This window comes from Phyllostomus discolor, chromosome 2, assembly GCF_004126475.2.
Source record: "Phyllostomus discolor isolate MPI-MPIP mPhyDis1 chromosome 2, mPhyDis1.pri.v3, whole genome shotgun sequence".
NCBI classification, from domain to species: domain Eukaryota; kingdom Metazoa; phylum Chordata; class Mammalia; order Chiroptera; family Phyllostomidae; genus Phyllostomus; species Phyllostomus discolor.
The window spans coordinates 12,856,324-13,000,502 of NC_040904.2; the positions used below are offsets into that span (position 1 = coordinate 12,856,324).

Genomic DNA, 144,179 nt, shown 5'->3' on the forward strand with positions numbered 1-144,179 from the left:
AGCTTTATTTTGGTGACTATTTGTGCTATTCACCTTTTCTTTCCATTGTCTTTCAACTATTCTATGTCCTTATGTGAAAGGTGCCTCTCCAGTAAGCAACGTTATTGCAGGAAGTCACTGAGGACACATGACTCCTGGTTGCCCTGGAGCTAGACCTGGTCGAGCAGAAGCCCCTCACTCTCCCCCCATCCTTGGAGTGCACATTCCACCCACCATTCCCATGCTAAGAGCAGCTTCCAGAGAGCCTTGGATATAGTTGATCCATCTGGACTGTGTTTGTGACTGACCCTCTTTAAGGCCTCTAGATAAACTTTTTAAAAATTCTGGCAGGCAGGTGCGGAGGTCTAATGCATCTTACAATCACTCAAGACAAGCCTTGTATGTAAAGTCCCTTGCTTGTTAGAACACCCACCTACCAGTCTGGAGTGGTCTGCCTCTCTCCCCATTTCCTCCTCACCCTCCCCATACAGCTGTCAGGTTCAGATTTCACCTGGGAAATTCCCAGGGTTGCTAGTCAACAAATATATATTTGTTGTTTCCTCTTTTTTTCATTTGTTTTAGTTTAATGCAATCTTTATAATTAACATTGTCTATTAAATTTAGATGTATTTACTACCTTCTTATTTTTAATTAGTTTCTTCTTTCATTTTTTCTGTTTTTTTTCAAGATAAATCCAGTATTTTTATTTTTGCACTCCTCACCCTCTATCAACTTGTTAGTAATACAATCTACTTCTATTCTTTATTATTGTTATTAAGATTCTTTTACTGTAATAAAGTATACATAAAACAAAATTTACCAGTTTTCAGCGTACAGTTCAGGGGCCTTGCATTCAAATTCTTGAACAGCCCTCACCACCATTCATTTTCAGAACTTTTTTTCTTCTTCTAAACTGAAATTTTGTGCTCACCAAACAGTAATTCTTCATTCTTCCCTCCACCCAGTCCTGACAACCACCATTCAACTTTTTGACTGGCTTCTCTTACTTAGCATAATGTCCTCAAGGTTCTTGCATGTTGAGCTCATGTGAGAATTCCCTTTCTTTCTAAGGCTGAATAATATTTACTTGTATGCACATACTACATTTTATCTATTCATCCTCCAACAGACACACAAGTTGCTTCCACATTTGACTGTTGTGAATAGCGCTATAATGAACATGAGTGTACACACACCCAAGTCCCTGTTTTCAGTTCTTTGGGGCATATACTCTGCGTTGGAATCCAGGATCACACGATAATTTCACATGAAACTTTTTGAAGGACCACTATACTACCTTCCATGGCAGCCACGCCACTTTACATTTCCATCAGCAATACACAAGGATCCCAATTTCTCCACTTCCATGTAAATGCTTTTTTATTTGACTGCTTTTTTTGGTAATAGCAATTCTAATGGGTGTGAAGAGGTATATTGTTGTGGTTTTGATTTACATTTTCTCAATGATTAATGATGTTGAGCATCTTCTCATGTGTTCACTGTCTATTTGTATATCTTTAGAGAAATGTCTACCCAAGTACTTTGCCCACTTTTTCATCAGGTTGCCGTATTTTATTGTTGACTTGTTATTCTATTCATTGTTATATTAGAAGTTACAATATGCTTCTTTGCCTTACTGGATTTCATAATAAATTTATGGGTTCCCACTTTATAGTCATTGTAATGATCTTATGACATTTGAATTCCATTTACTCCCTTCAAGTTTTATACTATCTTATGGTGGCTTTTAATCCTGCATTTGTGTGGTTTCAAAAGAAATATCATTGTAAGTATTAATTTAGCATTACATTAAGCAGTCAATTTATATTTACCCACCTATTTTTCATTTTCCATGCTCTCCATTTCTAACTAATTTGCTATGCTTCCATCAACATAAGTTTAATTCTGCATAAAAGTTCCATGTAGCATTTCCTCAGTGTGGGTGTAAAGTTGAATATTTTTTACTGTTTGTCTGAAAACCTATCTATGTCACTGTTTTTCAAAGAATATTTCTTTTGGAGACTAGTGTTCTAGTATGGCTGTTACATTCTTTCAGCCATTTTAAAAAATGGAATTTCAATGTGTTCTGGTTTTTATTGTTTCATTTTACAAATTAGACATAAATTTTAGTTTTGGTTCTTTGAAAGCAATGGATTTCTTCACTTTGGTTGCATTTAAGATTTCGTCTTTGTCATGGTTTTCAGTAATTTTACTATAATGGCAATAAATACACACATTTAAAATATTACTTTGGTATTCACAAAAGTTTTAAACCCATGGCTCTAGGTCTATAATCAGTGTTAAAAAAGGTCTACACCATTATTTCTTAAAACAAAATTTTTTCTCCATTCTCAGCTTCTTCTCTTTGGTGACCCCAATTATATGTATGTTATAACTTTCCATTTTAACCCACATTTTATTATGCTCTTTTCTTCATATTAGTTATTTTACTTTTCAACTATAGAATTTCCATTTGATAGCTTTTAAAATAAATTCAATTCTCTGGTGATATTCTCTATATTTTCATCTATTTTGGGGTATATTGATATTTTTTAAATTTTATGTCTGATAACTTCTACAGCTGGGATTATACCATTTGTTCCATCTGCTTTGATTCCCACATTTCCTTGACTTCCTCCCCCTTTAAAGCCAGCAGAAAAGCTGGGAAAGAATTACTTGGATATAAAAGATTTTAGAAAAGAAAAGATACGTAGCTTTAAAGGATTTTTGCAAGAGGTTCTGGATTTCTGAAAGATTGACTCACCATTAAAAACAAATAAATCACAACTAATGGTGAGAAGTAAGCGGTGTCATCACTATTGTCATGTACACAGGAACTGTATCTTTGGACGTCACCATTGCAGAAGACACACAAAGTTGTTTCTGTTAGGGAGCCAGAAATTACATGTAGAGGCTCAAGTAATATTACTCTGGATTGTCAAGCAAAACAGAACCAGTGGGAGTTTCTATGTATCTATCTACACACATTATATATAAAGAGAGACATTGCATATATAAAAAATGGATATAGACAGCATATTGATCTATTGATTGATCTATCTAAAGAAATTTACTGTAAGGAATTGGCTCACATGTTTCTGAAGACTGAGAAGTCCAAGATCTGCTTTTAGCAAGCTGGAGACCCAGGAGAGCCAATGCTGTCATTCTAGTCCAAGTATGAAGCCTTGAGAATCAGAACAGCCGATGCTGTCAATTCTAGTCTTAGTACAAGTCCAGAGGAAGAGCACCGTGTCCGCTCAGAGACGGCCAGGCGGAGAGCGAGAACTCTTTCTTACTGACTCTTTTGTTCCATTCAAGTCTTCAACAGATCAATACCCTTACAGACACACCCAGATATAATAGTCCATCAAATCTCCGGGCGGCCCAATAAACTTGACGCACAAAATTAACTATCAAACCAAAGTTTTTCTTTTTCAGTTTACCAAGGTTTTATTTGTTTGTTTGTCCCTTTTATCCTCCTCAGCTTCGTGGTGTTGCTTCTGTTGCGGGTTGTCAGATGGTTTGTTTTTGTTTTCCCTGAATGGAGTGTGCTGAGCGCACTGATCCACAGCTCGCTGTGAAAGAAGAGCCAGACTTCAGTTTTGCTCCCACCTGGAATGTACGGCGCTGGCCGCAGAGAAGGGTGATTCTGCGCCCTGCGGAGTGATCGCTGCTGCGTCTGCTCGCCTGTTCAGGTTTCGTGTCACTCTGGGGAAATACTTGCATTTCTCTGCAAAACAAACTCTAAGGATCTCCTTTCAAAGGTCAAATTATTCAAAATATTTACCAAAACAAAACAAAAGCAATGTGATGGTGACAGTATATCATGCTAAGATGATCTTGCCTTAGTGAAATAGTTAAATAAATTAGGCGAATTTAATTTAAACTCGATGAAATAAATAAATTAGCTTTATATAAATTACCAATGTATTGAAATATTTGAAATTAAAAATATTTCATATATACATGAACTAATTTAGATATATGTATTTGTATTTAAAACATGTTTATATAAATAAACATATATAAATAGAAAGTTTAGAATATTTTACATCTGCTTAAATTAAGGACACTTCTACATTTGATAAAAAGTGTCCTTTATCTTATGGAAGAAGTTATCTCTCAAGGTTGTTTTTTAAAAATATGTTTGAAAGGATAATATATTCCATGATGAAATAGCATCAACATTTGCACATTAGAAATGACAGGTCCTATGTAAAACATTTCTGTAAAAATTCCAAAGTCTCTACTAAAATGTCTGGCATTTCTGTTAAACTCCGGTAGATATTTTTGGTATAACATAACATTATCTCAAGGAATTCCACAGGCTGCCCCTCCCCGCATCTGCTGGCAATGTTCTTGTGAAACCCAGACCATGAAACCCGGCTCTGAGCGTTCAGCTCTTCCAGCCAGACTGGTGAGGTAAAGCTGTTCTCTAATATCACAACTGTGTCCCCACCAGGGAAACTGGGAAATATTATTTCAATCCTTTTGAATTCCAGATGAAGGAAGAGATTCTGAGAAGTGAGGAGGTGTGTTAGGTTTATCCAACTTGTTAGTGGCAGGGCTTACTCATCGGCTCTGTTAAAACAGGAAGACACTTGCACCCTGAAGATGCAGACGTATTCATGGGAGTGATTCACAAGAAGCAGAAAATTTCCTGGAAGGGTCTACAGCTGTGTTAATTTTCAGTCCATGTAAAACATACCCATAACTCTTTCAGTGTAAAAATAATGTCTTGTATTACTTACCTATAAACATAGAAAGGAAATTCGGGTAGAACTAAAGACCTAATATAGGATGGGAATCACAGAGTCCAGATATTTGTTTTTATGCTTAGTAGACTAGAACACGCCCTCCCGAGTATACATGTATCTGAGTTTTAGACCCAATGAATGACAATGTTTCCTATATTGTGCATCAGATCAAGTGAGAGTGTGCCTGTGGGTGGAAGATGACTTATATGTGGACTCAGATCAACAATATAAACCAACAAACAAATCAGAAACAAAGATACAGAGAACAGACTGACAGCTGTTATCGGGGAGCGGAGTGAGAGAGGCTGGGTAAAAAAGGTGAAGAGATTAAGCAAACAAAAAAAAATCCTCAGCCCTGGCTGGCGTAGCTCAGTGGATTGAGCGCGGGCTGGGAACCAAAGTGACCCAGGTTCGATTCCCAGCCAGGGTACATTCCTGGGTTGCAGGCCAGAACCCCCAGCAACCACACATTGATATGTCTCTCTCTCTTTCTCTCTTTCTCTCTCTCTCTCTCCCTCCCTTCCCTCTCTAAAAATAAATAAATAAAATCTTAAAAAAAATCCTCATAGACACAGACACAGTATGGTGATTACCAGAGGACAATGGGGTGGGGGAGGTGGAAGAGCATAAAGGGGGATGTATGGTAATGGAAGGAGACTAGGAGACTTGATTTTAGGTAGTGAACACACAATACAATACGCAAATGATGCATTACATTGTATGACGTTTCCTCTAAGGAGAGGTAATTAATGAAAATTGCTGATTTGAGACTATGTGTATCCCTCGAGGAGTTAAGTAAGTTCACCTGCTAACTGGCCAATATGGATGTCGATGGTTAAAGGCATGCAGTTCACAAAATATTAACAGCCAGCAAACTTAAAGCCCATGAGAAGGGTGTTGACCTATCTTCACAGCAGTTCCACCCTTTGGTTACCCCAGAGAAATTCAGATGCATTAGCTGTATCTTGCTATAAAGAAAGACTTTTGTAGGTTCTTCTGCCAAGAATCTATTGTAAGCAATTCACAAAGATGGCCAGATCGGTATGCATTCTTTATACTTAAGTATTTTGGGGTTCAGATTATTCTTTGCAACAGTCAGTTCTGGCAGAAGGGTGGATTTACAATGTCTTGGTTTTTAGACGGTGGGAGGAGGAGGCTGTACCCAATCCCCAGCCATGGTGGGGAGAGGTCCGGTGCAGGGGATGAGATCTCTCTGGAGACAAGGCCAATGACTCCCTCTTTAAAACGCTTTTCATCAGCAAGAATGTTTTCTTTTCAGCGTGGTCCATCACCAATCTCTTCTCAGTGTTATGATAAAGTTTATGAATGTTAGTAGACTGAGAATTGATGTCTTTTCAGGTGACATTTTTATGTAAAACTACATTTTATTCCATTTAAACTTTCTATGATGTCTAAAGCCAGGCATGTTCTGGAAAAACATATTTTCTGAATTGTTTATAGTGGTCCATAGTAAAAATGAAACAGAAAATAATTGTATATTTTTATATCTGTAGAAGCATATGCTTTGCAGCAATTGAATCTATTGTGTTCTATTTTGAATTGTATTTTAATTATTTTTTTAATCTAACAAAATGATTTTGAACATTTTAACTTTGGGCCACATTGTTACCTATTTAAATGTTTTAGTAAATGTAATACTATTGAGAAAATATTTCTATTGTCACATACTTGAATAGAATATACCATTACATAATGAATTATTTTTTAATAAAACTTTACCAGTATTTAATAGTTTAAGTTACTTCTTTTAGCATATTGAAAGCTACTACTAAAACCCTAACTCAACGAGAACGCAAATATTTGGATGGCTAATAACAGCAGAGGAAAAATTCGGTTTGGATGCCTCCGTTTTTTCATTTGTTTAGACAAACAGAATGACAAAAATAAAGCTCTGTCTGTGTCAATGTATGGTTATTCACTCAGTTTTAGATGCTCTTTGGTATAGCTGATTTTTTTTATCTCTATGTTTTTCATCTCTTGAGGAGAAAAAAAAACAAGAATTCCAAGTTATGCAAATGAACTCAGCAAAGTTCACATGCGTTCTGTAAAAGGAGAATAAATGGACTTGTCCTCTCAGATGGGTAGTCTTGTCTCCAGGCCACGGCTGGAACCGGCGATTCTGACCCTTTCTGTGTTTCACTTTGACACTGGGGTCTTCTCCGATTCCACATGAACCATATTTTTCTACCTTTGCTACTTCCAGAGATCTTGCTAATAACAGAAGAATAGTTTTGTCAGCACATACTTTCAACTTAGGGCGGTGATTGAATATCTGTTTCAATAAAAATAAATATGAAAATAGAGCGATCGCAAATGCCTGTATGTTCTTCCTGCATTCCAACGTGCAAACTCCCGGCCTTAACTAGTTAAGTGGAGGTTATGTTGAAGTATTCAGGAATGAGTAAGCTCTTTTTAAAATTGGTGTTTTCTTACACTGTGAAGGGTGGAAGGATCTTCTTGGATGCTGTCTTAGTGCGCATGCCAACAGGAATTGCTTGTGGCTGAGGCCCTCCTTCCCACACAAGCCCCAAATGCTGGGGCAGCTGTCTCCATGGCAGGTTAGCGTGTCCCTACAAATGTTCCCGTGCTCTGAATGGCCAGCGTGAAGTTTAAATAGAGTCAGAATAGGATGTGGGGAAAGCAACTGTACCAAAAAATTTTAAAAAGTCCTGTAAACAGCTTCCAGCCTCCATCTAATTTTAAATGTCCGGTTCGGGTTCACTGCTTCGCTCCCAATCTCTCATGAAGAGAAGAAAAACAGACTCTCGATGGGGTTCTTTCAAGGAAATACGGAAAAATGCCCTCAGTCATGGGCATGGGCTTTATTGTCTTATGTGTATTTTATAGAAACAGCATCACAGACCTAACTATATCAGGGCAAATAATTTTTGTTCTAGAAATTTCCTACAGGAGGCATTGCAAAAATATCGTGCCCTCTGTCCTTCACTTGTGTGTTAGGATGGCGTTCTGCTTGACCAAGTGTCCTGAAGGGTGCTCTGGAACAAGTTTCCAATCCTATCTTATGACTGTCTCCTTGTAGAAAAGCATGAAGATAAGAGAATAAATGTTCCCAAAATTCAGCATAGCCTTTGTCTTTTAGGCCAGATTCAGCAGCTAAACTATTCCCCATTTGTTAAGGTTCTCAGGCCCCTAGTCTTAATTTAGGTCTGAATATCCCCAGGTACCCGCTGAATTTACTAAGATTCTTAATTTAAAATTAGGAGAGTAGATGAGGTACTGGAAAAGCCTGTCTTCTTACCCATAACTCACCCACGTGAAACTTTTGACTAGGACCTGTTAGGCTCTGCCAGGGCCAACATGTAACTTCAAAATAGAAACACTTCAAGATTCCACCAGCTTTTTCTTTTCTTTTTCTACACACACACATACCATATTTCAGTTATAACTATTTCAGCCACAAGTCAGATTTTTTTCAAATCGCCATATGTCAGAAAAAAGTTTCTTCCCTGAATTAGTTGAATCTGAGTAAGAGGGGAAACCGTAGTCTGGGCTACTGACTTTGGCCTAACCTCTATCAGCTTATTTTAAAGATAGTTTTTGAGTACCAAATATATATATTTTTAATTTTACTTATTTTTTTAGAGAGAGGGGAAGGGGAGGGAGAAAGAGAGGGAGGGAAACATCTATGTGTGAGAGAAACATCTCTGGCTGCCACTAGCAAACCTCCAACTGGGGCCCTGGCCCACGACCCAGGCATGTGCCCTGATAGGGAATTGAACCGGTGTGCAGACTGGCACTCAGCTTTTAAAAATAAGATCACTGTTACTGATTGTACTCGTTTTCTAAGGATGCCATAACAAGTACCACAAACTAGGAGGCCTAAACAACAGATTTTTCCCCCTCACAGTTCTAGAGGCTAAAAGTCCATAATCAAGATGCCAAGGAGGTTGGTTCCATTGAGAGCTGGGAGGAAAAGTACATTCCTTGCCTTTCCTTAGTTTCTCATGGTTTGTCAGAAATCTTCGGCCTCCCCTGACTTACGGCAGCTTGTCTCCAGTCTTCACAGAATGCACTCCCCGTATGCCTGTCTGTGTCCACATTTTTTTCTTTTCACCAGGTTATCAGTGACATTAGATTAGGGGCCCACCATACTGCAACATAACCTCATCTAAAGTTATTATATCTGCAATGACTTTATTTCCAAACGAGGTCATATTCTGACATAGTGGGGGGATAGGACTTCAACATACGATTTTGCAGGGAGATAAAGTTCAACCCGTAAAGCAGACCATCAAGTCCTTAGAAGTAACAACTTCTTGTTCCATCATTTGATATTTCCAGTATCCCGAGCTCAAGTTTAACCATTTCTGTTACTTTATATTTTGGATAGTCAGAGCTCCAAAGTGTTTCTATCTTTTTTTGGAAATCAGAGCAGTTGTTTATTTATTTATTTATTTATTCAACAAGCATATATTCATTAAATATACATTATCTTTTAGGTACAAGGAACGCAGTGTAAAACAAGTACTAACCATCTCCAGCTCTGATGGACTTACAGTCAAATCAGAAACAGTCAGAAGAGAATAGAGAAGGTTATAACCTAGAAATTTTAGATAGTAAAGGAAATAAACTATTCTTCTAAGTACAGAACACTAAAGAAATCAAAACCTTCCTTAGCTTTATTTGTATGACTTTTCTGAAGCTTAATTTTTCATGTTTAAGTATCAGTTTAGGGGACGATCTGACATTCCTAAGGAATTAGTTCCTAGCGAGAGGAAACAGGCTTCACAAAAGTGCATTTCAAGGGCTCACTGAGCCATGGTGGGCCAGCAACCACAGACAGATTTTTTTGTTTGGATTATATCCTTAAGACTTTGAGTAAATATTGCTCAGAAATATGAATGGAAAGGATTCACTCTAGAAACGATTTTTGCTGTATGCTTTGCTCTTTGCCACAAGCAACTTAAGCAAACAATTCTTCAAAAAGCGTATTGAAGGGAGATTTGCATGGACCACAGAGTGAATGAGAATCATGCAAATAAAAAGAAAGGGAAGGAACTCATTAAGTACCAAAAATAACAACACAGATATAGAGAAGCTAGGAAGATTCCCTGGCTTCATGGTGACTGTGGTCCCGGGTGAGCAGGCAGATCCAATTCTTACACCGAAAGGGGATAGCTTAACACTCCTACGTGGCATGTGTCATTCAGAAACACCTATATAAGAGCCATGATTCAGTTTGAGTTTTTCTGCTGTTACTTCTGTGAAAAACATAACATCTTTTAAAAGTTTACTGCAAAAGAAGCAATTTTCATTCTTTAATGGAGATCTAGGAGATCTGGCTTCAGGGTTATTTGTAGTTCCAAGCAAAGCTATATTTCCAATTTTTAAAAGGGTCTAATACAGTTAAGAGTATTCTAGGAAGCAAAACGGAAAGCCTACAGCAACTTAGGCTAAGAACAATTGAGACATATTTGTCCTCAGTCTGAAAAGAAAAATTGTTAAAAACTCACCAACACCAGGGAGAGATAAAGCCATAGCTTAAGTTGACTAGGTATGAACGTGATGTTCTGCAGAATAAGTAGCAGAAATGCATGAGGTTCCTTTAATTCCCTGTGGCTCGGAGCATATGGATACTTCTGGGCAATAAGTAATGGGTAGAAGTGCCATACGTCATTGGTTTGCCAATACAAAGACCCAGCTCTTATCCCAACTTTATCTCCTCCCTTACTCTCCGCCCAAGCTCTGCTTTCTGCCCCCCACCCCCACCCCCACCCCAGGCATGGTGATCAACACTGTTCCCAATGGAACAGTGTTGGCTGTTAGGCTGTATAAGCCTGGGTTTCTGAGTCACTCTGCAGAGGACTACTGTTGACGGTGTAACAGACACTTAGCATGAGTGATACACAAATTTTTGGCATGTTTAGCCACAAAGATTTTGGTGTTATTCATCTTCATTGCTTATACTAGCCCATCCATACAGATAGACTCCATAACCCCACCAACCTCAGTGAGATTCGTAATTTTGCCAGTTTTAGATTTACAAATTTATATGTTATTATTGTTTCAATGTACATTTCTCTAATACCAAATATTCTGTGTATCTTAAGATATGTCAAAATTTTGTGTTTCCTCTTCAACTTCCCTGTTCATAGATACTGCTTATTCTATACAGGGGTGGGCAAAAAGTAGGTTCACAGTTGTAATACAAATAAATAATACAAATAAATAATACAATAGTTAATAAATAATAATACAAGAATAAACTCTGTGTTTCATATGCTCACAAGTATAAACCTGTTTTTGCTCACCCCTGTATGGCTGTCTCTTTACTATTAATTATCACGTGTTTCATGTATATGTTTTGTTAATCCCTTTTCAGTTTTAGATATAAAAAACATTTTTTCTCTTCTAAATTGTTTTTACATCTGTGGCATCCTTATTGGAAAGGAAATCCTTCATTTTTATACTATTGAAGTGTCAGTAATTTTGCTTTGATGCTTTGTTTAAGGAACCCTTTCCACTCTAGGTCAAAAAGATAAATTCTTACTTTTCCTTTGAATAACTCTGTAGGATTTTTTTTTTCATATTTAGTTCTTTAATCAATCTAAAGCTTTATCTACTTCCACAGAGGGAGTCGTTTTCTCAGCACTATGTATTAAAAACCTGCTCCGTCACCATTGATTTGTAGAGCCAGATTGTATACTGAGATCTCAATGTGATCATTCCCTCAATCTGTTACATATTTCTTTTTGGGAATCTCATTTGGCAACAGCGTTTTCTTCCTATGGTTTTTACTTCTTGTGACTGACTGTGCCCACCCATAAGAATTGCAAAGTATAAAAATGAATGCAAACACTTCTAACACTGGATAACCAAGAGCATTTGTTGATACATTTTCATATCAGGTTAAATAGATCAGCTGAGCATGGTGCAGAAATAACGAAGATAAACTACACTATGAATAGGATGTTTGGTTTCAGTTTTTTAGAAGCAGACCCTGAAATAAGAATTTGCATACAAGGCCTTTACTTATGAATATAAAGTAGCCCTGATAGGAAAGTTGGGAAGTGAGACAAATGGCGAAATCTGCTAATAAAAGGGAGCTATCACTATCACTAGAGATGAACTCCATTGGGAAAACTCTGGGATTTCATGTGGGACGCAAATTGTACAGTTATCATCCTTGAAGTGTGCAAGAGCTGAGGCATTTACAAGCCAAATTCATTATTTGAGAGATGCATCCCTGGTATGCGATGGGCAGTGATGGGACTCCAGCACCAGGACGCAGCTCTCAGGCACGGACGCTGGCAGCTGATGAGATGCAGCTAAACAGTGAGCACTGAGAAGGCAAGGCTGATGAGAAGTGGTGGACCACCAGCACCGGTAGCTCCCGTGGTGAATGTAGATTCTTACTGGATGGGCCCATACAATAGAAAGGAAAAGGTTAAGATCTTAGAGCAGAACAACTCAAGATTTATTTAATAAACAAACCCCTTTGGAATCTTAACAAAACCTGCAAAGTAGATGCTATTCATATTCCCATTTTACATATAAAAATACTAAGGGATAGAGATTAAGAGAAAATTTCCCAAGATTTCAAACACTATTCAGGCTATAAGTGGACCTCATATTGAATGTTCTTTCTTCTTATTTCCTCACGTTATACACCATGAAAATGGTATTGCAATGCTCTGACCCAAGAGGATATTTGCTACATTCCCTCCATAAAATCTCCCATTGGCTTTTGATCACAATGTAGACACAATAGCAGATGCCTCAACGTTTCTGGAATTTTATTTTCCTGCCACCAATGTGTAGTCACAACCATTCACTGCTGTGCTGACAAAGAATAAGATCGTAGCCCTGCCTGGCGTAGGTGGATTGAGTGCGGGCTGCGAACCAAAGTGTCTCAGGTTTGATTCCCAGTCAGGGCACATGCCTGGGTTGCAGGCCATGACCCCCAGCAACCTCACATTGATGTTTCTCTCTCTATCTCCCTCCCTTCCCTCTCTGAAAATAAATAAATTTTAAAAATCTTTTAAAAAAGTGTTAGTTTAAAAAAAAAGAATAAGATTGTGTGGCAGGCGATCCCACTGTTTATGTGGCCTGATATTCCCTATTGCATCCCCTGCCAGTCTGTTTGCAAAATCTCTCTTCTCAGACCTTTCTGGCTGTTCTCTATTTCCTTTGGGTTGATGGTAGCTTCTGAAACTCTTCTCTATGGCCTATTATTAAAAAGGTAGTAAACGAAACCATACTCTATTCTTAGTCATTAAAAACTTTTAAAATGGAACGCTCCAAAATTCATACAGTTTTGAAAAAAAATTTTCCCCTCAGAAAGGGATGCAAAGTTTTCAACACACCACATACTGTCTGTACGAATAGGACATGGTCTCCAAGCTGGAGGGCCACATAATGATGTCCCTGATGATGCAGTGTGGTTTTACCTCTGTGTCTTTCTTCGTGTGCAGGTATGTAACAAATATATTTTAATAACTTAATGTATTTTTATATTTCACATTTTAGTTTTTATGTGGATAATATGTTTGTTATTTTATTTTTACACAGAGCGTCTTCGTGGATCACCCAAAATGTATCCCATGTTGTAGACTTACAAAAAAGAAAATCGAGGTGACTATCCCAGAATTAAAGAAAACCAGTAATTGCCTGGTGTAGAAGTTCATGGCCGTTGACATAGATATTAACATAACAGTAGTATTGCTTCCAATAAACTGTGTGTCAGGACTATGTTTCCAGAGGAAGCATGGGACACTACTAATTTAAAATCTAACCTATATATGCAGTCTCACAGAAGTTCTTTATGATGCCCGTAGGTGATCCTTAATTTCTGTGTATTTGCTCCTGAAATATTTCTGCCAAGTGAGCCACGAGATAATATTCACCAAAATAGGAGGTTTGTGTGATAATCACCACAGAGAATCTCTCCTAGTGATTCTTACTAATAAGGAGGAACAACAAAGACGTGTCATAATGTTTGCCAGCTAGAAGAATATATTGTAAAATCATCTGCTTTCAAAAAGAAAGTGATATTGAGGGTGAATTACAGGAGTACTATTTCTTGCATGTTGTTTTTACTTATGTATTTCTTTTTTAAAAAATTTATTTTTCAGTTACAGTGCCTATAAGTAAATAAGTAAACCAAAAACTGTGGTACATTTACACAATGGAATACCACACAGCCAAAAGAAAGGAGGAGCTTACATATTTCTTTAGGCCCTATTGTGTTATAGCATGGCAAATATATGAATGGCTAAAGTACATTGTCTTTGGTATGAAGAAACACACACGTGTGTATGCCCATACACATATAATCAGTAATTATCAGTACATAATTGGTGCATCTGTGTTTTAGAAATTCAGAAGAGATATTTCTGTGTATTGGTTTATAGTGGTAGTGATACTACAGATTCTAAGAATGTGATTCCTGGAAACACACCAGAAATGTAACATAGGTTCTCGATATTTCTATCCAAAAGATTTATTTGTAAATAATTTAGAAAACTACAGAATTCTTAACTAAGGAAGGGTAAGATAAAAAACACCTGCCGGAAACATTGTGTCATAGCCAGTCTTTATTTCATGCTGACTACTCCTGAGATCCGAGGGCAGGATGCTGACAGGTCCATCGTAGAAACCAGTTACCGGCATCTGAGTAGATAGCACAAACCTGTAGTTATTCCAAAGGCTTGTGTTAAAGAGACAAGGTCATCATTTTATGGGATAGGAACAAAATCACTCTAACCCACTGAAAGCATTGAAAGCATATCTGGAATTTTCAGATGTCATTCCTTTATTAGTAATTACAACTTCTGCGGTTTTCATTTGGCTTTTTCTGTTTCAAGGTAAAGAAATTGTTTTAGTGAAAATAAAATGCATTACTCAAACCAAACAATATCATTTATATCTTTTATTCTAGATATCCAAATTTGAAAGGAGTGAAATTTATTAAAGCCCAAATGGATACTATTCAGGAACCATATAGTACATATTCTTATATTTTATGTTCCTGGAGTAATTTCAGCTATATTAAAATGATTTTCTAACTTTCTTATTCTTATGTCAGAACTTCTGAGGTTGGTTGCTTGATATCTCTGAATCAAAGACAGTTTTAAAAATAAATTGAAATGTTCTATTATTTAAACAAATTAATCCAGATTTTTTCTCAGAAAAGCTAATCATTCATCATCGTTTGAAGAAATTAACTCTTCTTTCTTTGGAAAAAAGATCTTTTTCACTGTATATGGAACATGTATCATGAACAAGTAATATTATTTCTTGTGGGCAAATTTAATTGAAAGATTACTCATGCATTTCATAAATAATCATTGTTTACTAAGTATGTGTTCCACATTCTAACAGGGATGGTGAACAAAAGGTGAAGTCCTTGTCATTGAGGAATCTACAGCATAAACCAGGAAACTAGTCAAACATATAACTCATGTACTGAGATCAATGAAGAGTTTGAGTTTATGTAGTATAAGCAGTTACCCTGATTTAATGCATTGTGACACAAATCATTATGACAAGATAACACAAATCACTATGTCAAAATAAGGCACAAGGATCTCAGCGTGATTAAAGCTTTGTGGATGGCACAACCACTTTGCACCTCGTGAACCACGGGCTCACGGCTCATGGCTGCACCGGCATCCCAGTCGAGTCCGCAGGTGCAGAAGTCCCCACTGAGAGGCACCACTGTGGCATTGTAGCGGCATCCGCCATGTTCCTAGAGTTGAAATGAACTTCACAATGGCCATGCTGAAAATCTCCTTAAGTTGAGAAATATTAATATGACTACTAGGGATCATTCAAGTTTTTAGTGTTTGCTGCTGATATAATTGTTGGTCTTCTTTAAAAACAAAGAATACACACTTGTGAAAACAAACTAGGAAAAGGGATGTGGAAGATGTTAATGCAAGGGAAGCTCTGAAGGTGCAGCATTGTTAGCTCCACGACAAATGTTTTCACTGACACGTGGGAACACGGTGTACAGTCCCTCACCTGGACACACTCACAGTCAAGCTCAGGACGCTCTCACCTATAAAAAAATTACAAACCTTATGACAATATTAGCAGATGTAATCCAGCTGTACATTAAAAATCATTTACTAGTTTAAATATCCATTCCTGATTTAAAAATATAAAATAGTCTTATTAACAATCTGGGTCTAGTTGACAGACATCTGCTGGAACCTCATGTCATAAATAATTAAACACTGAAACTTAGAAGCACATGCATTAAACTCAGATATTCAACATTTTACTAAAATTTTATAGCAGAACAATGAAGGAAATGAAACGGCTTATCCATTTGTCTATAATATCACGTAGACAAAATGTGTTTTTATGTGTATAGGAATGTCCAGACATGAGATCCAGAAGTCGGGGCAAATCACTGACAGCAGTTGCCTCCAGGCTGGCAAGTGGGATTGAAGGTTTGGGGAGGTGAGACCCCACCTCTTCTTTCTCACAACCCCACCCCTTAGAGATAAGCTGGTCTCTTGACTTGCTGTTAACAAATGAAATAGGCAAAGGTGACAGGATGTCGCTGTTGTGACTAGGGTACAGTATGTAAGAGTCTCTGTGAGCTGACTCATTCTAGAGACTCTCCCTGCCTCCATTCCTCTCTTCTCTCCTCTTTCTTTGCCCCTCGCCCAGACTCAGTTTATGCTGGTTTAGAAGAAGGAGGATGCCACTAATCTTACAGCTTCAGGGACCTGCATTCTGCCAGCAAACCGAGGGAGCTTGGATGTATATCCTTCCCTAGCAGCCCAACTCTGATGAGACCACAGCCCCAACCAGTAGCTGGAGTGTAGGCTGGTGAGTCTCTGAATCAGAGAACCCAGGAACGCTGCGTGGGAGACTCCCGATCCACAAACACTATGAGATAATCAGCATGTCTACTTTAAGTGTGTTCATTTGTTACACAATATAGAAAATTAATGCACTTAACTCTTATGTATTGTTTATGTCTTTATACAGAAAATGTAAGTAAATATAGCAATGAAACTAAGTCAGACCCACAGTGTCCTTATAGAACCAGACCTACCCCCATACTCTGAGGAGCCTTCTGATTCCCCAGTGTGGAGCACGGCAGATGCGTCAGAGCCTCAGGCAGTCCTGCTACAACTGAGAACAGGATCTTATCTCCATAGTAGCAACCCACCTCATGGTTTAGGCAAAGAATCTGCCATCTTCAACTCAAAAGGAAAACCAAGAATCTGGAACAAAAGAACACTTTCTCTAACAATAGAATGACAACTAGTAATTTAGAAGATGTGGTGGAATTTGAAAGCTACCATTTGGCAATCATGGGAATAACAAATAATTTATTCAAGAAACATCCATAGATGCTGAAAATGTGGGTAAAAACTTAGGAATGGAATATTTACAAAATGTCAAAGTACCTCCCACAGCAAATAAAAAAACATCTTTAATTACAAAGAGAAAAAGAAAAACTTTCTAATGAAGAAACTTGACAGTCATCACCTTAAGTGATTCAAGTTAACATCACTGGCAATGAAATAAATTCTGATCATGTACTTTCTGATAAAGACAAAAGAAAGGGATAAATGATACTTTGTGTGACATTTCTGCCACAGATGCAAAATCTGAGTCTAATCAGGAAAAAATATCAGACAAACCAAAATGAGGAAAGTAGGGGTAGTCATCCACAATACAAAAAAAAAAAGTTCTGTAATCTTTAAATGTGCCAACATCATAAAAATCGAGAAAAGACTGAGATTTTCTTCCAGAAATTCAAGAGACACCACAGCTAAATGCAATGCATGATCCTGGAGCGCTTCCTTTTGCCATAAAGGACATACTGGGACAACGGGGGAAACCTAACTAGATCCGAGAATGAGACTGTAGTCCCATACCAGCATTAACTTCCTGATTTGATGATTATATTGTACTGATGTAGTTCAATTTCTTTGTTGAAATTATACATGAGCCCTGGCTGGCGTAGCTCAGTGGATTGAGCGCGGGCTGCGAACCAAAGTGTCACAGGTTCAATTCCCAGCCAGGGTACATGCCTGGATTGCGGGCCATAACCCCCAGCAACCACACATTGATGTTTCTCTCTCTCTCTCTCTATCTCCCTCCCTTCCCTCTCTAAAAATAAATAAATAAAATAAAATATTTTAAAAAAAGAAATTATACATGAAAATATTTAGAGGTGATGAGGCATCAAATAGCTGTTTACTGGAAAATGGTTAAGGGTTAAACAATTCTTTGTTCTATTGTTGCAACTTCTCTGTACATTTAATAATATTTATTTTTAACCCAATCAACATGTTTCCAAAATGGTCATATCTGTGAATGGTTGCATTAAAGTCTGTTAATTTGGATTTTTTCCATTTAAAACAAAAGATCACTATTGTTAAAGAAATTTACTAAAGTCTGATTGTTTTTCAACATCTTTTGCTACTGATGAACGTTTATGTGACCATCTATCCTGGGGCTGCTAATTCACTTGAAAAACAATGACTGGTAATTGCGTCCATATATGGCAAATGTCTGCAGATGAAAGAATTTGGGATTAAGTCAATTGCCTCTTTACTTTGAAATAATTGCATGTTTGAAGCAAAAGCATCACTTTAACTTGAATCATCCAAATAATTAGTTTGTGTTTCCACTCTTCTGTTTTGCCAGCGTACCCAATAAATTTGTAAATAAAACCATTTTTTCAGATTCCAAACTCACTCTGACGTATGCACATGAATACATACGTCCGTCTGTATCCATAACCCCTACCATTGTAACAGTACTCTTCCGTTTAAATTAATTGCAGCCTTTGCTTTAACCCAGCAGACCGGTGACGTGTTTGTGCCTGAGAGAGAGGCCGAGCAGACGTCCAGGTCCGTGTGGTTTTCACGAGCCAGCGCCATCTGTTTACCGTTGACGGCTCCTGAGGCCGACTCCCCACCACTTTCAAGACGCTCCATCAGAGGGAATGTCCGCCTGCTCTTCCAAAACGCGAATGCTACAAATCACTCCCTTAGCAAAATATTTTGTTCTTCAAATTCCAGGTTTTAAAAGCTGCCTAGCAAGGGCAGAAACAACAACCAAAAAGGCATCCTTTCTAAGTAGCAAAGGCAACAAGGTTTCATTTTTGCTCTCATTTGCCTATTCAGCATAATTTTTCCTCCCCTTTGCAAAAGCTCTGGCATTTTAACCCTGAGTGCAGTTGGATTTCAGCAGGAGAGTCCGAATGGATTAAAATCCCTTAAGACTCACAGAAATAAACATCCTCTGGAGAAATGTCAAGCATCGTAATCATTGGTGAAAGAGTATTTGGAGTAGAACCCTGCTGTAAAACCACATTCCGAAAATATCCCCCTGCTGGGCTCCATCTCACCTAGCTGGCCTTGTTTCAGCAGCAGAAGGAACAGGGTTCCAGTGGCAATTTTGATATTTACTGCAAGCATGACCCTAGACCAGGGGTGGCAAACTCATTGTCACCGGGGGCCACATCAGCCCCATAGCTGCTTTCAAAGGGCTGAATGTAGAGCTCCTTGCCCCTAGCTAAGGAGTAGTTACATTTATAACAGTCCTAGAATTACATTCTGCCCTTTGAAAGCAACCATAAGTCTGATGTGGCCCCCGGTGACAATGAGTTTGACACCCCTGCCCTAGACAAATCAGTTTAGTCATATGCATAATGAGAATAAGAGGACTTATTTCTTAGCCATATTGCTGAAGTTCAATAGTATAACGCATATAAAGTGTCAAGCAGATAGTCGGTACTTAGTGGCAATAATTAGCCATAGAATTTGCCCATTTGATTTTTATAGTACGGTGTCAAAATACGATCTCTATTGTCATCATTTTGGTTAATTCAGTCATTTTACAACTTGCAGTTTACTATTGTACTCTTTAAAAATGAGGTATTCATAAATTTGAAGTGAACTTAACGAGAAACTTGTTGCATTGTTAATATGGAATTTTTCCCAGTAACAAAAACAGGTTCATTACTAAGTACTTTCAGCTTCTAGTCTGTGGTGACATTTTTGATGGACATGGAACCATTTCATTTGCTACTTGTATTTGAGTGAGTATAAGTACCTGGTAATTCTAGATGGTTCTGAATTAATATGGTCTAGATGGTTCTGGTTTAATATGATCTGAAGAAAGTGGGAGTGGGAAGGCACACGCAGAAGATTTTATGTTGTCAAAAATTCAACATCATAAAATCATGCCCCTCTCCCATAAAAGGCACATGCTCGGTGCTTGAACCATGCTTCATTTGCATAACTAGAAAGTCCAGAATAGGGAGAGTACATAATTTTTGTTTGCATTTTAAAACTCTCCTTGGGCCCCTGGCTGACATAGCTCAGTGGATTGAGTGCGGCCTGCGAACCAAAGTGTCGCAGGTTCGATTCCCAGTCAGGGTACATGCCTGGGTTGCAGGCCATGACCCCCAGCAACCGCACATTGATGTTTCTCTCTCTCTCTCTCTATCTCCCTCCCTTCCCTCTCTAAAAAAAAATAATAAATAATAAATAAATAAATAAAATATTTTAAAAAATAAAAAATAAAATTCTTCTTGGAAGTAGCATTGTCCCCACAAAAAATAAATGGTTTACTATCATGCTCACAGGAATTGTTTTATAAACCATTCATACATGAACTATGGATATTTAACTATATTAGAATATGAGCCAAATTTAGATAACTACTAAGTTATATATCAAAGCTGTGGCAAAACTACTATTTGTCGACATTAAAACTTTGTTTTGTTTTCCTAACAAGTCATATTTTAAAGGTCCTGAATTGGTGGGAGTCAAGTTGATTTCATTTCTGTGAATTTATTTTTTATGCATTTTCAGCAAGAATAAAAATAGCTTTCCACTTTTTTTCTGTGTGCCAGATACTGTTCTGAGCACCTCATTTAATTCTTAGAACAACTGTAGAATAAATATTCTGATCCTTATTTTTAAAAAGAGAAAATTAATTCTTTTTAGAAGTAAAAAACTCCATTTTTCCAACGTCTTAGAAGAAGAGCCAGGCCTGAAACCCTGTGCTTCCAAAACCTTCAGTCTCGGGTTCTCCGGGAGCCGGGAGCTCTCAGCTCTGAGGACAAGCCGTGAGCCCGTGCCCCGGGGATCCCACTCACCTCTCACATATGCCAGCTCTGAGCAGCGCTCTGGCCTCTGCTGGGACGCTGGTGGCAGACCTGCAGGTCACAGCCCTGGTAAGAGCGCCAGAATGTGCTTCATCTCCAAAACAGCCCCATAAAAGGGTGCCATGGCTCGGGATGTGAAAACTACCAGAAAGTTAAGAAACAAAGACATGATCTAAAAAGAACAAGAAAAGTAAAGAGAAGAAGAAAAGGGATAGAAGACAAAAAGGTAAGAAAAAAGTCTAATACGTCTAGTGCATATTCTTTATCAGGTTAAATAGTTGGCATCATGGAGAGGAGACTTCCTGTTGGAAAAACATTGCCAGCCCAGAAAAAGAGTCACAGTAATAAAATTGTTCATCCTGAAAAACACCATAATGGCCTAAACTCCAGGAGGGACAAACCTAAGAGAGTGAAGTTGAGGGTCATGTGTTATAGTAACCAAAAGAAAAGGTGATACAAATAAAATTTGTCCCCTTTATTAGGATTATTTGTGCTCATAAGCAGCATCCTTGTGAACTGACAGATTGTGTGAATGATTGCACGTTTAGTTTTTAAGAGAAACCTTGGTGGAGGTGTCAGTGCTTGGGAAATTAGGTAAACATAATGGAGAGAAACTGGTTTCCTCGGTAATGATCATTCACACTGGCAGAGCGTTGCACCCCCACAGCTCTAATGTAGCACGGACAGAGCCAGAATGGCCCCCACAGGGCAGCGTGCACATCAGGCGTGACTCGATCAATCCACTCACCCAAGCGTACATCATTGATTGCCATTCAATAATGTTCGTAAGAGAAAATAGAGGTTCTCAAACTGTTAGCGTGAATCAAATTTAACAAGGGATTTGTTAAAATTCAGGTTTCCGTGCACAAGCTCAGAGTTTCAGACCTCTAAGGTGAGGTTCCAGGATCTATGATATATTTTTAACAGTGCTCAACTCTTTTTGTGGCGAATGACCCGGAGTTTCTGAGAAACAATAGCCGATGAGCTTCTCGGTTCACCAACGTTAAGCTGATTAAGGATGGGCTTGAGGGACAATTACGGCCTGGAGCAGCCTGGCTTGTTGGTCTCCCCTATGAAAATATTACTGCCAGGATTCAACAAGCTTACAATGGCTTAAATCAAGCCATCTGCCAAGGAGATAGCCATCCAGCACAGGACAGGGAGAGAAGGGAGGGGTCTCAGATACTAGCTCCCAGGAGCATCAGAGCAAAGCTTGTCCACACAGAGAAAAGGACTAATTGGTCATATAACCAGCCTCTCCAGTCAGAGACACCCACCTGCTTGGGTATTAATAGGTCGTGACTATACCAGGGGCCAAGTCCTGAGTTTGGGGTCTTCTTCATTTCTCTGTCTTAGGGATCGCTGCCTCTTTGATGAAAATTATGCTAGGGGAACGATTGTGATGTTCGTAAGAAACTCTTAGAGAAGAATTAGACCAAAAATCTTTCTAAAAACTATTTGATATCTTCTCTTAGAAAGGCTTTCTGGGTCCTGCCAGCTAAAACAGGATCGTTTCTTCCTCTTGTTTCCCATTGCATTGGATGCTCGCCCCCAGCAGATACTGGGATAGATCTGTGGAGCATGTTTCAGGTGCCTTTCCTACCTGTGCACCTGACTGTGGGCTGATTATGGACAAGGTCCATTCTGGATTCACTGTTTCATCTCCGCACTGTGTGGGGGGCATCAGTGGCACCTCTATGCTGTTGTTTCCTGGGGAATTGGTTAGTGGAGTTTTCATTTGCTAGAGAGTGACTTCTTTTAGAATTGCTATGAATAGCCCTCAAGAGATAATTTGGGAAGTCTGCCAGACAGGTACTATTCCAGGTCCCATTCCTGCCACAGAAAAAAGACGGTGAAAATCACATGTCTCAGATATGTTTTCCTCTGATCTGAGACTCATGATACAACAATTTATGGAAACAGTGAATCCAACATTGAATCCAAATTTAATTACTTAGAAAGGAAACCATTGTCATTAGGGAGACTAGGATTCAAGAATCTGAATTCTCTTAAAAGAGTAAGCAGAGTTTCCTTGGACATGGACTTGGCAAGAACTTGGTCAAAGGTCTTGGGCTCCTGCCAACCCTTACCCTGAGCCTGGTTCAAGGGGAAGGTGGTGCACAGACCATTGCCAGACTAAGTGCATCCACATCCATTTCGTCTAAAGCTCTGGTGCCAGGAGAGGCTGAAAGGCATCTCTTTTTGGTATTGCCAAGAATAAAGGCTTATGGGTTGGGCTTAGTGGCTTGAATTCACTTATTCCTTTGTGCATTCATTGAAGATTTATGGAGCCTAGTGCTGTTGTTGAGCCACGAGTCAGGCGTCTGACTTCTGTTTGTGGTCTTTCTGGCATTGAAGTGACATGGTGGATGTAGGTTGGTCTCAGTGGCACCTTGGTCCGACAGTGTATCTTGGCCCAGTAGGATGTATTTTGGACAATTTGGTTATTCCCTTTAATATGTTGTTCCAGAGGCAAGAGTTCATGGTGTCTTAGCAGTGATTGGAATTTAGCAACATTTTTTTCTTCATAATTTAGTCTTGAGGAAGTTGTCACTGGTCAGTCAGAGCATGGTGGAAGCTTATAAAGATCCAACTGAACCTTGTTCTAATACTTCATATATAGTAGACTATTGATTTGGGCCAATAGGTGGAATTTAGAAATAACTCCATAAAATTGTTTGCTGGGGGGGGGGGGGGCAACCTTAGCAATCCGGTCAGTGTTTACAGCTTGTAGCCTCAGTTTCATGGCTCATACTTTCTGAGGACTCAGCTTGGTAATCAGAGAGTAGCAGAATGGTGAATTTCTAAGGTATTCAAGGATATGGATAAAGCCTGTGGAGTCATAAGAAAGCTATTAATTCCCAGAGAATTCTCATGATTCCCCAGGAATGTGAAAAGACATACTAAACACCCTCACCCTTTTTAGGCCTTCCGTACTTTCACGGACCGTAACAATGTGCAGTTTGTCGTGGTGACTGCATTATTCTCTTCTAATTACCGGTGGCTGATGCTAGAGTAATGCGGGTGCTGCACGCAGGGCCTGGTACTGGCTCCCCAGTGATTAGATGCCCATTTACTGTGTGGGATAGAGTCATGGAAAAGCTCATAGCTCTGGACACATGAGTCATCTTGGTGCTATAATTACACAATTTGGCTCTACTTCACAGAGATGAGAAAGGTTTTAGGAGCAAACTGACCACGGGAAGCTGATGTTCTCCGATGAGGTTTATCTCGGAGCCCAAATTCCAAGTGCTTTGTTACATGACAGGTGTTGGGAACCACCCTGCCTGGTTGCAGAAGCTGTAACCCCCGCCAAGGCTAAGGCTGAGGGAGCAACCTTGGACCATAAGCCACCAAGGAGACAAAAGCTTATCTCCCTGGCAGGAGCACCACTTCTGCTCCTTTTACTTCACCGTGCCTGGCCCCCAATGCTTGGTTGGTTAGCCAATGACGGGTAAGATTCCCCAAGGGGAGAATGATCTAAGACAGGCATGACCACGTGGGAGGCCCCCAAGGAAGGACTTTGGGGGTTACAGCAAAAGTGGGTGATGGACCCTTGCCACTCAGCTTTGACAAAGCCTGAGTCCTCATTGTCTGCGAGAAAATCTCCTAATCTCTTGGCTGCCTTACTTCCCTTGCTCCACCTAAGCCTGAAACAATGACAGAGGGTGGTGCAGCTCTGTGCTAGAAAGGGCGGGTTCCCTGTGTGATCAGGCCTAAGAAAGAATATGTAAAATCCTGTGAAATATGCTTTGTTTAGAATGCTCTCAATTAAATGATAAAAGTCCAAGCAAGAAGTAAGTTTGTTCCTCAAAGTTTTACAGCTCTTTAGCTATCTGAACCCTACTCAAAATAGGCCCTCAGAGTTCTTGTTATTGGATCCTTACTTCCCAGCAATGAGTAATGAGCTTTACCTGAATTCCTGTGTAAACGAACCCAATAAAAGCCGATGAGGAAAAGGCTCTTGGTCCTTCTCCTTCGAGAGATCAGCCACCTTTCCTCTCCAGGCAGATCATGTCTTATTAGACTTATTCTCATCCGTGGCGGACGAGGGGCTCTGCGGGTGAGGGGCTCTGTGGACAAAGCTCCCACACAGACAGGTATCATTTGGCTTCTACCAATTACCTATCCATCTTAAAAGTCCAATTCCTACTACAGAATGAAATTTATCCATTTCCCCAAATATTTACGACATAAGTCAGTTTCCTTGGACTGAGCCTCTGTGTTCAGAGGCCGTGGGAGTTTGCTGCTGACAGTTCACACCGGCACCCTTCCCCGAAGATGACCACAGGAGAATGGGGACTGACTCCCCAAACATGAATGGAAGGTAAACCTCTCTACCCATGGGGTTGCCTCACAGGCAATGACTAACATCAAAGGGTCTCACAGGTCACCCAGCTTGCTTCCAGTGTGATGTGATTCATGTTTCTGAGTTTCCTGAGCATCAGTCCAGACTTTTCCTGATCGACAACATACTTCTCTAGCTTCTCCCCTGGCCCAGTCTATTTTCTTTATCCCCTTAACAGTTTTTCCTGAGACTGCTCTGTCAGTAAGTCTCTTTTCACAGGGATCTCTGTCTTAGTTCTCCTTCTAAAGAAATACTATTAGGTGGCTTGAGAAAGTAATACAGATTGGATATCTCGAAGGTAAATTGAGAGAAAAAAAAGAATAATAAAGTAGAAATGACAATAACGAAAACCTAAAAGGCTATTAGAAGAGAAGGGTGTTAACCACTGAATTATAATGATTGAATACAAGAATCTTTAAAATCCTTTTTGTTATTTTATATCAAATGTGCAGAAAAGGACTTGGTTCATAGTAAGTGATGAATGACTGAATTAATAAATCAGCGAACCAGCCAGCCACCCTTTCTATCAGGAAACTGAATTGCCTGAAGAAATAAATGGAGAACCTGCATCACAGGTGGGGAAACAAGTGAATTAAAATGCATTAGAAGCTAAACAGCCCTGAGACAGAAACGGTAAAGTAGAGGACTTATTTTGGAAAAGAAAAATGCAGTCACAGTCACCAAGGCTCAACCAGCCAACTTGTGACATATATTTTTCCTTTTTGGCCTTTTAAAGAACATGATCTCTGTGGACACTGATCTACGAAAATTAGTGATCATATCAAAGTAATATTTATTGGTATGAATTTGTTTGACAAGTTGAAATTTATGACAGAGTAAATCAATAAGAAAATGAAACTATGAGTAACAAAAAAGTTTAAGTGTGGATTATGCCTGTTTCCCCTTTATATGAACATCAATAAGTTTTATTTCTCTGAAGTGTTCTGAGAAAATATAGACACGCACAGTTTTTGAGAAAATATGGGACACACATCAGCTGTTGAAACATCACTGGTTTTTTAGTGCCTTACATTGTAATCTCAGGACACCTTAAACCAATTCGAATTATTGAAAAATCTCACAGTGATAAATTTCTGTTTCAAAGTTAAATCACTTAAAGTTTCATGTTGACATGCTGTACCTATAACAAATGCTTGCAATTACAACCAATTTGCCACAATGAGAGATTATGAGGTTACTTTTTTTCATAACAAGTGAAATTAAGCTTTGATACAATCATCCACTGAGTAGATGCCCCTGGTTTTTCTCTCTGATTACAAGTATCAAAAAAAAATATTTCTTCCACTACTTTACTTTACCACAAATGCATCAGACTGATTTATTAAAAATAGTGCAAAACTAAAACATGTTATACAATAATACATTGATTAGGCATGTATGTATACATGTGAATTATGATGCAATATTCATAGATACCTGAATTTAAGGGTAATGGTACTTCTTGTTGGGGGCCTTGAACCATTTAAAATATAATACATATACATGGAACAGACTGAAAGCTGTCTGAGAGGAGGGAGGAGGGGGGCACTGGATGACAGAAGATGAAGGGATTAGCCCAAGAACCCATATGCATCACCCACACACACAGACAACAGTGTGGCAATAGCCAGAGCTAATGGGGAGTGGAGGCTGGGAAGAGTGGGACAAAGGGGGAGAAAACAGGGTCATCTGCAATAGTGTCAACAATAAAAATAAAGAAAAAGAATAAGATATATAAATAAAATTTAAATTAAACATTGATTGAAAACTAGAAGCAGCTTTCTTGAAACCTAGAGTTTTACAGAACACAATTTGAAAATCATTATGTACAGGAGAAAAAAAAGGATAATTTGACCTTTAAATCAGGCCAGTGCTCTTTGTCTCCCTCGTTTCTTCAGCAGTGCAGGGCTCTAAAAAGTCATCGACGTGACTGAGGCAGATCATATTTAGAAACAAAAAAGCAGGACTGAGAGGCAGGGAGCATGTGCATTGTGTCGCCCTTGAAGCAATCATTTCAGCTTGATAGACCTGATTCTCGGCTGCCCCCACCACACATGGAAATCATATGGAGCTTTATGAAGCACCAGAAACCACCCTACACCTACTATGCCAGAAATTTCATCATTGGAACCCAGACATCTATAATGTGTCTCAAACTGCATGGATGGGTTCAATGGGCCAGAATTGGGAAGTAGTGGCAATCGGTTTTGTAGTTTTCAAAGCATTTTTACCTCTATCAGGTTTTAGTTTCAAAAATTAAAAGTAAAAGGGTATGTAGACTTTGAGTAATTAAAAAATAAAAATTAAAATAAACGGGTAGATGACATTAATAAAGCTTAAGAAAGGTTAAATGGGTTTTCTGAGAACCAAACCAAAATTTGCACTTGAGTGTTGAACTCATTATCCTCTGCTCTTTCATCAGACTACGTTCTCCTAATGGTTATGTATGAATGGGGCACGAGTGACGCCTACAATAACTGGATCTGATGGTTGTGGCCCAAAGAAGTTTGGATGAAAACTGCATATATTCTTTGAAGGCTGTGTCCTCCAGCAGGACAGTCCGTATGGTCCCCATTCTCAATTAGGGACATGAGATTCCTGTGATCTTATAATATGTTCATTGTCCACATGCAATAGGAAATACCGACCAGCAAGACCTGAGAGAGGTATTAGAAGTCAATGAGTTACTGGGAACCAGCCCAGTGAGTTCAGTCAACACTGCAGCCATTTGTGCTTCCACTAAACAGGAGTCTTGGATGGCCCTTTCAATATGTCCCAGATAATTTTCTAGTTTTCACCCAAATGCATTTCTCATCCTTTCCCACTGTACCGTCTCTCCTGAAAGACTGAGCTGTATGAACTATGTTCTTGGTCATCATTGCCCTCTGGCTTCTGTTGGCTCTGGTCAAAACAGGAAGGGAGGTAAATCGAAGATATTTACCCATGAAGCTGTCTTCCTGAAGGGTTTCCTCAGCCTGGCTATATTCCTCAAGTTAAGCCCACTGCTCCTCTTCCCCAGGTGACCCGGTCTGTAGACTCTCTCCTTCCCAGATTACGGAAATTAATCCCACATTTTTCCTGACATGCATGCTCAACTGCTGTCACTCTAATTGTCCCAAGTTCCCACACTCTGGCCCTTGATTCCCCACACTTTGCCCATGCAGTTGCCAATAGTCCCTCTATGAAAGCCTCCTGGAATCGTCATCATCAAATGTGTTGTTTCCTGTAAAAAGAGACGTCATGCCATCTTGAGGGGTGCGGCCTCAGTGTGGCGAGAGTGGTAGAGGTGCACTCGGGGAGACACGCTTGGGACAGAAGTTAAAGTGAATGGTGATGGGATGAATTAAGGTGAAAGAGAAAGAAATGTCAACACTTAGTACAAGCGCTAGTAACTTCAGACACGAAGACTCAACTCCAAGCCAGAATGTTTGGTGTATGTGAATAAGTGAAAAGAATCCCCGGGACTTCTACTGGAGGACTAGCATATTGTGTCTGTTTCTGGAAAACGTCTCTCTCGAGGAGTGGAAATGGAGACAAGGTCCAAAGTAAATGAGTCCAGCAACTGGGAACACAATACAAAGGGCTCGTTCCAGGCTGATTTCTAACACACGATTTACATCTGTTCCTCGTTCGTTGTTTGACGGGACCCAACTTTTTGTTGAATTAGGCAAACGGGCAACATTCATTCCTGCTAAGGGTAATAAGAGGAATGAAAGATACATTTTGCCAATCTCTCAATTTTCTAATCCATCTGTGTTTTGAGTTTGCTGGAACATTTTTTTCTTCTGTTAAAATACAAAAGGGGAAACAATTTCTGGACTGACCAAGGCACCGTTGACCAATAGGATGCAGATATTGTGAATATAGAATAAATTATCAGAAACTATTTTTATGAGCAATATACATATAAATAAATAAGAAACATATGGACTGCATTTCCCTGGAAATACACTCTGGTTTTAAAATTAAAAAAGGAAAAATAACCATCTTGGCAAAATGCTGACCAGACTTTGCCAAACCCCAACAGTTGGAAAAATAGCTTAAAACATTTGAGGAACCCAAACAAGGATGGGTTTGCCCCAGTTAGAAGGCCTTGTACGGTCCGATGAATGTGGGTGACCGTGGAGGAGGTGGGGTGGAAAAACAAATCCTGAACAACACACGGTTTTGCATTTTTCCAGCCAATTTAACGGAAATTCGGATTAAAATATTGCACAGGACGTACCTGACTCAAATGTTGACACCGAACAAGGTCAAGAACTCACTGAGTAGTTGACCCAATGTGAAATTGTAAGTTTTAACAGCTTACTCTACCCATACTGCCTGGCAGCCTACCCTCTCCAGCATAAATTCTAGGTTTCGTGGCCAGGATTTCAAAAAGTTCAGAAAAGCATAAAGAACAACCCCCAGGAAGAGGAACTCTGGGAAGGAGGAAGTGTTATGAGAGTGGGTGACATATCAGAAGGGAAGTTCAAAGTAGTTAAAAGTTATGCCTGTGGAGAAGAAAATGGGATGTGCCTGAAGCAATTCATAAATCCGAGCTAAGCCCTATTCGGTACATGACCATTTGCCAAAAGAAGCATACAAGTGGTAAGCAGTGGTTCCTAGTGACAAACTATCATTGAAACGTCACTAAAGAAAGTGAGCAGAAAACTGAGGCTTTCGGGAAATGCTAAGAACAACAAAAACTTACTCAGTTAACAACTACTTATACTTTGAGTAAGATCTGAATAGATGACATAAATAATTGATTTGTGTGAGTTTAGAAGCTGGGGTTCAACCTGGAGTAGGATAAACTATTCATCTCATATATAACTTTCATTTTCTTTATCAAAGATGATCATTTCCACACTTAAGAAACTTATTTAGTTAAAATTGAAGGCTTGAGTTAGTGAAAAAAAATAGCAATGGGTGTTAACTTTTCAATGTGTTACAGTGTCTCGTCCTGTTGAAATGTATTGTAAGGATCCGAACAAAATTTCAGGGGACAAGCCAAATCCCCATAAGTCATCTTTGGTAACTCCTGGCAAATAGGGGAACTAAAAAGGGTAACATGTATTTTTTTTTAATTTTCAAAGTGGTGATGCATGCAGATCTCAACTCTGATTGGATGGCAAAGGTATGTGGAATACTTGCGGTACATTAAGGTAGTAACTTAAGACTATTTCCTATCCTGAGGAATTTGGGGATTTAACTTCAGTTGGACTTACTGCAAGTGTTTCAGGAGAACCTGGAAAACAGAGGCATCGTTATCGCTACATCCCATCTCAGACTTATGATTCTGGGAGGGAGCTAAAAAATGTGAAAAAGATGTAAAATTATAATTAATAGAGAGAGTAAACTAAGATGGGATAATTCAAATACATAAATTTTTAATGAGCAAAAAAATCTTTCAAAATTTATATCTTTATACCTATTAAGTATTTGAGGCTCAATATTAGCCCCTTTCCTCTTCTAACCATTATTTTTTAAATTTTTATCAACATGCGGTTGCTGGGGGTCATGGCCTGCAACCCATGCATGTACCCTGACTGGGAATCAAACCTGCGACACTTTGGTTCGCAGCCCAAGCTCCATCCACTGAGCTATGCCAGCCAGGGCTTCCTAACCATTATTTTTTTTTATATGACTATCCAAGGCATCGTGAATGTAAGTCAAGATTAGGAAGGGGAAATCGTGCAAGGGTGTTGTTTAGAGACTGGGGAAAGGCATGCTCATTGAGGCCGAAATACGTTAGTGATGACATTATTCAAGAAACTAACCACAGAATTCAAGCTCCACAGAAAGTCAAGTTTAGCAGAAGTATGGCTCAGAGACTGACTGACACATCATCATTTGTTTATTCAGCCTAACTGAAATGAGAGCCTATTGTATGCTAGAACCTGTCCTAACTACTAGAATACTATAATGGTCAGTTTTGTATGTCAACTGGACTAGGCTATAACATTCAGTCATTCAATCAAACAGTGATCTGGGCGTTTCTGTGAACATATTTTGTAGATGTGATTAAAGTCAGTAGAACTAAGTAAAGGAGATTATTCTTAATAATAATGTGGGTGGGCCTGATCTAATCAGTCAAAAGGTCTTAAGGGTAGAACTGAGACATTCTTGAAAAAATAAATCCTGCTTGTGCACCACAGCTTCAAATTGTGCTTGGAAATTCAACCTGCCCTTCCTGAAAGGCTGCCTTATGGATTTTTAATTAATAAAGCAAATCCCCACAATTGCATGAGCTACTTCCTTGTAACACACACACACACACACACACACACACACACACATATATATATATATATATTCTATTTACTCTGTTTCTGTGGTGAAAACTTAACTGTTACAGATTTCATTGCCAGGAAAGTGGAGCACTACTGTAACAAATAAGTAAAGATGTGGAAGTAAGTATGAAATTGGGTAATGGGTAGAAGCTGGAAGAATATTGAGACACACGATAGGATAAGTCTAAACTGCCTTTAACCAACTGCTGGTAGAAAAATATAGATGTTAAAGGCATTTCTGGTAAAGTTCAGAAGGAAATTAGAAACATGTCATTGGAAACTTATGGAAAGGCTATTCTTGCTATATAATGGCAGTGAATTGAGCTGAATCATACCCTATAGCTGTGTGGAAAGCAGAATTTGTAAGCTATTAACTTGCATTTTTAGCTGAGCAGATTTAGAGCAAAGCGTTGAGATGAACTTTTTTTTTCCTTTTGCTTATAATAAAATATGAGTTAATTGAGGAAAGAACTATTTTTAAAAAGGAACCAATAGCGGAAACATTCTCAACCTATCCAGATTGCAAAAAAAAAAAAAAAAAAGGCTAAATTTTAGAAATTCATTACTAGGAAAGTACGTTCTGGACAGAAGGCCAAATGGACAACAGTTTGCTTGTGCGGAAGAGAACAGGTGTGTGACTCATGGACCCCCTCAGCCACCGCAGCCACTGCAGGCGCAGACAGGAATAGAGGTGGAATCACACGGAAAAGATCTTTGGAGGACACCTTTGTCTAAGGAAGTGAATCCCCATGACATACACTGGGAAGCCACAACATTTTTTAAAGAATTTACATCAGCGAAAAACTGTTCACATGCGTTGAAAGTGAAAAACACAGGAGCAAACAAAAGAAGGTTGTCAGAGCCCCAGACTTCTAGGAGCAGGAAACAGGTCAATAGAACTAGTCAGCTGCCAGGGATGTGATGCAGAGAGATGGTAAACAAGATCTCCCTACCCTTGGGCAGAGACACAACAGGGGGAGGGGCAGCTCTGCCAGTCTGCGATGGGATTGGCTGAGAAGCTGGACACCTCCACAGCACGTGGAATTATGGGCCAGAAGATTTAAACAGAAGAAGGGCAATGACTTGCTCTCTTTGTCTTCGGTGGGGAGCTTCCTGAAGGCTCACGCTGCAGCCACCTGCATTTCCCAAAGGACAGTATTCTTAAGTGCGACAAGGAACCCTGAGCACAGCCTAGGGACTGGTCCAGCCTGGCAGAGAGTGGCAGGGTTATTTTTCTCTTGGTGTCGCGGAGGGGATGGGCTCTGAGGCAGAAGCATGCCATTCTTCCAAAATCATGTAGCTTTTGCGTCTTATGTAGTTTTAGTTTGTAAACTAATCTTATAGAAATAAGGTAATTAAAAACTAGCAAGGGGCATGGTAGGGGAACTTAAGAATTAGAGAGTTTAGCCTTAACTAATAGACCTGAGTGATTAAAGCTAGAACTCAAGAGTTATGGTTTCAGCTTTAATTGACAGGTTTATGTGACTAACGCATGTTGAAAGTTGTTGTTCCAAAATTGTGTAGCTTTTGAATAAAGACTCCTTTCCTTTTTCACCAAATCTCTGCCTCTGGAATTTTGCCTAGAGGGTGGAGGGGGGCAGCCGGACCCCACTTGCTGCTCAGTAACAGGTGTAGAGGCTGGGACAGTAGGTATAGAGACTGGAACCATAGACCCAGAGAGTGGAACCACAGAGGCCAGAGACTCTAATCCACAGAGGAATATTCCCAGGTCCCAAAACCTAATAGAATTTGCCCTACAGGATTTCAAATTTGCATAAAACTACTGTTGTCCTTCTGCCCTCCCTTTTCTCTTTTCAGGATTGGAATTTCTGTAACTGTTACACTATGTCTATCCCACCATTATACTTTATGAAGAGGTCATTTGTTTTCTAGTTTCATTGGCCCGTGGATGAAAAAACATTTTTGCTTCAAGATGGGTCATTCCCGAAGTCTCATCTATTTGTTTTTAGGTAATTTAGGTAATGAAATTTGGAACTTTGAATCTAATGATATGTAAGTGAGATTTGGGCCTTGAGTTGACGCTGTAATAATTTTAGACTTTTGGAAGTGATGGGATGGTGTGAGTGTATTTTGTGTTTGGTATAGACATGAATTGAATAGTGGTCCCCAAAGATATCAATCATCTCCTAAATCCTAGAAACTGTGAATGTTACCTTATTTAGGAAAAAAAAAGAAAGAAAGATTTGCAGATGTAATTAAATTAAGGATCTTGAGATGAGGAGATTACCCTATATTATCTAAATGCACTCACTCATATCCTTACAAGAGCGAGACAGAGAGTTTTGACTCCCACAGAAGAGACGCCAAGGAAACTGAGAAGGCAAGAGATTGGGGCAATGCAGCTACAAAGCAAGAGATGCTGGCAACCACCAGAAGCCGGGAGAGACAATGAACAGATGACGTATTTCCTAAAGTGCCAGAAGAAACACAGCCACTGACACTTTGATTTTGGCCTAGTGATACTAATTTGGACTTTTGGTCTTCAAAACTGAGAAAACAAGTTCAGTTGTTTTAAGCTATCAAGTTTGTGATCCTTTTTCTTAAAAAACAAAGCCATAAGAAGCTAATGTAGGTACAGAGAAGGGTAGAGTGAGGATTCTTCCACAGAGATTATCACAGTCCCATGAGAGCCAGAGCGATGTTGAGGGTAATTACAACCCCTTGCAATAACAGTGCGTCTACATAAGAAATGTCCAACCCTGTAGTTTATTGGAGCCAAGCTGATGGCATATGCTAGCAGCAAGATCCAAAATGCTCTGGAGAATGACAACGTGCAGTTTCTTTTGTGCATTTAAAATTAAGGAGAGAAGGTAAGGGAGATTATGGGAAGGTGGGAGAAAGCCAGGTGGGGATCAGATTATAGGGTAGTTAAGACTCCACGCTCCCTTGAGGGTGCTCATCTTTTAGAAGGGGGGATCTGAAAGGAGACATTTCAAAGGTATGTTAACCTAGATGCACAGGAACAGTGGACAGGGCTGGCTTAGAAACTTGTCACTAAGGCCCTGCAGCGTAACTACCCACCATGACCTGCTCAGTTAGGAATTTTTATGATTTATCATCCTTTATTGTCCATAGTAGGTACACAAAAGAAGAAAGATCAGTTTCTCCTCGAGTCAAGGTACATATCATAATTTTTTTTGCTATAAGTACATGTTAAATATATATTACCTAGATAAGTAAGAAGGTCATTAAACTAACAAAGGCCAGAAATAACAGGTAAAGGGGAAATGAAAAAGTAAAGGGATGTTTAAAAGTGGAAAGAAATTCTCTTTGACTGGAATATGGGATGGATGAAAGAAAGAATGGTAATGAAGTAGTAAGGTGATCTGAGACCTCATCGGTCTAAAGCATGTAGATTTATTCATGTAAGAAAGAGGGGGGTTTACTGGCGTAGCTCAGTGGATTGAGTGCGGGCTGCGAACCAAAGTGTCGCAGTTCGATTCCCAGTCAGGGCACATGCCTGGGTTGCAGGCCATGACCCCCAGCAACCGCACATTGATGTTTCTCTCTCTCTCTTTCTCCCTCCCCTCCCTCTCTAAAAATAAATAAATAAAATCTAAAAAAAAAGAATGGGGGGATTTAATGTAGTAAATCAACAAAGGTTCATGGGACAGAGAAGAGATCTGTTAAAAACAGTGCCAACAACCCAGTGAGACAATATGACAAAAGCAACAGAAAAAGGAAGATGAATTCAGGGTTATTTTTAGGTTAATTGCCAGGACTTTTGACCAAATAAGTGTCGGGAATAAGGAAGAATCCACAGGGTTTTTTTCTGCAACAGATGAATGAAAGCCAATGCCATTAACTGAAAAAAAATGATAGGGAGAATTGTGGGCTGTTTACACAATTCATTCACTCACCTAATAAATATTTACCATCCACCTACTTTGTCCGGGCTATGGGCTAGTGATGTTCAGCTTGGGGTGATTCCAGGACCTTAATAAGGTCAAGCAACACAGAAGGGTGAGAACGGAAGCAAGTCATTCAGGAAGTGTTTCATTTTTTGTGTTTATTTTCATTTATAGATTGATGATTGATTTATTAGTGGTTTGGCAGTGCAGAAAAGGGAGATAATATGTGAGGAGGCGTGGTTTTGGAGGGCAGTACATGTGGAAATGAGGACTGCAAAGAGTTATTAAAACAAGGAGTACACCAGCTGTCAATAAGAATGTTCTGTCTCCTTGAATACAAATGAAACTTGGAAACTTCTCAGTGGTTGATTGACTTTGACATGTTTTGGCTTTAAGGGTAAATGGCATGCCATATGCATCTCTTCTTCCCTCTCCTCCTACATGCATTTTTTGAACTTCATCACTGTGTAAAAACGTACACTGGGTTATTGACATGTACACCCCAATGTGTTTACAGGTGGAAGATGAGACACTCAGCATAGCACTTCATTACAATTTCAGACTCAGACTTAACCTAGAAGTTTAAAAACAATTGCATTTGTAATTTACTAACTCTTATATGGGACAGACATTTGTATATTGGTATACTATAAGGTACTTATTACATTTATATATCATCCAAACACAACTAAAAAAAATAACAGCCTAGGCAATAAACCAGAATATTCCTCTTTTCATTTCCACCCATGTGTCAATTGGATGAAAAGGCAGAATACAATAAACAATGCTTATTTGACTTTTCTGCTTGAAAGTCAACATTATTCTTAGTCCTTGGTCATGGTGATTCCTTTATATCAATTGTCAATGAATGCCTAATGCTTTACAGGCCAATAAAGGTCATGGCTACATACAAACACCTCACAAGTTTGATGTCTCAGTTCAAAAGAAGATACATTGAAATAATGGAGAAACTTTCCATAGCAAGAACTATGTACAGGGTATTTGACATCCTTCTTGCACTGTGAATGGTTTGTTTCACGGGTGTAAGATGGTCCTATTCTTATCCTGAGCAGAGTTTCATTTCACCATAACCTCTTGGAGAATACTCCACAGCATTGCTAATCTGTAATTCTGCAGCAAAGCTGTTCCTAATAATTAAAGGCCTCCAAAGTACCTGGTACTATATAAAAATGATTTCTACTCTGCCCAACATTGCTGAAACGGAAATGTTATTGTAATAGGTGTGGAAACTGGTAATTTTCTCACTTTAATAGATGAGAAAAATATTATTGGGCATTTTAATAGACGAGGAAGTGTACCTGGCAGAGTTGAGATTCAAACTAAACACGTGATTCTTCAACCTGAAAGCCATGCTATTCCTAGCACCATAAACTGCCTCATAAAAACACCACTTAAGGTCCCTAAATAATCAAAATATTTATTTGGGAGGAGGTTTGACCCCGATTTAGTTCTTTGGAAAAAACATAATTTTTCTATTGCATATCTGTGGGCATTGCCTTTAGTTGGCTTCAAGGAGGCAAGTGGAGAAGAACATGCTCACTTTAACTAGAGATATCACTTCCTTGGAGTTGAAAAACATTTACTTATTTTTAACCAAGGTGTGCACTTCGCCATAATATTTAAGCTACATGAAAACTCATGGCATAGTCATAGGCATATTTTAATAATAGATTTAAAAATAATAATTTGTGTTGTTCTCATAAGCGTACAAAATTGATGACGAGTATTTTTGTCCTCTCCCATATGTCCTCAAAAACACAGGAAAGGAGCTGGTTAACCACTTTATTCTCCTCCTTTCCCAGATTGCCCTGTCTGATATCATCTCTCTGCTCAAACCCCCAATGTCTTCTTCTCTCTTTTTTTTTGCTCTCTGCCAACAAACTTGCTTCTTATATAGTGGGGAAATATGACTTCCACAAGCTACTGCTTTTATCTACAATTTTTGTTTAACTCTATTGGGTACATATAGAGAGAAAAAATGGATGGGGTACTGTATGAGATTGAGTTAACACATAAAGCCATTGAGTGGTGACTGAAACTGGTAAATCAAGAAATAACATTATTAACATACTACCTAACAACATGGAAGTAAATAGAAAAAGGACCAGCTAAACACTTTGACATAGTTTCTGCTGAGGACAAGAACTAGCGGGTCTGGAATCATAGGCATAGTATTTTCTTAACTCTAAGCCTTATCCCATTTAAAAAGAATCTATATGATAAAAAATGCAACTGGCCCTGGCCAGTGGGGGTCAGCTGGTTGGACCATCATCCCGTAACTGAAAGGTTGCGGGTTCCATTTCCGGCCAGGACACAAACCTAAGTAGGGGGTTCTGCTCTCTGTCCAGGTGCGTGCAGAGGGCAACCACCTGTACCATCTTTCTTGCATCGTTGTTTCCCTCTCTCCCTCTCTCTCTAAAAACAAAAGCAAGCAATGGAAAAAAATGTTCTCAGGTGAGGATTAAAAAAAACGCAATTGTAAAATTAAAGACTGGAATAAGGTACACAAAAATTATAATTGCCTGGCAAGGTATTTTTTGAATGATAATTTCATTATGTTTTCTCAACATCTGTAAGTGTTACTTAATTCATATAATTACCAATGCATCTTTATGAAGAATCCATAAAGTTCTACTGTAGTCAGTACAATGGTTTACTCTCATTGACCCTTTCACTGGCCTCGACATGCAATGAGAGGGCACAGAAACGTTTCCAGGACTAAAGCAGATACCAGCTTTATCAGTCAATTTAATAGGTCAAAGAAATTACTTATCAAGGAAGGTTGTCGGCACTGAAAAGGGAGTGAGCTAGGGAGATGAAAGGTCCCGTTTTTTATCTGCAAGCTAAAGGTCAGATCTCAGTCCGTGAAAACTCACCAAGGTAATAAGAATCTTCAAGGGCTGGTTGTGGTTTTTCGCGTGTTGTTTTTTGTAGACAGCAAGCTGATCTCAGAAGGCAGTCCCCTCACAGCTCTGAATGACATCCCAGCGGCATCATCAAGAGCCATTCTTGATGAGGATACCCTCAAGCTCCAGGAAACCAGAGCCACCAAGGGCCCCCTGAAGAGGGACAGTGCCGTGCAGGAGGAATAAGATGTAGACTGGGCAGACTTGGATTAACGCCAGCTCTGCCACATACTACCTCTTTGGTTTTGTCTAGGTTGCATGTCATTTTCAAAATTTCACCGTGCCTATAAGCAAACTACAATTTATATACAATGTATAATGTCTCCACCATAGGATCCTTAAAGGATTAAGCACACGCTTCTATCCAGAGTGACTACTCCAGTGACTTGCACAGTGAGTGCTCAGTCAATATTTGGTTATTGGCCCAAATCGGTACAGAATGAAAGAACACGTGCCCACGAGTGAATAGCAAAGCTTTACATATGTATCCTACATTACCATTATTATTATTGATTATGGACAAGGAATGTTTGAGACTAAGGGCCTACAAGGCCTCCGGCAGAGAGAGCTGTACCAGCTGCCAGGAGGCCACGTGATGTTGAGGACCCAGGCCCTAGGGTCCCCAGTATTTGTGATGTCGGGAAGCACACGGAGCCAATGCGTGGCCTCCTGCCAGGCCTCTGAGTAGCTGGCAGAGCACTGAGCAAGTGAATCATTGTAAGGCAAATTGCTGGAAGTGAGGAACCACCTGTAGTTAAAACAAGTGCCTCATTGAAGTTTTTAAGGCGTAAGAAAACTCAGGGAAAGAGTAAACTCTTTGATGCAAAATGTGCAGTTCTCAGCCCTGACTTGCAGCACTTTCTAGGAATTCCCTCTCGCCACATCCGTATCTGGTCAAGGCATCTCTGCTAAGCTTCCTTTTGGGAGGACACAGGGATGTGGGGCCCATGTGGCAAATACACATGCTATGGCTCTCCCTTCTTTACAACACTGTGCCTTACTCTACATAAGCAAAAGGGGAGTCATTTCCATTTAGCTCCATGCATGTCCCTTCCTAGAAAGGAGGCCCCACCTTACCTGCTTAGTCTGAGATCTGGTCCATGTAAACACACTCAAACTTCCATTCAGTTTCCTAAACCAAAATATCTTCGCCATTCACAAAATCTGTGTATTTTCTCTTGCCCTTCAGCTTTGTCAGGGCAATTTTTTCTTTTTCATGTTAGAGTTAAATCCTACCTGGATATTGCCACACCTTACCTGGCAATTTCCTGTCCCTTCTCTCTTCACTATGAAAGTTTCACAGGTTCACTAGTTCTCTTCATCCATCTGTTGGGGCCCAAGTCCACCTCACTTTCTCTCATGACTTTTTCTATATTTATGTTTCTGCTTCACCACAAAGCCTTCTGGGCTTCTGTAAAACTTCCCTTTCCTCTCCTCTCTCAGTTCTCGGCAACATTGGTCTCCCATTTTTTCCCAGTGTGTTTTTCTCGCAGTACACTGAGGTTGGAGGCGTCTGAGAGGAATACAATGGACATGAAAGTTGAAATGTCATTCTCCTCACATCACATCACATCACACCAAGGGGACGTGTTATGAGCATTATTTATCACTGGCACTGTTCACCTAGATCACCTGACAAGGTAGTGTTTGTAGAATTTCTCTACTATAAAAGTATTTGCCCCCTTTCCAAGCTCTGTTCACCAGATGCAAATCATTCAGTGCCATCTATAATCAAAGCATAAATGGCTGAGCTTCATTTCTTGAAGGGGGAAAGTATTGACGTATTATGTGGAATTCTGTGTGAAAAGCTGCCCCATTGTATTCCTTTATTCACTAATATATTATTTATATCAGTATATATTCTTGGATAATTATTATATTCTTTGGGTTACAATCCAGTAACACATTATCTATAGTGTTGCTCAAATGATCTCCTCTTTGGCCCCTGAGCGTTCTTTCAGGCTGGCTCTTAAGCTAAAGTTCATAATAACCTCCCTTGTTTTATTATTTTAGATAAATGCTTTAACCAATAGCATGCAAAATGTTTTTTTCATTTGTGTTGACATTCAAAATGTTAATTAACATTTCATGTCGATCTTGCACTCATTACTTTATCTTGTATCTCATGCCTTTCCTGTGTGCTGACTTGCCTTCTTGCTAATTTTTATCTTTTCACAGTTTCTATATAAAGGCCTACTGGTTGATGGGAAAATTTCTTAGTCTTGGAGATTTTTTTGAATGTCTTCTTTACGTCATTCTGGAAAATACTATAAAAGGAATAAAACTCAAGGCTTACAATGATTTTCCCTGAGTCTTTTAAAGATATTAACACACCATCTTCTGTTATATGCTTATTTTGCTGACAAAAAGTTTACAAAGTGTTTCTCTGGATTTGCCCCACTCTGGCGACCATTAAGAGAAACTTCATGTTAGAAAGTTTCAGTCTAATTCGTCTCAGTAGAAATTACTTCTACTAGTTCACCTTGGTACTCGGAGTAAACTTGTGATCTGATGAACTCTGGAAGCCTATCAAACGGCTTCTCTTCCTGGACTTGTTCTCTACCAGTCTCTCTGTTCCCCCCTCTGGTGGGCCCTCCCCGATGAATGCTCCTATCGCTTACCTGCTCGTTCAGTTTGCTGCTCTGTGATGTTGCTGGGGTCCGCACGAAGGTGTCCTCCCCAAATCCGTCTGTTACAACACCCCAGGTGATGGTATTAGGAGATGGGGCCTTTGGCAGGTGATTAGGTCATGAGGGGGAAGCCCTAATAAATGGCATGTGCCCTTACAAAGTGCCTCACAGTGCTCCCTAGCCCCCTCCACCACGTGAGGACAACAGAGAGTTGATAATCCAGACGAGGGCCTTTATTCAACTTCACTGGCACCCTAATCTTGGGTGCTAGCCTGCAGAACTGAGAGAAATAAATGTTTGGTGTTTATAGGCCACCCAACTGATGGTCTTCTGTTGTAGTACTCCAAATGTAGCATCAGTAGATAAATGCGTCCATGCTTTCTTCCAAATCACTATTTTTAACGGTATGCTGTGTATTGGGTATATTGTCTATATTTTTTATCTTCTGTATATGATGATGTTTTGACATCTCAATAAGCCATTCTGGTTGGGAAGAGACTGCTCCTCCTAGGGCTAGCCAGTTCTTGGAGATGGGCAGGGATTCAGCTGGGGAGCTTGCCCGTGATAGGCAAACACGCCAGCCTGAGGCCTTACCTCCTCTGTCTGGGCCTGTGCATCACAGATGGCAATATTCCTCCACCTTACTCATTCCAGGGCTGGGCACCAGGCACCTAGGGACCACCTCTGCATCCCTAAGCCCATCAATATTATCCAAACTAGACAATCCTGAACGGTTCACCCTGCACTGCCTTGCTCCTTTACTGTGAAAACCCCAATAAAAGCCATGACCTAAGGGTTCCCGGGCGTCTGCTCCCAGACTAACAACTACTATTCCTCCTGAGGTCCTGTTAGGGTAGCCGTGACTGTCATTTCTAGGGGACCTGCAAGTGAGGCAGATTTTTTTCAATGGCACTGATCTTTCTGTGACATCACTCTATAAATTAAGACATTAGCATAGAACAATGGAATTCATTAAAGTAGATGCATATTTTCAAAATATTTTTTTTAAATTCATAATAGGCCCTGGCTGGCATAGCTCAGTGGATTGAGTGCGGGCTACAAACCAAAGTATCGCAGGTTCGATTCCCAGTCAGGGCACATGCCTAGGTTGCAGGCCACGGCCCCCAGCAACCGCACATTGATGTTTCTCTCTCTCTCTCTCTTTCTCCTTCCCTTCCCTCTCTAAAAAAAATAAATAAATAAAATATTTAAAAGACCCCTGATAATCATTTATTTAAAAAAAAATTCATAATAGTTCATTTCTAAGCAAATACATTGCCTACATTAGCGTGTAGATAATTAATATTATCACTAAATGAATCAATACTTCTTTGTTTGAGTTCTATTTGCTATTATGGTAACTGTCAACAGATACGCTCACATACTGAGGACCCCAGATAAACCAAAGGTTTTTGCCATCCTCAATAATATTAAAGGAGTAAAGTGCCCCTAAAATGTTTGAGGTTCACTGCTTTGTGGAGTATAAAAGTTTATTTTTACTGTTTCAGCAGAAACATGAAGAAAAAGTATAAAGCATTCTACCTTACCTAGGTGTCAAGAAAATATTGACAACCCACACATTTAAAAATATCATCTTAGTACAAAGTATTTGTGGACATTTTTGAAAGAAAAAAAAATTTAACCACGTCTTATACTCTTGTTAACGGAATGTCAATAAACATTAATGGAGTTCTTATTCAAGTCCCTTAATGTTGGGAAACGACAGGACAGAAAAACAAGTGAGTCTTAATCCCAAAATATGCTCCGTTGCCACAAAAGTAGATGAGTCAGTTTGTCCTTGGCCTCCTTAAATCCTCGTGTTTGCTTACCCATCTCATGGATGAATGAATGTTCGGGAAGGTATTTTCTTCATCGAGCATGTTATTGCTCCTCCACGAGCTTCTTTTCAAGGGAACACTTCTGGAGCAATGAGTCCAGCAATGCCTGTGTTGACTTCCAATGTGTCAAAGAATAAAATGCTTCTGGAAGTTTCAAACCAACACTTACTCCAGGGAGCTGAGTCAACCGCCTCCTCTCGCCTTCACCACTTTGTAGAAACGTTTGCACTTTTGACTTCCTTTCTGACCTAATTTTAATGGAAATTCACAGTTGGTGCCTTTGTGCTTAATGACACATTTTATCACCTCACAATTCTTCCAAATCTTTATCTCTTTGATGGGTAAACTCCTCATGGCATGAGTGAACCACTTGCACCCCCATCCTCTTTCCTCCTTTTTCTTAGACCTCTGAGCGGCGTAAGTGAGGTTGTCCACCTGGTAATTCTGAGCCATCGCTGAATTCCCTTTTCAAATACACGAGACATCTCATTTGTTTTCTGCCTTAAAAGACAACTGTCATACATTCACTTACATTCTCTTTACTTCTTCTATCAACAAAATAAGTTACCTCCTTCCAAGAAACGTCCCTTTGAAAAGAACAAACCAAAAAATGCTTTAGTTTTATGGGGTTTTGTTTTTGCCTTTTGGCTTAAAATAACAAAAATGTATTCTCTCACATCTTGGAGGCCAGGAGTCCAAAAGCCAAGTGGCAGTAAGGTCACAGTCCCTCTGGGGACATTGGGGAAGAATCCTTTCTTGTCTCGTCTAGCTTCTGGTGGCTGCCAGCAATCCTTGGCCTGCCTCAGTTTATAGCTGCGGCATCGCTCAGGTCCCCACCCTCATGGGGCCATCTTCCCTCTGTGTGTGTGTCTTTATCTGTGTCCTGTAAGGTCACCATTCGCTGGCTGTGGGGCCCACCCCAATGCTGTATGATCTCATCTTATCTAAGTATGTCCGGAACAACCCTCTTGCTAAATAAGTTCACATGCAGTGGTTTCGAATGGTATTTTTTAAAGAAACAAAGAATTGTGATGTTAGTTTCTGCTGGACCTCTTGATTGTAGCTGCTTGTTATGTGATAGTAAGTATTCAAAAGAAAACAAACAAAACCCAGAACCAGAAATGCCAGGCAACTGCACAGGCTAACCACATTACAAATTATGAATCGCCATGCACTATATACCTAAATGCTTCAGGGACCACCCGTGATTGGAAGTGGGGATGTCATACTCACTATATGACATCACGTGGTAGGAAAGATAAGAGTTGCTGTGTTCCCTCAAGCACCAACAGCCACTCTCATATTGTCGCGACCTGACACGGCCTTCTGCTGGACATGGGCCTCCAGAATGCAAAAGTCTCCATCAAACTGAGTTACAGTCATGATTACTTTCATAAGCTAGAACTCCTTCTCTTTTTCTCCAACTCAGACCAAGATCATCACAAATAAACAGAAATGGAATATGTTTGGCTTTGTCTCTCCTTACCCAACACTTCTGAGATTGGAGGAATTGATTTAATAGAAATTAATGTGTGCACGTTTCTGCTGAGGGGCCATGAAGTCTGAGGTTGTGCTCAAGGCTGGAGGCACGTGTGGCTGGGGTCACAGTCCACCCTCTCTGTGATCGAGGGAGAGAGAAAGACAAGCACACCAACGACTTCAATTCTACCAGGGAGCATAGGCACAAATGGGACAGATACAGTGGTGTTTAGCAGTCCTCTGTGCAGGCCACACAGATGTCAGAGGTAATGATCATTAGAAGGTGCATCTCTCTCAACCCTTTTGGAGCTTCTACTTCGCCATCAGCCTTGCCTCCATCTTTAACCCCTGGAATGTCTTAAATATCCTTATTCTTCTCAGCCATAGTGATTTTCTTTCAATACCTCCTCTCAGAACAAAGACAGAGACACACTCTTTGAGCTAAAATATAAATGGACATGCAGGAGTTCAAACTAAATCCTCGACAGCTGAAGTAGAATCATCGTTGTCACCGTCATCATAATGCATTTACTATTTATTTACTATGTACCAAGCACTTCACACATATTTAAACTGTTCATCTTCTGGGGTTGGGAAGCCAGCTCTATTAACCTGATTAGTAGGGTATGTGTTCCAATTGTCACACGTTAGCAGATGAGGAAATAGCTACACAGAGGGTCTGTGTAACTTCCCCAGGATCACAGATGTACCTAGGCTGGGACATAAACTTGGGCTTTCTGGGTTGTGGCTGCTGTTGTTCTTGGAGGAGTGTGGCCAATCGTACCAAAAGTTAGCACAAAGTACATCCTCTGCTATTCCCATGCCTCACAGTATGGTGGGGGTTTTGTCATAGCGTTCCACTCCGACAGTGCTCTAACTGCTAAGAGCAGTGTGATCAGTGTCTCTCTGCGCTGCAGGGTTAGGCACAGAGAGGGGGCTGGCGAGCCCCCCATCTCTTCCGAGTGCACACCGGAGGGGTGTTAGGTGTCCTTATGTTCCAGAACTTCATGCATCTGCAGTACTTCATAAGATTAAACAAACTTAGAATAACAGAAATGCAATGGTCCCCAGTTTTAACTAATTCTAAGTGTAAATGTCTGTAATTAGCATATCAACCCAGATAAAAGGTGTTGACAATTTTGATGCAGACCAGCATGAAACATGAGCAGGTGAGCAACACAGGACAGAACAACAGAAAATGCAATAATTATATAAATGGCATGTATTTATTAGCTACTTGAGATAACAATTTTCAGGAACAATGTATTATATAAGCTTGATAGCTAGTTTCTGATCAACATATTAACGAGTATTTATTCTTGTAATCTTTGATTCAGAAGTTATTTAGACTGTCTACCACATGCAAAGAATTGAGCTGCCGACCAGACATAACATGGAAAGCAAAACAGAGGTGTGTTCATCCAAAGTCTATTTTAGGTAACAAAATTCCTGATAAGCTAGCATAAACAAAAATAAGGATTTTATTGACATTGCTGCACTCAAGGGTTCTGAAGGTATTATCTTTGTTTTTCTTTTTTTTAAGATTTTACTTATTTTTAGAGAGGTGGAAAGGAGGGAGAAGGGCAGAGAGAGAAACATCAGTGTGTGAGAGGAACGTTGATCCGTGCACACTCCCCTAACAGGGGACCAGGACCGCACCCCAGGCAGGTGTCCTGACCTGGAATCTGACTGGTGGTGACCTTTTGCTTTGCAGGACAAAGCTCCACCCACTGAGCAACACCCATCAAGGCTCTTTGTTTTTGGGGGGATTTTCCTTCCTCTTTCTTACTTTCTCACTCACGTTCTCTTTCTCACCACTGCTTGGCTTTATTCTTAGTCTTTTTCTATTTTGTGGCATCACTAGGATAAATGGCAAACAGCGGAGACTGATTAGATGTTGTTTTTTCCCTTTCTTCTTGAGCTCGATAGTCTTGCCAAAGGGCTGCAAGCAGAAATGAAGTGTGCCACTTGTAGAATGAGGCAACTAGGAGAAGATGAATTGTCTACCCTGTCTTCCTTCCCTTCCTAAGTTGCCTTCAAGGTAACAGGTAAGGGGTGGGGTAGGATCGCAGAATGGAACAAGCCTGAATTCCTGATTGATTGCATAGACTGCTATCGACCACAAAGAACTGTGATATGAGCAAAGAATAGAATGTGATCAGGTAAGACCGCTGAGAACTTCAGGGTGTTGTTGTTGTTGTTGTTGTTGTTTTTTACAACAATCAAATAAACTTCAATTGGGTGAGGTCATTGAGGATTTTGGGTATTTGTGATAGCAGTAAGACTTCCATTTTAACACATGGTCTTTATATCAGCTGATCATGGAGATGAAATACACTTGACTAAAGACTTGGGGAAATGTCCCGAGTGACATCCCAATGGGCGGAGCTCTTTCTGGGAACAACAGCTACAGACAAGTGTATGGGGCACTCGGAGTTGCCGGTTTGGTGTCAAGTGCCCAGACCTGTGAGAAAGGGTCAGGAACGGGATCCACTTTATTCAGACACATGGATTGGGTTTCCCTGGAAAGGTGTAGCTTTATTCTTAGAGAAAGAATGGTTAAGAAGGGTGACAGACAAATGTCACTGGACTTTAAAAATAATTAACCGACATGTTTTACCTTCTCTATGTCAGCTACCGAGGTGGAAGCTGGAGTTACGAAGGCTGACAAAGACTAGTATGGTCCTGTCCTCAGGGAGCATGCATTCCAGTGGGGAAGACAGACATAAAAGAAAGAGGGAGGGAGGATGAAGGGAAACAGTGTGGAAAGAAAGATGGGAGGGAGACCAAGAATAATTCTGAAATGTTATTTTGAGCATGCAAGAAGTACTAGTGTAGGAGGCACCCAACCATTAGACTTGTCAACGGTCAACGGTCAAACCAAAAACAAGGTTTATGATGGAGAGAGAGGAGGGAACAAAAAACCACGTCATTATCTCAAGACATTGTTTTGCATCTGGGGGAGTGTAAATCGTTTGGCTGGAAGCTAGTAAGAGTCCATTTGGGATTGGTTGCCCTGTTCGCCTCTGATTACCAGCATTTTTTACAAGTTCTTTTTGGACTCTGGAAATGCCACAGAGTTCAGCTGTGTGATGTACGTGAGAGGCTGTCTTGGTGTCACACTGCCGGACTCCCTCTGTTGGTGCCTCCACCTTCTGTACCATTTCCCTCATCTGATTTTTTTTTTAAAGAAAGGCATCTTATAAGCAGATAGATGAATAAAGTAATGACCTATTTGCTCAATGTTCTGGCATAAATAAGTCAGGATCTGAGATGTGTTAAAAACAGGCTAAAGATTATATAGTTAGTTGTGTTTATTTACTCACGAGCAACTATTGGAAATTAACTCTAAAGTCGCGAGTTAAAAGAATTCTTTCAGATCTCATTCAGCAGCCACCTAAAACGTCTGGGCCCAACTGGCTTGTGCCATCAAGGGTCTGATTACCTTTGTGGGCAGATTCCGTGAGGAAGGACACCTTCTAGAGGAGGATTTTGAGCATCAGTTTGAGTTTTGTGAATGATAGAACCACAACCTCATGCTTTCCTACACAACCTCTGTTCTCAAAAGAGATTGAAGCCACACCCCCTTCCCAGCCCACACCTGAAGGAAAAGGGGAATCTTGTTTAATCACTAACTAGAGTGTCCATGGGTTGGGAGAGTTTCCTGAAATGAGAAAAAAAGAGAGGCATGAAGTCAATGATCGGGCTTGGGGGCAGAACAGAAGAAAAGATGGACCATGATTAGTTTTTGGAACTGTCAGTCAAGTCCCACTTCCTCTTTGCTTTCTACTGGCTCAAGTGCATCTGCCCACGTCTCTAAAGATCATAGGTGGCACCCTTGATGGGACTCTGGGGCATGTTAGCCCGTGGGAAAAAGGGAGATTTCAGGTCTGGCCAGCTGGCAAGGGAAAATGAGTCAGGGGTTCATTGTGATTGTCACAGAGGGGTTCCTTCCTGAGACTCAGCACCTACTCTTCATTCAGTCCCTTGGTAAGGTGGCCTTCTTGTTTCCTGTCTGTTTCCAACATGATTCGGGGGTTGGGAAGAGAGGTGTAGGAAGAGTGTCATCTCTCAAATAAAAGTAAAAACTGTAATGCCTTTACCTGAACCTCCATCCTCGTGTAGGATCATAACTTGAATGACTGTTTTCCTACCTGCTAGTACCTGACTAGTAAATTGTGTATTAGAAAGGTATGATAGTCCATGGGCAGCCATGAATAAAAGGACACTATGTATCTTTATTAACTATGCAAGCAACTTGCAGGGACCCCAGCATTGTGTATGGGAGGTAACCTTATTGATTAGGACACTATTGTTTCTCTTTTCTTACTGGCCAGGGTGAGCGTGGCAGTAACCAACGATGTTACTTTACCAATCAGAATAAGAGAGATACAGTTCACGGGGAGAGATTGGATAGTTTCCAGGAAGATTGTGGTCCTCCAGAGTTAAAAAGCCCATAGCGAGGCTGCAGAGCAGCTCTGACCTGCTACAGCTACAACTAGGACTACTAGTCATTCAGTAATCTGAAATCTCCCCTTGAATTTGCCATCACGTAGGAAAAAATAAAAACCTCAACTGTTTCAAATTACACGAGGCTGGAAATTCCTGATTTTCCATGTGTTTCCAGTAAGGTTCGATTTTGAGATGATTTCCGGAAAATAGGGGGAAAGGCAGAACTCGGGTAACTCATAAAAGCAAGTAATATGCGCATAATTGTGTAAGGAAAGCTAAAACAACATTTCACAGCTGGTCAGCGTAAAACGGACTCGTTGGTTTTACTTCACCAATAGCACCTGTATGTCTTAAATAATACACATGTACATTACTCACGTGAAGACTTTTAGACAGTAGAAAATTCCCGTGTATATGAAAAATGAAAATGCAGCTTTTCCAAAAATTTATTTTCTTATAATACTAAGTAAAACTGATTCTGAAGCATATGTTATCCATCACCATGGACAGACTGATCTGTAATATGTCCTAAGCAGATAGCAGGGAAAATGTTCTGAGTTTTATCGGGAATGCAAGAAATGTCCCTGCAAAAAAAAAAAAAAAAATCTCCACGCTGCAGGTCCCAAGAAAATTTTTCTTTTGCAAGGGCAGGGTGGGGGTGGTAAAAGCCCCTCTCCTATTACCTCAGCTGTGACCAGGACTTTCTACCCACAAGTCAGCGTAGTTAGTGTACAAGGGAAACGCAGTCGGGGTGAGTGAGTGTGTGAGCACGTGCACACTGATATGACCTGTGCGTCTAATGTGTGCAAGATTGCGCATGTGTGCTGATGTGTCAGGATGCTTGTGAGCCCCAGCTGGCATAGCTCAGTGGATTGAGCGCAGGCTGTGAACCAAAGCATCGCAGGTTCGAATCCCAGTCAGGGAATACGCCTGGGTTGCAGGCCACCGCCCCCAGCAACCGCACATTGATGTTTCTCTTCCTCTCTCTCTCTCTCTCTCTCTCTCTCTCTCCCTCCCTCCCCTCTCTAAAAAAATAAATAAATAAAACAAAATCTTCAAAGACCACTGTGGAACATAGGAGGAGACAGAGAGGTGAAGGGCTGGAAGAGGAGAGAGGGACTGTTCAGGCATCATTTTATCCTCTGAAAATTTAGGATTCATATCAAAGCTAGCATAGTTAATCCATTCCTCTCCCTATTCCCAAAGTGTTATCTTGCGTTTTGTTTTGTGGTAAGAACATTTAACACGAAATCTACCCTCAGTAGTGCTCGAAGTGTACAATATAATGTTGTTAACTGCGGGCATGATGTCGTACAGAAGACATCTATAAGTTATTCTCCAGGCAGGACTGAAACGTTATAGTTATTGAATGACAACTCCCCACTTCCCTGCCCCTAGCCCCTGGCAATAATCATTCTATTCTCTGCTTCTGTGAGTTTGACTATTATTTTATGTGAGCTGACATGATGAACCTAAAAGACATTATGCTTTGTGAAACAAAGCCAGTCACAAAAAGAACAAATGCTGCGTATTGCATTTATCCAAGGCACCTAAAATAACTTTTGGTTTTAAAGAAAGTCTTCGGATAGTTAGAATTTGCAAAGCTAAGTGACGCTGCAGGAAAAGGCTGGCCCAGCTGGCCCTCAGGCAGCGTGCATGGCTCAAGTCTTAGCGGAGTGTTCGACTCCCAGCACCCGCCATCCCGCCACGGAGGAAGACGAGGCTAAGGGAGCTTGAAACACTGCAAGGCCAAGGGTAGAGATCCTGATGAGGGAAAGAAACACTACTATAGAGTTGAGAGCCTGCGATTCTTCGCCATAGGAGGTAAGGAGCGCGTGTTTGTTTGAAGGAAAGTATTATACTGTCAGTCACTGCTTCACTCTTGGCATTCAAATCATCGGTGGGGGAGGGGAAGGAACTGACACTTTGGCAAATGGAAATTTGGGGAAATACAACTGCAAGAATGCACAGACCCTACGGAGTGACGCTCTGGTGGAAATACACATTTTGGAGAACCTGTAGGAGCTATTCTCTTGCTTTTTTCCCTCCTGTACTTGCATTTTCCAGCGTGCACTCCAAGTATCTCTTGGTGCTGTTGGCTCCATCTCTGAGCTCCTTTGAACATCAATCATGGCTTACTCGTCTTTACGCGCCTTCAGAGGACCTCACAGAGCACTTTGCCATGGTCCCTGGACGGGTATTTGTTAAACTGGATAGATTTTAAGAGGTGTTGTAGATTGAATACCAATCAGGGGAGTAAGGGATTTCAGTTTTTCAGTTTCAGGAGAGCTGGCCCCTGGTGGACATTTTTGCCCAAGTCACTTTGGTCTCTGTTCTCAGTTTCTCACGAGCAGGGAGAGGGAGTTGCCTTAAGTGACCTTCGAGATACCTTCCAACTGTAATGGTCTGCAGTAAAACTCTCTTCCTTTTGGAAAATGGAAAATGTAAAATTATATATCAGATGTGATCATACGCTCTATAAATGCAGTGGAAATTTCTCATTAAATATTCCCAAATAAAACTGCTACTTGGAATAATGAAATAATAAAGTAGCAGCCAGTTCACCTAAACATGATTGCTATTATATTTTATCTTTCTACTGTAAAAAATAAATAAATAAAAACTTTCATTCAGTGCAAATTTCTTCCTTGGACTGACAGGCATGATTTTTTTGGCAAATAGCAGTTCATCCTAATCCACTAGGGTAATATTTTTAAAGCATCACCAAATATACTTTACAAAGTATCCAAATTACTTTCACAGAAATAGAAGTTGTATCCAAGTAGAGATTTTCTGAATATGTAAAAATTTACTCATATGTTTAAATAGTATCAAGTCTGTTCCTTGTAAATATATGATTCTAATAAATATTTAGTATTTGATATTCATATTTGGAGTTCTGTTTCTCTCCTTTTCTTCAATGTATTTCTAAACATTTAAATAATTAATCTGAGTATAAATGTCCTTATTTAATTAAACTTAGAGTTCAGCATAAATTTCAGAGATATGATTCATGTGAGAAATATAGCATTATAGAAAGAAGAGAAAAAAATTTCACTAAGAAGAATATTCAGTTGAAATTTCCATGCTAAATGAGAAATCTCTGGTCTGTGAATACAAATAATTGTAATCAATAAATTTAAAGTACTGCCCTGCCCTGGCTGGCGTAGTTCAGTGGATTGAGCATGGGCTACGAACCGAAGTGTCACAGGTTCGATTCCCAGTCAGGGTACATGCCTGAGTTGCAGGCCATGACCCCCAGCAACCGCACATTGATGTTTCTCTCCCTCTCCCTCTCTCTCTCTCTCTCTCTCTCTCTCTCTCTCCCTCCCGTCCCTCTCTAAAAATAAGTAAAAATCTTTTGAAAAAAATAAAGTACTGTCCTCTAAAATGCCTATGAAAGTGATCTTGAGATTAACGATGACGAAATGGTTAAAAGTACTGAATCAAAATTGTTTTCGAGATGGTGCACAGTGCCAAATATTGGGTTATTTTTCATTGAAACTGTTAGACAAAAAAAAAAAAAAAATGCTTTGTGTAGGCACAAAGACCACAACACGTCAAGGCTATTGGGAAGCAGAAGACTGCTGGGACCGAGGCTCTCCTTTTCTAGCCTGATCCTGAACATCTTTGGTTCTTCAAAACATCCAGCTGGTAGGAGTGAGGGTGGGCAACTAACTGACCTCGGAGAGTCTGAGGGGCTGGGGAATTAAAGGGCCTTCAGCAGCAGCAGCTTCCTCCCAAGCCTGGAAGTACTTCAGAATCTACTAGGGGCTGTTGGGTGGCCCAGGGCCCCAGTCACCACGTCAGTTATTAACGTGAGCTAAATCTCAGGACGCGTTTCACTCCCACGCGTCCCTGGAGACTCCAGAGGGTGCACCAGTCGTCGTAGGCAAAGGGAATCACTGCTGGGCAATTCTGGGCCCATTTCCGCCTGGGGCTCATGATCCCTCTGAGGACCTCAAATCCACCCAACACCCTCCTGCTCTCCCTGGAAAAGGAATCAGATCTCTTAGCAAGGACCTGGGGAAAGCACCAGCAGCTGGGGGGCCCCTGAGGCCTCCGCATCCCTGCAAGTTAAACAAACAGAAATACAGGTTCATTATTACACCAGATTCTAACTGTACCAGATGCGTTTTTTCACTGATATATGCATTAATTTGCGTAAAGAATAATGAGGGAGGAGGGTGTTCCTGCCCCAACAGCAGAGCCCCATCCCTGACCAGGTAATGCGTACAAAGTCGTCAGGTTTTCTTTCTGGTTAAATAAAGTTGTTGACTCGAACAACAACAGAGGGGAAAACAAGGCACAGCGACACTGTCACTCAAATAAGCACGAACCTGCACCATCCTGTCTCTCACCCCCAATCTTGTTCTCCTAAACGGACATTCTGAGAATGATAGCAAGTCCCGGCCTCGGGCGGTAAGCGGTTGTTTTAAGAAAGATAAATACAAATACCAGTATCTATCATTGAATCGTCACTTGGGCCGAAGGAGGAAAATTGGGGACACAAATTTGTAATATCTTTTTTTTTTTAAAATGAGCATAATTCCTTTCAAGAGTTAACTCCTTCAGGCCCAACCTTCTTAAAGCAAAGGAAGTTCCAGGCGTCCAGCCCCCACAAGTGACAAATTGTGGGGGCTGATGCAAAGCCCCGTTGAGGAGGGACGGTGCGGGGGCGGGGGCGCTGCGGCTCACACACAAAGACGCGGAGTTCCCAGTCCGCGGGCGGCTCAGCTGGGGGCACAACCGTGGTCTGGGCGCAGCGACGCGCCAGGAAGCGCCTGCAGCACTCTGGCTGCCCGGCCCCTCTGCTGGTGGCTGGGAGAAGTTAGTCACCGGGAGCCCTAACCCGGCGGGCGTTGGAGCGCGCAAACCCGGGAATGGGGAGGGAAGAAACTCGGTACCGGGACGGCTGGGAGGAGGCGAGAGGAGCGCGGGACCTGGGAGCGCCAGGGAAGCCGAAAGTGCTTCGCTGGTGCATGGAGTTGCAAGGTTTACGAGGCCGGAGCGCACGGGCGTGGAGAGGGGAAAAACTTGCGGCAGGAACTTCCTACCGAGGGAAAGAAAAGCAGGAGAGAAGGAGGCAGGGAAAGACTTGAAATGTCTCAGTAACTTTAAAAACACACCAAACACCCCTTCAGAAGATGAGGTAAGCCGACGTTAGCCAACCCCGATTCGTTGTGAAATATCAAACAAATCCGGAGCGCCTGTAGCTTTAAATAAGGCCAAGGAAATCTTCTGTTTTTCTTACCCAAATACTTTTCCCCCCTCGTCCTTGCTCCCTCCCTCGTCCCTCCTTCCACCTCGCTAGGTCCTTTCCTCTTTCCTGGTCTCCCTTTCCTCGATCACCCCCCCTCCCTCCTCGCCCGCCCTCCCCCATCTGATTAGGCGCGGACTCCGGAGGGTGGGAGTGGTGGGGGAAGCTCTCCCTTTAAGAGGCAGCTTGCAGTGACGAATTGTTGAAATTGCCATTGCAGGATGGCATGCCGCTATAAATTCATTGTTCCACCTCCTCGCATCTTCACAGCGCTCGCGCTGCTCTCCGCGCTCGCAGCGGCCGACTGGGGATGACGGCGGGCAGGACGACACTGCATCCGAAGGGACCCGGACGCGCCGCTTCACTGGCTCGCCGCAGGCCGCCCCTTGCATTTTTTCGTTTTAATTTTTATGGCTTTTCTCTCCCTCTCTTTTTTCTCCTCTTCCTGGTTGCATTAGAGTCAAGGAAACCCACAAAATAAAAAGAAAGTGGGCTCCGGAGCTTGGAATCCCCGCTGCCAAAGGGTCCCGGGCAGCGAGGGGGCGGAAGACGGAGCGCACCAGTTGCCCGCCGGGTGCGCCGCACCTTCCTTACTCCCCTTGGTGCGTCGATAGTGGCTGCATTTGGGAAGGACTTAGTGGTTTTTTTTTCCCCTTTTTCTCGTATTTGCTGAATCTCTCCAATCCGGCTTTTCTCTTTTTAATTTTTTCCCCTCTTTCCGGAGCACGAATCCAAACATTTTCCAAACCAACAAAGAAAAGTTCGCACGCTGGCACCGTGGCCTGGACAGGCTGGCGTTGCTGCTGGGTCCCCCTCCCTCCGACTCTTGACTCAACTTGCAAGCAAGTGTGTGTGTGTGTGTGTGTGTGTGTGTGCGTGCCCCCCTACCTCCCGCCCCGGTAACTTCCATAGCGAATAACAAATACCCATAAAGTCCCCGCCGCGCAGCCCCTCCCCGCGGGCAGCGCACTATGCTGCTCGGGTGGGCGTCCCTGCTGCTGTGCGCGCTCCGCCTGCCCCTGTTCGCGGCCGGCCCCGCCGCGGCACCTGCCCAGGATAAAGCCCGGCAGCCCCTGGCTGCTGCAGCGGCCGCCCAGCCCCGCCGGCTGCAAGGGGAGGAGGCGCAGGAGCGGGCCGAGCCTCCCGGCCACCCGCACCCCCTGGCGCCGCAGCGCAAGAGCAGCGGGCTCGTGCAGAACATCGACCAGATCTACTCCGGTGGCGGCAAGGTGGGCTACCTCGTCTACGCGGGCGGCCGGAGGTTCCTCCTGGACCTGGAGAGAGATGGTTCGGTGGGCACCGCTGGCTTTGTGCCCGCAGGAGGCGGGCCGAACGCGACCCGGCGCCACCGGGGCCACTGCTTCTACCGCGGCACCGTGGACGGCAGCCCCAGATCCCTGGCTGTCTTTGACCTCTGCGGCGGTCTGGACGGCTTCTTCGCTGTGAAGCATGCGCGCTACACCCTGAAGCCAATGCTGCGCCGGTCCTGGGCTGAGGCTGAGGCTGGGCGCGTGTACGGGGATGGATCCGCGAGGATCCTGCACGCCTACACCCGCGAGGGATTCAGCTTTGAGGCCCTGCCACCGCGCACCAGCTGCGAGACCCCCGCGTCCCCACCAGGGCCCCGCGAGCGCCACCCGCGACATGGCAACGCTGACCGACGCTGGACACTGGCTCCGCAGTTCCTGGACCAGTCAACTCCCTCCTCCGAAGGGGGCCAGGGACCACAGACCTGGTGGCGGCGGCGGCGCCGCTCCATCTCCCGGGCCCGCCAGGTGGAGCTGCTCCTGGTGGCTGACACGTCCATGGTGCAGATGTATGGCCGGGGCCTGCAGCATTACTTGCTGACCCTGGCCTCCATCGCCAACCGCTTGTACAGCCACGCCAGCATCGAGAATCACATACGCCTGGTCGTGGTGAAGGTGGTGGTGCTGGGCGACAAGGACAAGAGCCTGGAGGTGAGCAAGAACGCGGCCACCACGCTCAAAAACTTTTGCAAGTGGCAGCACCAGCACAACCAGCTTGGGGATGACCATGAGGAGCACTATGATGCGGCCATCCTGTTTACTCGCGAGGTAGGTCCAGCCGGGACGGGTGGCGCAAACACTGACGGAGGTAGGTCAGGGGGACAGCTTTACTGACCGCCTTGTTTCTCCCACAAAACCACCTGCCACTTAGGATGGGCTTAACTACTTCTTGAAGGAAACCCAGTTAGCCTCCAGCTCTGCTCCCCTCCTGAGGGTAACCCCAGAAGCCAACTCTCATCTTAAAGAACCATACCTGGTTAGACAATCAATCAATCAATCAGTAAACCAGGCAGGATGTTCTTGGTGGAGATACAGTGTCATAGATGCATATGACAAGAGGGGACTAAAATGCTTGGGGGACATGTAGGCAGCTCAGTGGGAAAAGGGGAAAGCATGTTTGTCTTTGAAATCAGGGACCTGCTTCTTCCCAGTGATCCCCAAACTAGGACTTGGTCCAGCCTAATGGAATGGGCTGGATGGTTCATCCATGTTGGTCACTTCTATCCATGACCCTCCTGTGTAAGGTCCATATACAATCTTACTGAGACCTCTTCCACGTTCCGTTGAGAGAAGCGTTCACCAAGGAGGGACTCTTTTCACTCTGGTTTCCTCACGAAGTTCGTGCATGTCCACCCTGGTGGAATTTCGTCCCTGGGAAGGAAAGGATTCAGAAGGTTGAGGAGGATATAGAAACCCAATCCTGTGAGGTTCCTTGGTAACGCCTTTGCACTGCCTGCTCCAGGGAAGGGTCACTTCCAGCTTACATTTTTTGGAGTTTTGGATGATGTTTCTGAAAGCCCCAGAGTGGAAAGATCTGGGCAAAGAGTCAAGATGTGGGGAAGCATGTTTTCCCAGGATTTCCTCTTTTAAGGAAGATGGTGACAGGAAGGAAAAGAGAGAGATCTTTACAGGCCCAGAGGTTCTGGGAAGAACACAGTCTCTATTTGCACAGTCATTAGACCACCATGGAGGTGTGACCTGCAGGCGCAAAGCTTGGGCGGGGTTTGAGGCTGGGAGCTCTGCACCTGTTTTCCCAGCTCTGCTCTGATTGGCAGTGAGGCCTCTCGGATGACTGGTGAGAATCACCTTCTAAAGCTCTTTCTTGAAGTGCTTGAGATGCAGGATAGATGAAGGACCAGGAACTTTGAAATATCATGCAAAATTATGGGATGAAATGGTGCGACCAGAGCTAGGATAGGAAATGTGATGATGGCTTGCAGGAGGTTTTAGAATCACAGAACTCCACCACCAAATTCTTGTGTTTTTGTGTTTTTTTTTTTTACGAAGGCACCCCCAGTATGAAGGGAAAGTGTTGATAAACTTGGGGTGGAGAAACACTTGTGGTTTATGGGGTAGACATAAATGTAAACCACATGGAAACGAGAACAGCAGAGGGCAGTAGTTGAGGGACAGCCCGGCAAGGACACCATGCTATGCACAATGGAAAATCCTTCTCGTGCAAGTGATCTCCTGGAAACCGTCCTGCAATTCCTCCGCACAGCATTAATCCTTGAAGCGGAAGAACATTCGTTGTGTAGCCTTCAGTATGAAGTTCTCCTGTGAAACTATTTCTTTCTTGTTTCGTTTCCAAGTTCCTTTTTTTTTTCTTTGTGAGCAACTTTCCATGTCTGGATTTCTTGCTTTGCTCCACCACAAGAGGCTGCCAAGAAGGAGGCTTCAGAGAGTTTATGGAAGGAAGTCCTCTAAAGACAGAGGAAAAAAATACTTTTGTAGGCAAGCTGTTCCAAAGAGTAGGTCATTTTAATGCTTGGCTTTCATTTTTTTAATACAAATGAACATTCTGTAATTTTCTAAATAAAAAATTAATAGACAACCTCATTACTTCTTACCACCTGCCCTGCAACTCTCCTAATTGCTTCCCCGAAAAAGGGAGAACTGGTCAGTGATACTAAATGACCTGTCTGTTGCTTTTCCTGGATTTGTTTTCAGTTTGGGTAGCTAGCATTTCCTATTTTCCAAGCTCTGAAACCTAGCAGTAAACTTTCAGTAGACAAAAGCAAGGAAGAAATAAATCAGCAGTTGATGTTAATTTTAATACGTGTTATAATAACGTGTATTTCACAAACTAGGCTATGCATGGGCTCTCCCTGGCCTCCTCACCAAGCAGATGCATGCTTTCAGTAAAGCAGTTGCCATTTAGTTTGTGGCTGGCCTTCTGGTGTATACATTGAACCCCATGAGAACCAAATATTCGAAAAGCATGTGTGTTATGAATGCCTGCATTTAATTTAAAAGAGTGCTATTAATTAGGGGACTGAAAAAAATATGATAAGACCCTTATGCAACTGGAGAGTAGTTCAGAAATGTAAAGTTAATCTCCACCTAACGCTTCAGAATGTGGAAAACACCCGCTAGACTAGAGGAGAAGTGATCTCAGCTCTTCTGTCCCGTGGAAATCAGATATCTCAAGACCTAAAGAAAAATGGTCACGGCTATTATTTTTTCAATGAGAAATACCCAGAGTTGGCACCAGGATCCTACTTTTACAACTCTGTTTTGATGTCAGAAATCCGTTGCTTAGCAGCCAGACGCCAAGCCATGAAATCCATGTTTTGATGGGCTCTGAGCTCCGTTCAAATTGTGTGTCCAGATGTCTTCTCCTAAATTACTTGTTTTCCAGGCACGCAGCGAATGTGTGAGGATATGTTTTCCACCCCTGTTTACTAGCGGAGGCCACCTTGAGTGTTGTGTCTGGGAGTCCGCAGAACAGTACTAGTAATTCATTTATCGAAGGAGCACGCTTCATTGTCAGGCCCGGACCCTGGCACTCAGTACTGTTCTAATTAGAGAAACGTTTGCACCAGTCCGTTTTCTGGCATAAGGACCATTTTGTTCATTCTGGAATGGCACTTATGCCGGAATTCAGAGCACTTTTGCCACCAAACAGCAGAAATCCAGTCCCCCCAGGACTTCATGGTGACTTCCAGAATCGTTTGCTTGCTCCTAGCTTCTTCTTTTAACGTAGTTTCCCGAAAGACAGACTTTTAAACCCATTTTGGAGGCCATGAGCTCTACTTGAGAAGCAAAAGCCTTGGTAACAAAATCGACAATGTTTAACATCTCCTAACTGGTATACCACCAATGAAAGCTTCACTCGTTCGTGGATGGAAAGCATTGGATTGAAACGGAACCAGCTGCGAGACTAAGCAATATAAAAGGTTCACTCACTGTCACTAATTATCAGTGGGCCAGTTAATGAGCAACTGTCTCCCAGCTAACACCTCCCTTTATAGTTCTGCCTTACAGCGCTGCGGTAGGGGCTGCACAGGTAGCATTTCTACGTTACCACCTGGGTTCTTGTTAGGTTCAGACAGTAGGGGGCCCTAGAGGGAGACTAGAAGCTTGGAGAAGGCAGAAAGAAGGATGGGCTTTTTCTTATTTGCTCGCTGAATGGATTGACGAAATCAATCTCATATTTGAGTTCAAATCCCATTGAAACCCAAAAGTGAACCCTTAGCAAGGATTTATAGCCCATAGGTCAACCCCAATCGATAAAAGGCAAAATAACTAGGAAATGGGAAGACCGGGACAGATTAAGCAGCTCTGGGTGACATTTGGGAAATGATTGACGAGTTGAAAGTTGCTAAGAGAGTCGATCCTGAGAGTGCTCACCACGCGGAAAAATCTGTAACTATGCCTGGTGGTGGATGTTAACTAGACTTGCTGTGTTAATCATTTCATGATGTGTACATATATCAAATCATTGTGTTGTACACTTGAAACTAATATAATGTTGTATGTCAATTACATAACAATTAAAAAGTAAATTGTGAAGAATATTCTGAAAAACCTAAAATCTGTTAGAGGCGATGGAGCACAATGCACAGAATCCCTTTCCTTGTTGTCTGGTGTAGTAAATATGAGCCAATAATGCTTTGTGTGGGCGAGGCACTCTTTTGGGGTCTGGAGGTGGCGAGATAGAAAATACCGGCCCCTCCCACCAGGGCCCATCCCGGGGAGAAGGAGCAGATACACGGGTAGGTCACTCTAATGTTGGGGAAACTGATAAACGCTACAGCTCAGCTATAAGCAAAGCCTGCGAAAGGAGAGGGGAGGGAACAATCCATTCTGCCCGTGGACATTTATACAGGCGTCACTGCAAATGTAGGATGGACTTGACCCTTGCAGGATGGTTAGGTTTCATTTGGAATCGGAGAGCTGTAGGTGAGCACTTTTTACATACTATCCATAATCATAAACAATTTTACAATCAATCCTTTCAACAACCGACAACCTTAGTAGCATTGCTGTCATTTGACAGGTAAGGACATTCAGACAAAGAGAAATAGAGCTCGTCTTTTCAGAGTTACAGCTGATGCATGACAGAGAGAGAAAGTAGTCTGGTCTACATCTAGTGGTCTCTCAACTAAAAATACTATCATTGATTTACTCAGATATTTAGTATGTTCCTAAGGGGCAGAGAGGGACTCAGAGGTTTGAAAAGTGACCCCTTTCCTAAGAATCCATTTGAGGACACAGACAAGGAAATGGGTCATTGTTGTACAGCATCATGACTTTTTCAAAAGACGTGGTCGTTAGAAATCATGCAAGTACATAAGAAGGTCACCTAACCCACCTGGTTCAATTCGGAAGAAAGGATAGGCGTTAGCCAGACTCATAAGGAGGAGACGGGCAGTGCAGATACCCAGACCATCATGTGCCATGGCCTAGAGGCAGCACGGCGCTCCTGTGGAAGGGAGGGGTTTGGATGTGATGAGACAGACACTATCAGAGTGGAAGCGTGGGAGATTAATCTAGAAAAGGCAATACCAGCCAAATTATAGGAGAAATTGTATGTCACGTGTATTAGTCTGCTTGGGCTGCCATAACAAAATAGTATAGATTGAATGGCTGAAACAACAGAAATATATTTTCTCCCTGTTCTGGATGTTGGGGATCTCAAGTCAGCCTTTCAGTCTGCTAGAGAGAGTTTTCTTCCTGGCTTGTGGACTGCTGTCTTCTCACTGTGTGTTCAAAGTCCTTGGGCGGAGTTCCTCCGGGGACTCAGGGGTAAGGGTGGGGGGTGGATGGAGACAGAGAGAGAAAGAAGGAGAGATAGAGAGAAATATCTCCTCCTTCGGGACACTAATCCTATCAGATCAGGGCCCCACTAGTATGATCTTACTTGTCCTTGATTCTTAATGACCTCCTTAGGGGCCGTATCTCCAAACACAATCGCACTGCGAATTTAAGGCTTCAACATGTGAATTTTTGGAGGGCACCCAAGTCAGTCCATAGCAGTGTGACAAAGAGTTTAACTTGGAAATGATATTCAAAGAATATCTATGAAAGGAAACAGCACTCACCAGAGGTATGTTCTGGAACAAGCCCACTGGCCTGTGTGGTTGTGTGGGTCCAGTGATCTTCAAGAGGACACTCAAGGTGGTCGAAATGAAAGCAGTGGCACCGGAAACAGAGAAACAGGGATCAGAGCAAGAAGTGTTAAAATGAGGTGGATGTGATCTAGTTCATCCTTTCTGGCAGAAGGAATACTGAGTCTGAGGCTGGGGCCAAAATTTTGATGAGATAATGCAGGACATAATGGACATGGACGCAATGGACCCTGAAGGCGCAGTAGGGGCTAACAGGAAGCTTGGGTTACATTGCGCAAGGTGGAATGGCAGGCAGGTGGTTGTGTCTTTTAAATGTTGGCTGAATGGAGGCCTCATAGGTCTGGGCTGTTTGCCATCCATGTACCACAAGATTTTAGCCACTTGTCTGTTGATGGGCACTTGGTCTGCTTCCATACCTTGTCTACAGTAAATAGCGCTGTGAGGAACACAGGGGTCCATGTATTCTTTTGCATTGATGTTTTGGAAATACCAAGAGGAACATTTTGTAAAGTATGTGATTGTTTAAGCACCATGCTGTATGTACACCTGAAACTTATACAAAATAATATTGGATATAAACTGTACTGGAAAAATAATTTTTTAAAAAGAAGGTCTAGGGTCTAAGAAGGTTACCTATCGTAGCATACAGGTAGGGAAGTTACAGGAGGCAATGGGACCAGCTTTGGATGACAGTCTAGTCAGGAAGAAAGAATGGGATGAATGAGAGAAAGGGGTCAGCTACAGGACACTTATGGTGGGTGGAGACAGTGACTTACAGTTACCTGTCAGATGTGGCAGGTGAGAGAGAGAGAGAGAGAGGCAATGTAATGATGGCACCAGCTTTCTTATCCAGCACTTCTGTATTCTTGTTTTCTGGAACATTTTTCTCAGTGCATTTTGTGTATTTAGTATACCTCTGCATTGTTGAGATTCACCAAACACACCATAGGGATAAAGACCCTGTTGTATTTTTGTTGAAAAAAAAAAAGAGGGACTTGCTTGACTGCGCACAGTTTATCAGTGTAAAGGACAAGAGTAATATCGAGAATAACATAGGTGACCATCTCCTAGTACCACAGCAAAGCAGGTTCAGCAACTGGTTTTTAGTCATCGGTTTGAATCGCAGTTATGCTGGCCTCAAGCCTCCCCCTTGGAATACTTCTTGCCCCTGAGCTTTAACTTCTCCGTCTGTAAATTGGAGTGTTTTGATTCAATACCGACACCCGTATACCTGGAAAGCCACAGAGATTGCTTGGTCCAAATTTCTCATGTTCATGATTAAGGAGTTTTGTCTCAAAGCGTATAAATGACTTATGTAAGGATTCTTATTAACAGAGTTTGAATTAAAAAGGAATTGACCTTCCATGTGTCATCTCTAATCAGCTTTCACTCCCGTTCTCCAAAACGATTCTTCAAGCATCTACCCCCCTCAAACTCCAGCTTTCCCCTCCCCTTCTTCCCCATCTTCTAACCGCACGTTTATCAGAGAAAATTTCCTGTCTTAGGACTCTGGGCCCAGCCTCTCCCTCCAGCTTCCCCCGGTTGCCCTGCACCTGACAAATCCTGTGGACTCCAGCCCCAGCAAACCTCTTGTCATTTCCAAAACAGACCCAGCCTTTTACCAGCCCCTGATGGATTCACCCCTCTTGCCTGATTAGAGTGCCCTTCCTCTGAGACTGTCAGGCTTCTGCTCACCCCTCAAGATCCAATTACCTCCTTCCAGACACCTTTATTGATTCCCCCAAAGAGCTGGTCAGTTCCTCTGCTACACCCCCTCCGCAATCTGTTCATCACAGCATGTCACAATCTGCTCCCCTCATAGCATATCTGCGTCGCTCACGGGGTCCTCATGTTTCTTAAAAGTCAGGATCAGCTTTTATTTTGGGTACCACAGTGTGAGCACTTAGTACAGTGTCTGGCAGATTGTGGGCACACCAGACCTGCTTGAGGAATAAATGCAATTAGATCTCTTGGCCCCTAATCCAACCGTGATCTTTGTGTGTGGTATGACTTGGTCGTATCCAGAAGCATGGGTAGAGATTGTATAACATGGGCTATTGTAGTAGTTAGACTCACAGACCCAATGAATGTAACCTCGACTGAGATCCAGATCAAGGCCTTTATTATTGGGGTAGCCGGAAAGCCAAATGGCACTTCCAGAATGGGACCCACAAGCACTGGGGAGTGTGGCGTGTACGTGTATAATGCAATGGCTAATACATGTTCCACTCCAGACCAACTCTTCTATCACTAACCCCTCTTCGTAGGAACTGGGTAGGCAGATGAATAGACACCTGAGGCTAGTTAAACCCTCTTCTACACCGTTCCCTTGCGCTCCACACGTGCCCATACCAGATGGTGATACCTGTAGAAACAGAAGCTGCTGTTCTTTAACTCCAGAGTCTCTCATACGAGGTGTCTTCCCTCCTCCTCGCTGCTGTTGCTGCAGCTGTGATGATATGGGCTCTGGTCCGCATGTGTTTTCCTTTAGCTCCTTTCCTGAGCACGTTTATGCTGCAGGAGAGACCAGTCTCCTGGGCCAGGCTGGAAATCCTGCAGCTCCCGTTACTGTTCCATGTCGCACGTTCACATTTGCTGGGTTGATTTTCCCCACCCAGGACTGGCCACTCCAAGTTGTGCTGTCTTCTCGGCACCTGCTTCTCAAGGTAGTGTAGTTTGCTGGCTCTGAGCGCTAACTGCAAGAATAGGTCTGGGGTAGCGTTAGTTCTTCTGAATTCTATGCTAAGTCACAGATATTGCCATATTCATGATGGCCATTCCTGCTGAACGGTTGCCATGCCCATGACCTCCCTCCCTGTCAAGTCTTCACTGGTCTTGCTGACCATCTCGGTTGTATTTTTGAATTAGATACAATATCTCCGTCTTGTCTCCTGACCGCTAGCCCACTGGTTAAATCTCTGTATGCTCTTGCAAACCTCACTTTTCACTAAACCTCCATTGCATTACTGTCTACCCCACAATGATAAGATATTGATCCTGAATAAAAAGAACCATCTTTAACATAACAAAGATATAACTTACTTTCAGATCTATACTAACCATGAAAAAAAACCTCTTGTCAGCACTTTTAATTCATTTACCTCTTTTGTGATTACTGTATGTGACTCACATTTCTTCAGTGTCCTCTGCCTCCAGATACAGATTAGATACATAGGTAGATAGATAGATAGATAGATGCTCTTGACCCAATAGTATTATTACTCCTACTGTGAATAATAATAAAAATTCATATAAATTTCAAATATGACACTGTAAATAGTGTCATAAATCACCACCAAAAAATGGACATGAGTGAAATGTGCCATAATTCGTAATAATTTGATGCACAAGTTGAATTTGAGTACATTGGAATGCACATGGGATCACAAAGAAATACAGGCACTTATTGTCATCTAGCCCATAACTGGGCTTCCAAGGTTTGGGACCGTGTGAATGAAATGGAAAGTTTGCCAGTTTACATAACTGTAGTTACAGAGATATAGAGAGGGTGGCTGTGTCATCAAGGGTTTCAAGCAATGCGTTGTTTTTTAAAATAGCTGCTTCTGTTCATCATTTTGTCACATGCACGCATTTCCATGGCAAAGGGCCAAGTGCATCTAATGCAATTCAAGGATGACAAGGGGGACTGATGGCCTCTATGAGTGTCTGATGAGATGGTAAGAAGCCCAGTTTAGACCTTGCTCAGGGCAGGAGGGCCATGTCCGTTTGCTGTGTGTGGCTCTTAGAGCTTATTAACGAAGTAGGACGAAGAAGGAGAAACAGTTCTTGGACTTTATTATTCTACTTGAAGATAGTGAACCCCAAATTGTGAAGATAAACATAAATCTTGGTTTGAAAACCTATGTGTGTGCATAAATGACTTAGCGTGTGCAGCAGTTCACTTAAACCATGAGCTGAGGCTTTGGTCTTAAAGTTACCAAACTGATGGGGGAGGAATGGATTAAAAAAATGTATTGTGCTGTGTTATTATCGCAAAGACTGATTATTATGCACAAGTGTGTTCCAGTTTCAATTTTAAAAACTACTAATTTGTTCTCAACAGCTGTAATTTGAGATCCCACAGGATGACATGTAGGGACACACAGGAAACTTTGGTAGGCTCTTGTCGGTTTGGCGACTTGACTCACCAAGGCTGCTTGGCAGAGATTTCTCCCGTCTGAAGCTGTAATATGGTGGCAGCCACTGAGTAATTCCTCACAGCTGGAATCTCACGATACACGGACCACAACAAGGACCTGAAAATGTACTAGAGAGATCATAGGATATCTTTTAAATATTTTTCACTTTGGTTGAATTTTTTTTTAAGGTTTAAAGGGTTGGGAAGGAGAAAGAGAGGGAGAGAAACATCAATGTGTGGTTACCTGTTATGCACTCCATACTGGGGACCTGGCCCGTAATCCAGGCATGTGCCCTAGCTGGGAATCAAACCAGCAACCCTTTCCTTCACTGGCAGGTGCTCAATCCCCTGAGCCACACCAGCCAGGGCTTGGTTGGATTTTTATGTAGCAAAATAGAGAAGAGTTAGAAGAGTATGTGAACAATGGGCAGGTGGCATTAGTTATGTAGTACGAACATCTCGTGCTGACTTCCTGAAGGCCATTGAGGTCTTGCTAGCATGCAGCGTGTTAAGGTGTGTGAGGTCTACATTGCATCTGACTGTACATCATTTCACTGCAGTTAAGCAAATGTTTGTTGAGTTCATATCATAAGCCAGGCATTGTGGCAGTGGGGATACAAAGATGATAGCTGTGACATTATGCTAAGCAAAATGAGCCAGTTGGTAAAAGACAAATACCATATGATCTCACCTTTAACAGGAACCTAATTAACAAAACAAACAAACAAGCAAAATATAACCAAAGACACTGAAATTGAGAACAGGCTGACAGTAACCAGAGGGGAGAAGGAAGGGGATTTCAGAGGAAAAGGGGAAGGGTTTACAGGAACAAGTATAAAGGACACATGGACAAAAACTAGGTTGGGTGGAAATGGGAGAGAGGTGGGGAGGGCTGGGGGGCTGGGATGGGGGTAAAAGGCAGAAAACTGTACTCGAACAACAATTAAAATAAAAAATTTTATACTTCCAAAAAACATTACATTATTTAAACCAATAGATTGTCATCTTTCTTAGTAATTAATACTTTTTAAAAATCCTTTCATTCTACAGTTATTTACCTATGACATAGTAGGATACTATCTTGCTTTTTTGGATATAAATGTATACACTGTCCACTGATTTTTATTGAATACAATAGTCAAGCACAAGAAATTCTAATGAACATTTTTAATGCATTTATTTTTTCTGCATTTCTTCCACAGCACTCCCCTCCCCACCCCAGCTATCCCCCACTCCCTCCCCTGATCCCACCCCCGCTTTGTTTTGTCCATGTGTCCTTTATAGATGTCCTGAAAACCTTCTCCCTTCCCTGCCCCCCATTATCGCCTCCCATCTCCCCTCTAATGTCCATTTTATTCAAATGCATCTCAGGGGAAGTTTATCACCATACATCTATCATGTCAAAAATTCTGGCTTACATTTTCTCTTTCTGCTTCTAAGTTTTAGTTTGTCTTGCTGATGTCTCTTTCATCTAAATCTATGCCTTGTTAGCCATTAGTGGGGGTATAATCGTGTTCCCATTTGAGAATCTCCTAAAGTACAGCTTCCCTCCAGAAAAATGCACGCACTCACTCACATAAACACTAAATAGAACATGTATTTTCCTGAGGATTGATCAACTGGAGAAATGGTACATTAAATACTGTGACTAAGAGTGCACACTTTTCAGAAGACACAACCTGTGAAATTACAACTCGATTTTGAAATTAAGAGAAGATTTTTCAAGGTATTATGCTCTGGATTAAAGTTGAGTTTCCTACCTAAATTTCTGCTAAATCTATATCCCGCCACAAAGATGTGGTTGCATTTGCACCTGTGGTGGAAAGTAAATTTTTAGGCCGGGCGTCCGGTAACGTTAGCATGAATTTAGATCAGAATGTTCGGCTCTCCTGAGTGTGACTGCGTGTAAAAGCGATCTCTGACCTGTGTCTGTGTACATGGGATACACCTTTATTAAGGCTCCAGCTGTCATAGTAATGGGCAACCTATAATCCTCCAGCATCGTTTTTAAATGTAGCTGTGTCCTCTCACCCTTCTGGGCTGTCTGATGCCCAGACAACCTTAGAGAAGTCGATGGCATCAGTTCGTCTGGAACATTTCCTGAGCTGAACAGGTGACGCCATACACATACCCCAGCGGGGCCTTTTGCAGTGAGCGAGTGGTTCTCCAAGGTGGCTCCTTCTGGATGTAAATTGATTTTAATGATTTCTTTCTTTCTCCCGGGAAGGACTTGTGTGGGCATCATTCATGCGACACCCTGGGAATGGCAGACGTTGGGACCATATGCTCCCCGGAGCGCAGCTGCGCTGTGATTGAAGACGACGGCCTCCACGCCGCGTTCACTGTGGCTCACGAAATTGGTATGCGGTGCCTTTTCTCTTCCCTCGCCAAATCAAACACTTGTAACAGCTGCAACAGGAACTGAAATACTCAGCAATTAATTCCAGATTTCTCCCGGTTTGGATGTACACCCTTGGGGATTCGGTGTGTTTATATTTGCACTTTTAGGGTTAACTAATAGGGGAGAGGGAAAGGCAGAGGCAGGCACACAGTAAATGCTTCCCGTCTGACAGTGTCATTTCAAAGCGGAAGAGAAATTTGCTACTGCTACTGTCTTTGAAGCATCCTTAAGAGACTCTTAGGAGAAATTTGTCACAGCGGGCTGTGGAACGCGGAGATGTTCCTCTCTGCCATTACTCAAGGCTCTCTTGGCTCCTCCAGGGCTAAGCAGGTTGCACACACATTTCCATGTGTCCGTCCCTTGTGAGGATAGTAGTCTGGTCCTGTCAGTGGTAATTAATACCTGTTTTGTTTTCTGTAGCAAAGCAAATGAATCCAAGTTCAACAGTCAACTTGGTTTGTTTTAAAATCTCACTTAACTGGTTTGTTTGTCGTAAGGAACACATCTGAATCCTACAACCAGAAGTTTAGGACTGAGCTAACTGTTGGAAAAGTCGCCCAGCGATTAGGAACAGGTGGCCCCTCCTCACTGACCCAGGCTCCTAGGTACACGAGAGTTGAGTTTAGTACTTAGGACTCTGTGTTAGACGGAGACACGTCAGTGCTCCGTTCTTGCTAAAGTGCCCTCTACCTGTCTCCTATTATTTAAATTCTCTAAGCTTCAGTTTTTATATCTGAAACATATGAATAACAGTGCCTGTTTCATGGAGTTCTTCTCAGGACCGAACTGGGTGGATTATAGATGCCATCTGTTAACTGATAGCCACATAGACATCTGTTTTGCTTTTTAGTTAAATAGCTCATTTACATTTTAATGTATGTATCACCTTTTTAGCATTATCTTTGGCAAGGGCAGAATATGGTTTGATAATTATTGCAATTTTGCTATATTTTATTAACAATATTAGTTTTTTAAGCCAACACCATAACTTTAAATAGACATTAAAACTTTTGTCACATTTCTAGTAAACAGAGGACAAAATGTCAGTTCCTTGCTGCTATGTATTCTTCGGGGAGTTAAAGTAGCTTCAGATCAAAGATGTAATTGCATGTCAGTGTATTGCAGAGTAAAATAGAGGTCAGTGGTTAAATTGCAATTCTTATGTATAATCATGACTTGAATTTTCTTAACTGACACTCTTCTTATCATCTAAGCAAAAAGAAGTACTTGTTACATAAATAACCATTCAGAAACACCACTGATAATAATTCTACATAATACCACATGAATGAGCGTCTTTATCTTAAGGAGCCAAAGATCCATGATGAAATCTCAGCCTTGTCTCCGTATTCCGTGTTTTATGCTAGGCCAGTGATGTAGACTCTCTGAGAATCCTTTCTCCCTTATGAGGCGGCTGATAATGGGTTGTGGCTCTGGGAGGTGCTGGGCTACAAGAGCTGAAAGCATTTTTCACATCCGTATGCCATTTGAGCTTCAGGGCTGGGATTATGCCTTCACCTGTCTCTCACTCACACCTATTAAAGGAACTGATTAAAGCTACAGCCTCATGCAGATCTTGACTCAATATTCACGCCATGTCTACGTGTGTTCATGAGTGAGTAAGCAGAAGAAATGTGAGAGCTGCCCAGGAATTGCCAACCATCCAATTCTGCATCGGAACCTAGAAGAGATTAGGCCAAATACGCCAGAGGATTATAATTGGACAGAGAAGATGTTAAAAGTACACCAGGCATTAATCACTGCTCTTCAGATGAGAGAAGTCCCATAGGGAAGATTCTCAGTCTCTGGGAAGGCAGAGGCTGGTGGAGTGGTGGTGAGGAGCAAGGAGTAGAGCTGATTGGTGGCATCACCCTTCCATCAGCTTATGAGTCCAATTCTGACCATCCAAAGAAGAGATTACAAACTCCTTGAAGGAAGGGCTGTTTCTTCCTTCAGTCCCGTAGTGACCCTTTTCCACATATGGACAGCGTCTGGGAGTCTTCCCTCTAACAGAACCTGTGGCATAAATGCGTCTTCCCTGCTGCCGCATTGACGCTCAAGCCAACGGGCCTGCAGTGAAGAACCTTCCAGCATCACCTTTCCTTGCCCTCCTGAATTCCCACCCCAAAGGTCTTGGGTCACGCGGGCAGCTGTAGCAGTCTGAGAGGCAAGAAGCCAGATATTGATGAGAACAAATGTTTTATTAAAACCAAATACGTACAGTACAAACTTTTCTTAATAGTACAAGAATACTGGACATAGTTTTACAAGACGATAATGTGGGAGAAATGTGGGCTTCTACGTGCAAAATCAAAACTGAATCTTTGACGTATGACTATACCCTTGAGTCCCCTTTAATTTCTTGGTCAGAGCACCTCTGTTTACTTCTTTAGAATTCTCTGTAATTCATTCTCCAATCAAACTCTGCCTACCTAATTTGCTTCTTTTTTTTTGCATTACATACGGCCCATCAAGGGATCTGGCTTTCATTCATTTCCCTAATTGCTTTATTATTCTTCAATTTCACTTTTTGCCTAAAAATTGTGAACACGTGTTGTAAAGTATGAGCCTTACAAAATTTAGAGACGATAACTTTACAAAATATTTCCTAATCATCTGTATGTGATTACAGTCTTGCTTCTGCACCCAATGTGTTCTTGGGCAATACCACTCCCGGGTCTGTTTCCAGAGCTTTATTTTTAGGTGGTTGCATGAAGTCTTGCGACAGGCTATCCATGCTCCGGATTCTAATTCTACTCCATCCGTCTCCTGTAATTTCCTCCCTTCCCTTTTACTAGACATATACTGTGTTCCAGAGTTGGAGGTTAAAGATACAGGCTACATGTGGTGATGAAAGTGACCTTGGGAAACCTTGGTTTTGCTGGAGTGTTTTGAATTAACTTGAGCCCGTCTCAAAATGTGCTGTTTGCTTCATGCACACAGACTGTAGATATGTTACTAGGCCCAAAACATAGGCAGGGAAGAAAGTTTCCAGGCTGTTTCTTTTTCCCTTTTCTTTTTTAATTTTTATTATATTTTTAGAGAGGGAAGGGAGGGAGAGAGAGAGAGAGAGAAACATCAATGTGCAGTTGCTGGGGGTCATGGCCTGAAACCCAGGCATATACCCTGACTGGGAATCGAACCTGTGACACTTTGGTTCACAGCCTGCGCTCAATCCACTGAGCTACGCCAGCCAGGGCCCAGGCTCTTTCCATACTTTTTCTTCTTTACTTCTTCTAGAATCTGTGAAGGATATATTTGGTTAAGAATAACACTTCCATTACCCCACCTAAAATGTTTCATAGAGTGCCCCACTGCATCCTCTCTTTATATGTAGTGGTTTAGACTACAAAGTCATTGCACTTGAATCAAAATTTTCTTTGCTATTTTACCTCCTCCATCTGAAAAAATTGTGTGTTGAGAAATAAAATATCAGATAATGGAGGCCAACTTGAAGTCCCTTCTGGCACCTTTTCAGTCCATGGCACTAGAGGCAGAGTGAAGTGGGTTAAAGTGAACAATTTGCAAAGTGACTCTTTTCATGCCCCGCATGTTAAGTAGGATGCTTCTCTTTTCCTGCTAATTCTTTCTAAGAAAGAGCTAGATTTTGGAGGTACAGACTCAATGGATGCCAACACAGGCTTCTGGAAAATGGATTTTAATGACCTTAGATTCTCCAGAGACAGTAATTTTTGCCTTCCTCCTTTCTGTGTTACGCGCACGTAAACATCGGCTAAATTGTCAGGACGTGTGTGAAATTGGCCTGAAACTCTCGAGAGCACAGCCCCCATCCCTGTGCCTTGAGTGGAGGCAAGAATGTGGTTACAGCCATTTTACAATCCAAACGTGAATTATAGAAAGTTTCAAGTGAATGTAAGCTTATATTTTGAGCTTATATTTTTAACCTGTCAAACTTTTATTATTGGCTTGTAATAATAAAGATGCCACCTGCTGCACACATGGTTCTTTAACATAATAATTTTATTGATGTCGGGCCAGCTTCTAATACAGCAGGGGGAACAATCTGATTTCACTTAGACGGGTGAAATCCGTGATTTGCAAACTTGCCGACGCTTTGCTTCAGGGTCGTTAATTATAAAATGTGCTAAGTGAATCTCTTCACCCTGAAAGATTCCAAAATGCTGCCTAAGCTAAAAGCAGGCAACTGAAAAACCTGAAGTCAGATATTCAGCTGGAGGCTTAGGAAGTGGTTAAGACACCACAGCATGGCTGCCTTGCGTTTGGCTGTGGTTGGAGTGAGCTCTCCGGGTGTGTGGATCTGCACGTGACTGCGCTCGCATCAATGATTAGATTAAACAAGCCTGTGTTTTGAAAAGCTACAGAGGCCCTCGAACCACCAGGGACCAAAGCCAAGTGCACAGAATCAGATGTCAGGACTGTCTGTGAGAAGTGGAGTGAAAGGAAGCTAGGATTAAACTTGGTATTTACCCCCAAACCCGATGCTTTAATCAACACGACCTGAGCGTGTTTTCTGACCCGGTTGGAACAGTGCCACCCTGTGTCTTTCTTGGCCCCCAGATGAAAGGTGGGAATAGGTCTTTGCTCTGCGTCTGGCAGCATGGAGAGATTTAGTGTTCACTGTCAATTTTTTCGAAAATCAAATTCCAATTCGCATTTCTTTACGGGAGGCCCATAGGTTTTCTGCCACATGTGGAAACCCAGCCAGTCGAAAGTGGCCCCAAAAAGTAAATACATCACACACTTGATGTGTGATTTCTCTCTTCTTATGATTAGGAATGCCACCTTCCCTCTCAAATCAAGGGTGTTCAGTGATGTCAAACTATATGCAAACTACTGAATAACGGCAATACTCCTAAGTAAAAGCATAAAAAAAACCAAGGTGTCCGTGAGAACAACAAAGCAGATAACCATCCCCAGGCACTGGATATTTGTCAAGCCAATATTCTAAGCACTTTGAATCTCTTGTATCATTGAATCCTCACTTTCAATGGGTCATCCAAGAGAGGAAAAAACCAACACTCAGAGAAATTTCTAAATGTGCTTGAGATCAACAGCCAGTATACTGCTAAAAATCAAACCGATTTCATCTTGTCCCAGGGCCCAAGATGTGGATACTGTCTTCTGATGGTTTCTCGGCATTGATTTTGAATGGGACAATCTTGAATTGGATTCAAAAGGATATTGACACAGCTAGTTATAAAGTGAAAAAAAACCAGTGTTCTTCCTTCCAATGATGCAACACTTCCTATTTATGTTTAATGTTTTGAAATGGGAGTTTAAGAGTTTTATTATTTTCTACATGAGAATCTGTATTTGAGTAAACATGTGCCGTCCAGTTATTGGAGCTCCTGGCTCTCTTCTTCAGGGATTCCAGATTCGGGCCCCATGCGAGCTATTGACTCACTTTTCAGCCCTTGGCAAGACCTCCTTGCACCTCAATAATCCCAGCTGGAAAATTAGGTAAAATAAAAACATGATTTCATGAAGACACAGATGCTTCAGCTGAGTAGTACTTGCTTAAGTAAACACATTACAGAGCTCCTTGTGACACATTTTTAGGATGTGGTGCTGTGTCCCCTTGTCCATTGGTCGGTCTGGGGTCAGGAGGCAAGAACTTGAAATTCTGTTTAATTTGCAGACCAAAGTTTAGAAAAACAACCATTTCCTTCCCAAGGTTAATGTTATAAGTCAGCCCTGGTTGTACAGTAATACCTGAGTTGAACAAGAAGCTGAACTAACATTTTCCTTTAAAGTAATAGGTCTTCACCCAGGTGAACATTATCGCAGATTTCCTAACACCAGATTCACTTGTGGATTTAGAAGGGGAAGATGGTTTTAAAGCTCTGTGTTTTGGATGTTAGAGATGAAATCTTTTTTACTAAAAATGACACTTTTGCCCATTGAAAAAACAATGATCGTACTAGAAAAAGTATAAAGCGACTAATTGTTTGCTATCTGAGCTAACAATATAACTCGGACTCTTACCCTAATCTCTTCTTTTACCCTACAGACTTGCTTTGAGACCTTTTTACCTTTCTTGTCCTATACTTTAGCTTGAGAAAGATGGAGCTCTCTGTCTTTGCAAGCGTAACAATGGCTTTTCTGTGAGTTTCTGGGATCATCCCCATGCTTCCTCCAAGATCTTGCACCCCCCTCAGATAACTTGGCTCTGCATCATTTTAAAAACTTACCATAAAATACATTTTTGGTGAAAAAACAATGAATCACTTTAGGAGTTGTAAACATTTCCCCCAGCGTTTCTTTACATTCTTCATGGGCTGTTTTATTCTCTGGGGCACATGTGTGACTCCCAGCCACGCCAAGCCTGCTGGAGGCAGCTCCTCAGAGAAAGCTTAATCTCCCATTCACATCTGCAGTCTTAAATGTCCCTGAGGGTGATTTATGAGCAAACTCTCCCTAGAAGAATGTGATGTCCTAGGCAGCCCACGACATCATGATAAATTCTGATTCCCCTTCATAACGTACTCGAAGATATTGCTGGCAGCTGGGACGTCACATTTTAAATTTCCTAGGTTCTGGATCTTTCTCTATTAGTCAACTTGTAGTGTTCCAGTGTGTTTTCTTTACTGAGAGTGTCCCTTTAAAACAGTGTATGCATTTCTGTGCACCTTGCCCTTTTAGGGCTCAAAGACATCGGCCGACCGCATGCCTTGCATTAGATGTCTTCGTGCCACGATCGGTGGGTCGCATTTGCAAATTGCCACTGCTCTTTCTGCTCACAGCCGTCAGTATGTATGTCACGTCTTTCCTGAAGAGCATCCAAGCACTCCTCACATGGACCTTCCATTTGCATTCCTGCCTGGCTCCTGCAGGGAAGTCACGTGGGTCTCTCTCCACTGTGCCCTGGTTCCAACTGCTGTGGAACTGGCTGCATCGTGTTTCTTGGGGAGCTTAAATGTTCTTCAGCTTGCCGTGGCTCTCATTGCCCTTGAGAGAGCGTGCCTGTCCCAACCAGCAGACACACGTTTCCACCGAGGACAGAAGATCCATCTGCCCTCCGAAGGGTCTGTCTCTCTCAATGGATGCTCATGCAGCCTGCTTTGGACTGACTCTTGGAGATCTTACAAAATTCACATCTCCTTTTAGCTCTTGCTGAAGTGGAACTAAGATTTGTTCATGCTCAGAATGGCAATCTTCTCTCATGGCCACATAAGAATCTCTTATATATATTTTCAGCAGAAATGAAGTTGCATTTCTTCATAAATCAGTAAATTTAGGGAACATAAAATTCCCAATATTATGTCAAATAGCATGCCAAAATATTCATACAATTATACCAAAATCTATTTTTATAAACTGCTTTGCTTATATAGTTGAAATCTTTTACCACTTACCACTCTGTGAAAAAAAAATATCTCAGGCCCCTCACAGTGAATTTGGTGTTTGCCACATGGCCTGCATTTTAAATCAGAAATCAAAAACCTACCCTCCAAATTCAGTGACAGTCCCTTAATGCAATAATAAAAATGCATTTGGGAGTACTGTTTATTTGTATAAATTTGGAGGAAAAAAGGCTATTACTCTATTAAGTAGACATGACTATCTTATAAAGTAGAATGCAAAAATCACACTTTTTAAAATATGGAGCCTGGACTTAAATAAATGTCATGTTGCAAAAGTCACCTCAGGCCACTTTCCCTCTCTTCTATGCCAGGGAAAAATACGCAAGTGTGAAATTTCCCCACAAATCCCAGTGTCACTGATAAAGATTCTCTCTTGGAAAAGTTCAAGAAGCACAGAGTGCATTCTCAATCTGTGTCTTATGTACTAAGTTTAAGCCACTTAAAACCCAGCATGCCATTCCCAAACTGGACGAGCCGCCCTAATCTTCTCTTGCATGTTATTTGGGGTGTACTTTGCAGGCTGTGATGTACTTCCATGCTATTTACCAGATACATAAAAACATGACTGCTGATGGGAGGTTTTCCCAAAGAAAACTTGCTCTCCTGGTGAATACTATTGAAGTAAATAACTGCCTAAGTAGTAGAAAAATGTTGCACCTCAGAAGGTCACCAAACCCTAGCCACTTAATTTGAGCCACAACAGCAACCAGCTGCTTGGTGGACAACTTTGTTATGAGGTGTTTGTGATTTAACAAGTTGGCCCAAAGTGGTAGGAATGCAGTGTGAAAGATTTCATTTCTGTTGGGCTTTTCCTGGTGCACGCTGGACTTTCTCGATGGAATGACCCAAGTTCTTGCCTTTGGCATTCAGAAACCCACAGAAAATGTGGTAATCCTTTTTTCTGTAGAATTTTCTACATTCTCGTGTAGTGATTTGCATATGATTCTATAAACTTTTGCAAAAATGCTACTAGGATATCTGTTCTCTGCTTTTCAAAGTTTCAACACTGCTGCCCCAGATTTATTTTTAACAGCATTTTATATTTACTGGACAATGTCATTTTACCCTTAGACTATTTAAAAATTAAACTTATGTAATAGAAGCCAGTTTAGTTGGATTATAAGGATGTGGTTGTGAACTCTGTGATATAGTGTCTACCTTGTACAATGGAGATGGCAATACCTGGGAGCCCAGCTGGAGAATGTGGCTGAGAGGCATAAACAACAATACCACCTCACTGAGAAGTTTGGGGTAATCACTTACCTTCCCCAATACTGTCTTTCTCTTTAAGCTCTAATCCTCCATGATGGGCACATTGGTATTTAGGCATTTCTTAAATGTAAATCAAAGTATGCCATTTATTTATGAGACTAGTAAACATTCACAACTCACTAAATAACATAAAGAAATGAAAGGGTGAAACAGGCTTACATTTGCATGGAACCAGAAGGTTACTAATTTCATTTCTCTTTCTTTCCCACTCCACTCATAGTCATCTCTTATATATCTACCTGTTTACTTGGCTAAGAAAATAGAAGTCATCTACTAAGGTTTACAACATGCAGAAAATCGAGTAAAGTAGAGGAGAGGAGGTTCAACAGTCAGTGGGGGGGAAAGTTCTCTGATCTCCTGGGGATTATGGTTGATCAGAGAAGGGGGAAAATTGGACAAATAATCATAATAATATATCGTGTGAGCTATGACATAATTGCACAGTTGCTCTGCAAATTCTTGATTCTAAATACGGCTGCCTTTCTACATATCACTGAGCATGTGTGATCCAGATGGATTGTGGGAACGTCTACTCCTTAGTGTAATGTTTCGGATTTCCTCTAAGTGCTTCTAACTACATGCAGCTTTAATTTCCCTAGGGGTGCAGTCTCTGTGTGAGAAGGTAGTAAAAATGAACTCATGTGCAATTGGTGGGAAAATCAAGTGCCAGTATAATTGTCACAGAGAAGTAGAAATGCAAAATCACTCTGCCTTGCGCTTCCTGTGTTCTTCCCCTTAGGACATCTGCTTGGCCTCTCCCATGACGATTCCAAATTCTGCGAAGAGAACTTTGGTTCCACAGAAGATAAACGCTTGATGTCGTCCATCCTCACCAGTATCGATGCATCCAAGCCCTGGTCCAAATGCGCATCAGCCACCATCACGGAATTCCTGGATGACGGCCATGGTATGTATTGTCAAGGACAACAGAGGCTCAAAAACACAACTTGGGATTGTTATGAGTTTTATTTCGTTATGTCCCCATGACATTCATCTTTCCCTCTCAGACAATGGTTGTTTAGATAGTGTCCAAAAAAAAAAGGAAGGAGCAAGAGGACTGTCTGTTGGTGCATAATGCCAACGTCCTTGGTGGCATTGTAGCAATGATATTTTTGCGTTTGAATTGAAAAGTTCAAAAGAGAAGCAGTGTGGGAGACCACACAGAAGGCTTAGCTAGTGCCCTGAAATCCTGGCTTTTATTCCTTCTTTCACCACGAGCTTCCTGTGAGAACGCTGGCAGACATCTTGTATCCCTGCTATTAATATGACTCGCACAATTATTTGTTACAGGCCTATTACAGGGGTGTGGTTAAGAAGTGGGTGACAGTTCTGTCAGATGCTTTTTATGGAACAGAACACCAGGAAAGGAAGCTCTTTAGATTTGCATGCATTGGAAGAATTTGGTTTCACCCTGACAGCAGATTCTCCTGAAAGTGGAGTAAAAACGGAGGACCAGAAATAGAAAATCAGTCTGAACAGTGAGAAAATGCTCTAAGAACGTCAAAAGAAAACCTTTGGCTGTCTCATTTAGATACAGTTCAACAACACAGCACACTTTATTAAATTCTGTAAATCTAGGGTTAGTGGATCATAGTCAAGTATGAAGAAAGTCACTGTTTTAAGAAATAATAAGTTCTGACCCCGAAGTAATATTTGAAACTAGTGGCTACAAATTTCCTAGCACTTCTAATTATTTAAAAAGACTAGAACCACTGGAGAATAGACTCAGAGTTGAAAAAGATCTTCAGAGACCACTTAATTTGTTCAAGGTTCTCATTTTACAGAAATGGGCACATTCTCATCTTTTGGGTTTTCTTCTCTTAAAATTTGTCTCTTTGTGAAACTGGTGGTTGAATTGAATAGGACAGAAAATCTTGATTGTCCATAAATTGAACTCATGATGTGTGATTCAAAGGTGGGTAAAGAGAATCTGTGATAACCGATGTTCCCTAGTTCCACAAAGTTGCTGCCTACATAATCTCAAAAGGATTAAAAATTCAATTTGTCTCAGACAAAAAGAAATTCTGCCACATAGTTCTTTCATATCTTACAGGCAAAAATCTGTCCATTAACTCATTTTTTGCTCTGTTAGTGGCAATGCTTTATCCACTTGGGACTTTTAAAATTTCCTATTTGTAAATATAATCCATGCACAGCTTGCTTTAGAATTTTTCTCAATAAAAAAATACATGTTCTTTGTTCATTGAAAGGACATCTCAATATCTCAGATTTAGTAACAACACCAAGAATCCATGAACTAGACCTTCGCTTTCGACTACTAGTAAAGTGATAGTTTTCTGTGTAGCTCAGTTTACAATGTTGATTAAGTATTGATAAAGTCCCACAATCAATGTTTACTTACTTATCTGCTTATCTATATGATCAATTTGATCAAGTCAATATCTAATGAAGTCCCTCTTGGGTAGAATCTTACTCTCCACTCTAGACATTACTTTTGCTGGGGGCTTTTCTCAGGCTTTCTGAAAATGAAATCACATTAATATTTTATTTCAGCATCACACGTTACACATTCCAAAAGGCTGAGCTAAACTTTGAATCACTAAATGAATGGATTTAGTTGCTAAGGCAGCAAATACTTATGGCTAAAAGGGGACCAAACTTTTTCCTGTGCAAGTATTAGGTCAGTTAATTACAATGCTGGGCAGATTCTGTTTCTTATTGCCATAATTTTGGAATGATGCATTTATTTCATATTTGTGGAATCCATGATCTTACTTTCTGTGCAGTAAATATGCTTTAGTATTGCCATTTTTAAACATTGTTTCTGTATTTAAAAAGAGCCATGTTCAGATTTGTTAAGTTTTTGCAACAAATGTATATATTTTATATATCTCTCCATGTTTTTTCCAAAGGACCTCATGGTCTATAACAAGCAATAACATACTTTTAGTAGAAATAGATCTAATTCACTTGCAATGATAAAATCTTATCTGAATTTCTCACATATATATTAAATTAATTAATTAAATTACCTAAATTCTTTGGACAACAAATTCTCTTAGTCGATGTATTAGTTCATTTCATCAAACCTAGACTCTCACTTTTGAATATATTGCTTAGGCATTCTTGTGTTTTAACAACAACAGTTTAAAAAAGACCTTTATCAGTAGCCTATAATGAATGAAGTACTTTCAGAATAAGGAAAACTGAAGAAAGGCCTTATGATGCCATGGCAAAGCCCAATTATGTTCATTTAAAAAAAGCATGCACAGCAATGCTCTTTGTAGTATTCTCATTTAATGTGAATTCAAGTAATACAATGACTTTTACATTACAACCAGAAAAGCTGACTTAGGTGACAGTGTGGCAGTAGGAACTAATAAATGCAATTTCCAGATGTTGAGATTCTGACATTCTCACTCCAGAGCCTTGGAAAGAACCACGGAAAAAGGCAAAGTCCTAGACAACGGAGAAGCAAGCAAACAAATAAACAAACAAAAAACATGCATTTTTGTCCAATGGCTGAACTGATATTGTGAAAACATATCATGAAACCCTTTTATTTTACTCACAGGGAATTTACTCAGTCTTCCATTCAGAGCCTGTTTACTCATACTTAATAGAAATAATCTACTTTTGTTTTTGCTCTAATTTTCTGGGCCATCAACAATTTTAAGCAATAATGTAATCGTGGTGGGGGTGGGGTGCACCTCAGAGAGGTAAACTGGGGGCAAGAAATTATATCATTTGACAGTAAGGGAGAAACCAGAAAACCTGTAAGATTGGCCTTAAAACATTAAAAGCTTAGAGATCTGGCAGCGTTTTCCAAAAGGTCAGAAACCCAATCCCATCAGCGTGATCCCTGACGGTACCTCTATACTTCAGCAAGCTACAAAACTCAATATGTGGATAAAAGTGATTTTCTTTTATTTAAAAAGATTAAATTGTGACACCAAGTATAAAGGCAGCAAAGCAATTGCTGTTTTTAAATAGATGCCCTCATAACATTTATACGATTGGTAGAGATGGTACCTAAAGAATTCATTATCTGGAAAAATCTATTTTTGGATAAATCTATTTATGGGTAAAAAATTGCTCATCTGTCTCCCTCCTACCTCCAGCAATGATGGAGAAATGGGATCTTAGAGTATAATTAAATTCAAACCATTTGATTTGTTTTTAAAATTATTAGCCATAAGTAGGTGGACATTTATAGCACGCAACCACTGCCAAATTTAAATTCATTAATACTGAGTGTTTCCTGATTTAGTTCCAGCAAGGAATATGTAGCAATTAGGTTATGGTTGAGAAGTTAGTATGCACACCCTGAAATGACTGTGCCTGCAGATTTGTGATTCAGAAAAGGAGAAGTCACGTCTCCTGGGGACCCCCAGCCCCTGCCAGCCTGGCCAAGATACTTGCAGATGATCTGCAGTGTTTATGCAAGTTAGCTCCAGGCAAGCTGGCCAGGAGTGTGATCCTCAAAAAGAAAGAGAATCACTGGCAGAGAAATTGTGCAGTGAAAGCAGGTTATTGAATTTCCTTTCTTAAACGCTCAATAACCTTGAAGCCAGAAATGATAGCTGTGCCCCCGCTGTATCCCTAAGCCGCAGGACCCCGTGATGAGAAGGCCACCGCCGAGGTAGAAAGAGTTCAAGTGCACCCATGACATGGGCTGCTAAGGAAAATCGACAAACAGCTTTGAAAAATTAACTTGCAGCGTGTTTAAAGGTCTACGTTTACAACCACTTACTGAACACAGGATTTTGGAGATAAAATGGTTTTAGAAAATCAATTCTCAAAATCCTGTCTAAGTATAGACTATAAACCTAGTAATATGACATTAACATCCAATTTCTTTTCATCTTGATCAGAAATTTATTGGCATAAAGTTGTTTATAACATTCTTGTTATATTGTTAATATGTAGTGCATCTGTACTTTTAGCCTGTTATTTGTTTAAATATTTTAGGGCTTTTTTAAATTTAAGTGTAGTTGGTATACAATATTATGTTATTTCAGATATACGATATAATGATTCAACATTCATATACCTTAATATGCGATCACCCCACTAAGTCTAGCAGACTTAACATTCAGGTTTTGAGGTAATCCTCATCAATTCAAAGCCCATTATGATAGTATCTTGAATTTCACCAAAAATGTGCTCTTAACTAGAGTCTGCAAATAAAACATATATTTGAAGTCCATGGTGACACACATGGTTAGAAAGCTAGGCCTCATCCTTTTCCATGCAGAATTTTTAATGTGATTTCATTGGCCTTGTATCTGCTAAAGAGTGTTCCTAAAGCTCCTAACAGTTTCACAAACAGACCTTTGAATTTCTTTTGGTCAGCAACAATTGTCTGTGCGTGCTCAGTGCCCTCAGTAGCTTACCTGTCACCTGTTACCTGGGCCGATACTGCACCAGTTTCTCTTTAAATGTCAAACATTCACATAAAGACTCAAAGAAGAATTGGCAGGGCCATGGGTGAGTTTGCAGTGGTGTCAGCTCCTTGGAGTGAGTTTCACTGGGAGTGTTCATTGGTTTCTCCTGGGCCACAGCTATTCGGGCCAACGCTTAATTTTATACCTCTATAGTGAAAAGGAAAACAAAATAACTACAGTGTTCAAAACAGTGAAGAAAAAATGAAAAGAATGAAGAGCAACCAACCTTAGTCCAATAATTTCCATGAATCCTTAATATCAAAGACAAACATATCTGACTTCCTTACATCCATATATAAGGTTTTTCTGTTGCATTTCCTGGAGGCCCAGCACACCCCCCAGCCCCTTAGTGCCCCTGTGACGTGGGAAGACCATTCTCTCCTTCAACCGTCCATCCCAAATCACTGCATTTGCTTTTTAATTTTTACCCTACTCATGGCATGTCACTTAATATGTACAAACCAATGTACGATATGCACACATTTCTGTTGTCTTTCTTTTAGAGACCATCCGTGGATACATACCAAATACTAAAACAAAACGAAGGGAGAAAGGAGGGAGAAGGAACGCAGCAAGCAGACAAATGTTGGCAGCGAAGCCCAGACAGGGTTTCAGACAGGGCTGAATCGAAAGAACACGTGAAGTAGATGTGAAGATGTGGCTGAGAAAAGAAATAAAATAGATTGAGAAAAGTCAGCAGTAAACTGGAAGCTTTTAGAGGCCAATAGGAGTGACACTAAAAGATTGATCGATTTCCTCTTTCACCCCTCCCTGGAAATGTACACAGTTTTTAAAAATTCTTAGAAATCTATACCTAATCCACTATTACCGAGATTTTAAATATTTTATGCTGCAAGATTCACAATAAGGTTTTTAATTGATTTTCTTTTATTGCTCTGTGGCACAAGTCTACCATTTGGTAGAGACGCCTGCACCTATTTTATCGCAAAAGGACAGAATTTGACCTGTGGGTGAAATCGATAGATTGTATATTTCAGAGTAAACAGAAATGAAGGCAGCAACAAAGCTCACTGTTGAGAACACTGGAGTAATGTATTAGTGGCAATTCTGAAATGAGTCATTTTAAGCAAGAAAAGGTCGTCTCCAGGGGACCTCTCTGGGAAAGCCACACAGCTGAGATACCAAACTTTTAATAGCAAAGCAAATGTGTTATTCATTTTAAAACTCCCACTTTGGTATCAAGTTTTATACAGAGATGCCACCTCTTGAACTCGCCTCTTGGTAAGCTGATTTCAGATTGTTTGCACGATCCGTTTCTTTTCACTCATCATCCGCTGGGGAGGTAGCAAGGATGTCGGTGACTCCCGGTCCACAGAGAGGTGCTGAGTTACTGTGGCTGGAGACGTACCAGGTAGGCCCCTGCCACACGCACCCACACCTGTGATGACTTCCCAGCTAACAGTCAGCTGCCCAGCCTTATGGTCTGCGCTTTTTAGTAAAGGGAAAAAGTTATTTTTTTAAACGGTGCTTTTGAAGGCTTGGAAAGCATTCTTGCTGTCTCAGAGATTTGGTGACAGCCTTGTAACACCAGCAGTCTGTTCCGCGTGTCCTGGTTTGTTTGCCACAATGCCCTTTTCTGTGTAGGAGTGGAGATAATGCTGTCAGGAGTCCCACAGTGCCCTATCTTCCTCTGCCTTCCAAACAAAGCTTAGTGAGGTTTTCCTATCATTCTTTCCTATTGACTTGATGCTGATGTTTTCCTTTTAACTTGATGTTTTTCTCCCAAAGTTCTCTTTGGCTGGGTTCTGATTTTTAATGCTTTTTCTGGCTTGCCTTAAGAAGCTTTACCTCTTCAAACGTTCTGGCTCAGAAGTTAAATAGGAACTTTGCTCTTTATTCATTTTCATATAATGCCTCCATCCCAGATTGACAAATTCTAAGGTATTCACTTTGAAGAAAGTTGAATATAGGAGTTGTGAAAACATTTGCAGTATATTTAAAATGTGCTGAATCGTTCATTTCTTGGGAGAAAGTAGGAGTTAAATATGATGTTCTTTCGTTGACTAAAAAGAAAAACCCAAAAACCTTCAGGTGGTTGTTAAATATGCTGGGCATTGTTTTATGTTTTTCTGGCAGCGTCTTATAACTTCCTTAGCTAATTTTCCCTTTACAGTATCACAGGGACAAGAGAAACATTTCACAGAGCTTGAAAATAAATTAGGGAGAGGTTAACTACCTTGGCCAAGAACACTGAGCCCTGTAGTATTTTGCTGGAATCAGACTTTAGGCTTGGTGTTTCTACCACCAGGCGTGATACCCACCATTTCAACCATCCCTACACATCTTGCTTTTCTTTCTTTTTTTTTTAAAGATTTTATTTATTTATTTTTAGAGAGGGAAGGGAGGGAGATAGAGGGAGAGAGAGAGAAACATCAATGTGCAGTTGCTGGGGGTCACGGCCTGCAACCCAGGCGTGTCCCCTGGCTGGGAATGAACCTGCGACACTTTGGTTCGCAGCCCGCGCTCAATCCACTGAGCTACGCCAGCCAGGGCCTACATCTTGCTCTTCAATAAAACAAGAAAGCAGTCCACATGCTAAGCAGAGGTAAAGATGATGAATGGTGAGGAGGGCGGGCTCTGAGCATAAAACTCTCATTGCTGTGTGGCCTTAGGTAAGTGATCTATCTTTGTGTTCCTCCGTTTCCTTCCGTGTAAAATGAAGAAAACAATAGAAATCTGTTCAGCAGAGTTCTCATGAGGATTAAATAAACTAGTATGTTTAAATAACTGAGAATAGTGTAAGTATGTAAGAAACATTTGTTATTTTTAGAAGTCTTAATAATCAGCACGTAAATCCTAAAATCAAATAAACAAAAAACTACAGAGTGTTGGGCAGGATACACGGTCCCATAGGATGGGAGAAAATTAGTGATATTAACTCACTGAGCAGGGGTTCTTTGGGGGGGCTTTTTGTGGAGAGGTGAGGCACATTCCAGCTTCCGGAACCGCATCATTTCCCTGAAGTGCCAACTCCTATTGCTCACTATACACGCCCCATATTACCCGGCAACGAGGACAGCAGCTCGTGGGGGGCAGACACACTCCAAACACCCAACAGATAGTAATTACATCAAAAAGCTGACACCATGGGGTGAAAAAGGAGGAGAAGAGTAAGAAGATGAGCCTCACCCAAAGATTCTCTTCTTCTTCCACTCCTCCTGTTCTGTGACCCTTGAGAGCTCTTTATTACGATTCTTATCAGTCTAGGAGAAATACTTTATTCAGTCTATTTCTTTCCCTCTATTGGGAGGCCTTGAGGGGTGGATTTGGGTAATGTTTTTGCTTTCCCAACACCCAGTATGTTTGTTAGCACGTCATAGGTGCTAACCGAATGTGTGGGCATCATATCCACTGTCACTGCTTCCAGTGAGCTGCAAGGATAGATGAGGCATCACCTTGTAAGTAGGAAGTGGAAAGTGGAGTATAAACAGAGCGCCAAGGACAGACACTGTGTCTCGGCATGGTAAATGCTTAACTGTTGTTGCTGTTCTTGTTGTTACATCCATTATTTTATTTCCTCCAGGCCTGTCCCAATTTCTTTTAGTCCCTCAGCGCCATGTCTGTTTTCACAAACTAAATGTTGCAAAACGCTTTCCTTCCGTCACACCACTGCCATCATTCCAGGTACCCCTGAGCTAATATGTTACCCGCTGAAAATCTTGGAGGGTGTGGGTGAGCTCACAGAGGCACCCAGCCTTGCTCTCGCCCCTCCCTGCCATACTCCCCTCTCTGGGGCCTCCCACTGCAGATCTGTGGGTGCGTCTTGTTTCAACACCAGCTGGACGGCGTCACTTTAACAGCCACGATCTTAGTGGTCTGCACTCTAACACGGAACAGTGCTCAATCTCGGTTATTCTTTCAGGTAACTGTTTGCTGGACCTGCCTCGCAAGCAGATTCTGGGCCCCGAGGAGCTCCCGGGACAGACCTACGATGCCACCCAGCAGTGCAACCTGACCTTCGGCCCCGAGTACTCCGTGTGCCCGGGCATGGATGTCTGCGCCCGCCTATGGTGCGCCGTGGTGCGCCAGGGCCAGATGGTGTGTCTGACCAAGAAGCTGCCAGCCGTGGAGGGGACGCCCTGTGGGAAAGGGAGGATTTGCCTGCAGGGCAAGTGCGTGGACAAAACCAAGAAAAAATACTATTCGGTAAGTGATTTTCCTGTCACACAACACCTGGAGACCTGAGACCTGAAGTGCATCCCTGTGACGTGTGGGGACAGTCACCTGAAGGCTTTGTTTCCTAGTTCAAACATTTTTTTCCCGAGAGATCTATTTACTGTTTCCTCCCTTAACCACAGGAGCCATTTCCAGTCATCAAAACACGGAGGAAATGCAGACCACAGGAACTCTTCCCAGATTCTGTCTACTTGAGACTCCACGTAGGGCCCACTCCTTGGAAGTTTTCTTCCAAGCTTGTCTTACCAGAGTTAACAGAACACATTGTTTGGATTCATTAAGGAAACAGCAGCAGACCTGACACTAGGTTCTCACAGATGCTCAGTGAGCTCCAAAATGGTCATGGTACCCACCGCATAGCAAGTTCCTCCAACCTTAGGAGCTGAAGTAACGTACCGCCTGCACAGGGAAACACCCCCACCCTCCCCCTATACTCCACTTCCATGTCCACAACCGCCACCTTACTTTTTACAGCCCACACAGAGCTTCTGTTTATTTTTACTCATAAGATTTTCAAAGTCCCTAGAAAGATGTTGCCACGTGCGCATTGCCTGTTATCTTCAAAGGCCAGTAGCTTCTCAGACACCCTGGCAAGGGCAGCCTGCCAGCCTTCTGCAGACGTCACCTTGGCAAAGGAGTTCACAACATTCTCCCTCGTGGAGTCTCAGCTGCCTGCCGCAATGTTTGCAGAGTGATGGACCTGGGGTGTCAAAACAGGGCACGTGGTGCGTGTGCATGTGGTGCGGGTGCACCTCAGTATCTGTTACATTTTCTCCCTAGGGGCTGAGACCCTAATCTAATTAGAAATTAAACTAACCTCAGGTCTAATACGTGTATGCAGGTGGCAGAGGGCATTTCACAAACAGGATGTGTGACGTCAACAAAGGCGCTGCGGAACTTTCGTGCTAAAGTGGGACAAATGATACAAGTACAATGAACTGATGCCTGGTATCATGCAAAACCTTTAGCATAATATGTTAAAGATGCAAGATCAGAGTGGACCAAAAGTTAACCAGGGCTCAGTGGTGATTAACAGAAGGGTGCAATGTCAGAATACCTGAGTTAAAATGGCCCAGAGAAACCAGGAGGCAATCCTTGCAGTGTGCTAAATACTTAGGGTGAAGCATTCAGAACCTCTAATGCAGGGGAGGGGGGAAGCAGAAAAGATGAGTTGCTGAGAATCAGAAGCACACTGTAATTCCAGAACCTGCAATACCTATAACCAGGCTAAATTCACTGAAAACTTGACTCTGTCATGAGGTTTCCATTGTCATGGAATGCATGTGTTTTCCAGGTGTGCCTTTTGTATTGTTTCCTCCCATCTGAGTGAAAATGTATTCTGTTTTCCATTTCAGACCTCAAGCCATGGCAACTGGGGGTCCTGGGGGTCCTGGGGCCAGTGTTCTCGCTCCTGTGGAGGAGGAGTGCAGTTTGCCTATCGTCACTGCAATAACCCGGCGCCCAGAAACAGTGGCCGCTACTGCACGGGAAAGAGGGCCATCTACCGTTCCTGCAGCGTGACGCCCTGCCCCGCTAGCGGTACGCTGCCCCTGAGTGCCCGCAAACGCCGTGCGTCACGTGCAATTTCTATTCTAGTGGCCATACATCAGGCAGGCTGTTGAAATAGCCTGTTACTCTTGCACTGCATAGTTCCACCAGTGTGAAAATCAATAACACATACATGAGTGATTTTTAGATTACTATTATAAACAATTGAGTATTCGGGGCGTGGGAAGGAAATAATTGATGTTGGCAACTCTGTGAATCCATGAAGACTCTTCAGCACTGGTGTTTAAAGGGGCTGTGAAAGAAGAAACTGAGCATCTTAAAATTATGTAAATGCACAAGAATCTGTGTAAGTTTCACAACAGTACAGTAATAACGTGACATGTTTCCTTTTTTTTTTAGGCAAGTCTTTTCGACATGAGCAGTGTGAGGCCAAAAATGGATATCAGTCTGATGCAAAAGGAGTCAAAACATTTGTGGAGTGGGTCCCCAAGTATGCCGGTGTCCTACCAGGGGACGTGTGCAAGCTGACCTGCAGAGCCAAGGGCACCGGCTACTACGTGGTGTTTTCTCCCAAGGTAACCAGCTCACCGCGCGATGTGTGCCAGAGGCAGCGGGCGCCCTCCGCGGGGCTGTGTGGCAGAAGGAAGCCTACAGGCCCCAGAGTAAACAGTCATTATTCCGGGGGCGGCTGCATTTTGAAGGGTTTTATTTTCATCTCTATAATTTCTATCTTTGCAAACTTTATACAATGAATAAATTTTTTTTGTAAACAGAGCAAGTAAATGTTTTAAAAGCTATTTTTGAAAAGGGTAACTCTGTCAAGTCAGGTGAGATGTGACCTTAACTTCAAAATAGCCCTGAGAACAACGGGTATTTCCAAGGCACACTTTTAAAGAGGGCTAAAAGCAAGAAAGCTTTTCTTTTTAATGTCATTTCCTTAAGAATTTTGCTAGGGATTCATGAAGATAGATTTCAAGATCATCGTCTGCAACCTAGATTTTTAAATGCCTTGCACCCCCAGTATAAATGAATCAATGAGCCTCTAGTTGTACACAAATATATGCATGTAAAATCATGTCTTATTTTTCAGAGGAGAACATTTTTCTAAATTGCTTCAGCTTTGCTTCTCACAGCCAATATTATGCAGCAATTTATATAATACCATTTATCTGACATGCAAACAAATGCTACTTTATTTATTTATTTTGTTTATTTATTTATTTACTTTTCCACTTGCAGTTTACATTCAATGTTATTTTGTATTAGTTTCAGGTGTACAGCATAGAGGTTAGACAATCATATACTTTACAAAGTGTTTCCCCTGATAGTGCTCATACCCATCTGACACTATACATAGTTATTACAATATTATTGGGTATATTCCCTGTGCTGTACTTTACATCCTCGTGGCTATTTTGTAACAACCTTCACAACAGCTACTACGCTTAAAACCAGCTCTGTAACTGGCCTTCAGATATTTCTGACATATTACTGAAAAATAAGTTCATATCCAACTAATATAATTTACAAAATACTTTACCTTTTTATTGCAAAAGAGTACATTTTCATTTTTAAGAAATAGTACAAAGGCATAAAAACAAAAATGTCACCTGGAAACATAACCATATGGAGATCTGTTTACGTATTGAAGTATATGCTACTTCAATTTATACGCACTCGCATACACACACACAGGGTTTTACATATATACAAATACAAAATACATCTATTTGTATATGGCATGTTATTTATATACAGTGGCATGCACAACCCACAAGTAGTGCATATACATCCTGTTTCATAACTAGTTTTATGAAAATATGTTAATTCTTTTATTCAAATATATTGATTGTCTTCCCATAAGTAGTTCTCTCTGACTTCCCCAGACTCCTTATCCTACACTAATTTGCTTGTCTGGATTTCAGCATCTGCCAGTTTGACTCAACAGGGAAGGCTTTCCCACCATGACACTGTTGTGAATGTCAGGGTTGGACTTACAAATACATCGCTGTAATAACAATTACAGAACAAAGAAAGATCCCCTGTGATCTTGACAAGTCCGGCCCATATACTGGTCTCCCACTGGCTAAGCGAAAAGACCGTTTCTCTCTCTCTCTTTTTTAAAGATTTTATTTATTTATTATTTTTAGAGAGGGAAGGGAGAGAGAGAGAGAGAGAGAAACATCAATGTGCGGTTGCTGGGGGCTGTGGCCTGCAACCCAGGCATGTACCCTGATTGGGAATCGAACCTGCGACACTTTGGTTCGCAGCCCGTGCCCAATCCACTGAGCTACCCCAGCCAGGACTAAGACCGTTTCTCTTGATGCTATGGGCGACAGTGTGCAATGGGAATGTGCCGCGCATGCTGAAATGTGGAGGGGCACCTTTGGGGTCCCAACACGTTCAGAGTTAAGCTCAGGAGAGAAAGTGTATAACCGAGATCTGTCGCAGGTTTTCCAACGCGTAAAGGTTTTTTCGGTTAGACACTCCTGAAAACTATAGTTTTTGGGGGGGTTCTTTATTTCTCAGTGGACTCTCTATTCCAGTCACCCTCAAAACTCACAAATTAGAATGTGCTCTTTTAGCAAAGAAACCAAGTGCCTCACCCAAGGACTGTCCACAGCTGACGTGTCTCTCCCACCCAGGTGACCGATGGAACCGAATGCAGGCCCTACAGTAATTCCGTCTGCGTCCGGGGGAAGTGTGTGCGTACCGGCTGTGATGGCATCATCGGCTCAAAGCTGCAGTACGACAAGTGTGGCGTGTGCGGCGGGGACAACTCCAGTTGCACGAAGATTGTTGGAACCTTCAATAAAAAAAGGTAATGGAGAGGAAGACAATTGCCCGCATGTGAATTGAACAAAGCATTGAGCTCTTGCAAAATCGATAAAGGAGGACTCATGTTACATCATAAGCTGTCTGTGAGAGGAGGGCCAGCGGGGCCTCTTTAATGCATTCTGAATATGAGAAGGGAAAGAGAGGAGATGCAAAAGGCTCTGGTTGCCAAGTGGGAACACGTGGCGCCTCTGGAAGCAGGCGAGCTGTGGGGGCCGTGAGGTCACGGCCTTTGCAGTACAAACACTGAAAAAAAAAGGCAGAAACATTGCATTTGAGCTGTATCGTGCAGGTCCATCATCCTGATACATAATTTAGAAAGGATGGCTGGTTTCCATCTTACGTACTTTGCTTTTTTTCTTCTTACAAACAAATTCCCACGGGGCTGCGTGGTTCTTGAGAAAACATTTCTCCGTGAAAACTCTAAGTTAATTGCTGTGGTAGAGACAAGAGTCCCCCTTTAACTACCTTGGTTTGAATCCACTCTATAAAGAGTAATGTCTTCCCTGCTTCTTTTCATGGTCCTAGATTACACTCTTACTTTGAACACGTAAGTGTTTAAGGTACCGATTTCTTGCATAGGACATGACGCTCTCCACGAGGATGGCTGACTCGGCTAAAGAGTCTGCTGGACGCAGGATCGGTGTTCTTGCTCACTGAGTGTGATCGATCGGTGAGGCGCACCTGCTGTCTTCACGTCTGTTCCATGTTTCTCTAACTGGGGAGGAACAGGCACACCGAAGTAATGATAAGGATTTAGTTTTAAAATTGCCTGCCATGGTCATGTAAAAAATTACCTTTGACATGATGAAAATGTGTATTGTTGCAGAATCTACTCTGAATTAAAATGTGCATTGCTAGTCCTGTTTGCTAGTGATGTAGTAATTATTCATCTAATTGTGTTTGGTCATCAAAGTAGAAAACCCTACAAGTCCAATTATGTCCTGCATTTTTATATATTTCAATGGTGCAAGGCACCTCAAAAATGATCAAGTCTAACTTTTGTTTTACAGATGGAGGAACTAGGTCTCTGAAAATTTAGGATTTACCCAATTTTACATGAATGGTGAATGCCAGTTATGTAAAACTTAACTTAGGGTCATAGGATGCACAGACCATTTTTTAAAAAGAAAGAAAAAGGAAGGAAAGAAGGGAGGAAGGAAGGAAGGGAGGGGAGGAAGGAAGAAAGGAAAGGGATTCAGGAACTAAAGAGAAATAAAATTACTTTTACAAGATAATACCTTATATATTGTATGTTATATATTTTCCCACATAAACTTATAAACTACTTTCAAATGCTAAGTTTAGCATTTTAAGCTTTTTGTATTGAGCTTTTTGTGTTAAGCTTTCTGAATATCTGAGTATTTGACATCACACGAAAAGATGAGCTCATGATGTCAACAAGTGGAAGGCGGCATCACCACTCCCAGGCTGATCTGACCAGCATTATATTATGTGATGCAGATGGCCTGTTTAAGTACCCCAAATAAATCACCTTGACTTATGTGGCTTATAAAAAGGAACATTTGGAGTCAAGCTCTGGCTTAGCAAATTCAAGAGCCATTTACTCTTGAACAGTCACTTAATTTCTTTACTATCAGAATTCTTGACAGTAGGATGATGATGATATTAATTCATCTTTAAAATTAATATTGCTTTGAGAATCAAGTGAGGTAATGCATATTAAAATACATCACCAGGTTCAAACTTCTCCAGAAATAAGACGCTCCTCTGAATTCACTCCTCTCTCAATTTTCCGCGTGTCAGTAAGTGTCCATCCACTCAGTCCTTCCATGGCGCAGGTCCAAAAGTTTGAAGTCATCTTTGCTCCTCGTTTTCTCTCACAGTTTTTTCCACTAGCATGTCCTGTCAGTCTTACTGCCAACATATGCTCAGCATTTGGCTGCCCCTCAGCACCACCAAGATCACTGCAAACCCAGCCCAGTGAGCGTCCCCTCTTACCGGGACCAAGCCAGCAGTCTTCCCAAAGGTCTCCAGGACCATGCCCTCCATGCCTCTACTTCACAGAGCAGGGAGAACCATCATGTATTACCTGTCCGAGATCATGACATTCCCTGGCTCAACAGCCTCCTACAGCTTCCATCTCACTGTTTTGTAACGTGCAAGGTGCTAAAAGCTTTGGACCCTGCCATGTTCTGTGTCTCTTCTGTACCACCCTTTTCTCTGGCTCTGCTCCACCCATACTGGGCTTCCTGAAGATTCTTAAATGTGGCAACCCAGTGCACGAGCCCTGTGTCCTCTGCTTGGAACCTATTTCCCCAAAGAATAAGCCAGGCTGCTTCTAGAAGTCCTTCAGGTGACTGTCAAGTGTTACTACTCCAGGTAGTGGCCACCCTGGATGTAAACCCCCATCCCGGTCATTACTCTCTACCTGCTTATGCTGCTCTGTGGTTCTTCACAGCTCTTACCAACAGATATTGTCACATATTTCATTTGGGGGGAGGAGCCAGGGATCTGATTGCCCCCCACCAGAATGCCATTGTGCTTCCTATGCAGGAATGAATGTGTTTCCCCCGTGACAGGCACTGATAGTGTTGTGGACATAACCCTGAACCAAACAAGAGCCCCTTATCCTGCCAGCCATACTTCCAAATAGTTATATGAAAACAACTGCACTCATTCACAGTAGCCAGAGAAGCAGCTTCATGTCCACCGTGTACGTGATGCCCAGCACAGTGTAAAGAAAACTAATGAGTACAACAATACCTGTATTTTACTAAGGCACGAAGAAATCAATGCACAGATGCTTATACTTGTCTTGGGAGCTTAGTTTGGAAGCCTGCTGCAATGCTGACAGTCGACTGTGATTCTCACAAATGTGATGCAGGCTATAGACAACAGGAGGGAAAAAAGCTCTCCTACCTAATCCCATCACCTCCCTCCTTTATCTTCTTTGCATTCTCTGTTTGGGATCATTTCAACTCTGAATGTAACCAGAACTTATTTTCATTTAGCTGTTAATAAAATATGAATGGCAGAGGTAAGGGTTATAGGTATGGCAATATGGTGAAAGGAGCACCAATTTGGAGTCAGGAGGCCTGGTTTCTAAGCCCAGCACTACCATTATATTAGTGCTGGAGAGGACTTGTTCAAATGTTTTACTATATCCCCGCCAGTAGGACTGCATATTATCTCTTGATAGCAGATACTTCAGAAGAAAGCCCTGTAATGTAGTGCAATCCAAAGTGTATCACAGCAGTAAAAACAGTGGAAAATAATGGATTGAGTTGAGCGGATCAGCAGCATTGTCAACATTGCATCTTCAACATAGCAGGAAGCTCCAACCCCTGTCAGGCAATCAGGGTAGACCAGATGCCCGAGAAACAGGGCTTCCCTGGGGAGGGGAGCCTCCTCTCTAATTCAAGGAAAAGGCTCGAGTGAGGGAAACACAGGTGGATTTTTAGTGTATGAGTCAGTTGCCCCAAACCTCTAAACTTGGGTGTGAATTTGAAAGTAAGTAATTAAATTATATATATGCATCAGTCAAACTGCACAATTTACTTATTTCTATTTAAATAACTAAGACAGTAAAACAAAAGGATTATTTACTATGAAATTACTTATAGAAGCAAAGATTTTGGCAATAGATGACTACTTCTCTCTGGTATAGTCCCTTGCTGCTTAATTAGTGTTTCTTTCTTAGCATTTGCCACAAGCTTATGGATTTTAGAAATATTTATGCCTTTGCCCACTTTCCTCAGCCAGTGATGGATCTTTATTTTTTTAATTATATTTAATTGATTATGCTATTATACTTATCCTGATTTTTCCCCTTTGCCCCCTTCCACCCATCACCCCAGACTCCCTCAAGCCATCCCCCCACCATTGTTCCTGTCCATGGGTCATGTGTATAAGTTCTCTGGCTGGAGACCTATCTTACTTGTCACCTACATTAAAGCCTCACTCAATCTATCATAATGTTTCACAGACACTAAGCATTTGGGGAAATTTGCTGAGGCATTAAAGATTCTTCTTTTTTTTTTTCTATTGTTGATACTGGTAAGGGCTGGTTACCCAGTCACAGAATTTTACGTTCCATTTAGTGTCCTGCCAGGAGCTCCAGAGTTCTAGTAGACGTGGAAGCGTAGAGTAGACTCTGTCTCCAGTCCACCAGCCTGATTAAGTCCGTGGTTCCCGAAGGAGTCTGCACATTGGGAACGAGGAGGAGCTCCGGGAACATAGCTATCTACACCCTGTCCTGAAAGTCAGGGGTTTAAATCCCTGGGCTGGGGCCTGGGGATTCACTAAAGTTCCCTACGTGATTCTAACAGGCAAACAAGTTTGAGGGACATGAATTTAAAAATTTCTGTGAGACCGAGGACAGATTTCTGTTGTTTGTGTTTATGTTTATGCCAGCTTGTGCCAGATGAACGTAGTTTTGTAAAGATAATAGGATTTAATAAGGATGAGTAATGTTTTGTAAGTCTTTAAATGAAGTTAGTAGAAATTTTTAAAACAAAGGCAGGTTGCTAACATTATCCTGATTTTGAACACCATAATAAAATGCATATAATATGCTAGTCTAACTGCAGTTTTATTTTTAAGAAAAAAATAATTTTTAAGAAGATAATTTTTTAAAGCCAATTTTAAGGTAATCTCTTAAATATACTGAAACTTTGTATTAAAATCAAGTAAGACTTTTAGAGAATTTTTATTGGTTTATCCAGTTATTAAGTATTTACTGATTTTTCTCTTTTCTCTCTTTCTCTCTCCCTCTCTCTCTCTCTCTCTCTCTCTCTCTATGCCCCATGGACATTCCTGCTTCTAGTAAGGGTTACACTGATGTTGTGAGGATCCCAGAAGGGGCAACCCACATAAAAGTCCGACAGTTCAAAGCCAAAGACCAGACTAGATTCACTGCCTACTTAGCCTTGAAGAAGAAGAACGGTGAGTACCTTATCAATGGAAAGTACATGATCTCCACCTCGGAAACAATCATTGACATCAACGGAACAGTCATGAACTACAGCGGCTGGAGCCACAGAGATGACTTCCTGCATGGGATGGGCTACTCCGCCACGAAGGAAATTCTAATAGTGCAGATCCTTGCAACAGACCCAACTAAAGCACTAGATGTCCGTTACAGTTTTTTTGTTCCCAAGAAGTCCACTCAGAAAGCAAACTCAGTCACCAGCCACGGCAGCAATAAAGTGGGATCACACACCACACAACTGCAGTGGGTGACGGGCCCGTGGCTTGCCTGCTCCAGGTCCTGTGACACAGGCTGGCACACCCGGACGGTGCAGTGCCAGGACGGAAACCGGAAGTTAGCCAAGGGATGTCTTCTCTCTCAGAGGCCTTCTGCCTTTAAGCAATGTTTGCTAAAGAAATGTTAGCCTGTGGTTATGCTCTGACACAGAGATAACTGGATGATGGATCACTGATCAGTCGTGCTGAACAGGAGGTCCACCTATACAGCACAGAAAGTCACCCTTCAGTGTCATTGTCAACAGGAGTCCAATTATGGGCAGAATCTGCTCTCCAAGACCAAATGAAGAAGTGCACTATTCCATGTGACAGTGGCGACCCTGCAATATGGAAGAACCTGGGAGTTTGCAAACATCCCCTGGGCCTACGAGAATGGAAAACACTGATGAATGTAGAATCAGGCGACATTTGACAACGGAAGAACAACCGTCTCCCTCTTGTCACCTACCTCTTACAGAATGTCTTCAAAGGCATTGTAACCATTTTCACCCACAATACACAGTAGCTTCTTTTTACTGTTTGTAAATACATTCTCCCTTGGTATGTCACTTTATATCACTTGGTTCTATTAAAAATATCTATGTGTATATATATATACATATATTTCTATAAAAAAAAAGTGTTTGACCAAAGTAGGTCTGCAGCTATTTCAACTCCTTCCAGTTTCTGGAAAGAGCTGTGGATGTTTTACTGGAAAATTAAGATCTTGCTGCTGTTATTAATAACACTTAGTAAACTTTCAGACAACAGGAGATAAAATTTTAGTCAAAAACCATTTTGACAGCAAGCATCTTCTGAGAAGTTTTGAAAAGGAAAAGGATCTCAGTGTATCTCGACATTTAAATACATACACGGGTCTGTAGCATTCGACAGCCTGCATTTTTTCAGGCAGCCAGCCAAATTAATGCATTACTAGGTCGTAGAATTAGTGTTTGCGTGTGTGTGCGTTGTTGGTGTTCAAAAGTCTAACAATTACTTTCCTTGTGTTGAAATTTAAAAGGAAAAAAATATCATACTTCACTGCATTTTTCCATTTCTATTTTCACGGTCGCTTTCCCATTCTATGACTCTCATCTGATATCTTACAACGTGTAATACACACAGCAAAGAGTTTTCCAGTCACGTTCAACACTCTCAATACTGGTACACCTCTTACCAGCAAGCCTTTAAAATGTGTTTGTTTTCGCTTGTTTGTTTGTTTTGTTAAAGGGTTCTGTAAGACCTACAAGGTTTTCTACTTCTTGTCAACTTAGTGTAATGAGAGTATTAGAGACCATTTGGTAGTTAGCCACTTCTAGAAGTGATTATTGTTAATGTGGTTAGTGCAAAAAAAAGGTTATTCATAAGACTGTTTCCACACCATACAGGCAATAATAATTCCTTGCGTTAAAAAGCTATCCAAGTACACTGATAGTGCACTTAAGATTTTTCCCAAGTAGAAAGCATTTGGTTGTACCAGTAAGTGTTTGAGCGATGGAATATGATGATTTTTGAGAAGTTTGTTACCTTTATTTCCATAGTCTGTTTAAGTAGGTTGTAAGTTTGAATAGTTAGGCATAGAAAATTTGTGCAATTATATGCCTAAAAATCTCTTTTTAGACAGTAAACTGTATGCCTTCACCCCACAGTTCAGAAAATATAAGGTGTTTTGTTTCATTGGGATTTCTTTTCCTTTGTGAAACACCGCAAAGCTAATTGTTTTTATAAAATTGTATAATAATCATACCAAATGTGCCTATTGTAAAGATTTGCATATAAGAATGTTAGGGGACCATTGTTTGAGTTCCCTTAAGCTCATGAGAGTTTATTTTTATTATGAGATATTTTTAATATAAAAGAACTATGTAATTCATCTTGCTATATCACATTCATTTCAGTGGGCCAGGAGAATGGATGTCTCACTGTTTTAAGTATTTTCTTAAGAAATTACTTGGTAAAACAAATAATTATTTTACGAAACTGATAATCATCTTTTGGATTTTTACACACTGACTTTGCTGGAGAGGTGGTCATTTTTTTCTCAATAAATTATCAGTTAGCAAAACGAAGTCTGTACAAGACTGGTAACCTACTCTTGATGGAGGTGAACCAGGTATCAGGGCTGGGGACAGAGCTAATCACATTGGTCAAGAAAAAATTAAAATTACAACTGATAATTTGACTATGCAGAGAGAATTATTAGGGAGGCCAACATTATCTTTTCCAATTTTCAAAATAATTTAATCAAGTAATCCAATTATGACCAAGTTTTATTTTATCTCTTGTGGATATATTGAAGGCAACATTAAAAGATAATTAAAGAGCAAACATGATGGTCTCCTATTCTGCTTCTCTATGCTTGATTCATAGATTTTTAATATGATTTATCAATGATTCATTTCCCCCCAAATAATGAAGTTTTACCCTTTGCATTGGAACAATCCTAGAGAGCTTATAATGAATAAACCACTATTCCGTGCTTTTAAAGAATTTTCTTTAGTTTTTGGGTGTTTTTTATTTTTGTATGAGTATCAATAGATTGACTAAGGAATGTATGTCTAAACTCCTGAGAAAAGTGATATAGACTGGAAACTGAAATTCAGAGAAACTGATGTAAATATAAAGAATGATAAGCAAAGGAAAAATCCTCTATAACACAATGTAATTCAGTCCAGCTTGATTTTGGACTATTCCTTCTACCTTTACATAGTTGCACCTTGAATAAAAAGTCTAGGATTCATGCTCAGGTTAGTAAGAATTTAATCTCACAAAACTAAACACTCCAGGTTAAGTTTAATTAAATACAATGGAAGCCCCCCAAAATAGCACTTACTTCTTCTAGAAGAGAAAAGATCAAAGAAATTAAGTTCTGCTTTGTTGTTTAGGGACTTAGGGGCATTGTTGTAATTTATGCAACAAATTCAATTTACTTTGCCTTCCTGTGGAAACAGTTTTATTTCATTAAACTAAGAATTACGGGATTAATCACAAACAAAAAGTTGCAGCACTGAAAAAAAAATAATTTATTGTCTTTTGCAACTGGTATGTGAACTTGTGTGATAAAGCTATTTATTCTTATTTAACAAAAATATGTGCAAATTCTATATTTAAAATGTTTTGCTGTTGTCCTCCTTTTTAATTTATGCTTCGTGTTTGTGGATAAAGTACACTTTGTGAGTTTACATGATATATAGCACTGTTTGCTTTTGTATTTTTTTTTACAAAAAGCTTTCTGTGTGAAACAGACATATATGTACATATTCCTCATGTATCCTTGTTCTGATCCTGTAGTTTCCCTTTCTGAGGAAGCATTTAACTTAATCTTTCATGACTATTAGTACCCATTAATCCTAATTTTTTCAAGTCACAGATAAGACAGATAAGAAAAGCACTTATTCAGACAACTGTGGTCCAAGTCTTAAGCCTGGGCACACGGAGAGCCTGGCAGTCCGTGGAAGCTCAGGCACAGTTGAGAATCAGGTCTGTTCCTTTCACTGATACACTTGGACAAAGAGCTGTTGATGGAGTATGTGAAAACTGCAAGTGATATCCATGATAATAAAACCAAATATTGTCTTTGGCTGCTCTAGAAACACTCCTTGAGAATTAATACCCCTTAGTCTTTAGTGTCTGCAGGGTTCTGTAGATGAAAGCAAACGAATTGGGTGTCAGTGATTCCAGTGTCGGTGGTCATAACTGTTTCTACAAACATGGGGTCTCCACTGATGAAGGGTGACTTCTTACTTCTACCAGTGTCTCTCATGGGGGGATAGTAGGACCTGAGACAGGGAGGGACCCCTCTGATCACATTAGCCTGGCCCTGACTATGATTTCACCATCTGGTCGCAGCAATAAGGCAAAGCACCCTTGGACACACAACTGACCAGATTAACCTCCGGCTCAAACGCTTCTCCCATAGACTCCTTCCTTATTATCAAGGTCATTGTCATGGTTTCTATGAGGACAACAGCCAACTTCAAAGAAGCCCAGGACTTGTGCTATGACTTAGAGTTCACCATTTGTGAAACAAGACTGAATGTAACAATGACCAAATTGGGCTCCTAGTTCATGGCTGAGGGTGAAATCTCATTGGCTTGACTGGTAAATATTACCACTCCATTTATAATTAAACTTGAGACCACAAAAACACCTTACATTTTTTCAACATTTCAAAGCTGCAAAATAAATGAATAACCATGAGTACAGAAATGGTCACCCAACGCTGTAATAGAGCTGAGTGCAGTGTCAAGGCGATCTATCGTTTAGATGCCCCGAAGACGAACTTGGATGTTTTCTCTATTATTTTTCTCATTTGCCAAAACCTGTAGCTTTAGACTCTCTAACAGGTAGATCAACCTAAGTCACTAGTTCACTGAGGGAAAAAAAAAGCAACCTTCTTAATAGCTTACTGCTAGCAGGAACTACAGAAATGACTTCTCAAGTTATATCATCATGAAACACATCCATCTATAATGCATAATTGTGTTCTGGTCAATATGGAAACATATTGAAGTAAAACCCATGCACGCATCAGTGAAAGAAAAACCGGAAATGGACATACGTCCAGACCAGAAAAGCATTTATTCTGGCAAATGTCCTTCTAGTGCCATGATACCCTAACTCTCAATGAAGATACTGTGGGAAAAAATAGTGGAATATGTTGTTAGAAGATGCTGGGTTTAAGAGAGAATAGGAGGACATGTTAGCTAACCGAGTTAAATGCACAGTCCTAACAGTCTAGCACTTTGTTCTTATTCTAGCAATAAGTCTGCTTCCTGTGGTCCTTGTCCCATAGCTCCAACTGGCCCATGTGGGCCACCGTAGGTCAAATGGAAAAGCAGATCCTATAAGGCACTGTCACAAAGTGATCCAGGTCCAACACTGTGAGGAAAACTGTGATTTATAAATGACACAGGGCATTCTCTCTTTTTTTTTTCCATTTTCCTTTGGCACATCCGGTGAAATTATACTTTTTTATTTAGGTGCTAATGTCTTCAGTGATCAACAGTCAAACATAGTATTTCTGAGTTACTATTTTATTCTGTGTGATTTTTCCACTTTCAAGAAAGAACTAAATTTGGTTTTTGTTTTGGTTTTTGGTTTTGGGTCTTTTTTTTCTGGTTGTGTTTTTTTGTCAAGGGTGGTCACAACTCGATACTCAAAGTTAGGGAGATGGCATCTAATGGTCATTCCACTCAGCAGGGTTCGGTGACACACGACAGGTGCATCCCCTATGAGGATGTTTCAGGTGACGTCAACACTCGAAGAGAGTCAGGCTGGGGCAGCAGACTTTTAGACGCGTCATGTCTCGACACTTACTCAGACATCGGCATTCTCGTCAAACATTCCTTTTAAACAAATTTGTTTGCGTCTTATACGCACACAAGCTCCTGTTTATATGTTGCCCGACTTTGTTTAAGCTTTGCAACATTTTATGTCCATAGTAAACACTGGGCTAGCATAGCTCAGTCCCCACTTTAACAATTTACAACATCCTCGAACCACTTCACCCCAGGCTGAGAGCGTATTGAGAATAGTAGTGTGTTGACTCTGTGAGACTAGACTTTTGATTAGGAAACAGCTATTGTCCCTGGGAGATGTTTTTGCATTGTACACTCGGGCATGATGTAAATGTAGGAACTGGTAGATACTGCTCACATTTGAGTATCACATATTTGTCAGAGAAGATCATGCACGTTTTGGAAGTAGACTCCAGACAACTAAGCAGATTGCAGAACTATGTTCGATTTGATGGGAGCAGTGACACTGACATTTGATCTCTGCATTAGAGTCTGTGAGTAAATTCAGGTCATAGATCTATGCAGGTAGAACCGAGATTTTTAAGTCTTGAATGGTGCTTTCGAGACATAGTAAACCTTTGAAGATTTGCATATTATATATAAGTAGTAAAATGCAAGCTGCTCATTACTCCAGATTTTCAGAAGTGATGGCGTCGCTCAGTAAATGCAAACCAGTTGAGGAACCGAAACTTTTTGGAAAACTAAAATGGGTCTCATTGAAAATGTCTCTTCAGTTTTGGCGAATTTCAAACTGAAATCCACTACTGAAAGCATTACTGTGTCTTACAGCCCTCATTCCAGCGCAGCTCTGTTAGTCAGGTAAATCACTTGAACTGAGTCATTTGGGGCCTGTACTGTAATATTTTTCATGGAGGAACAATATCCTACTTTGTAAAGCATTTCCCTACGTGTGATTTCAAACTGTAAAATTAAACATTGGCTTTGTGGTTTCAGTGAGCATAATAAATGTAAACTGTAAACTAGGTTAAAGTATGTACTGCATGTAATGTTTTAGAGTTGGAAACTATTGTCCATTTCATTTATATATTCTCATAACAGCCATAGAACCCAGCCAGGTCTTAAGGAAACTTGAGGCTCTATAATTTCTACCATCCCTCCTTCACTGTGGCACGGACAAGTGATATTTTCTCTGTCTTAAAGGACTATGGAACTATTGCTTCAAATCTTCTTACCACCCCCTAAGTCTGTCTAGTATCCAAATTTTGGTATTAAATTAGATAGAGCAAGCAACATAATCTACCTGGTTCATCAATCTTTTTAAAGATAAATTTTTACTCATTGTAAAACTAAAGAGTCTAAAGGGTTATGCATACATGGAAATTCAAAAACAATCGACATTCATGAGCAAAAGCCTATTTTTTGTTAGCACGATTATGCCATTAGGTTCCTAAGGATGCCAATTCCTTCTAAACCCGAAGTCATCACTGTTTAGCATGCACTGCAAACACTGAATTTTTCTCTCATATCAAATAACATTTCAGAATTGTGAACTTTATTTTTTCTCTTAGTAGGATGTTTATTTTTTTAAGATCATTTATTTATTTATTTTTAGAGAGGGAAGGGAGGGAGAAAGAGAGAGAGAGAGAGAAACATCAATGTGCGGTTGCTGAGGGTCATGGCCTGCAACCCAGGCATGTGCCCTGACAGGGAATCGAACCTGCGACGCTTTGGTTCACAGCCCGCGCTCAAACCACTGAGCTACACCAGCCAGGGCAGGATGTTTATTTTTTAAGAAATAATTTAAAACACCTATACTTTTAAAAACACCATACACAAACAGCCATCCTAAGTGGCTAAGAGTTGTTGAACATCTCTTTGGCACAGGCACTGTGCTAAATGCCTGACCGACTTTCTCCCACGTGTTCCTCTCCCTGACCCTCTTGACCCTGGTCTTAGATTCCAATATTACGGATGACCGTCACATCAGAATAACTGTTCACGGTTGTCTAGCTGTTACCAAGTGCCCAGCACTGTTATAAGCACTTTGGATATTTATGTTCAATTAATGGCATTTTAAAACATTGAGTGTCTCCAATCCTCACAGACTGTGAGTCTGATAAAGGGATTTTAAGGGTAGGGGGAAGACTATGTGAGTTTGGAGAACCAAGGGGAAGTGTTTAGATGCCCTAACGTGTGTAAAAGCAAAGTGGTCCTAAAATTCCAATAAAAACGTCAAGGAAACTCTGGAGAATCGGGCAAGCAGCAGGACTCGAGGCAAGAGCCCAGGGTGTACAAAGGACTGTTGTTTAAGGAGAGAGAATTTGATTTAGAAAACTAGTAAATTGCTCGGAAGGATTAAAAAAAAAAACTATGGTATTTAACCTTACAAACTCATTCACAGCTAATAATGAGCTGGTTCAGACAAGGTCAAAGGCATAAAAATGGTCCGGGGCCGGGGGGTAGATTTTAGATTAGGAATAGAATGAACAAAGAAGTTTAGAAAGAGAGCTGTAGATGTTTCAAAAGTCAGAACTGTCTTTAATTCCTAGGTTCCATAGGATATTCCTTGATTATTGTTTTATCTGTTCAGTTCAACTCACGTTTTTGCACAGAACGAAAGATGATAGGTTTTAACGTAGACACGAACAAAGGGGTGTGGCTCTGCTTTCCTCAGTTTCCCTCCGTGGCCAGTTCACAGTTAATAGAATCCAATCGCAGAAGGATTAATCCTCTGGGGCAGTTCCCAGGGAGGGAAGGAGATAAGAAGCAGGCGAGGACCTCACTGTAACAGGAAGTCATGATACGTATGTGCCGTGATAAAGATTTCCCTTTCCACTTCTAGACGCCTACAGCATTTTGTCTTTCTGTTTCAGCTTTCATTGGAGTTTGACTGGCATTGTAGTTGTAGACATTTGTTATTGTTGCTATTTGTTATTAAAAGTATCTAAATATCAGAGAGCAGGAAAGCATCTTTCTTAACTGCTAGTAAGTAGACTCCACAAAACAGTGGCTGAACTACTTTGAAGTTGAAAAAAATTTTTTTTCTACAAAAGTGTTACGAACCATTAACTTATTCATGTTCCAAGGAAGTGTAGTGCCTACTAGACGTTGTAGAGAATGTATCCAGCTTGTTCCTTTACTCCCCAGCCCCTTTGCTATCTTTTTGCCAAAACACCAAAGATGTTTTCTCTTGCTCCTTGCATCTCAGTTGCATTATGGGCAGTTTTGAGATGAGCGCTCAGAGGTAAGAGCTGGATGAGACACAAAAGACAGAGCCTGTGTATAAGTGAAGAAGTGGCTGGAGCCGTGGCCCACTCACTGCAGCTGTGCCGGACAGAACAGCCGCTTCCCAGCTCTTCCACTGCCGCCGCTGTCCAAGCCACCAACCCCTCCACTCTGGACGAGAGGTGCCTCCAAATAGGGCCTCCTGTTTCCTTCAGCAGCCAGACTGATCAGTAAAATGTCAGCTCATTTAACGTCTTTGCAAAAATGTACCTAATGTCTTCCTATCTTAGGAATAAAAAGGGTTACTTTCCATGACCTTCAGACCCCCCTGGGGACAGGTTTCCCTCCTCTCTGACTTCCTCTCCTATTTCCCTCCCCCCAGTCCAGCGCCCCAGCCGCTGTCTTTGTTGCCACTCTACTAAGCATGAAATCTGTCCAGAAAGTTTAGCCTACGACATTCTTCCCCAGTGAGAGGCTTGCTTCTTCTCTCCCTTCAAGTCTCTGCTTCAGTGTTATCCCTCAGAGAGGCCGTCCCTGAAGATTTCCTCCTTCGTCATTCCCCATGGCACTTACCCACACTTGAAATTGCATTATATACTCACGTGTGTATGTCTGATGTCATTTATATATATGAATATATGGAAGCAAGTGTACATATCTATACCTTGAGTGCACAGTCTTTGGGGCTTTTTTTCACTGCCATATTGTCAGGTGCCTGGTGTACGATAAGTACCCAATAAGAACTTTTAGAATGAATGAATAAATGAATAGATGGCACTCCAGGCAGATAATCATTATTAAGAGGGTTCAGGAAATGGCCAATGATATTTTTGCAAGTGGACCAAGTAAAATAATGGAAATACTTTAAACATGTAACAAGGACATTTTAAGCAGAAAGCAAGCCAGGGTTAGGCCAGGAGAGTGGGGGAACCAGGACAGGTGGGTGGTGGCAAGAACTAGGCTCCTTGATGTGAAGGCAGACTTTCAGTTTGTGAGATGATGTGTTGTAGGACGCAGATTCCAAAGATGTTCCTCCCGAATTTCCATCCCGTCCTTCTCCAATCAAACACTACTATTGTTGTAAAAGTACTTTGCAGATGGAATTCACGCCACTAACCAACAAACCTCAAAATGGAAAGACTACCCTAGATTAACCGGAGAGGGCTGGGGAACAATGTAATCATCATATGAACTCTTAAAAGCAGAAGAGAAAGGCAGAAGTCAGAGAAATCCGAAGCCTGCAAAGGATTTTGAACTTGACTGCTTGTGAAATGGAACCACAAGGGCAGACATGCAGGTAGTGCCGACAAGCTGAGAACACCGGCCCACAGCCAGCAGGGAAACGGGGATCTCCGGCCTACAACCGCACGGAGCTAGGCTGAAGCAACAACACGAAGGTGCTTGGGACCAGAGTCATCCTCAGAGCCTCCAGAAAGGAATGCAGCCCTGTTCACGCCTTGCATCCAACCTGGTAACGCTCAGAGCGGACACCGGCCGGGCCACACTGAGCCCAGACATCTGTAGCACTGTGAGATAATAAACCGGTATCATGAAGCTGCTAAATGTGTGGCAATTTGTTACAGTACTTACAGAAAATGAAAACAAGGAAGGATCTCGATGTACGGAGGAATAGTAGAAAGGCTATCAGGTTAGATCCTTAAGTAGAATAATCAGGTTAAGACCCAGTTTTGGGGACCCCACATGCTACAAGGGGTATCACAAAGAAAACACGGAATCGGAGTTACCAGACCTGGCACAGTGTCTTGGAATAAGACCATCTAAATTTGACAGGGCGTCACTTGGGCTGCTAGACAAGAGCTTCATATAAACACCCTGACTCAAGGCCACAATTAGTGAAAAGGTTGGTCTGAAGCAAAAACCTGTAGCCACAGTGATAAAAATAAGCAAAAAATAAGGTTGAAATTGGGGGCAGGAGGGATAGGAGTTTATGGAAGGGGGAATCTGTTGCCTGGAACAATGTTTTGCAAAAATGCAGCTAAGAAATCTTTTGTGGGCAATAAATAAGTGAATAAAGGTTCCAAATCAATTAAATTACACTTTTATCAAAAGTACCCTGGTTACATATTGCCCTCAACAAATCATCCTAAAATTTAGTTGTTTAGGATGACAGTTTATTGATTTCATGAGTCAAGGCTCAGTGGACCACAGGCCTGCCCTTGACATTGCCTGGCGTCTGTTGGTGAGACTCATGTGGGGGTTGGCCTGGACTGCAGGATCCAAGACAGGTTCACTCACATGCCTGGTGTCCTAGCAGAGACGGCTGCAAGGTCAGTCTCAGCGACACCTCTCCCTTTTCATGTGGTCTCAAGGCTTTTCCTGCAGTCTCTTCAGCAAAATGTGGTTAGTCTTCTGGCAAGGTGGCTCAGGGCTCTGAGAGTAGGAGGTTCCGGAGCACCACGTTGAATCTGCAGGGTTTCTGATGGCAGAGGCTTTGCTGTATGAATCAGCAACACTCCAAGTCCCTTCCTTGATTCCTCCACAAGTTAAAAAATCATGTAACATGGCATTCTGTATAGTTTGGTTATCAACATTTTCAAGTTCACTTTTCCTTGCAAACATCATTTTTACATGCAAATCAATAGAGGTTTTCATTTTAAAAACAACATTGTTAAAGACATGATAGTTAACAATAAGGTGGAAATCATTACCCTTGATACTCATCTGAGTACAAAACAAGCAAGCTACCACAATAAGTCACAGAGTCCTAATTCAGTCGCTGCACCAGCCCTGCCTCCAGGGAATCTTCCTCTTGGGGTGGGGAAGATGAATTGATGTTTACTATTTTTTAATGTTTTTGTGTGTGTTTTCCATTCTTGCATGTATTTCCCTGAAAAGAACATTTTAACACATATGGATCAGGAGTGTCTGATTTAAGGTGGCTTCCCATTGAAGATTGCAAAGCAAGTGTTTGATGTCTATTGTACATGTGGAGTTGGACATCTTTATTTTCCAAAATCTATTAAGCCAAATATGTACAAAAACATAATAAATTGTTTAGTGATCTGCAGGACATTTCTTGAGCAACAAAAGCCCCTCTAATTAGGATTCTGAAGACAGGAAATGTGCTCTTTAGTAAACGTGTCTAGCTCCTTAATGTGGCTCTCTTTAATGTGGCATGATCAAGTACCTGTTCTTTTAAGGTGACAGACTTCACTCCTACATACTACCAGTGTCCCTACCACGGGTCCTACAGGGGGCCACATATTCGATGAATCCATATAAATCCATCAACACAGTATTTAAAAGGCACTTGGTGAAAATGGATCTAGAGCCTATAGAAAAGTCAGTTACATGTTTATCCTATTTATAGAATAAAACCATTTTAATATTGGTAGTGTTTCTGGTGCCTATGATATTTATAACCGTAATCCAACTGAGATTAGACTCTTAAACCTTTTCTAGATTATGGCATTAATAGTCTCCATGATGTGAGCTCAGTGGCAGAATGGGACATGAAACCCAGGGCTAACATTGAAGATGCTTTTATTTATTCATTTTTTTTACTTGGGATCATAGCAAAAAACAGAAATTTCTCCAAAATAGGCTTTTTCTAGTCATCCGATTTTCCTGAGCCCGTGTCTCCTCTCAGAGTATTCTCCCTTTGATCCCCCATTTATCCTTTTTTGAAAAATCTATATTGCATGAGAACTTAACATTTCTTGAGCCAAACACCACTTTAAGAACCTGATTAAAGCCGTGGTTCACTTCATAAATGTACACAAAACACTATATAAAATTTCTAGACAACTCATGGACCTCCAGAAGCTAAACAAAGAATTCCAATGTGCAAAAACAATAATGAATATGGTTTAAACAAAAATTTTCCAAGAAACAACTTCTTACAAGTGAAAATTTCACTTCTGAAGTTAGAATATATTGACATGCGTTGGTAATTGTAAAAATACTTTTAGTGATTACTTGTGTATATAAGCCATAATAATATTAGAGTGCAATAGCAAATAACACATGGTTCCAGTAACCAAGGATCTAAAACCAGGGAGAGACAAATTACATTGTAGTGGAATAGTAATCGTGGTACTATTCCACCACAGTTAGACAGTTATAACTGTTACAACTGTAACTGTATAATCACGATACAGTTAAATAGAGTGTCAGTCCCGTAATACAGCCAACAAAGAAGCAATTAGGCTCTTCAAGTGCATTGACACAGGTTCATGCACACTGCATACAGACGGCAGCTCCCTTCCTGGTTGTATCGGTAACACGGGGTGCAGACGCTGTTAATGCTCATGTCCTCGCTGCCCTCCCTTTTCGCTCTGTGTTAACAATGATGAGACAGGTGATCGGCCACAGACGGGGGTCCCGGAGCAGCTCAACTAATGCCAGCCATCATCCATCTTTGAAATTCTTATTTTGTGAGAACATTTTTAAAGGTTTAAATTCCTACTGGACTTTTTCTTGCAGACAAAAGCATTTCTGACAGATTCAAGCCCCCTTACCTATCCTGGGAATCATAATTTAAGAACAATATTGACAGATGGAAGCTCCATTAGGGGAGAGAAATCAGAAAAGTGAAGGAACTTAAAACTACATCCTATTTTTCCAAAAATGTTGGAAAGGGACTTTAGAATGAGAGAGTGTATGTTTTCAAATATTTGATGGATTCTCATGGGGAAGACAAATTATAATTACTTTACAGAGCCAAAGGGGTAGAATGAAAACCAATTAGGTTTTAATAAGGACCAATGAGGAAAAAAGTTTCTACCATTCACTTTTCTCCCAAACACAGGTGCTTTGGAAATGCAGTAACGGTGGAGGTTTGCTTTCACCACACCCTTTCCCAGGGAAAACTTTCCTAAAAGTGTCAATCTCTGCTTGGTTGTATCCACATTACTTTTAAATATGTTTAATAAATATGTGTCTTATTATTCCCTTCCATGCTGTATACTGCTCTAGACCTCGCAGTCAGTGTGCAACATTATGCCCAGTTACGAAGGCTTGGTTTTACTTTTCCCTTAGTACGGTAGCTCCCGTGCAGAACTTCAACCCCCCTAGGAGACAGCTGGCAATGTTTGGGGATATTTTTGACTGTCACAACGCAGCGGGGGGGTGGGGGTGCTGCTGGCGTCTAGTGGACTCAGAGGGTGCTGCATGGCAAAGGACAGCCTCCACCACAAAGGACTACCCCTTCCAAAGTGTCCATAGCGTTGAGGTGGAAGAGCCCTGCCTTAGTAGACCACTCCTGTCTCCTGTCCTGCCCTCCTGTGTGGGGCACCTTCTCAGGGGACAAATTTCTCACCTTCCACTTAGATGCGAGTCAACATGCCTGAGGCTCTTTTCTCCTTGCTGTTATGGAAGTTGGAGCGGCCGGCGCTGGGGGCCGGGCCTTCATTCTTCGAACGCTGGCACTTGGTGTGTGTTTCCTTACACAAGAACCAAGCAGCCTCCGAGAGGTTCTGAGGTCTGGGCATTGTTGGGACAGTTGATGGATTATGCAGGTGAGCATGGCACAGACTGATGACAGGCAATTACTGTAAATCAGCGCTAGTCTGCCAGCCACGTGCAGCTGATTGCGAGAAGTGTAGGGGAACCAGCCCTGGTCCGTCCAGTTTAGAAAATTAATACTGTGCCCAAGGCCAGGTTTGCACATTTTCTGAATGAGCTAAGGGGAATGTTTTCCGTATAGCCAAGTGAGGAAATGGAGAAGAATGAAAGTTTTGTTCCTTCAAGGGCATTTTTTTACAGATTTTATTTATTTATTTATTTATTTATTTTTAGAGAGAGGGGAAGGGAAGGAGAAAGAGAGGGAGAGAAACATCAGTGTGTGAGAGAAATATCTACTGGCTGCCTCTTACATGTCCCTAATCAGGGACCTAGCCTACAACCCAGGCATGTGCCCTGACTGGGAATCGAACTGGTGACCTTTCATTTTGCAGGACAATGCCCAACACACTGAGCCACACCAGCCAGGACTCAGGGGCATTTTTAAATAACATTTTGTTTAAGGGGAAAACAGCACTTGCTTTTAAATTGTAAGCACCATAAGTTAACATGTTTCAGTATTTAGAGAATTCTAGAAATACAAAAACTGTGGGAAATGCAAACACACAATCATACAATAGACAGTTCCCAGTTCTGTTTGTATACTAACTATAGACATTGGAAAGTTTTTTGCTTGGTTTCCTTTAAACATCTTTTTGTTCAAGAATGAAAGTTATAGGAAGCCTTTCTATAGCCAAATTACACATTCTTAAATGTGGTCATTTAGAACAACCCCAATTCTATTCTAACTGACTAAAGAGAAAAAAGTTTTTTTTCTTTTTTTTTCCAACCACAATAGGCTAATGTAGAAAGAAAATCACCAATAATATAATAGATGAAAATGTGGTCAAAGCCAAAAAGAAAGCACAATACACAGTATTTTAGAAATTCAGCAGCACGTGTGCGTGTGAGAGACAGACACAGACAGACAGACAGACAAGCATTACGGTTAAGGTCACGTAAGATCAGGGGAGGACACGCTATGAAATTTGCTTGCATTTTTATGAAGTTATTATTCATGTTCGATATATACAGTGTACGTGCCACTGGATTCCATCATGCCAAACCAGAAGGATTCCTGAGGTTCTCGTTTATTTCTGCTGTCTAAAGCCATTACCTTCCACCTCCTAAAAGACTCAACACCACAGCTTTCAAGTCAAGGCCAAAAACACTCCATCTCCAGAAGTGAGGGAACAACTTGAAACATGATTGCTCTTTGATGTGCTTTGTTTTCCTCTCACGGCAATTCTTTTCAATCCTAAGCGTCCACCTTGGCTTCATTCAAAACCTGATACACCGTGAATGGTGTCCCTCATCAGCCATCAACACTGAGGGCAAGCTCTAAAAATGTGTTACCTTTGTTCTGAGTCACTGAGCATGTGATTATAGATGGGGGAGTGAATAATCACTTTTGTCAGTTCAAAGCCCAGTTCTACAGGCTGCATACTTTCCTCGATGTTTAACTAAAGCTTCTTGGCTCGGTTTACTAGGCCAGAGCTACCAACTTCCAAAATACTGTTGCATTTAGAAACACAAGGGGCTCTCGTTTGTGAGGATTCCGCACTTTGAAGAGTGTTTACAGCTCTGTTCGTGGCCCTAGAAGATGAGGCTCTGGAATCCTGCTAGTGATGGGTACTCATAACATTGAAATCCCAACCAATGTCTCCAGCCGCAAGTCCAGCTATCGTGTCTGATCATGCACACTTACGATTCTGCTGCAAAAGCTGTCTCCTTTTCTGAATTTTCTCTGTATCCCCAGTCTCTGTGCCTTTGCCACTTCATTCCTGCAGTTTCTCCTTCCAGCATTTCTCCTAACAAAACCCGACACAGTTAAAAATCGCATTTTTCATGGCGACTGCCCAGATTTCATGGTGAAATCTTCTACACAGGCATATGCACACCTCCACACACAGTCAAAAACCTTGTCTTCTAAGCACCCATATCCTGGGTACATATATTATTATACTCGCTTATTTTGCTTTGCCTTAAAATTAATTGTATACATCTGCTTCTTCCCTCACCTCATAGACTTCATACCCCACATTGCATTTCAAGGCCTTTCAAGACAAAGGCTATGTTTCCAACATCCTTATTGTATTTGCAATAACTCCAGGTTTATTGTATGAACGATTACACAAACGTGTATATGAATACTAGCTTGAGCAAACACCATAAACATTAATTTATAGTGAGCAAATATGAATTTTAAAATGTAGCCTGTTTTTATTTGGATCATTGATATTTTATTCATCATAGATATTTTGCACTGATTTTGACTTTTTAAAAATGTGATACTAGATTCTTTTCCTAATTACTGAGTCTTATGTCACCTCCCCCTCCCTAAAGTTGGTGCTGCATGCAAGTTCTTCACTCACCTTAAATCTGGTGCCACGACATCTAAGCAACTGCTGAAAAGTTAGTAGAACATAGTTTTTATTTCATTTGCTTTGCTCAATGCTAATCAAATCCTAATGCTGAAAAAAATATTATAATATATAGATCAGAGAATTAATGAAGCTTTAAAGCGTATCATCCACCCTCTTCATCGTATGATGAAGCACCTGAGGGCCAGAGAGTTCAGGAGAAAGTAGTCCAGGAAAACAGCGTTACTTTCTTTTTGGTTGTTGATGCTAGACCTTCAGGTAGCTCTTTGGCTGCTGTGACCATAAACAGAACTCAGTCAACCTCCCTGTGCAATGGCCCAGGTTCAAGGCCTTTGTCTTTATTAGTGCTGCTCTCTGTTAGTCTGAACTCAACCAATCTTGGGATAACAATGCATTCTAAATAAAAAAAGAGAGAGACAAAGCTTAACTTTTGCAACAGCATGAATGGAACTGGAGATTATTATGGTTAGTGAAATAAGCCAGGCAGTGAAAGACAAACACCATAGGATCTCACCTATAAGTGAAACCTAATCAACAAAATAAACTAGTGAGTAAAATAGAACCAAAGGCATAGAATCATGGAATGGACTGACAACCGTAAAGGGCTGGAGGTGGGAACTGATTGAAAGAAGGTGAAGGAATTAGTCAAGAACATATATGAAGGACCCACAGACATGGACAACTGATTATGGACCACATGGAGGGGACTGATTATGAAAGTGGGGCATGGTCTTGGTAGAAGGGCAAGAGGGGAAAAAGTGGGACAACTGTAATAGCATAAAAAATAAAATATTCAAAAAGCCCCATTAAAAAAGAAGTAAACTTCAATCATATGCAATTTCTGCTTATCTCATATGCTGTTGGACTCTCATGTTTTAATATGGGCATATATTTCCTTGAAACATTTTATAATATACACATTAAAGGAACATTTCTGAGAAGGTAGGAGAAATGCAATAGTTTGCTGAAGGTTTTCTTATTAAAGCTTTCTCTTCTATCAGATACAGAAACTGCCATGCGGTGAGAGGAACACAGCTGTGGAGAGATGTTCTCACTAAGACAATGGTTCTTAACCACTTTGCATTGGAGTTACATGGGGACCCTTTTAAAACATACCATGGCAGGTGACTCCTCGCCAGTTATTTCAGAAGCTCTGGCACTGAGGCTCAGGTGTTGGTATTTTTAAAAATCTCTTCAGATTAATTATGCAGCCAGGAAAGCAAAGTGTTGCTGCATGACTTCGTGACAATATTCTTGATTCTTATTCTGTATGTTCTTATCATAGGCCACATGATTTGATCTGGTTTAGTTGTAGTTGCTCATCTTCAAAGGCTACGCATACATGATTTTTGCAATGGAGAGAACAACCAGCCTCTCTCATAATCCACTTTAATGTTGGGAGTTTTCCTCTGAACCTAAAAGCCAAGGGCGGGTACAGAATGCTTTGCTCACCTTGTGGGCCGTGGCAGGGATTTACCTATCAGGTGGGCACATGGAACTGAGTTTATGTCTTCTTCCACATCAACAGTAGGTTGTGCTGACAATGCTTGAATTGGATGCAGTTCACAGCTCTTCATATCTTCAGTGTGCTACCAGGAACATTTCCCATTTCTATCTACCATTAGCCCCCTTTACTTCCTGGCCTTTTATACACTATGCCTTGTAATCCTTGAAGATCCTTAATGAATGAATGACTTTCTTAACATTCATTCAAGGATTACAAGTGACAGGACCAAGGTGGGCCGAAAATGGAGACAACCATCTTGAACAACAATAAAAAGAGAGAGAGAAGTGGATGCATATATGTAGAAGAAAAGAGGGAAAGAACTGGACTTTGAATTTCAGGAGTCTGGAGCTTCTAGCATACCCACTTTCTTTTCATGGAGCTCTACTTCAAACTGCCAATGTCTACCAACCTCCAATTATTCAAATAAAACTCCTAGTGCTGGCATTCTGGGGTATGCACAAGACCAGCTTCCTACTTTTCCCCTTCCTTTGTTTTTGTCTTGTTCCCTAAGGTCCCTCTCAATGGGTGACAGAGGATGAAAGGATTAGCCAAAGCACATAACCCATAGACACAGACAACGGTGTGGTGATGGCCAGAGGGAAGGGGAGGGCAAGGGCTGTGTGGAGGTGGGCCAAGGTGGGGGGGGAGGAAATTGGGGACATCTGTAATAGTGTCAGCAACAACAAAAAATAAAGTTTACAAAATGACTTGGCCATCACTCATATCCTTGAAACTAAAGGTCCCATCCCCTCTGTACGGTAGAACTCTAACCCACCCTTTTGTTATTGAAATCAGGCCCTTTCTCTTTGGGCCAGTTTAATTGCCGCTCCCTCCCAGAAGCTGGGTGGAGCTCACTCCAAAGTCAAGTTTCCAAATTCAGAGACGAAAATTCATCCTTTGCTTTTTAAAATCAAAAGTCAAATAAACCAAGAACTTACTTGAATTCACGTTGGAGTCAACAAATGGAAGAAGAAAATAAATGTGCCAGAAAAAAGAAAACACGCTAAAATGTTTTTAGTTAAAAACCTGATTCTTCATTCATACACTTATTTCTAATTTTAACAAAGTCAGATAAGCTAAATGTCATTGGTTTCATTTCAGCTTAACCTTTTCTTACCCGAAAAGGAAGGCATGGGCTTACATTAGTTCTGCATGTAGATGAAATTCTTAGATCATCGAAGGGTCTGGTGTACATCCTGTTTGTGAACTAAGATTTCTTTATGAATGAAGAATAAAATGCGCACATTGCAGGCCAGAAACAGAAACCTTGCTTTGTGGCACGGCTATCAGTTCCAATATTTATAATCGGCATCTCTGAAACGTTCCACTTTCAAAGTACAGAGACTGTTTTCACAGTTCTCTCCCGTGAACGTGTTTTCCTAATGCACTCGAAGTTGATGCCAGTAAGTTTCTGTCGTGTTTATTATATTCTGTCTTCTCTCCACCCAGGCCCCCACCCTCAGATCCCACATTGTGAGCAAGCCTTTGAGCATAACCAAAAGCTTATTAACAAATTTTCCAGCAAATAGAATTTTTTTGGAATTTTTTCCACCTCTGGTTGATGGGCTTCCACTGAAATAAACCAGTTATGTTTGCGCTAAGCTTCTAAGGGAACTCCACTCCCAGTCACTTTAATGAATAAATGACAAACTGAATATACCAACAAGTCCAGTCATGAACAAAAATAGAGGCAAAAATACATTGAGTAAAACAGAAAGAATGTGAGAAGGGGAAGTTGGGAAAGAAAATGAATGTTTATTCCTCTGACTTCTGTAACAAAACTTAAAAACTGTAGTTTTCCCTGAATTGAATGTGGATATGTGAATATCTGAGAGGATTATTTTAAGAAGAAGTTATACCTTATTGTATTTTCATGTAGATCTTTTTCTTAACTCTTGGCCCCCTCAAATGGCATCATCACATTGATAAACCTAAAGTGGGTGTGAAAAATCACAAAGTTAACGTGAGATCACAATTAACCAAATTCAAATATTAAGTGGATATATCCAATTGAGTTAAGAAGTATACAGTGACAAAGCCTTATGAAAAACATCGGTCAGAATAGGATCTAGACTTCCTTATTTTTTAGAAGTTCTGAGTCCTCAAGGGCATTCACTGCTTGAGATTGTGGTCCCATACTTTCATTTAATTTCTATGTATTTCTCTTATTACTTTTTCAAAAAGTGCCAAAGTATTGGCTTTGACCTCAAATAAATAACAATATCAATAGGGGGAAAGACAACCAAATGGAGAAAATAACATCTCCATGCTCACATTTCCATCCTCTGAGTCAGTTTCACCTATTGGCTCAACCCATAACCATCTATGGTTAATTTTATTGAATTGAGTCTCAAGGATCTGAGAAAACTTGAGGAGATGGTCAGCATGTATATCCTGGTCCTGAATCATAGTAACACCTAACATGTTCTACATACCTCAAAATAATTCTAAACCTCATTACATAAATGATAATAATTTCTTACACATAAAATAGTGCTGTGGATTTTCTAATAAATGCTTTCAAATATGGCACTATATTTAGTCTTACTGTTAATAACCATGTAGAAGCTTCATTTCTTTAATATGACCTTTCTCCTTCCCTTTCTTTTGATTCAAACTGGCCTCCACCAGCATCCTGACTCATCCACCTCCTTCTCTCTTGTGCGCCTAGTTAGTTAATCATTAAGCTGTCAGGACAATGAGGTTCTTTCTGGTCAGCATTGGGGAATCTTAGGAACAAAGCCTCCCATCTGTTGACCAAAGAGACAGAGTTTCAGTCAAACTAGAGATAACATCTAGGCCTCAGTTGTGTTTCAGCTCCAGACCCAGAAGAGCAGAAGGACCCCGGCAACCACATCCTTGCAAACCCAGACAGAGTGACGCCAGGACTGACATCAGGACCAGATGCCCTGATCAACTAACCCCTAGTGCCAACCAGTCTATAGAGACCGTGACCCTATCCGTGACCTTAACTCCCTTAGTCTCCTATGTAACCCATCCCCTAAAAGCCATCTGGGAGCCAAGTCTCTGAGCACAAGCCCACCTGTGACTCTGGGTGTGGTGCTACTTCCTTTAAAAAACCTTTCACTTCTTTGGCTGCAAACTCCTGTTTTATTGGGCTTGGATGCACACAGGCAAATGGACCCCTTTATCCAGTAACACTGATCCAAGACAGTTAGACTGATTCAGTGCTTGCTTCATTGGATCAAAAATACCGGAAATCATGTGAGAAACTCATTAGTATTATGAACCTGAGAACAGAGAAGTCAAGCTAAATATTAGTTTGGAAACAATGCTTGGTTTGTAAGGAGCCAAATTCGAGCTAAGGCCCAAGCTTGTCGGAAGAGTTGACACACCAGCACAGCTGAAGTTAGTTTATTTACCTGCGGAAGAAAACATGCAGAGATGACCAGAAGCCGATGGTGCCAAAACTAACCAGAAAATGTGGTCACCTGCCCTCTTGCATTTTCATGGGCAGAGATCAATAATTCATGACTAGAAGTCAAGAACCTGCCAGTGCAGTTAACAGCGGTCTTTCATCTGTTGACTCAAAGGGGCTAAGTCTGCATTCATGTCCTCACAACACTTCATGTTTCCACACTCTTCGGCATGTTCTTCCGTGGCAAGTGTGGGGCCATGCCCAGCCTCTGTTCTTGCTCCCCTCCCACCACATGCACTAACTGAAATCAGCAGCTCTTTCAGATTCAGGGACCCAGCAGGTACACAGAACACCTGGTCCTCGCTAGGGACTCTGGAACTGTCCCACCTGGGATGCCCTGTGCCTCCTCTTGGATGTGCCGGATGGATTTATGGCAAGAGCAGGTAGGACATAAGGAGTGAGAGTAGACGAAGGGATTGAAGTGAGACTCTGACCAGAGTTCGAAGCGTTCCTTATACATGTCTGTGAATGGAAAGGGGACTCTTTAAAGTATTGTTTGGGGACTGGCACTATTTAAGGTTTCCAAAAAAGAAACGTTGAAACTCATCTCTATGTGTTGTAGGCCAGGGGGCACTATGTTCAGTTGTCCCTTCTGTGTAGGTTGACTTGCATGAAAAAATAACTCAAGAGAGCAAAGAAGTTCACAGTCATACAGCATTGTGTGTGTATGAGTGCTAATATTCTATTTTTTTCTTGTCTTTTTGTTTATTTGCTTTGGAATCTGATGTAAGGAAAGAATTCTCGTATGTAAAATAAGATTTAAAAATTGAAAAACTTCCAGCAGTACTAGTTCAATCTAAAGAATATGAATTTTAGTCTGAAAACCATAAACAAAAAACAAACAAAGCACATCTGGCCGCTTTGAAGATGGCTTTGGGAGTTTGTTTCCTAAAAGATTTTAATCTTCAATGTCATTATCAAAATCGAGGCCATGTTATTATTCGGACAGTCAGAGAAATGTAAGGACTCTCAAAATAAAAGCTTCTATCACTAAGTCCACTTACAACGGCATATATGACAAATGTGGATTTTGAAAGTACATTATCAAGAATTAACATTTTGACAGATTAAATTTCAAAACATATATTAAAAAGTTGACCAAAACACTGTCACTTCTTCCTGTGACACAGTCACAGGAACTGAGCTTGCCTTCCCCTTATAAATGAGAAAACTGACAACATATGTGAAACCATGGTTTGCAGGAATTGGACAACTGGCCGTTCGGGACTGTGACACCCAGGACAAGGGACACGAGTGAGGTCAGCTACATGATAAGTGCAACTTTCTTCCTGGAACCACTTTCTAAACTTCAAACCAAGGAAGAGAAGCCCAGGCAAAGCCTGGCAGTCCCACTGAGTGGACGGGACAGGGATTGAGTCTGGAGAACATGAGGCAGCTGGATTCACAGGCAGGGTACTTAACAACAAGGATGCTTCCAAAGAAAGAGCTCTATGAACCTACATGGGGCCCCTAAGACCTTAGCAGAACACTAAGCAATATATGCGTAGGATAAGACTAAGCAATGCATAGAGTAAAATACAAGAAGGTCGCACAAAAATAAAAATGTACTAGGGGGCGAGCTATAAGATTAATAAATCCACAACTCACACCAGAGTAGGAGACAATTTTGTATGGACCATCCAGACTGGAGAAACCTTGTTGAATGCCAGAGGCATTTAATGCAGACCCTAAAAGAGGTCTTGGTTGTAGAGCTACCCTATGCTGCTCTGTAAAAGCTGAAAAGTAAGTTCAAAGTAATCCACAGGAAATTAAATTTCCTGTCAAAATATACTTCAGTACTTACTCTCTGAACAAACAGCAAAATCCATACCCTTATCACTATAACATTCACAATACATATAATTATCTAAAAATTACTGAATGTGGAAAGAAGCAGGAAAATGTAGCTAGCTCATAATCAGGAAAAACATTTAATAGAAATAACATGAGGAATAACAGAGATGATGAATTGGCAGGCAAGTAAATTATAACAATTTTATAAATATTCTTAAAGATCTAAATAAAAACAAGGACATAATGGCAAGAGAAATAAATGATTTAAGAAAACAAAAGTAGTTGACAACCATAATATCCGACAGGGAAAATTAACTGGATGGACTTAGTAGCAGATTAGACTGGACAATAAAAAACTAGTGAACCTCAATATATAGCAAAGGAAATGCAAACTTAAGTACCGAGGGGGAAAAAGTTCAAAAATAAATAAACAGAACCTCAGTTATCTGTGGAACAAATGGACTGTCAGAAAGAGGAAGTAAAAGCCAATAAAAAAAAGAATGGTCAAAATTTCTCCAAATTATTATTTTGTTCATTTAATTTATTAATTTATTTATTTATTTTTAGAGAGATGGGGAAGAGAAGGAGAAAGAAGGAGAGAAACATCCATGTGTGGCTGCCTCTCGCACACCCCATGCTAGGGACCTGGCTTGCAGCCCAGGCATGTGCTCTGACTGGGAATCAAATCGGCAACCCTTTGGTTTGTAGTCCGATGCTCAATTCCCTGACCCACACCAGCCAGGGCTCCAGATTACTTTTAAAACAGCTTTATAGCAGGATGAATGGCCAAAAAAGAAGTACATGTTTAATATATTACAAACTGATGAGTTTGAAGATAACTATACATCCATAAAACCATCACAAAAATCTATGTCATAAACATATCACCTCCAATGGTTTCTCCTACTCTCTTTGTTTATTATTATTATTGAATGATAAAATCACTTAACATAATCTCTTAGCAAATTTTCAGCGGATACTACACTATAATTAACAGTAGATACTGTGCAGTACAGCAAATCTCTAGGGCTTACTCATCTGGCATAACTGAAACTTTGTACCCTTTGGCTAATACTTCTATAAATCCCCGGATCCAAGAAAGTGAACAAACAGGATAAAGACACAGAAAACCACAAGTAGGCCAATCTTAATCACATTATTGGAAACCAGTGGGGGAAAAAAAGCAGCATCCAGAAGAAAATGTCCTAGGCTCAAATGCCTTCTCTGGTAAATTCTATTAAATGTTGAAGGTAGAAAAAAGTAAACTTGCATAAACCAGAAATTAGAGGAGGAAGAGATAATTCCCAGTTCATTTTATACGACTAGTTTTGCTCATATACCTGAACATACAAAGATATAGTTGGAAAACTACCAAAGTTCCTTATAAATATAAACACAGAAATCCATGCCAGAATAAGTTAACACAGTATGACCATTTGGGGTTTATTGCTGGAATGCAATTTTGATTAACAATCCAATAGCAATAAAGATTACTAATTATATTAATAGAAAAAAGTAGAAACATATTATCTCAATAAATAGCGGGGAAAGCATTTGACAATATTCAACACCAGGTCAAACAGAATAAAAAAGAAACTGTCTTTACTTGAAGACAACGTGATAGCACACATTTAAAAAGACTTATAGAATCTACAAAAAAATCTACCTAGAACATCCTGATAATTCTACAATGATGACGTATGAACACAGGATATAACATCAAAGATCAAAATTGAAAAATCTGTACTAGAAACCAAATAGGTTCCCTTGGCTATTACCTCACCCAAAGCAAGACACAGAAACACAGAAAATGTAAATTTCCAAAATAAGGCAGGATTTTAAAACTTTCTTATGGTAGCATTACAATTTCTTCTCCCACTCCCACCCTTAAAAACATAAAAAGAAAACTATGCAAAGTCAACTTACATACTGGAAGAAAGCCACATTTAGCACCATTTTAGTAGCTCAGAATTTATTATTCTATTATGAGACCAAGGACACCTGTTATCCATGAAAAATTATCAGAAAATACAATCAGGAATGCACGTGACTTTGTAGGCATTTCTCAGGGAGTAAGGTTTTGATTCTGGTAGATAGCTCAAAATGGCTTCTGGTCCAGTTAATTCCATTTCAAAACTCTCTTGACATAATCCCTGAAATCCACAGAGAACAACACAGTTTGGTTGCCAATCGTAGGGTGAATTAATTTAGGTCAAGGACTTTCTCCGGGTTATCAAGCAGGATTCATCATGCTCAATAAATAACAACCTAAAAAAACGTAGCAATGACTAAGAAATGCCCAAACAAACCCTTGTAAAAATTAGCCCAAGTCACATGACCAACTGTTCCTCACCAGCATGCTCTTCTACCTTCTGTATCAGACATTGCATAGTTGCCACTGATGCGGCAATATCTCTGCACTCGCCACAATCATACCCCGCATCCCAGGCTGAAAACAGAGCTTGCAAAACAAATAGGAATCTATCTTGAATTCCGTTCCGCCTTTACCTACCAATGCATTTCATCTGTTCTACAAAAAATGTAATCTGTGCCAAACAAAGTAGCTTAACCCTGACTTAACTGTCTCACGTGCAATCGGTTGGGAGAACAGCGTTATGGTGATCAATGAGAACTTTCCTCTTAGAATAGCTTAGTAGGATTGAGACCCCTTAATCAATCTTCATTAGAGCTGTCAGCTTTTTCAGTGATATATACATAAATACATACGTATTTCCTTTTTTTTAAGATTTTATTTATTTATTTTTAGAGAGGGAAGGGAAGGAGATAGAGGGAGAGAAACATCAATGTGTGGTTGCTGGGGGTCATGGCCTGCAACCCAGGCATGTACCCTAACTGGGAATCGAACCTGCAACACTTTGGTTCACAGCCCGTGCTCAATCCACTGAGCTACGCCAGCCAGGGCTGATACATACATATTTCCATATACCTATATAATATCATATGTATAGACACAAATTCTTATAACGCTCTCTAGAACCATCAGGTATAAAAGCAATAGATGAAGCAAAATTTCTGAATTTTTATGTATCAACTAATATACATAGTTAGAGCTCCACAAAAGGCCACTTCTTTGCAACTTGCAGATGGTAGCTGATTTTATAGTTGGGAGTTGGCATTTAAATCCAGGCAGCCTGGCTTACATTGTTGACCACATCCTCAACCACAACAGTAACATAAAAAGTTTGTTTTTGGAAAACATTTCAGAGGTTGTCTAGTCCAACTTATAAACCTACGTCTAATGTTTTCATCATTTGTGGCAATGTATTAATTCTCCTAGCAGGGAGGATAAGAAAATATTCCTGAAGCAGAAAGAATATGTCAGATCTTTTTTTTCTGTGTCACAAATAAAATAGTTTAAAGTTAATCCTTAGTTAGCTCACACATCTGATTTCCAAATTTTGAAGATTACCTCTCCCCATCTGCTGTTCCACAATCATCTTTTCTGCATAGATAAAGGAAAAATCACACCCATGAGAATTAAATTGTAAGTGTAAATAAATGAACTACAAGTCATTATTTATTTTCTAGGACATCTCTGTAGTTTGGGAAAACAGAAAAACAGAGAATTTCCAGAGTCAGTTATAACATCAACTATATAGATTTATTAAGCCAGTATATAATATGTCTAATACAGTAAAAAAACATATTTCTCACAGAAAATGCTAATCAGGTTCTCAAAAAGTACTTTCTACCCATCATGTCTAAGGTCTCATCTGTGTTTTACCTTACCAAGGAATGCAGACTTTCTCAAGGTTGAGCTAGTCTGTGTCTGCACAAAAAGAGAAATTGTTGTTACCTTAAAAATGTATTAAAAATGAAAGAAAATAGAAACATCATCACAATTGTGGTTTCAAATAAAAACCAATTTTAAAAAATCCTACTATTGTTTTTGAAATCAAACATAAAAGCAGCTCCTTTAACTCATTTTCTCAGAAAGGGCAGGGTCAGGAATCTTCACTGTGATCTCTAAGCAAAACCTCAGACGGGACTACAGCCCTGTTTCCCACATTTACATAAACAGCCTTCCTGGTGATTTGACTCTGTAGCACCCAGACTGTCTGCATGCCACACAAAGCCATAGTTGGCACAGGTATCTTCCTAGCTCTGCAGTGAGATTAGAGATGGAAGAAATATCAACATCTACTAAGACCAGTGGAAATAAATTTAAACTCTCTCTACCACCAAACAAACAACCCCGGCCACATCTTAAGAGCCACCATCAAAATGACTGATTAGGGCCCCACAGTCCTGAAGTGGCTTCTTGCGTATCTTAGTCCTGTAATTAGTGCTGGGTGTTCCCTCTGGACATTCAAGAGTTAGAGATTTAGTTTAAATGTTGTTCTAAAGTTTATCCAAATTAGGCTGCATTTCTCTTCTGTGTTGGTTCCTCCTTTTTCTCACGTGGTTTCTTTCCCACCCCACCCCCAGTTTATTCAGTTTTCTCCTGGAAAATCAACATCATATTTCCTTCTGAGCATGGAATTTCTTATTGCGTCTCATTAGGTTAGTGCTTGTGTCTTACTACAATATTTTTTACATGTTAGTTTTATTTTCTAGACCGTAAATAATAGATTAAATTTGTTGTCAAAGGGCGTATCTAAATTAAACACCCAAGATCCTTTTACCCAGAAAATTAATTTCTCATGCCCATACTTCATAAAGCTTCATATTTTTTTCTAAGAATTTTTCCTAAACAGAAAACAATAGAAGTTATAATCAGCGTGAAGTGGACATTCGTAATATTTGGCTAGCTAGCACCCTTTTTTTTTCTTCCAAAGAACACCATCATTTCCAAACGTTTGAAGAATTACCCGCTTCCCTTCTTGTGGGACTATAATTAGGGGCCCAACCTTGCACTAGCTGGGCAGTGGAGATGTTACTCAAGATGAGCAGTAATTTAGAGCTCTCTGGAATTTGAATCTGGAACATGGGAAAAGAACTGAAAGTTGCTGTGGTTTATCCATTTCTATAGCAGCTTCCAGGCCAGCCCCTTCCTACTACAGGGCACTTCCTGTGGTGCTTGCTCGTGCTCTGCATCTGCTCGTCTTCCTCCTGCCTTTTTCCAAGCCCATTTCTCCAGACTTTATGTCATACCTTAGGACTTCAAATAACACACCACAATTCACTTGGGTTCCTGTGAGTCAAAGGCAGTTTCTTTTGCATGCAGTTAAAGAATTCCAACTGATATCCAATTAAAATACGTGAGTCATTCTTAGACGCATCACTCTGTATGTTGGATTTGCTGAATTGTTTACAATTGATTAAAAGTCAGTTAAGATAGTGGATCACATTTTGTGTGATCTATACTGTTCTTAGTGCTGGAACAAGTACTTTAAAAAAGGGAAGATAGTGGAATAGGTAGATACACTTTGCCTCCTCACACAACCAAAAGAAGGACAACAAATTTAAAAACAAAAAATAACCAGAACTGCCAGAAAATTGAACTGTATGGAAGTCCAACAACCAAGCAGTTAAAGAAGAAACATTCATCCAGACTGGTTTGAGGGGTGGAAACAGGCAGGCAAGGAAGCGAGGACTACTGACAAGGTGACAGCTGGTAGACCGGGTGAGGCAGAGGGTGGTAGAGCAGGCGGTCCCACAACTGCATATGGAAAAACCAGGAGGAACAACTGGGGAGCAAGACAGACCACTAAACCCAGGGCTCCAGTGCAGTGAAATAAAGCATCAAAACCTCTGACTGAAAAATCCTGTGGGGGGTTGCAATGGCAGGAGAAACTCCCAGCCTCATAGGGAAGTTTGTTGGAGAGACCCACAGGATCCTAAAATGTACACAAACTGACTTACCCAGGAACCAGCACCAGAAGGGCCCAATTTGCTTGTGGGTAGCAGTCCACTGAGAGCTGAGAAAGCTGCATTGTTACCTCTCAGACCCCTTCTCCACATACAGTGTCACAACAGCAGCAAAGTGAGTAGCGCTGCCCTAGCGAATACTTAAGGCTCCACCTCTTACTACATAAGAGGGCCTAGACAAAGAAATATAGGCCAAATGAAAGAATAGGTCAAAGCTCCAAAAATAGAACTAAGCAATGAAGAGCTAGCCAGTGTATCACATGCACAGTTCAAAACACTGGTAATCAGGATGCTCACAGAAATGGTTGAGTATGGCCACAAAATAGAGGAAAAAGTGAAGGCTATGCAAGGTGAAATAAAGGAAAATATATAGGGAACCAACAGTGATGGGGAGGAAATCGGGACTTAAATCAACTATTTGGAGCAGAAGGAAGATATAAACATTCAACCAGAACAGAATGAAGAAACAAGAATTCAAAAAAGTGAGGAGAGGCTTAGGAACCTCCAGGACAACTTTAAACGTTCCAACATCTGAATCATAGGGGTGCCAGAAGGAGAAGAGGAAGAGCAAGAATTTGAAAACATAATGGAGAACTTCCCTAATCTGGTAAAGGAAATAGACTTCCAGAAAGCTCAGAGAGTCCCAAAGAAGTTGGACCCAAGGAAGCAGACACCAAGGCACATCATAATTACATTACCCAAGATTAAAGATAAGGAGAGAATCTTAAAAGCAGCAAGAGAACAGGAGACAGTTAACTACAAAGGAGTTCCCATAAGACTCTCAACTGATTTTTCAAAAGAAACCTTACAGGCAAGAAGGTGCTGGAAAGAAGTATTCCAAGTCATGAAAGGCAAAGACCTACATCCAAGATTACTCTATCCAGCAAAGCTCTCATTTAGAATGGAAGGGCAGATAAAGTGCTTTTCAGATAAGGTAAAGTTAAAGAGGTTCATCATCACCGAGCCCTTATTATATGAAATGTTAAAGGGACTTAACTACAAAAAAAAAGATAATCAAAAATATGAACAGTAAAATGACAACAAATCCATGACTATCAATAACTGATTCTAAAAACAAAAAAAAATGAACTAAGCAAACAACTAGAACAGGAACAGAATCGCAGAAATAGAGATCACATGGAAAGTTATCAGCAGGGAAGGGGCAGGGGGGGAGAGGAAAAAGGTATAGGGAATAAGAAACATAAATGGTAGGTATAAAATTGATAGGGGGAGGTTAAGAATAGTATGGGAAATGGGGAAGCCAAAGAACTTGTATGTATGACCCATGGACATGAACTAAGATGGGGAATGCTGGTGGCGGGGGTGGGGGGAGGGCAAGTAGAGGGTGGAGTGGAATAAAGGAGAGAAAAAAAACGGGATAACTGTCATAGCATAATCAATAAAATACATTTAAAAAATTAAATGAAATTAAATTTAAAGAAAAGGAAGACACTGACATAGTGTCAGAGGGTTTGCTGTACAGTTAAGATCAATGCACAAGCAGTAATTACTGTTCACAGGCATACAAAGAACTCAGAAGGAATGCATTCACCATGCAAGCAATGACTTTTCTTGTCACCCACCTAGTTTCCCAAGCCTGAACCTGTAACTCATCCTTGACTTCTCTCCCTTCCTCACCCCACACATCTAATTAGTCACAATTCATTCATTGAGAAAATATTTGTTAGCAAACCAGGTTGACTGTGCTTACTTCAGGCCTCTTACTTCTTTCCATCACCAAAGCCTCTCCTTTAATTTAGCCCCTTCCAGTGCATTTATCAATGGGCTAACTATTGCAAGGTAGTCACTGGCCCCTCAGACTTTGTCTTTGTTTCTTGTGATCCATTCTCCTCCAAGAAGACAGACTTTTCTTTCTGAAGTGCAAATCGGATGGTGTTGCTCTCCGTATGAGGCTTGCCAACATCTTAGAAGAGCTCCAAGCGTCTCAGGATGGCATTCACAGCCCTTCAAGGCACTTGAAAACTCTTCTGGAACAAAGTGAGCTGTAACTAAACAAACAAATGAGAAAGCAAAGTCTATCATGTTCTGGCTCTTGTTTGTCTCCTGAGCTTCGTCTCTCACCGCTCTGTGCTACCAGCACATTGAACTACTTACAGGTCCTTCCAGCACCATCATCTCATCCTCTGCCCTGGGTGGCTAGCTGCCCCTCTGCCCTGAATGTCCTCCCTGCTCCCTGGAGGTGTTTCACCTGACAAACTCCTACCTTTCCACCCTCTGGGCCCAGGGGAGCAGCTCCTTCTTCATGCTGCTACAGGAGTCACTCCGTGCACACCTCCTACACACGGCGTCTCTATGCGTCATAATGTACACACTATCGCTTTCCATTATCATTTTCTATTCCTTTGTACACCTTCCTTTGCAGAGGGCAGCTTCTGTTCTTTGAGTTTGGGGAGGTTGTCTGATTCATCTTTGTTTTCCCCATGTTTGGTAGAACACCCAGCACATGAAAATATTCAAAAAATGTTTATTGAACTGAATGAATAAACATAAAATATTCTCATAAATAATGCCTATGGGCCCTGGCTGGCGTAGCTCAGTGGATTGAGCATGGGCTGCGAACCAAAGTGTCACAGGTTCGATTCCCAGTCAGGGTACATGCCTGGGTTGCAGGCCATGACCCCCAGCAACCGCACATTGATGTTTCTCTCTCTCTCTCTATCTCCCTCCCTTCCCTCTCTAAAAATAAATAAATAAAATCTTAAAAAAAAAATAGTGCCTATGCTATCTTTTTTACTGACCTATTAACACAGAGCACCTGGATAGAATACATTTTAAGCATTCTATTTGTAAACACAGGAAACATCTTAATACCTAGACACTGTCCAGTTTCAGGGCTCTCTAAAAATGCCAACCCTAAATCTAACAAATTTATTATAGCACACCCGTAAACTTGCTAGACTTATGTGCCATTTCTATTGACTCAATCAATCTAGAACCTCTCATAGAAACAATGACAAAATGGTAGGTGTCCATAAAGCCCTGGACTGCATGGGACAACATATACATTGATATGCACCAAGCACACTACAAGTAGAAGCCAGTCTAGAATTGGGTTGATAGAAAAACAGGAAAAATTAAGCCAGTTCATTGTAGCCAAAGAAATATGCAACATTTTTGACAAAATTTTCTGAGTAAATTAATTCAGACAAAAATAATGGAAAGCTGTACAATAAACCAGATGATGCCTGGGCTATTACAGCAGATCCTCCCCTAGGATACAGTCAAATGGACTAAAAGGTTACATTGTTTCACAGGCATTTCTAAAACCAAGAGGCAACATGTAATGGTAAAGAGTGTGGTAGGCAGGTCACAAAATACATGAGATGCAGTCCTTTATAAATTTGTTTCTTCTATGATGAGCAGGTCTCAGTCATCAGCCTTTTGCCCATCTCTCCATATAAGTTGTTCTTCAGCAAAGTGATTCTTTCCCTATAATTACAATCTTGGGCATTAATTACCTCTATTCCTTCATAGCTGTCTCAGTTTATCCCACTTAGCATTAATCCCAAAGTTATAACTCACTTCTAATTAAGTTTTAGTTCTTTATACACAAGTGTCTAGTAAGCTTGCCCTTTTCTCAAACAAAGTTTATTTAGAAGTGAATAAATCACTTTCAACCTAATCTCAACTCCTCTTATCATCATCTATTTCTGCAGAGGTTCTGCTGATCTTCCAGGATCATGTCATCCTCAATTCCTTTTTTATCCTTTGGATGGATGTAATCTCACTCGCCCCCATCATCTCTGAATGCTCCAAAAATCAGTTATAAAATGTCCATCCCATGCCAAATTTTTTGGATACTAGCTACTTAGGTGGGATATTATCTTACCTAGATTCTGGGAGCATCACAGCCAACATCGTCTTTTGGACCTTGTGCCTACTGCTTCCACTTTGTCACTTCCTTGCCCATCCCCCTCAAAAATATCATATGGATGCTCAGGCAGTTTTTCCCTCTAGATTCATCACACCTGTTAAAACTCATCTTATCTTGCTATAGTAAGCTAGTCTTACTATACTGTAAATATTTCCTTTCCCGCACCTTTGCTCAGAATCTCCTGTTCACTATTCTTTCATAGCTTTCTCAACTTACCACGAACTTTACCTGTCTTCTAAAAATCTTGCTCTAATCTCACATCTGTAAAGACCTGCACGATTCCACCATGAAATTCTTTCTGCTAATATAATAGTTCCTCCAATGTAACATGCCAACTAAGTTGAATTCTTTTTATAGACAAAATCTCTAAATCACTGTATTAGTCCAAGTACGCTACATATATTTATGCTGTTCTAACAAACAATCTCTGAATTTCAGCGCCTTAACCAAAGCTGATTTCTCCTCTATACTGTGTGCCTCATGTGGGTCATCGGGTAGCTCTCCTGAACAATGACTCCAGTATCCCAGCAAACAGGGGCTTCAGTATTTGGGGCTGCATGAACCTCAGTGGCTGTGGCTGGGAAAGAGAAAAGCTTAGAAAACTTTGCAGGGATTTTCATTCCCTCTGATCGGAAGTGACATAATTCGCGTCAGCTCACATGGTCTCATCTAACTGCTAGTGGCCTAGAATGCAGAGGAGCGACAGCATACTTAGTGAGCTTTGCCGTTTTCCTCAGACTAAGTTTGTATGTTAATCTCAGCGTAGGTGTGCGGCAGGAAAAGGTCTCACCTCCAGCACCGCAGCGTCCCCTGTTGGAGCATCACTACCAGCATCACTACTGGTAGGAAAAATATGGAGGACTAGGACTGCCTGCCCAACACGTTCGTTTTCATCTCCTGCTATCCGGGTGGAAACGCAGCACGGACAGAAGCGTGACCTTAGACTCTCAGGGCCAAGAGCCCAGACACATTCGGAGCTCCGTACCCAGCAAGGAGGAGAGGCTGCCATGTACTGACGTTGAGGTAAGTGGACCAATAAAGGTGGCCTAGAATGTGTCTGATGTGATGCGGCCAAATTGCCCTGAGCGTCCAGACACCGAAGGCTGTGGGTGAGCAGTTGTCTCGGTTTGCCATGTTACTCTTTCAAGTGTCCGTGTGTCCTCCACAATTGGAGAGAATTCTGTGATACTAGGTATTGCATAAGATAAACGTCCTCTGTGCTCTAGCACTCTATTATCAGGGAATACGCAAGGCCTTTTCCTAGGGGACAAGAACCTCTTCATTAGAAAGGCCATTTGCCGATGTGGAGCATATACTTCTCTAGCCCTGGCCTTCTCTCCTATGTGAAAAATACCCCGTTGTCATAGGCCCAGCTTCCCCCACCCTCGCACTCATTCCCACACAGCGTGGGCAACTGGGAACGGCTTGTCTGAGTGGTGCGCTGGGAAGGAGGCCTTGGGCAAGCGGGGCCAGCACCTTTTCTTCTCCTTTTCTCTGGGGGTCGGGGCGAGCCTGTGCAGAGGAGGAGCGCTCCTGGGGGGAGGTGGTGAGGCTGGCTAAGTCTGGGATTTAGCGTTCAGAAGCCCACAGGCTCCCGGATGCAAAACGCATTCTCCAACTTTCAGCTGTAACTGTAATATGGGATATATTTTGTTCTCCATATGTTGCTTCATTAAGAAATTTAATGTATTTCTTAATTGATAAAGAGTCTGAGTGGGTAAGTAGTATACAATTTATTTTATCTCTCAAATAACTTCTACAGATTGTATATTGTTTTATATTATTTATTTAAGTATAATTTGTCTTCAATATTTACAACATGTTTTTATCTACCTTTATAATACTACAGCTACTCATTTGGTATTCACTGATGCTAATACATTTTTGGTCAGTTATCAGAATGTACAGTTACCACTAATTTTTTCATAGAAAACTTGATTAGAAATTTGAAATAAATGTGTTAATATACATGCCTATTCTTAACCTATTTGTGCAATGACTTAGTTATTTACATAGAAGCCAAAAACAAAACCAAAACATAAATATCAGTTTTAACAGTATTTTCTACTAGCATTTTCTATAGCCTACAGTCATGCAATCATGGATACATTTGGATTCAGATAAAAATCATTCATTCATTCAAAGTTTATGGTAGAAGTATGACTCAAAAGAAAAGCAAATTAACCTGCAAATGCCAGTGTCTTCTGGTGGCAAACAAACAGGTCACTAGTCTTAAAAGCTAAACAAGCTAAAAGATAGTCTGTTAAACACACGTGGCTACAATACAAATCAGTTTCAGGTGTGTCAGGCTGGACCGAAGCAGACGTCACTCTTCCGCACCTTTACAAGCTGCCAAGAGGAAAATGTACGCGTTTAAACATAAAAGAGAACTGAAGTTTGTCTCCCATCTTTTTTTTCCTCTCACTGAATTACGGTGACTTAGAGGTCACATAAAGACTGTCTGCTTTTTAGTGCCACCTTTTGGGTGGTCTTGTTATTACATAACATCCACACTCAAAAACTGGAAATGCCATGTGTGGGTGGGGGCACACACGCGTGTATACCTGTGTTCATCGAGCTCTAGCACATGAAGTCTAGATTCTCAGTTTTTCACATTAACTGTACAGCTTATGACATGAGAACTCTGCTCACTTATTTCTGTAACAAAGTAGGAGCTATAAAATTTCCTCATTAGGGCCCTGGCTGGCGTAGCTCAGTGGATTGGGCGCGGGCTGCGAACCAAAGTTTCCCAGGTTCGATTCCCAGCCGGGGTACATTCCTGGGTTGCAGGCCATAACCCCCAGCAACTGCACATTGATGTTTCTCTCTCTCTCTCTGTCTATCTCCCTCCCCTCTCTAAAAATGACTAAATAAAATCTTTAATAAATAAATAAATAAAAACTTTAAAAAAAATTCTTCATTAGTCTTGTGCACCATGCGATTCCCTGTCCATCCCACCTGTTACATCCTCATACTACAACACAAGTCCCAGCACTCAGATTCACAGAAACTCTGGTCTCAATTATGCCTACTCTTTTTCCTTTCAGAAACCTTAAAACTCAGTGGTCAGCAGTGGCTGCTTCGAGGAGCCATGTTATTAGTGCAGCCACAGGCAGGAGAGTCTTTGATGCCTCCACATTTGTGACTATGGAGTTAAAAATCAAACCCAGGTCTCATGACACTAATTCCATGAACTATAGTCGTGCACTTCAAAGAAAGTACTGGCTCTAACAAGCGTCCTCTGCTACTCATGCCTCGATGGAGTGGTTTGAATTCCAGGTGAAGCGAATATGGTTAAATGATTAGAGAACATGATCTGTAAGATACGGACTTATTCGCTCTAGAGAGAGAAAGCTAAAATCAATCTTCAATCTTCAGTCTTGGCTACTACCCAGAAGACGCAATCACTAGATCCACCGAATGCAAAACAGATGGAATTAATTGTAGCAATGCAAAGATGCATGTGAAATGAAGAGAGGGAGTCTTCCTGACTGTGAAAGTTATTTAGCTGTTGAAAGTTCAACGGTGTTTTTGTTTGGAGCAAATAAGAAAAAGCATGTGCATAATCGCATGTTATCATGTCCTTGATTTTTTTAGATTATTACCACGTATGCTAGCATCCTTTAGAAACGTCCACGTGTAAATGTTTCCAAACTTCACATAAATAGAATGATACTGCATATAGTGTGCAATTCACTTTTTGTTCGCTCGAAGTTGTATTTATACAATAAATCTATGTTTGGGTTTTATTCATGTTTGTCTGTTTTTGGAGAACTATCTTGTTTTCTGGTACCACAACATATTCAAAGCATATCTTTCATGTCCCCTGCCACTTCACCAAAGAGTCCTGCTTCTGTTTATTGCAGAGTGGTATTTAGAAATCAAGGTCTGAGCTGTAAGTGTGCTTACAGCTACTGGAGTGTCACTGTGTTCAGGTCCTCTCAGTATACAAAATGCAAAGATATGTGTGTGTGTACTGACCCATGCATGCATGCATATACATTGTATTTATTTCTCCGTCTACTTATCTGTGTGTATGTTTAAAAATATAAGTACATGTGGCAGAAAATGAGAGTCAAGTCTGTGTTGTATGTATCTGTATGTGCATGTATATAGCATAAGTTCATGCAAATATCTCCAACTCCCATACAACACCACAGGGCTCAATGAACCGATCCCCCTTTCTTGTTTGTAAGGTTTTTCTCAGACAATGAGAAGCTCAGATTTCATTTACTACCATATAGGTGCTCTTTAAAAATTATAGCACACATGCGTGAGGTAGTTTCAGAATTATTAAAACATACCTCTATGAGAAACAAATGTGCTACCTACAATGCAGTTGCATAATGCCGTTTTTGTATTTGTGTTTGGACGAGCATTGGGGTATAGAGTTCTGTTGGTTTTGAAAAATGCAGAGTCATGCAAGCGCCATCATAGCGGTGATTACAGTGTCATCTACCCCCGAATGTCCTCATGGTCCCTTGGTTGTCGGCATCTCTCCCACTCCTGAACCCTAGCACCTATACATCAGTTGTCCACCCCTCACTTTTGCTTTTTCCGTAATAGCATGCAAATGAATCAAGCAGCTTTTGAGTGTGGCTTCTTCTATTTAGCAACACGTATTTACCATTTATCCACGTGTAAATCAATCATGCTGTCCTTTATATTGCTAACTACGGAACAATTCACTGGCAAAAAAACACCTGAGTCCTTCCTAGTGTAACAGGGATTGAAATAAAAGCAATATACTAATCAGGTGGTCATTTAGAATTGGCTACACTAATGCCTAAATGATTCATGTATTGAGAGCTGCCTTCTAAGCCTTTTATAGACATCAGCATTTGCAGCTCCGGCTTAACCGAGGAATGACCCTGACCCCGAGAACCTGGGCAAGCGTCAGCGACTCCTATCAGAAGCAGCAGAAACATCGCCTGCTTGTCCTGTTCCCAGATATCAGTGGCGAAACTGCGGATGGAGCAATGAAACTACAAGATGAAGCACGCAGGAGATAGCAGCGAAACACCCGAGAGCAGATCTGAGAAACTGCACATCACCAGGAACCGCTCTGTTCCCCTTCTCCACGGCTCCCCCATATATGGTTCCCCCATATAACCCAGCCAGGACGCCCGTGAGGCTATGATGGACTTTGAGATGAGAGTCCCCATCTTCCAGGTTGCTGGCACCTGAATAAAACCACTTTCTTTTCTATCTGCACCTGCCTCTGAGCATCAGCTTTTGAGGAGGCAGCAGCCGGACCTTCGCTCGGTTGCAATATCCGTGAAGGAGTTGTCTTGGAAGTAGACCCTTCAGCCCCAGGTGCTGCAGCTGATACCGAGGGTCAGAAGTGAGCCGCCTTGCCAAGCCCTTCCAGACCTGCTGAGCGGAGAAGAGCAGGGAGAGCAGAGCAGAGCAGAGTGCGGCAGAGCTGTGTAGCTGGAGAGGGGCCTGGCCCCAGGGCGGGCGCACAGCCCTGCCGTTTCACACCCAGGCTGCTGCATAACTGAGCTGTAACAACACGGAGTTGTTCCACGGGCCTGCTGTGCTCACAGCTGAACCATCTGTGCTGCGTGAATCTTCCTTCCTCACCACACCCCAGACGGGGTGTTCCTGTCGCTGCTGAAATGACAGCAGGCATCATGGCTTGACAGCAGTGAAGTTCTTATTTTTAAGTTTCCTTTGTCTTCCGTTTTTCTTAACCTGTCTTTTCTGTTTTCCACTCTATGGACTCTGTTACCTTCTTGGAACTTTCTCTGTTTTCTCTGTCTCTCTCTAGTTCACACATTTGCTTTTCATCTGTGCCTAACCTCCTAATAAACCCATTTTATTCCGATTTTGTGCTCAGCCTTTTTGGTAGACTCTCATTTTGGAAATTTATTTGCAAACCATTATTTTATATCTTGTGTTTGATCATTCTAATTTTTCGAGGGTCTGATTCTTGGTTTAGTTTTTTTCTGCTGGGTCTCACATAAAATGGCTTGCTTTCGTTTTGTTTTGCTTTGCTTTGTTTTTGCTTTTACAATGAGCTCATATTATGATAGACATCATTTGAGCCCTGAGCTCTGGTGCTTCTATGACAAAGGGTTTTTTGCATAGTCCTGCCAGGTCCCAAGGGCACTACTAGCCAAGGACTACTGTATACCGAATAATTGTATATTGAGCATTAAGACCACCCAGGAAGTATGAGTTCAGTCAGTAAAACTGAAATCAGATGGCTTGTGGCTACAAAGTCTAAAAGAAAGTCTTTCATTCCCTTCCATGTTGTGCTGAAGTTCAGACAGACTATTTTCTTTGTCCTCTTGTGGTGTGGTGAGACGATTCCCTGTGACCATCCCGTCTTACACAAACTTGACGTTTATCTGTGTTCCCTGCTTCCAAACAACCCCTGAAAACAAACCTTACGTACACAGAAAATTCCCTCAAGGGGAACGAACTTCTGAGTTTTGTTTCCTTTTGTTGATTCTTTGACCTCTAAGAAATGCTTAGCTCTTGTCTGTTCCCAGATGCATTTGTGAAGATCGTCACTAATCATCAGAGAAATGAGCATTAAAACCACAGGGAGATATCACCTCACACTGGTCAGAATGGCTATCTTCAATAAATCAACCAGCAAGTGTTGATGAGGATGTGGAGAAAGAGGAACCCTCATGCACTATTGGTGGGAATGCAGACTAAGGTAGCCACTGTGGAAAGCAGTACAAGGCTACCTTGAAAATTAAAAATGGAACTGCCTTATGACCTAGGAATTCTGAGAATTTATCCAAAGAAACCCGATACACGAATTCAAACAAATATATGCACCCCTATGTTCACTGCAAGGTCATTTACAATAGCTAACTTTTGGAAGCAGCCCAAGAGTCCATCAGTAGATGAGTGGATAAAAAAAGCAAAGGTATATTTACACAATGGGATACTACTTGGTCATTAAAAAGAAGAAAATTTTAGCCTTTGCAGTAGCATCGATGAACCTTGAGAATATTATGCTAAGTGAAATAAGCTAGTCAGATAAAGGCAAATAACATAGGATTTCACTCATGTGTGGATTCTAATGACCAAAATAAGCTAATGAGAAAAATAGAGACAGACTTATAGCTCGGGTGGAGGGCGGAGGTTGGAGGGATTGAGCAAAGAAGGAAAAAAGGCAAAGAACTCACGGACATGGACAACAGTGTGGGGACTGCAGGGGTGAGGGGAAGGGAGATTGGCAGAGGTGGAAGAAGGTATAGGGGAGTTGAATGGTGATGGGAAAATATAAAATAAATAAAAATGTATCACATAAAATGACTGATAATAATACCCCAGAGGGAAAAACTTAATATAGCTATTTCAAAAGTCATTTCAATGAGTAACAAAGATTCTTCTCTAATTTTGAACATGAATTGTATGCCTACAGTGAACTTGAAGCTTTCAACAGCCATCTACAGTAAATAATATTCCTGTAAAGTAGCAAGATTGCTGTACATGTTTTAACTAATACACAGTCAAATGTACAATGTCAAGAGGGAAAGAAAACATAGCATAATAAATCTTAGGGGAAAATGGCTATCACCTTAATGGAAGTTTTTCTCATTGTTCACTCATTTTCTACACGCAAATTAAGTGAACACAGGTATCTGTGATTTCACATACATATAGAGCTAATAGGCAAAACTTATTTTTTCCCTATTTGGTTCTCACAATATGACTTTTACCTTGTCCCTAAAATCATCAAACCTATTCTTAAACCTCAGGTGAGAGCTGCTTTTCATCATGGCACCTGAGCTTAAGGCAGGGAATGGGTGGTTAACAGTCTTAATTATTTGTCAAAAGCCATATCCCGTGTCCCCAGTTAGTCAGAGATGACATCTGGCTTAGAAGGCTAATTTGTTAAAAAATGTTTTCTCTTAAAAATTATACTGCTTTGCTTTACACTTTTGGCTCATCCCATGTAATATTACTAATTTCCTTTTGTTTTAATTCCTAATGTTGCAAAACTAGAGGAAGATGCATTTCTCGAGCCTTCTCACTCACTCCCTGGTGCTTCTCATCATCACACCGCATGTGTTCTCTCGCCTCAGCGACTGCGCTGGGGGTCCCTCCTGGCAGAGCTCCGGGGGTGTGGCATGTGTGTTTCCGCAAACCTGTTGCAATGTGCCTTCGGGTTCCACCTGCTTTCTCCATCCGAGCTCCGATCTGTAATGAGAAGCAACTACAGCTTGTGCAGCTGCCTTCAGTTTGGGGGAATGTCAGGGGCTCAGCGAAGTTCGAGCAAATGTCACATTCTTCCAGATAGAAAAGTTTATTTTTTATTTATTTTTTTTTAATTTTTGTTCCTTCATGTTTAGTGCCATCTAATTATTTCCTTTTTTTAAGATTTTATTTATTTTATTTTTATAGAGGGAAGGGAGGGAGAAAGAGAGAGAGAGAGAGAGAAACACAATGTGCGGTTGCTGGGGGTCACAGCCTGCAACCCAGGCATGTACCCTGACTTGGAATCGAACCTGCGACACTTTGGTTCACAGCTCGCGCTCAATCCACTGAACTACGCCAGCCAGGGCGAAAAGTTTATTTTTTTCTTAAAGTTTACCATATATTTATCCCTTCTTGTCTTATGAATGTAGGGATGGCTTTTCGGCCAAGCCCTGCAATACGCATGATATACGTCATAGGTCAGTGGCTGTACACAGTAAGTGCTCAAGACAGGTTAGAGATGAGAAGGGTGGTGTCGGTGGCTTTCAGAAACCATGATACTCGTCTGCCCAGAGTCCAATGTATTTACTTAAGTGAGAGTTAAAGTCGTGAATACTGTAATTACTATGTACGGTGCCAGGTGAGTATTTGAATTGGTACATGGATCACTTCATAAATTATATATTTTCTAACCACCATGTTGTACACCTGACACTAACATAAAATAACACTGAATGTCAATTTTAACTGAAAAATAAAAATTAAAGAAAAAGTTAAAAAGTCATCACACTGGCATCATCATTTTGTGTTTCTTGCCTCAGTGGTGCAATATGGAAACTTGGAATCCATTTCTTTGTTCCAATATATATTCTTATATACCTACATAACACATATACACATAGATAAGGTCATTTATGTCACAGAATCTACAAAATGTGCTGCTGAGTCCTTTTAGAAATTAAACCCACCTTCACCACCACATTCTCCAGCTATATAATACGCCGAGTGACGTAAGGCAAAAGGGCCCCATTTCACACTGTGCTTCATTGTTTCCTGACACGTTTGACAATAAGACCATTAGCTACGGCGGTTTTCAAGAAACAGAAAATAGTGCATTTGATCTTTAGACATGAGCGATGTTCTAACTTAGGCAAAGTTTCATTGAGGAATCATTACCCCAGCCAGGATGCAGCATAGTAAAAAGTCACTTATAAAACAGAGCGATACCATTAAAACAAAGATACAGTAAGTTGCACACAGATAGCCCTTCAAAGGGCTAACTTCCATTAGTAGCGGTAGAAGACTCAAGCTGCAAAGTTATAGAATGTTCAAGCTGTAGCTGTCCGACCCACTCACTTTTCAGACTGAGGAACTAAGTTCCAGAGAGTCCAAGGCCGAGGTCATGGAGTAGGCGAGCGCACAGCTGAAATCAGTTACCCTGACTCTTAACCCAGTCCCGTTTTTTCTGCACTCCCACCACCATTCAAATGTTGCAAATACAAGTGTGTACATACCGTGCTTTGATCACATTAAAGGTCAAAAGAACAGATGACCTGACTCCATGACCTACCAGCTGTGTGTGGGCCTGGCCAAATTCCTTACCTTCTCTGTGCTTCAAGTACCTTACCTGTGAAACAGATCTTCATAGCCATAAATGTACATGTGAGAAATAATTAGCACATACGTGTAGTACATATACATATATATTACCTTAGATGTAAGTGTGCGTGGCATATGTTAAGCACTCAATCAATACCAGGTGTTATTATTGTCATGGCAGAGCCCTAGGAGTATAGGAATTCAGACATGTCATTCACTGTCGGTTCCCATCTCCTGCCTAGTGCCCCCAAGTGGACTGGAGGTCTAATTCGTTAGTGGCATAAAAGGGAAGGCGCAGCCTGGCAGGGGGCCGCAGGGACCCACTGCCTGGGAAAAGAAGAACTGGTAATTCAGAGTGTGAGTTAACCCCCTAAACACACGCACCCTCAATATTCCCCCAGCCCCACGTCCCTCGACTCGGTGGACAAGCAGACTGATTCCTGGGATCATTTCTGCTTGCCTGGAAATCTCAGAGAGACACCCCACTAAAAACAACGCTGAGTGGGCAGCCACCAGCAAGCGTCATAGGGCATGTGGGACTATTCTGATTTGGCCATCACTTCCAGGCCCCCAGAATTCCCCGCTCGCTAACTGCACACCCTCCACGCCATATCATTAACCTTAAAATAATGCAATGCTGCATTTTTACAATGGAGTCTTTGTGAATTATGGAACAACTTTCACAACACTATAATAAGCTTTTATACTGTCATAAGTCTGTCTTAGGCGAATATAATTGAATAATATTACCATTATTAATGCAATGCTCCTAGCAAATGTTGCTTCCCTTCTTAAATTTTAGAAAATATTTGGGGACCACAATTCGTATGGTCGTCGTTTGTTTATAGAATTTCTCCAGAAAAGTTTGAACTTTGCCTGAGAGGCCAGGGATGGACGGGATGGGCAGATGTCGAGGAGGACAAGCGTACGTCTAAGAAGCACTTGCCTCGATGAAGAACTCGACAGACTCTCCACGAGGGGAGGCTGCTCGGCTGCAGCAAGGGGGTCTCGCTGCCTCTTGCAACCTGAAAGTCCAGGAGATCGGGAGGGCTCCAGATTCCCTGACTCAGCCACCAAATGTCTGCATCTCATGTCTCGGGGTCCCACACTTCCACCAGGACCCTGACTTTGGGCTAAGACAACTGCGAGATTTCACATTTTCAGACTTTCAACACAGTCTGCTCTCTGGCTAGAGAGAACAGAGGTGACTTTCATGGTATGCCTTGAAACTAAGAGGTAGAAAACAACATAATCTCTCTTTCTGAATTGTTTTCAAGGCTCCTGCCGTGTCAGTCAACAAACGCTTTCTCCAAAGGCTAGATAATACATATTTTGGACTTGTGAACCAGGTAGTATCTTTTGTAATCGCCCAACTCTGCCTTGTACCACAAAAAGAGTCTTAAAGAACACATCAACAAATAATTGTGGCTTTGTTTTGTTGTCATCGGTATTGAACTAATTATTAATAAAAATGGGGAGCAAAGGGACTTAGATGATGAGCCTAATAAAATGAGGAGCGTTTTGTCGGGCCTCAGCATGGGCCTGCTTGCTAAGCCAGGAAGCTACAGCTTCACACCCTAGGGGATCACAGCATTATTCTGCCAAGGGGATGAACACTCCTCCATTCAATTCCCCTGCTTGTTACCAAATTGTTGGGGGAAGCATGGGGAGGTGCGAGTCCAAAGAGGCCTGTTAGTCTCACTAGGGGTTGGGCCCATCAAAAGTCCATGAAGCCCTGGCTGGTGCAGCTCAGTGGACTGAGCACAGGCTGTAAACCAAAGCATCGCAGGTTCGATTCCCAGTCAGGGCACGTGCCTGGGTTGTGGGCCAGGTCCCCAGCAGGGGCCACCATACATTGATGTTTCTTTCCCTCTTTCTCCCTTCCTTCCCCTCTCTCTAATATTAAATAAACAAATAATCTAAAAAAGCTAAAAATAAATAAATAATAAAAAGTCCATGAAAACCTGGAAAAATGATAGGTCATTTCACAAAAGCACCTAGTCTGTTCCAAGCCCCTGGTGACAACCCCAGAAGAAAAAGAAACTCTCTTTCTCTCTCTCTCTCACCTGATGACCTGCACTGACACAGTGCATGCACCTGTTCTCTCTGTGGCCTCGTGGTCCTAGCAGCCCCTTGTCCCGAGACCTTGCAGACTTCATACACAGATTCCAAAAGGGAGCTGATGCCACAGCACGTCAGTGAACTGCAGCTGGAAACACACACTAAGCTAGCCGGACACTAGACTGGTCTGTACCTTGATATGGGGCAGGAACTCTGGACAGTGGCTTTTGTCCAGTGGCCTTACTGAGGGCATGGCAAGACTTTTCCATGGTGGGACAGAAAAAGATGAGACATTGGGAAGTCAAGAGGGGAACCCCTTTAATTTTATATCATCAGTAAAATTCACCATGGAACCCCATCCCCCCACACAGGTCTCAGGAATTGTTTTCCTCGTGACACTGCAAGAACTCCGCTTCCACCAATAACAGTTCCAGTGATAGTTTATTTACCAAAAAAGGAAGGAAGGAAGAGGGGCAGACCACAGGCCATATTTTGCTCTGAAGCAACTATCAAAATCTATCCAATTTCATACTCTTTATTTTTTTAAGATTTTATGTATTTATTTTTAGAGAAAAAGCGGGGGAGAGGGAGGGAAACATTGGTGTGCCAGAAAAACATTGATCAGTTGACTCTCACACGCCACAACCAGGAACACGGCTCGTAACTTGGGCACGTGCCCTGACCTGCAGTCGAACTGCCAACCTTCCGGTTTGCGGGAGGGCACCCATCCCACCGAGCCACACCAGTCGGGGCCTTCCGGTTCTTTTTCATTGCTCTTTTTTGTTGTTCTATTCAAATGCCACTGCTGCCACATAAACCTGTACCTCACCCCACACTGGCCAACTCATCCCACAGGGAGAATCTTTGCAATCGTAATGCTGCTGCCTGCCTTGGGCGATGCCATTCGTTGGCCACCAGCAAAGGGATCCTTGTCACTGTCCATCAGCCAACAGTGCATCAGCCAGCAGTCCCACCTGAAGGATTTCCTGATACTCATTGCTTTATGAGACTCGGCGGAGCCCAGACAGCAGCATCAGAGACAAGGACTGGCGTGGAAGCAGCCCTTGAGGTGGGGAGGAAAGGCTAGAAGCTTGTAAGCAAGTTTAGGAAACCAGAAAAAGGACCTGGGAAGAATAAGACAGAAAAAGCAGGAAGTCGAAGCAAGAGTGCATTACCCCGCTGGTCACGGCTAGGGACAACTGGGGTTTGATTCTGTCAGGACCATCTAAAGACACGTTTATAATGGGGCCTCTATCTGTCTCCCAAGGGACAGAAGAGAAACCATTTCCCATTAGCCCTCATTCCGGTCAAAGGCTGCCACATGATGTTCACTGACGCAACTGAGCCATCCAGCTGCATTTGCAGAATTCTCACTCTGCAGCTTCAAGGAGCCCCAGGTCACAGAGCATTCAAGACACAGGGCGAAGTACCATCAGGTTACACCTGCCTGCAAGTGCTCAGCGCAGCACCGGCCAGAGTGAATGAGAGGAGGATGTGAGGCAGCAACCAGGTGTCCACCATCAGTTTGCAGAACAGTCCGTCCGTTGAGGTAAGTTGGTTTACAGACTGATCAGCTCCTAAAAGCAATATGCAACATGGGAAAAGGCGAAATCTACGTAAAACCCAGCAACTTGGAGGCATTTCATAAGCAGATCTCATTGATACCTTTGGAGAGCCTTCTTGTGCATCCTTTTTTCATCTACCCTATAGTTTTGAAGCTACTGGCCTCGGTGTTTCTCGTCCTGCTTTTCATCCCATATCTCCAAAGATTTTTCACTTCCCTGTATTGCTCCACATTAGTGTACCACACACAGCCTAATCCACATACACCAACGTTTCCTGGCTTTTCTGGACCACTCCACCAATAAGATGATCTTTCTAAATGGGGAAAACCAACCTGCTTCATTCCTTTAAAAAAAAGTGTTCTTCCTTCGTGCTCATCTCTGTTGTGTTCTCTGGCAACAAAACAAAACCTTTTCAAATTCAGTATCTGCCCTCTCCCTGTTCCCTTTGACGTTCCTTCACCAACACTTTCAGCACCCACCCCCCAAGTTTCACCTAGCCGGTGACAATTCTATGTCGGTCACAGCTCTAAGCCCTGCAAAAACTCAAGTTAGAGATTGTTATCTCTTTTTTACACATGACATGAGAAGGCTGGGGTTCGGGGACAGCCGATTCCCGGACCCCATAAAGGAAGGCAGTGGGTGCATCAAATGCGGATTTCCAACGTGGTATCGCTGTCCGGCTGTCAGTGCACTGAGCACAGGAGATGGAAGGGCTTCTCCCACCTGGACATGGCGCTGCTTTCGAAGGACTTCCAGCTCCAATGCTCTCCACAGCCTATTGCTTAGAGAGGGTGTGTCTAGGTCCCACCTTCCCAATGTGCATAAGTGTACTAAGTAGCCTACCCTCGACTGGTTACAGGTGTGCGAGACAGCTGTCTCCTCAGTTCTCAGGACGGCCTGGAAGCCGCTGGGACACGATGAAGCTCCCTCAGTCAGTGTTGCCAGCAGTACCTTTATCCGTTGACCCTGGTGGGTTGTGCGAGTATAATTTTCCATGGGTGTAACAGAGGAGCAAAAGGAAAAAATGTCTGGAAACCAAACTGAGAAGCGAGAATGTTTACGTGTTTGGGAAATGACACTTGGGAAGCAGAGAGGAGTAAGTCTCTTAGTCCAAAGAGAAAGAGTCAGGCTAGACAACGTGGAAACGAATGGGGCCACTCCTGAGAGGGTCTGCCCGTCTTAAATTGGAAGGAAAATTGGAATGGGGTGAGAGAGGGCTGCAGGGAGAGACTGGGTGAAAGGAGATAGTCAGAAACAGTGTCAAAATGCTAGTTAGCCGTGGGAGGTTGGAAGAGCGAAAGAAAGAGGAACAAGTGGTATTTGAGAAACTCGAGGCAGCTGTTAGGAAGCGCAATCTAGCACTTTGAAGATACTCAAATGTCAGTGATTCTGAGATACTCATTCTGATACCCTAGGCTAGCGAATTGCCAATGGATCTCAAAATTTCATAATTCAATCGCTGACTACCTGTAAGATACAGAGTCATGAATCCTTGGAAGAAGGAAGCTTAGAAATCATGAAATGTTGTTCTTTATCATTGGCAATAATTGCTTCCAAAATATCTAGATGATCAACTTCTAGCCTCTGCTCAAACAGCTGTATTGGTGTGTGTGGCGGGGGGAGGGAGGGACAACACACAGCTTCTATTTCAATCAGATAATTAATAAAATACAAAGATGAGTGGTAGGAAATCTTGAGTTTAAAATTTCTTATTCTGTAGTCTCATGCGCCCCCTGCTGACTGAAATGATCTGCTTTCATGTTAACAATTCCAGGATTTATTAAGCTAAGGAGACTGTTCATATTGATTCATTTTAAGTAATAAAAGTTCCCTAGAATATGATTTGAAATTCACTTGACATTTGGAAGTCACTTGCATTTGAGGCCCTCGAACATTTCTGCGAATTACTTGCTCTTAGCAGCAATTTAAAATGTTATCTTTTGTTGCCACCTGCTGGTAGAACATTTTCTCACTCTTCTTTTTCACTTGGTTCTTTTTTGTGTGTTGCTACGGAAAAAAAACCCTAAATGAAGAAAACGAGTTACCTTTGGCACTGACAGTCCTGTATTAAACTTTATCATTGATAGTGAAACATTAATGTACCTTAGGTAGACAGGAGGTAAACATCTGTTTGATGAATGAGGTTTTAATTTGATTTAGTGGATTGCAATGTCTATAATCTTTTTAGTTGAATAGCATAAAGCTCTTAAATGTGACAAATAATAATGATCCACAATATTATCCTATCAGAGGTATTTTTGTTTAGTTTTTTTTATTTAAT

General features: G+C 41.3%; 1 protein-coding gene and 1 long non-coding RNA gene across 3 annotated transcripts in view; one reads left to right on the plus strand and one right to left on the minus strand.

The window, feature by feature from the left end:
* Positions 1-53,448: 53,448 nt before the first annotated feature.
* On the plus strand, positions 53,449-100,479 carry ADAMTS5 (ADAM metallopeptidase with thrombospondin type 1 motif 5). Of its 2 annotated transcripts, XM_036017545.1 has the most exons (9): positions 53,449-53,844; positions 54,173-56,027; positions 67,699-67,831; positions 77,230-77,397; positions 85,782-86,065; positions 87,451-87,634; positions 88,004-88,179; positions 90,250-90,425; positions 95,229-100,479. In XM_036017545.1, the coding sequence occupies exons 2-9, from the start codon at positions 54,924-54,926 to the stop codon at positions 95,794-95,796; spliced, it is 2,793 nt and encodes a 930-aa protein (XP_035873438.1). In that variant the 5' UTR covers positions 53,449-53,844; positions 54,173-54,923; the 3' UTR covers positions 95,797-100,479. The 2 variants fall into 2 exon arrangements, with proteins under 2 accessions (XP_035873438.1, XP_028361025.1); XM_028505224.2 differs by having other exon boundaries at positions 53,449-56,027.
* Positions 100,480-144,086: 43,607 nt separating this feature from the next.
* LOC118498780 overlaps positions 144,087-144,179 on the minus strand; it is a 4,312-nt gene continuing 4,219 nt past the window's right edge. Inside the window, exon 2 of the long non-coding RNA XR_004901235.1 lies at positions 144,087-144,179. This exon is cut by the window's right edge and continues 2,689 nt beyond it. This is a non-coding gene — a long non-coding RNA (uncharacterized LOC118498780).

Excerpts from the sequence above, each read along its gene's own strand:
- ADAMTS5 (XM_028505224.2), top strand. The coding sequence starts at position 54,924 with ATGCTGCTCGGGTGGGCGTCCCTGCTGCTGTGCGCGCTCCGCCTGCCC. Across the intron at positions 86,066-87,450 it reads CCAAGAAAAAATACTATTCG|ACCTCAAGCCATGGCAACTG; the intron begins GTAAGTGATTTT and ends TTTCCATTTCAG. Across the intron at positions 90,426-95,228 it reads GGAACCTTCAATAAAAAAAG|TAAGGGTTACACTGATGTTG; the intron begins GTAATGGAGAGG and ends TCCTGCTTCTAG.